The sequence below is a fragment of the Myxocyprinus asiaticus genome, chromosome 6 (genome assembly GCF_019703515.2).
Source record: "Myxocyprinus asiaticus isolate MX2 ecotype Aquarium Trade chromosome 6, UBuf_Myxa_2, whole genome shotgun sequence".
NCBI classification, from domain to species: Eukaryota; Metazoa; Chordata; class Actinopteri; order Cypriniformes; family Catostomidae; genus Myxocyprinus; species Myxocyprinus asiaticus.
The window spans coordinates 24,658,826-24,803,004 of record NC_059349.1 but is presented as its reverse complement, the minus strand read 5'-3'; the positions used below and the strand labels follow the sequence as shown (position 1 = coordinate 24,803,004).

Below are 144,179 nucleotides of genomic sequence, written 5' to 3'. Positions count from 1 at the left end.
CATCCTTACCTGTTTGTACCTACCAACACACGTGAGGAAACTGGCTCAACCCGGAGATGATAAAATCTCGTAACGGCATTGGGTGTTTCCCAGCCCACTGCTCTACAGATGTCTGTTAGAGAGGTGCTGTTGACCAAGGCCCAGGAGGAGGTTACGCTCCTGGTAGAGTGCGCTCGTAGTCCCAAAGGGGACAGCGCACCCTGGGCCTGGTATGCCAACACGATGGCATCCACAATCCAGTCGGCAATCCTCTGTTTGGAGACAGCGTTCCCCTTCTGCTGTCCCCTGAAACAGACAAAGAGCTGCTCGGAGCATCTAAAGCTCTCCGTGTGGTCCAAGTAGATACGCAAAGCGCATACTGGACTCAGCAATGACAAGGCTGGGTCTGCCTCCTCCCGGAGCAACGCTTGCAGGTTCACCACCTGATCTTTAAAGGGGGTAGTTGGAACCTTGGGCACATAGCCCGGCCGGGGTCTCAGGATCACGTGAGAGTACGCCAGACCAAACTCTAGGCACGTATCGCTGACAGAGAATGCTTGCAGGTCCCCAACCCTCTTGATGGAGGTGAGTGCAGTCAGGAGTGCCGTTTTCAAGCGAGGGCTTTCAGCTAAACTGACTCTAAGGGCTCAAAAGGGGCTCTCTGTAGGCCCAGCAGGACCACAGAGAGGTCCCATGAGGGAACGAGGGCCGTGAATGCTCGGTGCACGGCTGTCGTAACAACGACGGCTGAAGGCATCGAGTGTATGACCCAGAGAGTGAGGAAAGTACTCTTTTTTTTTAAATGTGGGTACCGCAGCCCCTCGGGCATGTGGTGAACTCAACAAAAAAGGAAACCAAGGATTCTCCCTCCGGCCCTCCACTGGGGGATGGAGTGGTCTGTCTACCACCTCCAAATGTGGTGCTAGTCTCCTCACCTCCAGGTCGCCCGTCTCAGGGGCGCTTCGAAGCCTTCCTAGGGTTCTTGGTTGCGGACCATGAGACGGGGGCCGTCAACTTCCTGCGGGGAGCTCTACGCCGGGGCCAAGCTGTTGGCTTGCCTGACTCATCCCGGAACTCAACCGGGGCGCACAAGCATGCTGGGGAATGGGAGGTCCGTGGGGATTCAGCCGGCGGAGTTACTTCCATTGAAGTCCCCGAATTGAAGGCCCGCGGGCAGAAGAGCCGAGGCGGGGAGCGGCTGGAGTGGCTTTCCCTCTTAGGAAGGAAAGCCGCAATTGCAACATGGCCATGGTCACGTTCTCGCAGTGCGGACATGAACCATCCATGAACGCTGTCTCAGCGTGCCTGGAGCCCAGATAACAACCGCAACCAGGAACTGCACATAACTGGAAAGGCATCTTTAAAAAGCTCACCAGCTCCTTTTATAGCTGTATGTCCGGAGGAGTGGCATGCAAATTCCACTCGCCAGTTTCATTGGCTTTTTCTTAAAACATCAGAGGTGTTTGGGGCTCCCAAGAGTGATCTCTAGTGTCACTACATCGACACAACGTCAAGTGAGTGACAGATGGGGAACTAATGTTAACAAATGGAACCTTATTGTAAAGTGTTACCAAAATAACTATACAATAAATTAACATGCATTTTTTATGAATGAATAGAATGTTTGATTATGTCATTTTAATGAGATGACTAGTTGGTTTTAAATGGAAATATTGGATTATATTTAAATGTTGATTCCTAGATAGCACACGTATATCTCCGAGATGTCTGTTTTAAATCTTTTCTTTTTTTATCATTCTAACCTTTCCCTCCCATTACGGCACCCCTGGGATTGTTATAAGTTAGTAGCAATGCTAGGCAAGTTACTCAAAAATAGCAAGCTAAGCTACTATCTACTCTACAAAGCTAGATTTTAGGCTAGATTGAAAGCTATCCTTTAGAGAAAGTAGCTAGTTATGCTCGCTTCAAGTCATGCCACCACAATGTTTAATTAGCAGTGGCAACATACGGTACTTACATCAGTCTCAAATCTAGCTATTACCAAGCATCAAACAGCCAGGGAGAGTCCAGGGATGAGTAGCCTCATAGAAGTCAGACATTTGACTATCAGCATAAAGTCTGGTCCACTTTGCAGCTTATTCTGAAAGATGACCCACTTAGACAAGAGGAGTGCATCTGACCGACAAAAAATAACCAACTGCCTGGTCATTTTACATGACCAACTGGAAAACAAAGTTCCACAGGTTTTTTATGGGACATTTAAGGGCGGTAAATTTGAAATCAGTGATACCACAATAATAGACAAGTGTGCACCAAAGAGATAGCTCATTCAAAAAAAAACAAAAAAAAAAACAAACAAAAAAAAAAAACGGCACAGCAGTCTACGCAAATGGCTGTACAGAAAAGACAAAGAAATAAATGGAAAATGTGTGTTGAATCTGTGGTCAGAATTTTCATATATCCAGAAGTAATAAGTACTGATTATTTTACACACATCTAGATAAAAAAGCAGAATATACAGTGGTCTTCAAGGATATCAAACGTAACTACTACGTGCCTAAAAAAAAAAAAAAAAAAAACACTGAATATCTTTGAAATAATTGATGGCTTGAAAATTTGGCAAAAGCACTAGTTCTCCTTGTAAGTTTATTGTGAAGTAAGACATTGTTTCCCAGCAGACCAACAAAAACCTGTACACTCTGACTCCCTGAAATTGTGTGAACCAGCCAGTGAGATTGGACCTTGTGATTTTTAGAAAGTCTTGCCATTTTTGTGTGTAATGTGAATTTCTGTAGCTCAACATGCTGCTAAAAGTGCCAAGGTCACAGGTTTGGTTCTGGCACTGCAAGTTGCTTTGGAGAGAAGCATCTGCTAAATCAATAAATGTATACGTTTAAAAATAATACATTTACTTTTACGTTAAGACTAAGGGTTGAGTGCACGCCACAGGCGTGTGGTGGACTTTTGAAATGAAGAGTGCCATTTCAGTTTTCATATTCCAGTTCCATTTGACATTTACATAGCTTTCAGGTTAAACTCATACAGATCTGAAATCTGATATATCACAACATTATTTAAAAAAGTTGAAATATGTAAAAATATAAATTATATTAAAAAAAGTCACATACTTGTACATTATGCAACAACATATATTTCTAAATACTAAAAATGGCTGTTTTCATATACACTCACTGAGCCCTTTATTAGGAACACCTGTAAACCTATTTATTCATGTGATTATCTAATCAGCTAATCGTGTGACAGCAGTACAATGCATAAAATCATCCAGATACGGGTCAGGAGCTTCAGTTAATGTTCACATCAACCATCAGAATGGGGAAGAAATTTAATCTCAGTCGTTTCAACGGGCCAGACGGGCTGGTATGAGTATTTATGTCACTGCTGATCTCCTGGGATTTTCACACACAACAGTCTCTAGAGTTTACTCTGTTGCCAAAAAAAAAAAAAAAACATCCAGTGAGCAGCAGTTCTGCAAACAGAAAGCCTTATTAATGAGAGATCAACGGCGAATGGCCAGACAGGTTCAAGCTGACAGAAAGGCTACGGTAACTCAGCCCTAGTTTGGAAATCTCAGCATCAATACCTGCTTGGTATTTTACAGACATTTGTATTTTTATTTTACATGTGTAACATATGGAACATTAGGAGGCCTTGTGGCTGATTACAGCTATTTATTATTATTTGGGGATTCCTGGGATTTACCCTAGAAATTGTTTTACATTTTAAAAATAGAATGAACATTTCAGTGATAGAATGGGCTAATATTAGTAATTTTTATTCCCAGCACAATTTGCTGGCGTGTCTTTGGATGGATAAAAATGATGGATAAAAATGACAGAAATAGGTATTGTCGCTACATCTCCGCTATGGTTTACTGTCATATTCGGAGTTATGCCTGTTTCCCTAAATTGTGATGACATCAGTTTGAAGTCAGTTTGGATTCATGTTTCTGGATTTACCATGCTTCAAGTAATAAACTGCACTTGGGTTCAACACTTCATCATCATTGTCTGCCTGTCATTGCCAGCATTGTTACAACTGGTCAGTGCCATTACAGTGAGACATTCCTCTTATGCCTGGATGGATTTTTGGTCCATCCACAGACAAATTCACATCAAGCTGACCATAGTAGAAAAGCCACAGTCCAGAGGAGTGCTTATGGGGCCCAGATTTTGCCAATCTACAACATTCATGGTTACCACCCAGATAGTCCTTGGCCTAGGGGTAAGTCTTGGTATAAGGATCCAGATTGGTTTCTGGAGCTGCAGTTAGGGGGTGGAGGTGTCCATCACGTTTCCGCTAGTAAAATCACAAGTTCAACACCAGAGGTCATTGTGCCCATGAACTCAAGTGTATGGGATCATGATTTCAGGTACTGGTTACACTGGTACCTTGTTATGGTTAATTAGTTACCTTCTTCAGTCCCTATGTTCTTCATGATTTTTTGTATTTGTGTTATTGCATCTTAAAGATTTTCCTTGTTCTATGTATAATTGCTTCTCCATGTGCTTACTATTTGCTGTTTCACATCCTTGTTACCTGGATTGGGCTTGTGAACATTTTGCTTAGATTTGCTCTACTTTGATAGTAGTTGGACATATTACCCATGTTACAGATTCATGAGATTTTGATTATATATGGGACTGATAATAAGGGGATCCTAATGTCATGGAATTGTAATAGTTAAAAATACCAGATGGAAGTGTGAAAATCAATATACTGTACAAATCACATATTTATTTTTTTCTGCTTACGCATAGTGATATAATCAATTATTACAGCTTGCTCATGGATCCAAGTACAAACTTTACCATATCTCATACCATCTTACCTTCTATAGCAACATCAGAGTAGAACAATAAGTGGAGAATAGAGTTTTGAAAAATTTAATGTATCTTAACAAGTTTGGTCTGTAGGTTGTTTTAACATGTTTTCTCATTGATATCTTACAGTAAATTATTCCTCAAATGGTAGCTTATCTATTAATGTTCTCTAATATCTGGGTAATTCCTGTTGTGCAGTACCTTTTGAGCTCTGTAAATTGAAGAAAAAAGAATATGTCTGCTGTAATTTATGGAAGTATGTAAGGTTAAGTAATCTATGTAAGGTTAAATGTGACATTCAGAAAAATGCTCTGGTCAAGCTCAGGCACTTAAACTTTATTAATTATAACTTGATTATTTAAACAATGGCCAAAAAAAAAAAAAAAAAAAAAAAAAAAAAAAAAAGGCTAAAGTTAACCATTGCTAAAAGTTAGAGGAGGCTGTAAACATGAAGTTAAGTTTGAGCCAGATTTTAGAATCTTCTTCTGGCTGCTCCTGTTATGGGTCACCACAGCAGACCATCTGTGATCCACATATTTGACTTGGCACCAATGCAACCCCCAGTGGCTAGGGGGTGCTCACTCACACCTACAGGGCAATTTAGATTCTCCAATACACTTAACCTGCAAGTTTTGGACTTGCAATCTCCACACAGAAAGGTTCAGTTGAGACAGGACTTGAACCCAGGACCTTCTTGCTATGAAGCCGTAATGCTAACCACTGCCTTGAACCCAGGTCCTTCTTGTTGTAAGGCAGTAATGCTAAACTGTACCACCCCAGATTTTGCAAAAGACTAACAGTAAGGAAACTGAACTTGAGGACACATGAAAAGTATATCAAATGATTACCAATTAAAACAATATTTCCAGGAAAACATATTTTGTTTGAAACATTTTGATGAGAAAAAGAAAAAAATTAAGAAATACACATTTCTTAATAAATTGCTAGTTTTTCATGTTAAATGTTAGTGCATAGTACCCTGGGACATGGCAAAATGATACAAAAAATATCCAAGTAGTGACATTCTCCCCTACAGTATTGTGATAATGTGAGTAGAGAAAAATAACTCAAATGATTTCCATCTTTAAATTTTCCATTCCATCATAAAATTGTAGGTTTAATCATATAAGGAAATATGGGGAATAATGCCCCACGGGTAAGACTGACCATCTTACCTTTTATTCTGTAAAAATCGGATGGTACCTGGGACAATCTTGGGGTGGCTTCTTGCCCCAGGTAGGAGGTAATTTAACCCCAGTAGTGGGGTATGATGGCCCCTTTTAATAATTTTACATTTTGTGCTATGACAAGTAAATTAGCAAATGTTTCTGTTTATTTCCAGAGATAATATATTGAACGATCTATCATCACCCTGTACATGCTTTACTAAATCTAAATAAGTTACAATTTAAAAGTAAATGTACATTGTTTTTAAGGGGGGCATCTTCCCCCACCTTATCCCTATGATGGGGAGATGAAAATGTACTGCACAACAGAATGATCCATCTATCTAATATCTTAGACCTCTGTAGAAGATTTTGTGAAGTGTATTTTTAATATGGTTGAAATGCACTAAATAATTTAGCATTCTTTCTAAATTTGACTTACTGTAACATTACACAGAAATTCAGAGATTTTGTTCTCCACTGAGAAGGTTTTCCAGTTTCAGATGAGGAAGAGCACCCAGAGAGGACTGGAGTGTATTTGGTTTGAGACTGTGAATGATGAAGAGAGGATGCCAGAGAGAATCTATTTTCAATGAGTCCCTGTGACATTATTTAATTTAATGATGATGTGCCCACTTTAAGAGGCTGAATCAATCTCATTGTGTCATTGTGTTAGAGCGCTCAAGCGTTGAGTGTGTGTGTGGTGTTTACCACGTTCATTTGTTTGTGTGTGTGTGTAAAACTGTATAAAGTGCGGTCAGATGTTTGTGTATATGTGGGTTTGTGTGCGGTATGCTCATTTTACTGTGTGTGTATGTATGTGAGTCAGGTCAAATCAGACTGTAGAGGATGGAATGAAACCCAGTGGAACAAACTGCTGATGAGGCCATGACCCACCTCCCCCACCCGGCTCAGTGTAACTCAAACACTGGCTATAATACATCAATACTAAACCCACACCTCATGCATACTTTCATTGTCTGCTCACTGTGAGATATCTTTAGAATAAAAGATAAATCACTTCAAGAATACCAAATTAGCTTAGTTATGTCGACTTATTCAGGGCTTTTATGAATACATCTGAATGAAGACCCACCGTAGAGAGCGATGGCTGATAAAGCGGTCTCTCTAATAAGAACTAATGAACCAATGACAAATTTCATCTCTAGCTAAAAAGCATAGGGTGCTGTGCTGGGCTCTGATTCCAAATTTTGTAAAGCTACAGCTACTGATAATGTACACTGTAAAAAATGGTAACTTGTGATTTTTAACTTAAGGAGCTATTTTTACATGACTTAACTATTAAAAAATACTTTCGTTGGTGGAACGTTAGTAATCACGTTGATTTTGACATGTTAAATCATATTGCAGTGTTTATAAAAATGTATTATTTGTAATGTAATGGTATGTCTTAAATTATGTTTCCACATATATTGCAATGTGTAAAAAAAATAAAAAAAATAAAAATGTGTTAGGTAACTTAAAAATGTGCTGCTGTGCATGTGGTCTAAACTAACTTGTTTTAGTCAAGTCAAACATATTATATCAAATTTCTGAATCAACATGACTTCATTAGGTTTTAACAATAATGTAATTTTAATAATTTTTTAGATCAGGTATAAATAGATTCTTAAGATAACAATGTTGCCACTCAGAAACACATCAGAATATCCATCTGATATGGGAGCAAATGAAATGTATGTGTTTCTTTCTTCTTTATTATATTATATACAGTATCCAGTCACAGTTGTTATTTTTTGATTCAGGAATTGGATGTGAAACAGAGATGGGTTGTAAGGGATATACACGCACACACAAACATACACACGCAGACATACACTTACACAGTGTGGTTTGTGCAGACAGCTGTGCACAAACATAAGCCAGTAACCAGAAACTGTCAGTGACATAATGTCATGACACAAAATAAGTCTCAAGAGTTTTAAAGTGACATTTGAGCAATACAAGTTTAAGGGATAGTTCACCCAAAAATGAAAATTATCTTATCATTTGCTCACCCTAATGCCATTTCAGATGCGTATGACTTTTTTTCTTCTGCTGAACACAAACAAAAGTTTTTAGAAGAAAATTTCAGCTCTGTAGGTCCACACAATGCAAGTGAATGGTAGCCAGAATTTTGAAGGTCCAAAAAGCACATAAAGGCAGTATAAAAGTAATCTACACAACTTCAGTGGTTAAATCCATGTCTTCAGAAGAGATATGATAGGTGTGGGTGAGAAACAGGTCAATATTTAAGTCCGTGATTCGCATTCTTCATGCATTTCACCATCTACTGGGCAGAGAGGAGATTTTAAAGTAAAAAAAGAGACTTCAATATTAATCTGTTTCTCACCCACACCTATCATATAATTCTACGGGTTGATGCATATGAGACCGCTTCAGCACTGGCTTCAGACTCGAGTCCCGAGATGGGCATGGTGCCGTGGGACACATCGTGTGGCCATCACGCCGATCTGTCGCCGCCTCTTCAGTCCTTGGACCGACCTTGCATTTCTATGGGCAGGGGTTCCCTAGGGCAGGTCTCCAGGCGCGTCGTGGTTACAATAGGCGCCTCCAAGATGTATGCAATGGGCACACAGCCGCCGGCTCCTGGACTGGCCCGTGGCTGCGTTGACACATCAACTGTCTAGAGTTGTTGGCAGTACTGCTCGCCCTGCGGAGGTTCTGGCCATTGATCCAGGGCAAGCACGATCACTCAGGCTAGGCCTCCCTCTATGAGGCTCCTGTATGCCTTGAAGTAGCATTTGTTCACTAAGTGGTGTTCTTCCCAATTTGAAGACCCCCAGAGATGCGCAGTCAGATCGGTGCTTTCCTTCCTGCAGGAGCGGCTGGAGGGGCGGCTGTCCCCCTCCACCTTGAAGGTGTATGTAGCCGCTATTTCAGCTCATCATGATGAAGTAGATGGTAAGTACTTGGGGAAGCACGACTTGATCATCAGGTTCCTGAGAGGCCCTAGGAGGTTGAATCCCTCCAGACCGTGCCTCGTCCCCTCGTGGGACCTCTCTGTAGTCCTTCGGGGTTTACAGGGAGCTCCCTTTGAGCCCTTGGAGTCAGCTGAGCTTAAGGCACTCTCTTTGAAGACTGCCCTCCTGACTGCACTTCCATCAAGAGGGTAGGGGACCTGCAGGCGTTCTCTGTCAGTGAATCATGCCTGGAGTTCGGTCCGGGTTACTCTCACGTGATCCTGAGACCCCGACCGGACTATGTGCCCAAGGTTCCCACGACCCCTTTTAGGGATCAGGTGGTGAACCTGCAAACGCTGCTCCGGGAGGAGGCAGACCCAGCCTTGGCGTCGCTGTGTCCGGTGCGAGCAATACGCACCTATTTGGATCGCACGCAGAGCTTTAGAAGCTCCGAGCAGCTCTTTGTCTGTTTTGGTGGACAGCAGAAAGGAAGCACTGTCTACAAACAGAGGATCACCCACTGGGTCATTGACGCCATCGTGATGGCATTTCAGGCTCAGGATGTGCCACCCCCTTCGGGGTTATGAGCCCACTCTACCAGGAGTGTGGCGGCTTCCTGGGCCCTGGCCAGTGGTGCCTCTTTGGCAGACATCTGCAGAGTAGCGGGCTGGGCAGCACCCAACATCTTTGCGAGGTTCTACAATTTCCGGGTTGAGCCGGTCTCATCCCGTGTATTGGCAGGCAGGAGCAGGTAAGTTCCAGGACAGCTGGCTGGGTGTACCACTTGCGCATAGCACCTTTCCCCTCCCTAGAGGTTAAGACGTGCGCTCTTGACTCCCAGTTGTGTCCACAGACTGTGATCCCTGGATGACTTTCCTCCTTAGCCCTCTGGCAGTTGATTTTGCAGAGAAACTCGCTACAGGTCCAGTATGTGCGCTAATGAGGCTCTGTACTGAGGTAGGTGCTGCACATGTGCTGGTTCCCCGAAGGCGACCCCATGTGATATCTTCCGCAAAATAGTTTCCCTGTTGGTAAACTGCATCTTCCTTGGGCAGAGGCCCCTCTGCCCCCGGTCGCCATGCTTTGTAGAAACTCCTCCCCCTTCGGGTAGGACCTACCATGGGACCTCTCCACATGACATATTTCCGACAAGACTCGGTAAGACCATGTGACATATTCCACTCAAAATACCCCCCCCCCTTTTTTGGGCGGGGTGTGGTCTCCACAGTGTCTTCCCCTTGGGAGGGACACCCCCCGACGTAGACACTGTCCCTATTGTTGGGCAGTCGACTTGTTCCTGAAGGACCATTCGATGCTCATAAGAGCATTGGGGGAGGTTACGTGATGGCCTGGTGCGCTGGCTACGAGGCACACAGCGGTCTGCCTGTCACACACCTCCAGTTCACGTAACACAGTTCAGAGAGTTGTGGCGTTTTGTATAGGGACCCCTAGTGTCACTACATCGACACAACGTTGAGTGAGTGACAGATAGGGAACGTCATATTTACTTTCGTAACCTCCGTTCCCTGATGGAGGGAACGAGACGTTGTGTCCCTCTTGCTACAACGCTGAACTACCCACTGAAATGGCCGACACCTGGTCTTGGCTCCTCAGCACAAAACCTGAATGAGTGGTTGCATTCCAGCTCCTTTTATACCCGTATGTCCGGGGGAGTGGCATGCAAATTCCACTCACCAATTCCCATTGGCCTTTTTTCAAAAAAGCAGAGGTGTTTGGGGCTCCCAAGAGTGACCCCTAGTGTCACTACATCGACACAACATCTCGTTCCCTCCATCAGGGAACGGAGGTTACGAAAGTAACCATGATGTTTTTAATACTTTGTGTGTCATAAACAGGTGAGATTCAATACATTCTGTTTCATAACTGTTCTATGAACACAAAATCTAAAAGAATTCAAAATCCTCGGGCTCTGGAGACATTAAAAGACACTTATGTGCTCAAGCTGATACCCCTGACAGGGCCGCAGACCAGGGACTCAATTTGGACTGTGCGGTGGGAGAAATTCAGCGTCAACTGTCGAGCATGTCGGTGATATTGACGAAGGTAGTAGCGGACTTGGAGGATCTTGCTGTAATATGTCGATTGATTATGGCCATGGAGATGAAATTCTCTGAGTTGGTTACAAGAATTGGAGACGTTGAGAAACGGACCGATTACCTGAAGTCATCGGAGAGGGAATTAGCTGCTAACCCATTAGCGACCAAGGCAGATTTGCAGTGTGTCTGGGAAAATTTGGAAGACCTTGAGAATTGTAATCGGAGAAACAACGTCCGAATTGTTGGAATTCATGAAGGCCGAGATATGGTGAAATTCCTAGACGAGGTCTTCCTAAGTCTGCTCGACATAACAGGCCATAAGCTGGAAATCGAGCAAGCTCACAGAGTCCCGGTTCGGGAGACAGGCCCCGATCAATTCTGGCCAAAATTCTGACATCATCTGATAAAGATCTCGTGTTGCACGAGGCGAGGAGTAAAGGAAGTCTTTCTTGGAAGAACCACAACATTTTCTTGTTCCCAGACTTTGCGAATTTGTCAAGAGAGAAATGTGATCGATTCAAGGAATGCAAGAAACTCTTACATCAATGGAAGATTGCTTTTGCACTGATGTTTCTGGCCAAACTGAGAATAGATACTAAGGATGGCCGCAAAGTATTTACATGTCCCCAGCAAGCATTGTCCTTCATAAAGTCATTGGAATGAGTAAGCTGTGGTGTGATTCTCATGTTGCTCCCAAGTGAGTCTGACTCACTGAACATTCACTTGACTGTCCGAGGAAGCTTGGCGCCTTTATTGTTTCTTTTTGTGATGGTTCCGCCTAGCGGCTGGTGTTTGTTTTGTGGAATAACACTCCTTCAAGAAACTTTTGCATCGACGGAGGGTCGCTTTTACACTGAAGTTCCCGGTCAGTTTGAGAATAGATGCTAAGGATTGCCGCAAAGTATTTACTTGTCCCCAACAAACATTGTCCTGTATAAAGTCAAGGGAATGAGTAAGTCATTGTGTGACGCTCGCTTTGCAGCCAAGTGGACCTGACTCACTGAACATTCACTTGACCATCCGAGGAAAAAGGGTGCCTTCTTTGTTTCTTTTTGTGCTGATTCCACCTAACAGCTGGAGTTTGTTTTGTGGAATAACACTCCTTCGGGACAGTTGTGGATGAATCTGTTCGTTCTTTGTGCTTATGCCTCTTATTGGATGGAGTTTGTTTTGTGGAATGTTTTTTTTTTTTTGCAGAACATTGGAAGGATTAGGTCATCTGCATCATTTGACTGCCTGAGGAAACTGAATGTTTTTTGTGTGTGTGTGTGTGTGTGTGTGTGTGTGTGTTGGTTCCGCTAGAGGCTGGAGCTTGTTTTGGGGAGGAACATACCTTTGGGACAGTATGTGGATGAAGCTACACGTTCTTTGTGTTTATTCTGCCTATTGGTTGGAGTTTTTTTTATAGATTTTCTTCTGTTATGTATTTCTGTCTCACAAAATTTGTATAGAAACACTGGACTTGAGCAATACGACGGCAAAGTTGTCGCGGGGCTCTCATAGGCATGGGGGCTCTCATAGGTGTACATGGACTGTTTGAGTGTAGAGGGATGGATGCCAGTTGGCGCTGTCGTGTGTTGGGTTAATGCGCATGTTTTACATTTTTCAGTTTGTTTAGTTCAGGGGGAAGTTCAGGGTTTGAGTGTTAGACTAATGTTGGAATGTGGTCTTTATAATCTTGATTTTTAACACACAATCTATCTAATATCTATTTATGTCAAAATGTCAAATGTTAATATGAGTGGATTGTCTCTCTCCATGTGGAATGTGAATGGGTTGGTGTACCCCATAAAAAGAAGGAAGGTTATTTCTTTTCTTAAGCATAAGAAATAGATATAGTGTTTCTTCAAGAAACGCATCTTTCCCAGCAGGAAGCTGAAAAATTTGGGAAGATATGGGTTGGACATTTTTTCTTTAGTGCTGGCTCAAGTAAGAGCAGGGGAGTTATTACATTGATAAGTAAGCATCTACAGTTCAAATGTCTAAAACAGATTAAAGATACATTAGGAAGAGTCATTATTCAGGGGCAAAGGTTGATTTTGACTAATATTTACTCACCTAACATTGTTGATCAGGGCTTTTTTATAGATCTTGAAGGGAAGTTGCAAGCCACTGGCACCCCTTATGATATAATATTGGGAGGAGACTTTAATCTTTTGATGGACTCGGTCCTTGATCATAGTGAAGCAAAAGTGTGTAAGCCCCCTAGAGCAACACTGACACTTCACAGGATGTGTAAAAATTTTGGTCTGAGACTTTTAAACCCATCTGGTAGGGACTATACATTTTTTCATCAGTCCATAAGATTTATTCTAGAATAGATTTTTTAAATATATCTAAGTCCCTCATTTCATTTGTTGTGGATTGCTCAATTGGAAACATCTTAGTCTCACGCCCTGGTGAGTTTAGAGGTGTTGCCAAATATGGAGAAGAAGAAATCATATAGTTGGCACTTTAATGTATCCCTTTTGCAAAATCCTGAATTCCAACAAATGTTAAAGGCTGAAATCAATGTGTATATGGAGATCAACTGGTCCTCAGTATCCTCTGTGGGCGTGGCTTGGGAGACACTTAAGGCAGTTCTTAGGGGTCGGATCATACAGTATGCCTCATTCATCAAAAAGTCCAAAGCACGAGAACTCGTGGAGTTGGAAGGGAATATTAAAAGTGCTGAGGCAGAGCTGAAGCGCCGAATGTCATCTGATGGCCTCAGAGAATTGACCCGATTGAAATACAGATATAATACTATTTTGTCACGAAAGGTGGAGTTTTGGCTGTTCAGGGCAAGATGGGGGACAAAGCAGAGAAGCTTTTGGCTAGATATATAAAGCAGAGAGAGTCTTTTTCTACCATTACCTCACTGAAATCTGCTGGTGGTGAAATTTTTACCTCAGCCATTGATATTAATAATTATTTTAAAGAATTCTATTTTGACCTTTATAGTTCCACGTCTTCATCTATTGATGAAGATATTAGAAACTTTGTGGAACCATTAGAACTCCCTAAACTGACGACTGAGCAAAAAAATTCTCTTGATTCTGAGATAACTTTGGAGGAGCTTGACGAGGTAATTAAGGCCTTAAGGTAATTAAGGCCTCGGGTATAGTGAGGGTTAAATATTGATTCTGTTTGTATATGTTTTGCTTTTCTTTGTTTAATAGATGAATCAATAAAAAATGTTAATCACAAAAAAAGAAATCCATTAGCTCTGTTTTTATTAAAATAAGCTCAGGTTTTGAAAATAAAAGAGGACCTCAGAAATGAAGTTTCCACTCTAGTGTAAAATAGCTGCCTTGTCATATTCTTAAGTCTCCAGGCAGTATCTCCAGTCTACACCATATGACAGGCAAGAGACTTCCCGATCCAAAATCAAAAGCAAAATTGAATTTGATCTGATAGATTCAAAATAATCTGGTTGTCTTGGTGACGGATGTGAAAATCAGAAGCATAGGAGTCAGAAAGGGTTGATATCAACAGAGAACTGGACAGCCTGTCATTCCTGGCACAGTCCATTTTTATCTGACACACTGAACACACACACACGCACACGCACATGCACAAACATACATGTAGTGTTTGAAAGAACACATGGTCTTCGGTATTCGGTATTTCCCTGCTTTACATGCAAAGATAAGTGACATTGATGTTCATCCTTTTTTCATCCTTTGAACAGAAAAGGAGATGTTAGGCAGAATGTTAGTTTCAATCACTATTAACTTTTTATTGCATCTTGTTTTCATTTAATGAGAGTGAATAGTGACTGATATTGTTATTCTGTCTAACATCTAATTTTGTGATCCATAAAAGATAGTCAGTGGTGGTCTGGAACATCATAAAGTTGAGTAAATGTTGACAGAATTTTCCTTTTATTTTATGGGAATTTACACATATACTAGTGCATTTTTAACATTAAAAGTTGTATACAGTAACAGTAGTTAAAGGATTAGTTCACCTAAAATGAAAATTCAGTCATTGTTTACTCACCCTTGAGTTGTTATAACCCTATATGACTTTCTTTCTTTTTCTTAATACAAAGGGAGAAATTGTGAAAAAAATTTGTGCTCAGTGATGTCATACAATGGCAGTTTATGGTGATCACATCTTCAAGCTTCAAAAGGACAGAAAGTATAATTCAGAAGTCTAATAAATTATTCCATGAGAATCATGATTGTTATGAAAGCATACTATAAGGTTTGGTGAAAAACAAACCAAAATCTAATGTATTATTTAGTGAAAATCTTCACTGACCGTTGATCTCCTGTGCGTGTTCATGATAGGGCACGAGAGCAACAGTTCATTGCAGCACCCTCACGTCATTGGGGTGTTCAAGCGAAATCTCGTATCGTTTATCTAAAAACAGGTCCTCCACATTGATAGCGACAACATAACACAACACAGCTGCATACAAAATAGAGAACAGAACTTACTAAACATGTCTGAAGAGTTTCTAGTCAAATAATTGATGCATTTCTATGCCCAGCCTTATTTTTTTTAACGGGGTACTCGGAAATCAAACAGAAACATAGAGGAGACTACAGGCAGCCACAGTCCCAACGTGTCCTAACCTGATGGCAAACAACACGTGATAAAATGTATAATTTCTATGTTAATCAGAGTTTTTGTCCTAACCAGCCATGACGAGCGAAGGTACATTCTATTGATCTCTTGTTTTCTATTTTCTGGATTTTCTGTAACTCCGTCTGCTGTGAACTGGCACCAGTTCAAAAACTTTCAAATAAATAAGGCTGGGCATAGAAATGTATCTATTCTTTGACTACAAACTTTTCTGACATGTTTAGAAAGTTCTGTTCTCTGGTTTTTGTACAGCTGTGTTGTGTCCTGTTGTCACTATCGCTGTGAAGGACCTGCTTTTAGATAAACAAACATTTTTGCTTGAACGCCCCAATGTCGTGAGGGCGCTGAGTGAACTGTTGTTCTCGTGCCCTTTCATCACTGAACACAGGAGATCAATGGTCAGTGAAGATTTTCACTAAAAACTTTAATATTAGACTTCTGAATTATACTGTTGCATTCTTTTGAAGCTTGAAGATGTGATCACCATAAACTGCCATTGTATAACATCACTGACCACCAACTTTTTTCACAATTTCTCCCTTTGCTTTTAGAAAAAGAAAGAAAGTCATAAAACAACACAGGGGTGAGTAAACAATGATTGAATTTTTATTTTTGGGTGAACAATCCCTTCATAAACTAAGCTGAACTAACAATGAACAATAGTATATAAATAAATTAACATCAACCTAGATGTGTTACCAAGTGTTGGTACCAAAATCAAGCTTAGACCAATATGATGTAAATTTATCACATTTGTGAGAAAATGCGCTGGCAACAAATGCATTAAATAATGATGAGATTTATAGAGAAGGAAAAGGGAAGAAATTCTGAATGCAGAATGGCCCCTGAGCAATGAAACTGCAAATGTATTCAATGTACACTCTGACATTCATATATTGAAAGACAGACAGATCACCATGCAAGTGTGTATGTGTGGGTGGGTGGGTGTTTGAGCAGTGGGGGATGATTACATTTGGTGTTAGATACATTTTTTTTTTTTTTTTTTATGTAACAGAGTGTATCAAAAAGAGAAACAGAAGAAGGAAGGAAGGAAGGAGAGAATAAATTTGAATGTTTGATATGATGTATTATGCCTGATGCGGTGATGATACCTCACCCACAGCCTGCAGGTGAGATGCATACACTGTTTTAACGGATTAAGATGTCATTATGAAAACAGGACCCTACATAATATACTGTATCTGCAGCAGCACACAGGCATTCCATGATTTCAAGGTGAAATTTTGACTGTCAGTGATTGAATGCTAAAATGCTGATCCTGCTAATTCTGCTGAAAGATACTCTGTTTAAAGATCGAGATATCTAATATGTGTCTCTGTATTATGAGTAGGGAAGACCAGGGCTGGTTGTCACATGGTGAAGTTGTCTCCAGGGCTGTGTCTCAGTAACTATAAATGCAGCCAAACGTAATATTACACAAATCTGTGTTTTCTCTCTCAAACTGAAATAAAATAAAATTTTCAATCCTCCAAATAAAAAAGTGTCAATATAATTATTTTTCCTATAGTGGTTGGGTGAATGAAATTTTATTAATATAGCAAAGTGAATATGATAAAGCCACACTAGCATACATATACAGTTTTTACCAAAAGACATTTTAAATGAAGGTTTGAACCATGTTTTCAGGACAAGGTTATTTTTCATGCCAATTTCAGGTTGGGGCAGGTTGTCACTTTTTTATGTCATGAATGAATGAATTACAAAATTTGTTGGCCAAAGCAATTGTCTGATATTTGTATATGTTATCTTTTAAATTCTGTTGCTGTTTCATTAATTGTTTTGTGTTACTTTTTTTTCTTTTTTTCTTTTTTTAAACTGGGCTGTTTAATGGCAGGTTTCAATATGGCAACTTACCTCATTATGACCAGTGTTGGTTGTAATTTAATTACTTAAGTAATTACTGTAATCTTATTACTTTTTAGTACAAAACGTAGTGTAGCACATTACATTTCAAACTCTTGTAATGAGATTACTGTTACTGATTTTTACTTAAGTTAATTTTACCTTTGATTACTTGGGTTACACAAATTTCAAAAAGAATATCCTATATGTATTATGCTATATACTATTTATGTACTATTTGTGTTTTGACAGCTAAAGGGTGTGCATCAATAAACAAGGAAATATTGACATTATTTTGAATTAAAGAAATATTCCTGGTTCAATACAATTTAAGCTCAATCAACAACATCTGTGGCATAATGTTGATTACCACAAACAAATTATTTTGACTCATCCTTCCTGTTCTGTAAAAAGCAAAAATCAAGGTTACAGTGAGGCACTTACAATGGAAGTGAATGGGGACAATTTTTGTAGGATTTAAAAGCAAAAAATGTGAAGCACATAGTTTTATAAATGCACTTACATTAAATCCTCTGTTAATACTTGTGTATTATTTGAGCTGTAAAGTTGTTTATATTGAAATTTTTACTGTCATTTTAGGGTTTTCAGGGTTTGTTGCCCTAAAAGTTGTAAAATTGGCTAGAACTTTACACAGAAAATGTTAGTAAGCGATTTTATCACACTAAAATCATGTTAACACATGTATTGTTTATGTCTTGTGGCTATACTTTTGAAACAGTGAGTATTTTTTTGTGATTAAAATTTTTATTGATTTTTTCAAAGCAAACAAAACAAACAAATCATATATATACAATAAATCAACATTAACTCCCACTACTACCCCTTCCCAATCAAGAACCCCACCCGACCCCAAACGAACATCCCAGTGGTCTTACCTAAGTACACACTTATACAGAGAATAAAATAATAATAACAATAATGAATAAACAAAAAAAATATATATAATAAAACACACACACACACACACACACACACATATATATATATATATATATATATATATATATATATATATATATATATATATATATATATATATATATATATATATATATATATACATACACATACACATACATACCCACATATACATATACACATATATTCCACCACACATTCCCCTTCATTCACTCATCACTACCATCATTATTCTATAATACCCATACACATATATATGTATATACGCATTTACACATACACATTCTCATACACATATATACATACACATATAATAAACATACAACTCTAAACTATATTCCTCTCTCCACAGACCAACTCCAAGAGCCCCCCAAAAACATCAAATATTTACCCCATTTCCCATTAAAAGAATCCCATAACCCCAGCCTTCTACATATTACCTCCTCGAAGGCTGCCACCCTTCCCATCTCCTCGCACTACTTCCGAATTGAGGGTGCTCCCACCGACTTCTAACCCCTTAAAACAATCTGCCTGCTTATCATCACACTGGTGAAGACCCAATCTTTTATGTATTTATTGCCTATGTTGATGAACACCCCATCACCCAAGACACAGAGTCTGGGGCAAAACGAAATCTGAATGCCTAACACATCACATACAAAACTCTGTATCTTCAACCAAAATTCCTGAATCTCAGTGCACCACCAAAAAACATGGGCCATGTCTCCATCCTCCCCTTGGCAACGCCAGCAGGTGGGTGTGTCTTTAAGACCAAGCCTATACAGTCTAGAGGGGGTCCAATAGAATCTATGTAGAATCTTGAATTGTATAAGTTGCACCCTTGCGTCTCTAGATGCAGTCTTGACGTTTTTTAGAATCCCAGCCCACACTCCCTCCTCCAATACCAAATTAAAATCTTTCTCCCATAATCTCTTGATAGAGGTTAAAGCTCCGTCCCCCAGACTCTGAACTAGCAGGGAGTAATACACTGATGCCTCATGACCTTTTCCAAAAGCGGCAATCACCACTCCCAGAGTATCCGCCGCACTAGGGGGGTGCGTGCCACTCCCAAAAACAGTGCAGAGTAGGTGGAGCAGCTGTAAATACTTATAAAATTGAGATCTGGGACTTCCAAAATTTTGAACCAAATTTTCAAAAGGTCTCAATACTCCACTCTCATATAGGTCACCGAATGTATTAACCCCTCTCACAATCCAATCTGACCAACAGAAAGGGGACTTATTAATGCATAGTTTAGGGTTCTGCCATATGCTCGAGGCTACGTTTAAATAAATATCGGAATTAAACACTCTGGACACTTTTGTCCATATCGAGTGTAAATGTAAAATAACGGGGTGTGACTTAACTTCTCTGATTAATTTGATCGAAAGGCTATGCAGAGGCGAGATAGGGGCAAGAGCTTCCTTTTCAATATAAAACCAGGGAGGGGCTCTCTCAGGTGGAAGCGACCAATGAGCCAAATGTCTGAGACTGAATGCATAATAATGAAACAGTGAGTATTGCAACATTTACGGATTGGCCCCGGTCAGGAAAAGAGAATGAGGCTCAGGACCGAAGCACGGAGTTTAAAAAACAAAGGATTTATTAACACAAAATGGGAAAAAACAAACCAAAACTCCCACAAGTGGGAAAAAACAAACATAAACTACCCCGTAGGAGAAAAAGGTAATACAGGGCTGGGGCAGAAGGCAGTGGGGAACAGGACCGACCGGACTGGGATAGGGATGAACAGGACAGGAAACTAGACTGACTGACAGACTGACAGGAATAAACAAACAAACACACAGGACCGACTGGAAAACATGACTGGAAACAAGATGAACTGGCACTGGACAGCAAACAGGAGGAGACTAAAATATGGAGAGAAATCAACAAGTTAACAAGATAGGGCAGGTGTGACTAATAAACTAATAATGGGCAAACAAGGAGGCGGGGTATGACGTAAGACAGAGAGACACGCGGCGATAGAGAAACAAAACAAAGCCACGTGCTCAAAACAACAAAACACCCGAATGGCATGAGCGTGCATTGCCAAGACAATAAGGCAACACACTCCCATGCCAACTGACAAACAAGACAAGAGAATGCGTAGCAACACCAAACAAAGCGGTGCCACGCATTCTCACACTAAACGAAACCTGAATGTACATGAGTCAAACGCCACGTGATGCATGCAACAGGTGACAGAAACAAGGAAGGACACCTGTGCAAGAGTTCGGCCACAACCACACACAACCGACACCATAGATTGAAGTGACCGAACCTCAGCACAACATGAAGACAGCTCGCGACCCGGGTGCACAACGCAATGCGAGCGTGACATGACATGTCTCACTGTAACCTCGATTTTTGCTTTTTTTAAAGAAAAGGAAAGACGAGTTTAAATAAATTTTTGTGGTAATCAACATTATGCCACAAATGCTTTCGACTGAGCTTAACTTGTATTGAACTCAGAATATACCTTTAAGCTGAAAAACAAAGGCTTTTCTATGAAAACTGTTTAAAAAGTAACTTACAGTATAAGTAATTCATAATGTGATTACTTCTTCAATGAAATAATCAGTAAAGTCAGTAATTTAATTAAAATTTTAGAGAAGTAATTAATCATTTGTAATGAATTACTTTTTTGGGGGTAACCCTTAGAGACAAGAGATGCGGGGCTGTAAGATTTTCTAAGATCTTTTTTTCTCAGGCAGCACCAATAATTTTTATACATTCCATTGTATCTCACAGATCATTTTTAAAACTGTTTGATGTTTAAAAAAAAGCATTTGTCTCAAATCAGCAGTTCCTTGAAATCAGATAGAAATGTGCTATATGTGAATGTATGATTTATTGACGAAAAAATGTTTCTGTGAGTTCGTGAGCATAGGTCTGTGAATGTGTCTATGAAACATTATTTAAGACAGCAGGTAGAATATGTATGTGTGTGTGCTTTTGTGTGTGTGTGTGTTCGCGTGCGTTTGTGAGTGTGTGTGTGTGTGTGTGTGTAATACATACTTGTGACTGTATAAATGTTCACGTAGCTCAAACTGCACAGTGTATGGTGAAGGATGTACATTTCTATAGGGGGAAGGGTGTGTGTGCGAGGGGGTTGTTTGAATGTGCTTAATAGGTAATATAGTGGGGGATGGGGAGTTGACATTAAGGAGATGCCAAAGTTATGATTCCAGGTATCCAGTTCTAGCACATGCACATGCTCTCTCAAATACAGAAGAGACAAAACAATAGGCAATCAGAGTAATCATTGCTCATACAATTACAATAAATGCTCCTGACACCCAAAAACCTACCTCTATACCTATTAACTGACTGGATACTCATTTGCTATATAAAAATAATTTGAATCTTTGTTTGGGCTAGTTCAAATCCAAACTCATTTTTTTAAATACTTAATTTAGAGTGCTTTTCGATGAACAACAAAACCCCAAACTCCAGTGAACTTTCAATTAATTTCAGCTGTGTAGAAGTTTGTTTAACAAAGGTGGTTATATTTGATGCTATTAGTCTAGATGTTTCACTCTGTGAAATCCCATAGATTTTTGGTTCTGTGTACATCAGTTGAAATAACATATTGACTACAATGGAACTTTCCCATGGACACAACCTACAACCAATCTAAATACTCTGCCCAAATATAAGCCTCATCTTTTTCCTCCACAAATCGTTTGAGGATCAAATTTAACAAATTCTTAAAATAATATCCTACACTGTAAAAAAACAAACAAACAAAAAAACAGTAATTTTCTGGTTGCCAGAAAATGTCTATTGAAAAACAGAAAAGTACTGTCGGATTAAAAAAATAAATAAACTGTAAAAAAAAACAGTAATTAGCTTTACCACAATTAACATCTATTACTGTAATTCTACAGGAAATCTCCCTATAATTCCATGAAATCTTTTATTTTTACATATATTAATTGTTAGAATGGAGTCATACACCTCTAAAACACAGAATAATTAGCTTTAAAAGAATGATAAAGAAAAGCTTAAGTATACACTGGCGGCCAAAAGTTTGGAATAATGTACAGATTTTGCTCTTATGGAAAGAAATTGGTACTTTTATTCACCAACGTGGTATTCAACTGATCACAATGTATAGTCAGGACATTAATAATGTGAAAAATGACTATTACAATTTGAATTATTTTTTTTCAGAATTTCTTAAACTACTTCAAAGAGTTCTCATCAAAAAATCCTCCATTAGCAGCAATGACAGCTTTGCAGATCCTTGGTATTCTAGCTGTCAGTTTGTCCAGATACTCAGGTGACATTTCACCCCACGCTTCCTGTAGCACTTTATAGATGTGGCTGTCTTGTCGGGCACTTCTCACGCACATTACAGTCTAGCTGATCCCACAAAAGCTCAATGGGTTTAAGATCCATAACACTCTTTTCCAATTATCTGTTGTCCAATGTCTGTGTTTCTTTGCCCACACTAATCTTTTCTTTTTGTTTTTCTGTTACAAAAGTGTCTTTTTCTTTGCAATTTTTCCCTTAAGGCCTGCACCCCTGAGTCTTCTCTTTACTGTTGTACATGAAACTGGTGTTGAGCGGGTAGAATTCAATGAAGCTGTCAGCTGAGGACATGTGAGGAGTCTATTTCTCAAACTAGAGACTCTGATGTACTTATCCTCTTGTTTAGTTGTACATCTGGCCTTCCACATCTCTTTCTGTCCTTGTTAGAGCCAGTTGTCCTTTGTCTTTGAAGACTGTAGTGTACACCTTTGTATGAAATCTTCAGTTTTTTGGTAATTTCAAGCATTGTATAGCCTTCATTCCTCAAAACAATGATTGACTGACGAGTTTCTAGAGAAAGCTGTTTCTTTTTTTGCCATTTTTATCCTAATATTGACCTTAAGACATGCCAGTCTATTGCATACTGTGGCAACTCAAAAACAAACACAAAGACAATGTTAATCTTCATTTAACAAACCAAATAGCTTTCAACTGTGTTTGATATAATGGCAAGTGGTTTTCTAGTACCAAATTACTAATTTACATGGTTACTCAAGGATAAGGTGTTGAAGTAATGGCTGCTGGAAATGTGGCCTGTCTAGATTTGATCAAAAATGACTTTTTCAAATAGTGATGGTACTGTTTTTTTACATCAGTAATGTCCTGACTATACTTTGTGATCAGTTGAATGACACTTTGGTGAATAAAAATACCAATTTCCTTCCGAAACAGCAAAATCTTTACATTATTCCAAACTTTTGGCCACCAGTGTAATTACTATTGTTATTACAAAAAACAAAAAACAAACAAAAAAAAAATACTGTAAGACCATTTATATATAAAACACACACACACACACACACACACACACTCAAATCCAAACATGTAATTTTACTTTGCAAAAGACCAGGTTTAAATTAACTGTCAGAAGTATTGGCAAAAAATAAATAAATAAATAAATAAAACATATATATACATTCATAAACTGTCAAAATAAATGCATTTTCTTTCTCTAAATGCAGGTTAACTGTACTTTTGCATTGTGTCATTCTTCATTTAAAAAATATAAACTGCAAAAAAAAATAATTATCTTATTGAAGCAGGATAAGATTTGTCTGCATAATACTTTAAAATCACTGAAATAGTGAATGTTTTGCAGCAGTTGCCCCCCCCCCCCCAAAAAAATCTTACCTATATAAAGGTTATGCTATAGAATTAAAACTTTATGCCTGTAGCAACATTTTGGAAAATAGTTCACAATACTAATTAAAAAATACACCACCACTCATTGATTTTTATTTTTATTATTATTATTATTATTATTCGCAAAAACAACATACAAAACAACATACAAATATTTTGTTCAGCATATTACAAGAACTCATTAGCAATGGTTTTAAATGCTTAAGCATATTTTTCACACTTAACACTTTTGTTGCTTTTATTCACTGGTTCATCATTTTTTAAAGCTGACAACCCAATCTCTAAAATGTTTTTGCTCTGGGAACAACAGCTTTTGTTTTCCGCCCCTGAAAAAAAAATTAATAATAATAATAAAAAATTGGCTACTATGGCCTTTTTGCCTTAACATAATATGAATTAAAACTAAGGGTGTAACGATTCATCGATCCGGATCGATGCATCGATCCAGTATCCAACGATCCAATGTTATCGATACAATGCGTAAATATCGATATAGACATTTTTTAAGAGGCACCTTTATTTTAATACTCTCATGTCAGCCACGTCCGTACGCATTTCTGTCAGGCGATGAAGCAACCTTATTACATTCATTTCACTTTATGAGCGCTAAATATGCTTTTCATTTTCATTGGGACAAGGATGTGCGCAGGGTCTGTGAAGCCAAATTGCGATATTGCGCTAATTACTGCTATCTGTGCACGCGTGTCAACCGGGCTTTCCGCGGAATGCGCGCGCGTCAACCGGTTTCACCTTAAAATGCGAGCTCTCGTGACAAAGGCAGAGCGGCTCACATGCGCGATTAATTCGGGCTTCCATCGATATCGTTGCGCATGCAACCCATTTGAAATTTACATGAGAATTTGCTATTTAAAAGTACCATGTAGAAGTTCAACCATCGTGTGAAACGCCGACATTCTGAACCGCACTAATGAGGGAAAGAGAAATCACCTGCTCAGCTCCAGCATCAGTTTTAAGACTTTACACATCTACACATCAGCACCCTTACTAACATTTATCACAGTTAGCTGACAGAATTTTTCATAACCGCGAATAGTACGAATGGTTGGAAACAAGTCATGGATATGTAAGTACTTTGAATTGGATTAAACTGAAAAATCAGCTGTAATCAAATGAGTGATGATCACTTGTGTGTGACGTTATTTTTTATATTATAATCTGTATAATTTTTTTCCAAAAAATTTTCACAAGTACCTTATTTTGTTGTGGATGTCCCAGTGTGGATACTAAATTTGCACTTTTCAGAGAGCTCAATAAATATTAAAATTATATTTTGGTTGCATTTGAGGGCAAAAAATAAGTAAATTATTGATTGTGTAAAATAGGCACATAATATCGGAATATCGATCGCAGGGCCCTGAATCGAATCAAATCGAAATCGTATCGTGGCAGACTTTGAAGTATTGGCAAATATCGGATCGCAGGCCAAGAGAATCGATATAAGATCATATCGTGATGAAATGTCCGATTTACACCCCTAATTAAAACATGATATCAAACATACACACAAACACACACACACATTCATACACATATCCACACATTCATACACATATATTAAAAATAATAATAAAAGCAGAATGAACCTGCAATGGAACATTTTAACATTTAAACATTTCAAATTACATTAAAAAAAAATAGCACTTTGGCTGAACATGATTCAATCATGGACAGTGGTTCCACGTGATTGAAACCAGTTCTCTTAACAAAACGGAATCAATTTAAACCCAATAAAACGGACCATGCAAAACTAACTTGAATGAATGGTGTTCGTTTAACTTGAATGAATGGTTTTCATTTAACTTGAATCAGTTATGTTCTCCTACATTTAAGCCTTCTTGTCTTGTTTAGCCTACATGTTTATATCACGTTATATGAAGCTGATTATGTCAAGTTACTAGAACTAGGTATAATGCTAGTTATAAATATCAATTCTATTTTCTCATTCTTCAGTGACTGTCAAACGAGACTACAGAGGCAGAACACAGTATGAAACTAATCCATTTATTGGAAAAAAGTTCTGAAGTCTGTTGTACATACCACATTCAAAGCTTAAGGGAATACAGGTTCAGTAAAAATCGAAAGCATTTGTGTCAGTGTTGATTACCACAAAACTATTCTGACTCATCCTTCCTTTTCTTTAAGTGAGGCACTTACAATGGAAGTAAATAGGGCCCATTTTGGAGGGTTTAAAAACACTGTAAATCCGTATAATTTCTACTAACATAAAAAAATTGAGGCAACTGATTGCCTTTACTTTTACAAGTATCAAAACTAAAATCTCAAGTATGCATAGCTTTGTTTTTCTCAGAAACTATAAATTAAATTAAATGAATTTGGTCCAAACAAAATATGCAATAACTAATGTTTATTTTAATTAACCACAACTCAAAATCTTTCCTTTAAACTTAAATGTGGACATTTTACTACAAGCAAACTGCATGTAGTAAACATATTTAATATAAAAAGACATGGTACAATTATTGACAAAACATGAGGCACAACACTGAAAACAAAAAACACATTTGACAGCAACAGGATAAATTGTCTACAGCTGCATTAGTGTTGCACATCCTTCAACGTTAAAACCTTATAAAGCCATCTGTCTTTAAAACTCTTTTGGGTAACTCAGATCCAATGCATAAATCAGTCCAAATGTAAAAAGAAATCTGAAAAGCCTGGGCAGGTGGGTGATGACTTCACTTTCAAGAACAATGAAATTTCTGACCAGACTGTAGTGAATTGCAGCATCTGTGAGTTCTCTGACCGCTGTTAACAGGGCAACTGGTGAATATCGAACATTTGGCTCTTCTGAATCTTCAGCCCTGAAATGCAAAAAATAGAAAAAAGTGGCAAAATTAAAGAACAATTTATTAAAATCTATTTCAAAATACACACATATATAAAAGAATAATTCACACAAAAATTATGTCATTATTTACTCACTTGTTCCAGACCTGTATGACTTTATTTCTTCCATGGAAGACAAAAGCTTTGTTTTGTTTTTGTTTTTTTTGTTGTTGTTGTTGTTGTTTTATAAATCATCTTCATTAAAAGGATAGTTCCCCCCAAAAAATAAAATTCTCTCTTCATTTACTCCCCCTCATGCCATCCCAGATGTTTATGACTTTCTTTCTTCTGCAGAACATAAATGAAGATTTTAGAAAAATATCTCAGCTCTGTTGGTCCATACAATACAAATTAATGGTGACCAAAACTTTGAAGCTCCAAAAAGCACAAAAAGGCTGAATAAAAGTAATTCATAAGACTCTAGTGGTTAAATCCATATATTCAGATACAATAAACAGATCAATATATCAATATTTAAGTCCTTTTTTATTACAAATCTCCACTTTCACTTTCAGATGTGAAAGTGAAACTAAACAGGCTTTCAGATATAAACGTAAAATGGAGATTTATAGTAATAAAGGACTTAAATATTGATCGGTTTCTCACCCACACTAGTTATATCACTTCAGAAGATATGGATTTAACAACTTGAGTCGTGTGGATTACTTTTATGCTGTTTTTAAATGCTTGAGATATTCTTATAAATATTTGTTTGTGATCTGCAGATGAAAGTCATACACATATGGGATGGCATGAGGGTAAGTAAATGAAAGAATTTTCATTTTTGAGTGAGGTATTCCTTTAAGTTTCAAAAAAGGTTAAATGATTTAGAAATGTGTGAATAAAGTAATTTACACCACATGTTTTGAAGAATCTTGAGGCGTCTTCTCTCAGCAGCACAGGAAGTGCACGAAGCACAGTGGTTCGACTTGTGTGGACACTCACAGACACGCGTGAACAGACGAGTTAGGGGCCATTCACACCGAATGTGTTTTTGCGCGTGTCTGTTCTGTTTTCCCATTGTTTCAACGCATGCTGGACGAATGTTTTTGACATTTGCACCGCATCTCGCTTTTTCTTCAGCCTCTCGTACAGGACCTACACATTTGAAACACCATGTCAAGTTAAAAAGAACTTCAGATTTTCAAAAACGCATGTTGAGATACCTGCGCTCTGTTTCATTCTATGTGCTGCGTCTAGATTATTTTTAGCACAGTTGTCACAAAGATTCAACATTCTAAACAAGTTCAGGCTGCATAGAGGGGACTGTTGCATTGTTTCATATTATTCCAGATTGTTCTGCACCAAGTGAAGTTTCAGCAAATAAATGGCAAGGCAATGCTTTTTTCCCCTTCTGCTCTAGTGTACTAAGGGGTTGCTGTACCTTGTTAAAATTGTGTATGTTTACTGTTTCAATACTGTTACGAATGTTGCCTATATGCTTACATAAAATATAGCCTATTGCAACATACTTGCTAGGAGAAGAACCATGCGAACAACAAAACACATCCACCTTGTTCAATCTAGGGCGGGAAACTAGTCCAAACAAGTCCTTTAAGCTCTCAATATTCTTTAGAATATGGAGAAAAACGAATAGTATATAAGTCTATCAGTTAAATTACACAACAGTAACCTTAAAAAAAAAACTTAATTTAATCTAAAGAATCATAGGCTAGCTCCACTAAACAAAATTTCCTCAATGTTAAAATGCTTGTAAAATGTAGAAACTGTACCTCTGTCGATACACCGATGAGCTGCTTAAGTTAAGCACACACTGCATCATTTAAAATAATATCATGTAGATGGACAAAATGCTCTTTAGATAACTGTTGCTGTTTATTTTGTATTCTACATATCCTAAAATATCATCATTAAACTGAAGTTAAACTAAGAGGGTTACTTCAGTTACCTAAACCAGAAACTCACTGGCACTGTTAGGGATATTTATGTAAATACATCTCAATTTAATATTTGTGTAGTTCCCTTTTAACAAAAATAATAACAGAAGTTATGATTGAACTTGAAATGTCTTACTTTTGAATGTTGATGGAGGAAAAGTGTGCACTTAGAGACAGCATGTGTTTGAACAGAAGTAGGCTATATACCTTCTCCAAAAGAAAACTCCTCTAATTAGAAGCTACATGCATGTAAACCTTAAATACATGCAAACCGATTTTTTCGCATATGGTACAATAAATAAGTAGATATTATGTCCAAAATAATATGCATGACAATAAAAGTGTCTGTTCCAGCTCAGTATTTTACCATTTTTAATGTACTTACTTTGCACATCACATAAAAATGTTAATTGATTCTTTCAATACACAGTAAGTTCATTTTATTCATTCAGGCCAGATCCTTTTTAATTGGCGTTATACGTTGTATTTTGGAATGATAGTGATAGGGGAATGTAGTGATGGGTCATTTATGCTTGATTTACATGTCATATAAATGTAAGGAAGCGTAAAACACAGTTACTAACTTTTTTAATTTAACTCTATGGTTTTACACAGGTTTTTATAACATGAAATGCACTTATTTAACAAAAAATATTTAAATTAATAGAAATTCAGTCAAAATCTGTAGTAAAATGTAGTTTTTAACTGTCTCACAGGATAGTCAATATCTGTGTTTTTTCAGTTTATGTATGTATAGTGGTTAAGTTATGCAAAATGACAAAATATTTCTTTCTTTAGTCATATATTTCCTTGCAATTATGCATTTTTAAATGTATTATTAACAGTATTTTTATGCATTTGACAGTGATATATTGCCATAACAAAAACAATTTTTTGTAAAATTAGAGAAAATGATGCTACTTTTATCAATAAAGAATACTTTATTTTTACAGTTAGTTTAGTTAAAATTGTAATTTAATAGCTGTTAAAAAACAGATATTTAATGTTTTCCATTTATACAGAATTTTTTGTTAAATCATGTGACACATTTCGATAAACAGCTTATTCTTGTAATTTTAATAAAATGTATTGGTAAAAACTGTAAAAAGAAATATATATATATACACACACACACACACACACACACACACTACCGGTCAAAAGTTTTGAAACACTCATTCTTTATTATAATTTTTTTCTTCACATTTTAGAATAATAGTAAAGTCATCAAAACTATGGAATAACATAAATGGAACAATGGGAATTATGTTGTGACTAAACAAAATCCAAAATAAATCAAAACTATGTTATATTTTAGCATCTTCAAAGTAGTCACCCTTTGCCTAGAATTTGCAGACATGTACTCTTGACATTTTCTCAACCAGCTTCTTGAGGTATCACCCTGGGATGATTTTTAAACAGTATTGAAGGAGTTCCCATCTATGTTGGGCACTTATTGGCTGCTTTTCTTTATTATTTGGTCCAAGTCATCAATTTCAAAAACTTTTTTATTTTTTTTAAATTACATTTTAGATTTATAATGAAATAAATTCATATGGTGGCACAATTATATTTTTATCTACAAAACTAATTTCAAACATTTAAGCATACGCCTTCAGATCAAAAGATATTTAAGATCATGAGAAACATTTCGGTCAAGTGTTTCAAAACTTTTGACCGGTAGTGTATATATATATATATACACATTATATTGTTCAACTCTTGTCCTATGTTTGATTAATTGACACTGTGTCAACCAATTGCAAAAAGTCTATTCATGAAATCTCTCATGATGTTATGGCACAGTAACTCTACCAACACAATGCTTTAAATGCCAGCTGATACTCAAAGGTTAATGGAATAGAAAATTCATTGTACATTTAATCACCCAATATGGGCAACAAATTGTTCTTTAACAAAATGTCAGCACAGCTCAAATGTTAATGATTTCCAGAATTTCTTAAACTCTGAAATTGTTTGCCACATTTGTCAGGCTACATTTTCGTAAAGTAGTATGTGTACTCATCAGAACTTCAGTGTTTATGAGACCAAAACATACGTGTTGAAATCACCTACATTATGAGGCCTGTTGATGATCCCCACAAGGAAAACGGCTTATTACTAAACAATGTCTTAATGAAAATCTAAAAATGGAAAAAAGGCTTATGTGAGAATTAGGTTAAGGGTTAGAGGTAGGGTAAGGGGAAATCATAAAGTCAGTATAAAAACCAGTTTAAGTCACTGGATAGCACCCACCATGATCAAACAAAAACATACATATCTTTTGTCTCATGGAAGCAGTTAGGGCATTGTGTATTCCATCTCTTTAATAATAAAAGAATAAACTTAGATTGTATGGCTGACAGTGTCATGAATCCAGGATAGTTTTGTTGGCTGCCAGTCACACATTGCTTAGAGATTAACAGCCTTTGAAAAAAAAAAAAGAAAAAAAAAAAAATGCTGACACGACTTTGACCACAAAAAAGCGAGTTGTTGTGTGCACTAGCATTCAGCGTTCAGAGGGTCCGTATCAAAACAGAACCAGAGCAGACTTTCTTTTGCTATAATGATACATTTGATTTGGTACATTTGTTGTCAAAAACATTATACCGACAAGAACACAGCGTCATCTCTATCATCATCAACTCACCATCATCATCATAATCATCAATAAGAAATTATGAATAATGCCAATTTCTCCAATGTAAATGACAAGAAATAGGACCACCTGCACCCTTCCTCTACCCTCTTCTGCACTCCTTCATTTTTATTTGTCTGAGGAAAATATGCTCATTTCCCTCCCTGAAAGCATTATGCTTTGTCATGGCAATATTTTTGTATTTATCTCAGCTTTTCATTACCTGGAGAAAAGAGAGAGAGAAAATGATAGATAGATAGATAGATAGACAGACAGACAGACAGATAGATAGATAGATAGATAGATAGATACATAGATAGATAGATAGATAGATAGATAGATAGATAGATAGATTGATTTATTTAACATTTTCATGTAGTGCAATTTTATAACATAAATCCAGCTGTTAAAACAGTCAATGTTTATAGAGAGAGCAGTAAGACAGGCATATGAAAACTGCCTCTGAAAGAATGCACATCTTGAATTCTGAGTGCAAAAGTAGAATCCAGAAAAGCTCAAGCCCATCTCCTAAGCCTGTGCACAGAGCAGGTTAATAGACTGTGTGCTGAGGTCCGGGAGTGAGTAGTGAAGCCTGTCAGCTCTCTATTTTAATTCTGTAAAAGCAGCTTTTTCTATAGCTGCCTGTATTATGAAATGCCTTGGTTCATCTTCATTGATTATACATTTTTCTCGATATTGCCTGGCATTTGAGATGTTGCTCTGGACTACATTGGAACAAATGATGTGAGGAACTATTATTGATGTATTTTCTCAAGACACTCACCCTACCTTTATATCTCAAAAACATATTTACAAAGTCAATGAATGGTTTGGCTTGTTTTTTAAGGAACCATCAACTTCTAGAAACAAAGCAAAAAAATAAAAATATTATTTTTGTTTTTATAAAACGCCTGAAACTTTTTGGAATATAGATCATCAGTAACCTACAACCACTGTGAAAAACCATAATGTGCTCATAATTAGGCCTATGTGAGTATATGAAGACTGGAAATTCGGTTGAACAGTACTGTAAAAATTTTTAACCTGCCTTAAGGAGCTATTTCTACCCGATCTACCCTTTTGTTTTTGTTTTTGTTGGTGTAACCTAATGTTTTCAGGTTGACTCAGTAATGTTAAATAATATTAGGTCTTGAATAAAACCACACTGTAAAAAATATCTGTAATTTTAACAGTAAACGACTGTAAAAATGCTACAGAAATAAAACGTCAATTGATCAACGAGTATTGATTGTAAAATATACAGTCAAAAAATTAAATAAAATGTTGTAAAAATGACATTTTTTAGATTGAAAAAGTATGATTTTCCTGTATGGTAAAATGGTAAAAATTTACATTGTTTTACAAGAGAGTACATGTACTTTTTACAGTAAATTATTGTTAAAATTACAGTAAAAAACAGTAATCGGGCATTCCCAGAATTCCCTGCGTGACCCATTACATTTCATTATATTTTATGGGAATAGTCATGTTTCTTCTTATTTTTAATATCACTTATCTACATTGGGGTGTTCTGTTTTATATTTAATGTAGTTTAGTTAATGTTTACTGCAATATTTTAATTTCACATGTGTTACCCTGATGGGGTTTAGTGTTTGTGTGAGTGACACTGAGCACTGTCTCTACATGTTTATTGGTCATTGCTCCTGGAAGAGCCACTGTTTTTGAACTTCATGTCATCATGTGCCCTTCTGTAGTTACTACGGTGATTAATAAATACCTTATGAAGTAAAAAGCAGATTTGTACAGTTTCAGAAGGCTAATATCATGTTTATGACTTTTTTTTTTTACTGTAAATTTAACATAATTATTATTATTTATTTTTTTACAGTGCCATCGTGGTCATGCAAATTACAACAGTTTTAAACTGTAAAATGTACAGTTGTTCTGTAAAGTTGTTTAAATTTTTACTGTATTTTTTACATAATTATTCTGGCAACCACAGCTGCCAGTTGTTGTTGTTTTTTGTTGTAAAAACAACAGGATTTTTTATTTTTTATTTTTTTTTTTTTACAGTGCAGTTAATTTAGATGATACGACATGAAGCATATTTTTAGGTTTAAAAAAATGTCAGTGCATGCAGGGCATATCAATTGTTTAATACTACGTATATGTAACATGCTATTTATAAAGGCTGAGATCCACATAAACATACAAAATTCCAGTACAGTAACTTTATTTAGCATTGCTACACTGTAAAATTGTTCCCTTAAAGCAATATTAAGGGTTCGATACAAGTTATGCTTAATGTTGATTATCACAAAACTATTTCAACTTCTTCCTCCTTGTCTTTAAAAAAAAAGAAGCAAAATTAAAGTTACAGTGAGGCACACAATTAAAGTGAATGGGGACAATATTTTGGAGGTTTTAAAGGCATATATGTAAAGCTTATACTTTTATAAAAGCAATTAAACTTGTGAATTATTAGAGCTGTAAAGTGTTTACGTTTTTAGGGTTGTTTTAGGGTTTACAGCGTTATGTCGTCATGACAATGAAGTTGTAAAATTGGATGTAACTTTAAACCGAAAAGGTTAGTAAGAGATTTTATCACACTAAAATCATGTTAACATGTATAATGTAAAACTTTTGTGGCTATACTTTTGAAACAGTGAGCATTTTAATATTTACAGATTGGCCCCATTCACTTCTATTGTAAGTGCTTCACTGTAACCTTTTTTTCTTTCTTTTGGCTTTTAACTGGGATAGGAAAAGTAGAAAGGTGACAGGAAATGAGAGGAAGAAGAGTGGGAATAGGATTGAGAAAGGACCTCGGTCACCAGCGATTCATCAGCACCACATGTCATGAGCACAGCCCGCTAAGCTACAGGGGGTTGCTGTCCTTTTCTGCATATTGCTGCCCCCTTCCGTATATCGCTGCACCATTTTGTGGTGCGTTCTGCATAACGCGGCGGCCCATGAGACCCCATTTTGCGGTCCCGGTTCTCCCAATGGCCAGTTCGCCACTGATGGTGACCAAAAATCACATAGAGTCTCCAAAAAAGTAATCCACAAGACTCCAGTGGTTAAATCTGTGTTTAGAAGTGATACAATAGGTTTGGGTGAGAAACAGATATTAAGTTCTAATTTTACTTAAGTAATTTTATTTAAGTAATATTTAAGTCCTTTTTTTTACTACAAATCTCCACTTTCACTTTCACTCTAACATTCTAAAAGTGAAAGTGGAGATTTATTGTAAAAATAATAATAATAATAAAAAAAGGACTTAAATGTTGATCTGTTTCTCACCCAAAGCGATTGTATAGCTTCAGAAGGCATATATTAAACCAATGGAGTCGTATGGATTACTTATATGCTGCCTTTATGTGATTTTTGGAGCCCTCACTTGCATTGTATGGGCCCACAGAGCAGATATATTCTCCTATAAATCTTCGCTTGTGTTCAGCAGAAAAAAGAAAGTCATATACATCTGGGATGGCATGTGGATGAGTAAATGATGAGAATATTTTCATTTTTGGGTGAACTATCCCTTTAACTTGTATTTTACCCAGAATATTACTTCAAGGAGATATTTCTACTTGATCTTACACTTATAATTAGTTTTGTTGGTTTAGTCAGGGTTATTTAGTGATGTTAGACAATATTGCTGAGTTGAACCAGCTAATTAATTCGATTTTACCACACGAAGCACAGTTTTAGGTAAACATTTTGTAGGTGTGGCCAGTAGACTCCTTTCGTCAACTTTTTCTGCCATATATAATCCATTATAATGTGGCGAAAGATAACCCTGTGAAAAAGAGGTTTCTATTGACCAGTGACGATCATTGCACAACTAAACGGAATCTTTTCGTCACCATGTTCAGACAGTATCATAAGCAAAGTGATTCAAATCCAGAAGTAGGTGCGCACATTGCAGCGCCTCCTATGTGCCGCTCAGAGGCACAGCCGCGTGTCTTGCGAGTCTATTGTGTGTGAACACAGGCAAAGCGCTCGCTTCTTTCCATACAGCAGTTACACTGAGCTACAGCTGCACCAAGAAGATACACATCTCTACTCTCAGCAGTCAATACAGACTCACATCAACCTCCTCACCACATGCGCTTGTTCTCTTCAAACTTGAGCGCTTTCTTCACCGGTGTCTCACTATTGTTAGAGATAGAGGTTCATATAAAAGTTTTTGTGAAAACCGCGGAACGGATGTGAGGCGCAATAGAGTGCCTCAGTTTTCACCTTCTTTTATTTGCGTTGCGATTTCTGAGTAAAGCGAGGAACACGGTTTCTAGTGGAAAGGCAATAGGGGCCAGTTGATGTTTCTACTGAAATGGACGTGAGATTTTATCCTCAACCACCACCGCCATCAGCAACAGATCCTTCCCGACTGGGACAGTCGCACTATTCGGACTCTCCGTATTGCAATAAGGTAAATTCTCCAATGGTGTGGTTCTTCATAAGCGTGTTTGTTTGAATATAAAGTGTTTGTGTTGTGCTTGGCTGAACATGAATGACGACTACTGTTTAGGACTTGAGCAAAGTTTCTACTTAACTGACTCTGTCACAGTAACTCTGAAAGTAGAAGCGATTGAGCGCGAGACCTAAAATGTTTCCAAACTGGTATCAGTTGGTAACTATATTTATTATATTTTGTTTTTTCATCTTTTGTTAAGTTGGTTCAGAGAACGCATTTTAATTTTAAAATCGTGCCTATTACATCGCAAACTTAAAAGCGCTTTATGAGGTTGTCATAACCAAGCAATGCGCGCGCAGACCGTAATAATATGGTAATAATTAAAGATCACAGTAATAAAGTTTGTAGCTAATAGTGGCGCGCGCTTTCTTATTAAGTACACCTGCTCATCAGCCCCGAACTCAACATGGACATCAGCAAACTGTCTTTTCACGCACATACATTAACATAATCAACAAATAACAAATGGTTGTGTATGTGCAGGAATTGGTGGTACACATCAACCCTCACATTTGGTTTTATTTTATTTTATTTTTTTACCTATGGCATCATTTATTCTCCAATTCCCTGAGGGAAAAAAGAGATATGTGGGTTTGTATTCCTCCATCTTTCCTAATGATGGTGCTGTTACTGTGTGTAGTGCATGTGCAAAGGATAAAGAGAGAGAGAGAGAGAGAGCGAGAGAGAGAGAGAGAGAGAGAGAGTGTGTTTGAATGAGGAGGGGGTAGGGTTACTGTGGGGTGATAGAGTGGGGGTTGGAGTTGTATTATTCCTTTCAGTGCTTCTTGATTCACTGCCATAGGTCTCATATCCATGTCTAAGTGTAGTCATATACACAGCAAATGTTTTATGCATGAATCACACAAATTTTGGGGGCACTATTATGGCAGCCCTAATTTAAGCAAGGAAAACAACAACAACATTGAAAGCCCAATTTTACTGGCATTATTTCAGTGTTTCACATGTTAGCTGTGCAGCAGTATATTGTTAATATCATTGCTGAGTTTATAAAATCTTTTCAGCAGCGAGAAAGAGGGGTAGAAAAAGAGAGAGAAGAGGTCGGTGGGGGTGTGGAGGAAAGGAAGAGGGAGGGGAATGGTTTTCAGATATAATCTATATAGTGTAATTTTACTGCAGAGGCAAGTCAGCTTATATCAACTCCACTCGAGATGTTTCATCTTAGCAATTCAGAAAGAGAGGGAGGAGGGGGAGCTAGAGTTGGGTGAGTGAGAAAAGGGTTGGTGGTGGGGACACAACAGAGCAAACAAGTGAGATTGTGACAGTGGTGTGTGGTATCCCTAGAACAAATAGATAGAAATTGATGGTATGTGGCTAAACGGGGGTCACACTGCCAGTGGGGATGATTCAGTCTGTGCACATAGCCCCCATCTGATTACCTTCCTCCCTACCTGCTGCACTGCTCTCCATAAATCCCTGAAGACCATGGTCTGCACGGTCTCCATTTGATGTGTATAGAAAGAAATAAAAATCAAACAGTGCATATACTGTATCTTTGTTATTCATATGGTATGGATTTGAGTTCTCCCAGTTGATGGCTCTGCCTTGGAGACAGATGCTGGTTTAAAAGTATTCAGTTGCCGCACACTTTGTTGTGGATTTCTGCAGTTCAGCAAAATGTGTAAGTGCAGGAAGGTCTGTGTTTGTGTAGTGTGATGCTTTTTCACGCTATTGCTGCCTGCAAGGAGGAAAAAAAAACAAAACAACAACCCTCAACTTTGAACACACTAGCTATCTAAACTTAATGCTCCATACTTCCTGCACTATATTGTATGATCCTTATCGCTTTGTACATAACATGCTGCCTGCTTGGTAGGAAAGTGTGTGCCAAGCAACTAAATGCAAAAGCAATTAAAATGCGAATTTGAGGATTTCGGACACCATAGAGGTGGCACCACTGATATAAGTTTTAATAAAACATTCAATGCTGTTGAAGAAGTCAAGAGTGTTCTTCAGAAGTGCTTCAGAGGGGTGCTCTGGAGAGAGAGAGAGAGAGAGAGAGAGTGAGAGTGTGGCATTATGGGTAGGGTCGGATTGGATTACAGTCTGTTTAGGATTATGAAAACCAGCAGATATGCAGCCCCTGACCATTAATGGCCAACAAAACGACTCGGCTAAAGCCAACCTATATCAAAGTCAATGATTTATTTCATGCCTAATGACTTTTAGCTGGTGTCCAAGTCGCTGCCTTAATGGTGTTTGCAGGCTTGAAGTTTTTACAGCCAGTGAGATAATGCAAGCAAGCTGTTAACACTACGCATGACTCATTGTCATGTAATCCTGTCGTTGATGTGGTTTTAAGGAATTGTGAGACAAGGTTTGTGCTCATATGTGCCCAAATTTCAAAGTTTTTGCTTATGTATGGTCAAATAGGAGTAAAAGCCGCTCTGTGTGCGCAGTACCTTAACATGCACATTTATAATAGAGGTACAGGGAGTTTTTGCATAGTTTAGCAACAGTCTTCACGTGTCTGTCCGAGTATACACTCAGTAAGTGGTTTTCTGCTGTTGTAGCCCATCTGCCTCAAGGTTCGACGTGTTGTGCATTCTGAGATGCTATTCTGCTCACTACAAATTGTACAGCATGGTTATCTGAGTTATCGTAGCCTTTCTGTCAGCTCGAACCAGTCTGGCCATTCTCTTTTGAAATCTCTTTCATCAACAAGGCATTTCTGTCCACAGAACTGCTGCTCACTGGATGTTTTTTCTTTTTGGCACAATTCTGAGTAAACTCTACAGACTGTTGTGTGTGAAAATCCCAGGAGATCAGCAGTTACAGAAATACTCAAACCAGCCCATCTGGCACCAACAATCATGCTACACTCAATAACATTTTTTTCCCATTGTGATGGTTGATGTGAATATTAACTGACTCCAGACCTGTATCTGCATGATTTTGTGCATTGCACTGCTGCCACACAATTGGCTGATTAGATAACAGGGCTCCAGACTGTGACTAAAATGGTTGCAAATGTGACCAAAAATAAATTATTGCGACAATTTTTTAAAATCTAGTCGCCATTGGCGACAGTCGGGATGTGTGCTTTCATATGCGGTTTTGTCAGATATCATCTTGTGAGTTACTGAATACATCTTTAGACCGCCAGTGTGTCTCGAGCCACTTTTCACCCATTCTGTTGATGATATGAGCTTGCTGGCTGCACGCAATAACAAACACAGTGCAAACCATGATGTCCGATTCATGAACAAATTACTCTTTTGAACTGGGTCTTTATAATGAATCACCCGACAAGAGCTCGTTTGAACTCAGGAGCTCAGGTTAGCAGTTTCAATTTGAGTCACCTTCTCAGCGAATCAGCCGTCAGTGAGTTCACAACTGAATTAGAATCAGAATGAACTTTATTGGCAAGTATGCTTCCACATACAAGGCATTTTTCTTGGTGACATGAAGCTTCCAGTGCACAAACAATACAATACAGCAACAAGACAGAGATAATAATAATAAAAAAAAATAGAATAAAAACATAGAGTGAATATAAATATAAATATATATACAAATTAGAGCCTGACCGATATGGGATTTTTGAGACAGATACCGATTTTAGAGAGGGAAAATTCACAGATTACCGATATGGTGACCGATGTATTTAATTTTTGAGCTGGAATGAAAACAGACCTTTTCTATGTGGATTGTGCACCGATTTTGCACCGATATGACTATGTAAATGTTCTCAGAAGGCTGCTTTCTTAAACAAATATTTTTATCAAAGAATATTTCACATTATTATTATACATTGTCAACAATATCTAGAAATGAACACTGAGAAAATAAAGAATAAATAAAAATACAATAAATATCTTAATAAACATCAGTACTGTTAGTATAAGTCAATTGCTGATCATTTAAATAAAGAATAAATAAAATAAATAAAATAAAATAAAAATCAGTACTGTATGTTTAGTATCAGTCAAATGCTGACCATTAAAATAAAGAATAAATAAAAATAAAACAAATAGCTTAATTAGCATCAATACTGTTTAGTATCAGTCAATGGCTGACCATTAAAATAAAGAATAAATAAAAATAAAATAAAATAAATAGCTAAATAAACATCAGTAGAACTGTTTAGCATGAAACCGTTATAACGGTGCCGTTTTTAGGGTGCGTCGCCCGGTGTCAAGTTTCAACATATTCAAAATATATATATATAAAGGATATTAAAATGAATAAATGTCTATTTTTCCAGCCTGTTGTATTAGTATGTATAACCCCTCATTTATTTTAGATACAGTTCCTATGTATAATTATTTACACAGGGCAAATATACTATTTATTAAATCTACTTTTATTACGTATCCTATTTTAATGTCTGGAAAACCAGACTTTTAAATATTACATTTTATAAATGACTGGAATTGTTCGGTTGAAGGGGGTACCAAACTGTGAATCCTGAACAAAACAGTTTGGTGAATACATGTTTACACATCAGCTTCCACTCAGCTGACAAGCAATGAAAGTAGCTACGTGATTAGCTAGTTAGCTATAAGCTCGTTGCCACGGAGAGTGAAAGATGGACTTTATTTACTTTCCAGCATTGTGTCTCACCAACTAGGCAACAGTGAAGTGTGAAATCAGCACTCACCACACACAATCCACCACCGCACCGTTGTCTGCTGAGCTGCAAAAAGATGCTCTGATGTTTACCTTTCAATCCGCTACATTACTGACTGCACTGACAAACTATAGCTGGCTAACAGCAAACAGACATGAGTGACATGGTTGTCAGGGACAGGGATGACATTATATTAATTATATAAATTGATGGGGTAATTTTTAATTAACTTTCCAGTATGTATTTCACAAACTAGTTAGCAATTTAAGGAGAAGAGATCACTCAAATCCACACGGTTTAACTCCGCCCTGTCTGCAGAGCCACTTTCAGCTCAGAGTCAGCTCTGTAAACAATGGAGTTGGAGTCGGATATGTATATATATAATATACATATCTGTTTTCAATATACATCATAACTGAGCAGCAATATACATCTGTTAACATTTTCAATGCATTTTGTCAGCATTAAATGGCCATTTTTAATGTAACTGGTGAGAACTGACTCTTAAAGGGATAGTTCACCCAAAAATGAAATTCTGTCAACAGTACTTGCCCTCATGTTGTGTCAGACCTGTACGACTTTCTTTCTTCCATGGAACTCAAAAGGAGATATTACAGAGAATGTTAGTTTCAGCTACCAATCACTTTCATTGAATGAAAAAAGATGCAGTGACAGTGAATGGTAACTAACATTCTGCCTAAATTTTCCCTTTTTTTAATGTTAAAGTATTTGGGGGCTTGGGTAGCTCAGCGAGTAAAGGCTGACTACCACCCCTGGAGTCACAAGTTCAAATCCAGGGTGTGCTGAGTGACTCCAGCCAGGTCTCCTAAGCAACCAAATTGGCCCAGTTGCTAGGGAGGGTAGAGTCTCTTGGGGTAACCTCCTCGTGGTTGCTATAATGTGCGTGGATCGCGGAGAGTAGCATGAGCCTCCACATGCGGAGTCTCTGCAGTGTCATGCACAGCGAGCCGCATGATAAAATACGTGGATTGACTGTCTCAGAAGCGGAGGCAACTGAGACTTGTCCTCCGCCACCCAGATTGAGGTGAGTAACTACGCCACCACAATGACCTACTAAGTAGTGGGAATTGGGCATTCCAAATTGGGAGAAATTATTATTATTATTTTCTTTTTTATGTTAAAGTATTTGTTAAAGGTATCTGCCATGAACAACAACATAAATGTAATTCAATACATGATTGCATCACGTCTTTAAGGGAAGTTACTGAAGGCCAAAATGTAGGCTACATACTTTAAAAATCATTGCTTCTAAATAAAACGAGTTAAGAATTGAGAAAAGTAGCCCCCCCATGAGATTTAGGTAAGATTGTTGTAAAATTTCAGATGTTTTTGGATTATAACTATACCTGACAGCCCCCACCCCACATGTGTGTGTTTGTGTGTGTGTGTGTGTGTGTGTGTGTGTGTGTGTGTGTGCTTTAAGTTGTCAGAAATTACTCTTTGTGGAAAAAAAAGTAATACTGTTAATATATTCCAAATGTGATTCCTGGTCTTAAGGAGATTACATTAAAAACAGATGAGAAATTAGATATCTCAAATATGTATTGCTGTCATGGGCCATGCGCCGTAATATTAAGTTTGCTGTGTGCATGTCTAAGACACAGGCATTTTCAATTAAGTAGAAATTACTGAGATCTTTGGTGGTCCTGGATGTCAGAGGGTCTCAGGATGTTGACCCTGACATAATACGCTGCCTTTAGTGTTTGTTAGTCAAGAGCAGTACTCAAACCCCAAATTCAAACTCAGACTCGCTATTCGGGATGCTCAAACAAGCAAAGTAATGATTGATAGCGCCACAGAGATGCTATGTGTCTACATATTAAACCAGGATACAAGAATGCATTTAACAAATTCAACTGTAACACTTCCATGTTTGAATACTTTTGAAAGCATTGTACTGCAACTCCCAAAATGGCTCGGTCTCCTGCTATGGGTTTAAAGAGAGATGCCCTTCCACTGACGGATATCTGGGAGTTTTTCCTGCGTCAACAGCTTATGTCAACATTACACCGTCCGGCCACACATGGGTGGATTGTCATAAATGTGAGATGTTTACCTAGGCTTTGATCTTTGCTCATGTTGTGCACAGGTCAAGATCCAAGCACAACAAGCTCCAGGCTGCACATCATGGATGTGACTTTTTGCATTCCTGATTATTTTCCATATGACATGTCCGGCATCACTGGATATTTATGGAGTGCAGCTATCTTTGTAAAGGATAAGCATTTTCTGTTGTTCATGGATGTGTAAGTTAGAATGGCCAGCAGTAGTCACTGCAGTGTCTTGTGACTACAGATGCACATTTCAGCCCTGTAGAACAGCAGTGTAGTTTACACATGGCCAGTAGCCGTTGTGTCTCTAGAGAAAGCCTGCTGTGGTCATACATTACACTAAAAGCGTATTCAATAACAAAAGTGCATTACCATTTTGATGAGCTCTGAGTGAGTCCATAGCATAGCCATAAGCATGACCAATAATGTTGCATGTTTGAAACATAATGCAAGTATTAGGTAGGTTAGTATTTGCGCAGAATGGGTATAGTATCTAATATTATTTGTATACTTTCCAAATGTTATCTTTGCAGCATGTGCTAAATGAATTGCCAGTTATTAAACTAAAATGTACTCTTGATGAAAGAAGAAACCAACACAGCAAGATCCAATTAATGTGCCATCTGCACAATATCCATATATTTTCATTTAAGTTCAACTATAATTGCATCCAAATTTGGTCTTGCTGGTAACAAAAGCCATTACTGTTTGAGTTCCTGTTCACTGGTTAGCTGGCACGGTCCACTGACTACTGTCAAAAAGTATTTGCTTCTGATTGACAGCCTCACTGGAATGTGAATGGAGTTTTTAATTGCATATCATGTGTGCTTATCTAAAGAGACAGGCTCTGTGGTTCATTACTACTCTACAGGTCAACATACAACTCCGTTCACATCCCAACATAATAATAAACACATTCTCATCATATAAGAGCATTACATAGTAGCTAGTTTCACGTCACGTCCTTTCGTGTTAGTCCATTATGTGGTATAAAATCTGCTCAGTTTGTTTGGTTTGTCTTTTTGGGCATGTCCAAGTATAAATTTCCTCTATATAGATATCATATACAGTACATAATATACTATACAAACACACAGACTGGAAATGTATCACAGCACTAATTATTTGCTAACCATAAATGTTATCACAAAACTCCACCAGCCACATTTCATTTTGTTCTTAAAGGTGTTTTTTTGTTTATGCTGGGCTGGCCAATATGGAAGTTGTCTTGGACTTATGCAGACATCTAGCAGCGTGGATGCAGAATCATGCAAAAGCAAGCTATTATTACGTAATATATTCTGTTAGTGAAAATGTCTGATAATAGGGAGGATATCAAAATAAAGCATTAGGCTGGTTATGTGACCATGGTGGCCACCATGAGGCAACCTGGTCATGTCTAGAAGGTAATAAACCCCCCCCCGCACACTTCGTCACATTATTTTGTTTATTTTGAGTCCCACAGAAACCCTACAACTAACTCTAAACCCTCACCTTAAAGCCCAAAGTATACTTCAGTCAGACGCAAACGCTAAGCATCTGCGTACAGGACACGTGATGCAAATCTCGCCATCAGCAGAGTGCTCGAGCACTGAACGAGCGCAGCACGATTTTTCTAACTGCTCGTCTTTGAAAGTGCAGAATGAGCATGTGCCTGGAATCATTTGCACTAATTAGTGGGTCTACAAGGTGGCAACACTCACATTTGAGCCATTGCTCAAGAGCGAGTGTGTGAGGAGGTCCGGAAATACCTGCATTTGTATGACTCGAGTCTGAAGGAATATAAAGACACCTTTAAGGGTCTAAACTCCTGAAGAGAAATAGTCAGTCTCATAGCAGTCATAGCGCGCATGCTACAACCACGCACAGTCATATGGAGTATATTTTGACAGGCATGCGTTCGACTGTACACAGACGCTGAGCATTCGACTCAAAGTTGAAGAATATTTTGGGCTTTACCCTACCATTTAAACTAACCCTAAACCTAACCTAAGTAACAGCGAATGAGACGATCACGAGACTTTGGCTGTTGGGGGATTACCTTATAACCAACAACAAGCCAACCTGCTCCATGTAAAATAGATACGCTGATATGACCAGAGTTTTCATCTTTTGTGAGTGCACTTGATTTTCAACAAATTTTTTAAAAGTGCCATTCATTTAATTAGAAGTAAATGTAGTAAAGAAAAAAGGAGGGAAAAAATACTAAGTGCATCTTTAAAAATGTTCAGTCTTACCAAGAATGATCTCTAGCCATAATCTCCAAACTCACAAAAATATATTTTCTTCTAGTATTTTTAATTTATGCCAAAAGAATGATTGATTTTGTCATTGCTTGTTTCACAGACCCCAAGGGCAAAAGTTGAAAGACAGATCTGAAGAAAAATAATGTGGTAACTGTAATCAGCCAGTGTGGCTTGGGAAATCTATCAGAGATGCTATTACTTGTGAATGACAAAGAAAGATCTGCATAAGTGGAGTATCTTGTAAAGAAGTGTAAAAAGGCTGCCTTAGTCAGGCAGAAAAGGTATGAGCTGAAGTGCTAGGACACTTTGCAAAATCAAAAAGATGTCAGTTACTATTGTGATGAAAAGATGGAATTTGGCTTGGTTGGTGTGTTCCATTTTTGTCACTGTGGAAAATCTGAGGCCATAAACACGAGTATTCCTGCGAGAAAGACAACATTCAGTTGCATTTTACAGTTTGTGTTTTAGTGACATGTTGTCTGTGTCTGTGTTTACAATGTTGTTCGTCAGCCCCAGTACAGCCATCTCCAATCTTTGTGTCTGCCTTTGCATGTTATTCAAACAAATGTGACATAGCTTTGCAGCCATGATTGTTACAGAATAAGATTATGTTCTCAATATATTCGCTTTCCATCTCTGCCACCATATCAGCCAGTGCAGTGTGATGCAGAAAATGCCAAAAGATCTACTCATTAAGTAGCTGAACATAATGATCATAAAATCTGGACATGTGTTCGCTTTATTTTGGCTGGGGGAATGTTTTTTTTTTTTTCCCGGCCTGCCATGCACATCGAGAAAACTCTGGCACAAATCTGTGATTGCGATTCATTGGAGGCATCTCATTTTTTGGGTCTGCTTTGCCCAATGACAGTCTACATATGAATAGCTGATTAGGCACCCAGTGTGAAGAAACATCCAAACAGATGGCTCTGTGAAAACCAATCCAGAATAGCTTAATTGTTTGGTTTTATCTCACTATGAAACATATTGCAATCATTTTCACATAAAGGCATTTTTTTTTTCTCTCAGAATGTAATGAAAGTTGTGGTGCAGATCCAGGATTTTTGGAGCAGCATGAAAATATTCCAAACCTTTTTTGCCATCAGTCTAATTGCTAATATCTTCAAAGGCCCCTCACCATAATAATTAATTTTCTGCTATTGTTTGTAGTGTTTGAGTGCATCAACATACAAGGCACAACTGTTTTCCACTGTTTATGTATTCACTGTCTTTTTTCACAGCATCCTTTTCCGTTTTTGCTATGTTTTTTGTATGTGTGACAGAGGCCAGCATCTGTTTGATACGTGTTTGTGTTCAAGTGTTTGTTTGCGTGGTCTGTGTTATTTTGGCCACAACAATAGTGCCAGCTTCTCCATTGTGTGGTGCTGTTGCATGGAGTGACTTCGCCCCATTGACTTCCAGCCACACATCAGGACTGAGACACACACTTCAGCTTTGTGAAGGAGCACACCCTGGCCTTTGTGGGCCCATCTGTAGGTGAACTAATGGCCTGTTGCGTTTCCTCTCATTCAGCTCAGGCTTTGGTGTTTAAGTGGCACCTGTCAGCCTTTTGGTGCCTGGCCCGTCCTCCTGTGATCAGGAAGGACACACTGCAAGTTCCTGATCACTGTCTTGTGACAAGTGTAAGATTGCCTTTCAGCAGCCGTAGAACAGGTGGGCACCACACCTTTCTCCTCTGGAACATAATCAGCAAAATGGACTCCACGCTCTGAGGCTTATCATTAGCTGTAATCAAAACCCATTAGTGCAGAGAGTAGGGTGCTCCTCATAACATAAATATTGCACTAAATGTGATGTGGTTTTAACATGATGGAAGAATTTTGATGCCTTGTTTTATATTACTTTTAGTAAATACACTCACTGAGCACGTTATTCTGAGATGCTATTCTGCACACTACAATTGTACAGAGTGGTTATCTGAGTTACTGTAGCCTTTCTGTCAGCTCAAACCAATCTGGCCATTTTCCGTCCAACAAGACTTTCCGTCTGCAGAACTGCCGCTCACTGGATGTTTTTTGTTTTTGGCACCAGTCTGAGTAAACTCTAGAGACTATTGTGTGTGAAAATTCCAGGAGATCAGCAGATACAGAAATACTCAAACCAGCCCATCTGGCACCAACAATCATGCAACAGTCCAAATCACTGAGATCATATTTGTTCCCCATTCTGATGGTTGATATGAACATTAGAATCGGGTTACTAGCTGAAAAAAGAATTCCCAAAGGTTAATACACGTTATTGTTGTTTAGTACACGAAGGGCTTTATTAATTAAATCATAGATACATGTTTTTTTTTTTTTTAAACAAATGGCTGTAAATGCAGAGCAAGAGATGTTTTCAACAAATATCTCATTTATTTTTTTAGCTTTTTTTCCCCTCACTGCGAGCAGCTGTGTTTGAGGTCAAAACTGACTCAAAATAACAGACTTTAAAGTTATAATTGCACGCTTGACTTTCAGAGAAACTCCCCTCAGCACTTGTTCATGGTCTGCTGAAATGCTTTGAAGCAAGTCGTTTGCCCAAGTTATTATTTGAGGGGTTGAGACTGATCGATGTTCCATATTTTGGGTGTTTACACATTCAAGCTTTTAGAGCACACACATTGCCAATAGAACTCAACTCAGGAACCTAAAATTAGGCATGAAAATATGCGTTACTCTGACTGCAGCGCACAAGAGAGCAATTAATTTTAGCACGGCAAGTGTGTACACTGTTCTTAAGGAAAAGAGAAGGTAATTCAAAGAGAGTAAACCCTTATCAGGACAGCTACAACTGAAATGGAAATGAAACGCAGTGGACAGAGAAAACAAGGAGCTCATTTCAACAGGAAAGCAGCAGAAAGTCATACTCAATTTTGTTTTGTATTAGTCATACCTTCTTCGTGGTTTCCAGCTGAAAGGATCGTAAATGGCCTTAAAAAATGGTTCCAAACCAATTTGTTTAAAAGAAACACTAGGAAAAGTTTGTGGTTGGGGCTAATATTAGATTAGTTTGGATATGAGATTGTCTGTCATCAGCATACACAAAACTGCCTTTGATCCAGTCCCATCATTTCAAGCAGTTGACATTTCAATTTGCTTCGAGCTTTAAAGTCATTCATAACATTTTTAGGTCTTTTGGTCCTGATGCTGTAAAAATATGATTTTCACTGTGTAAGAAGAAAGACACAGTATATTAAAATCTGTCTGTTCTGGAGTGCAAATAATTCTGTCATCACAAATATTACACCAGATCTATAAAACAATTCATGAATTTTAGAAGCCTCGGGCCATTCAGTTGTGTGCCTTCCCTGTTCGTGTATATGCAAATCAGTATTACACAGGTGTTATGTTTTGTAAAAGATGGAAATAGGTCCTTTGTCATTTTGATAACATGGAATTTCTTTTATTAACCTTGCAATTGAAACAGTAGAGGTAAGCTGAACCACAAAATTTTTCCTATTTCAGTTCCTCTGAATTTGATAGCGGTGGACACACAATGTTTTACTCTCTGCAAACAAGACCCTGAAGAGGGAGAGAGAGAGATAAAGAGAGAGAAGGAGAGTGATACGCACACACACATACACACATTTAAATATATGACCCCAGTGTAAATGAGGAACAGCTGCACCATTGTAATTAAACATGGGCAAAGAAAACTACACAAACAAATGAAGCTCACAGCCGTAGGTCCTGAGGCACATTAAGGGGATGGGAGGGAGAGAGAGTGTCACACAGCTTCCTACAAGTGGTTAAAACACGAAATTGCTTCTTGGAAGACAAATGAAGCACCCTATAAATTTGTCAGATAGGAAGTTAATGCTTTTAGTGCTGTTAACGGAGATCAGGCAAGCGCACTTGCATTTGACACATTTAGTTTCACTGGGTGGAAACTCGTAGTGCTCAGCTGTAGTGAGATTAATCCAAATATTATTTAAAACATTCTTATCACTCAAATATGCTGTTATAATGAACATCATAACAGGAAAAAATTTAGATGCAACCAACGCAAGCAGATGTTTTCCTCTTCGTAGGGGTTATTTTTTTAATTGACTGATTTTTAGATAAAAAAAATCATGTACGCAAGAAAAACCCATGCTACAAGACAGATGGAAGTGCTCACATGAAATTGCTTTTACCTTTGATATGGTTGTAATACAGCAAGAATGAAAATGTCATCAAGGTTTTTTGTAGCATTACTCTATTTGATTAATATCCTCATCAGTGTTGGGTGTAATCCAGTTACAAAGTAATTAGTTACTGTAAACTAATTACTTTTAGTCAAAAAGTAGTGTAATGCATTACATTTTAAATTCTTATAATCAGGTGATAGTTACTGATTTTTAATTAATTTAATTACTTTTAGGGTTATGCTTATTTCTAATATATATTTTATGTAGAATACAGGAATTATGGCCCCATAACGAGTCATTGTGAAGGAGAAATGTGAGGAGCTGAGTGTATGACTTGTGTGTAACAATGAACAAGAAAGAAATATAGACATTATTTTAAATTTGTTATGCAGAAAAGTGTTTTAGAAAGTAACTTAAAAGTAATTAGTAATATGATTCATTTTCCAATGAAGTAATTGGTAAAGTAATCTGATTACAATTTAGAGAAATAATTAGTAATTTGTGGGGGACTATTATTTTTAGTAGATTACCCAACACTGATCCTCTTACGTCATGTTATTTTTTTTTTTAGGAAACTTCAAAGTAAATTAGCAGGTTCAATTCACCCACAATCAATACTGTAATATGATAGCGATGTTTTTGTCCTCTTAGCAAATACACTGGCTATTTGCAGACTGCAGTTCAAGACATGACTTCCAAGGCACCATTATCCAAGTAAAAGAAGAAAGAGTCAAAAAGGCTGACTTTGTTCTCAGGGTTACTCCTAATCAATAGTTTAATGTACAAAAACATTAAAGTTGGCATAGCTGCAGTTGGCATGGCTAATAGGGATACAGGCCTGTGGATGTCATGGAGACCCATATGATGCTGATCAGATGTCATGGAGACCCGTATGATGAAATCTCATTAGCCAGGCCAGATTTGTGCAATTGTTCAGAATGCTAAAATCTCGCACCAAACGAATCTGGTGGATGCTTGTCATGGCAACAGCATGTATCAATGTAGCAATCTATATTTCCTGACACGGTACGAGACCTGCATTCTAATGGAGGAGATGTTGTTGCGTCGTTGCTCGGGACCACGGCATAAACACTGCAGTCAAACTAGATTTAACCCATGCATTTCTTAGTTAATGCGTGGACTTCGACAACAGGCTTAGATGATTGACACATAATGGGATATTTGTGCCCGGTAGTATCCGAGCTTGTTTTTCCGTGTATGTTTTTAGCGGTGGCTCATTGGTCAGGACGCATTAATTCCTATGTGTTTTCCTAGCAGGGGAGGTAATGAACAGGAAGTGATTGCGGTCATGCGTTCAGAGAGGAGAGCTTGTGTCCCAGCATCTCTGATGCTTATCACTCACCACACCAGGGCGGCAACTGCAGAGGAAGTACATAGCACCATAGCAACAGCCAAAGAGATGAGAATTCACTTTTTTAAGCATCAAAGCTCACAGAAATGTGTTTCAGGTTCAGCTTCACACCGAACAGGGCAGTCAGATCGCTAATTTGAAACATTGGTAACAATTTATCAAAAGGGTGTCGATGTTCACATTAGTTAACACAATAATTAACATTATCTAACAATTAAAAATACTTGAACCCACTTTTTAGTTAGTCTTTTAGAGGTTGACTGATAGTGGGTTTTGCAGATACCGATAACTAATGTGGGAAAACAGGCCGATAGCCGATTATTCGGCCGATAGTTTTTAAAATGTATAATATGAATGAAAACTTTCCACTCAATGTAAAATAGTGCTGAACTTTAGTAAGTATCGCTTTCATTGGCAATACTTTATACATTTCACCCACACTGGTACCTTCTTCAAAGGCTTTGCCATCTGAAATTAATGAAAATATTCATTTAAATATTACAGGCCAAATGTGTTTGTTGTTCAGCAGTAACGTAAAACACTACCTTACAAAGCCAAATAGCGACAGCATGCTTCATCACTACTGACAATATATATATATATATATATATATATATATATATATATATATATATATATATATATATATATATATATATATATATATATATATATTTTTTTTTTTTTTTTTGTCATATTAAATATATGAATGATGTACAAGAAAGGGAGAGAGAAAAAGGGATAGAAATAAAATCAACTCAAGTCTTGTCTTTTTAAAGATAATTTTAGAATGGCTTTGTAAATATTATTTGTGCCCTTACATGAACACATTGTATTATATAACAATGTGCCCTCTCATGAATATCAAATGCATATTTCAGACATGTATTTTACCATGCTCTTACATTTTTGTTTTTTTTGTACATAACTACGTCATAAAATTAGGAAGCTTGGACAGAAGTTCATTTTGTCAGAACGGAAAAAAGTTTGGGAAACTTTATAGTCAAAAAACTATTAAATTGTTACTGTGCGCATCACATTCATGCAACGCAATTTACTAGCACTTGTTCTTCTGAAGAAAGCGAATGGCTGAGCAAAAGCAAACACTCAAGCAGCATATTCATGTAAGGTTGGCATTAATGGTTGTTTACTACTGATGATTAACTTATAAATTCACTTCGGAACGCTCATGTTTATAACCTGACTGGAACAAACAGGACGCCCCTCAACCCCAGAAAAAAAACCCTCAACAGATCTGCATGAATTCATAAGTGACTTTTTTTTTTCATTCAAAACAGTGTATTAAGAACAGTGTAAGAAGGTAAGCAGTTTCCATCCTTGACTTTGTTCTAGCCATTCGAAGAGCTAATGTTAGCATCCTCTCCGGCTTGTCGGCAATGGAATTCTTCAGTGCAGCGAGTAGTTATAAACAAATGAATTATCAAACCAACTTTGGACAATAATAATAACAATGTGTATTGTATACATACCTTGGCTTTTCTCTATTGATGTTTCAAACCCGCTTTTGAAGCATCCGTCTCTATGAATATCCTAGTCATGTTGCAAAACAAACTCCACAGAGTCACTGATTGTTTTTTATTTAACCTCTAGGGGGAGTCGTTATATTGCAGAACCAGGAGTTAAGTCTGTAGAATCTTCCAGTGCTGGCCACAGAGAAATGAAACCATAAAAAACTATTGGAAACTATCAGAGTTTATTTTTTTTGTTAAAAAATGCAACTATCGGCCAGATTAATCGGTAAATATGATATATCGTTCGACCTCTAGTGTCTTTAACTACTAGGTGCTTAGGCATTTTGATAACATGGAATTGTTGATTTTCACATTAGTTAACACAATAATTAACATTACATAACAATTAAAAATACTTGAACCCACTTTATATTAGGTGTCTTTAACTACTATGTACTACTATGTACAATGTACTTTAATTACATCTGTAGTTACTTTGTTAGCCTTAACCCATAACCCTACCCTAAACCTAACCCAACCCCTAATCGTAACCCTAACCCTACCCGTACCTCAAACTCGGTAGCAGCAAATGTGAATCTTGTGAGAATTTTGCTGAACAACACGTAATTACACAATACACCGATCAGCCACAACATTAAAACCACCTGCCCAATATTGTGTAGGTCCCCCTCGTGCCACCAAAACAGCACCAACCCGCATCTCAGAATAGCATTCTGAGATTATATTCTTTTCACCACAATTGTACAGAGCGGTTATCTGAGTTATCGTAGACTTTGTCAGTTCGAACCAGTCTGGCCATTCTGTGTTGACCTCTCTCATCTACAAGGCATTTCCGTCCACAGAACTGCCGCTCACTGGATGTTTTTTGTTTTTTTGCACTGTGTAAACACTAGAGACTGTTGTGTGTGAAAATTCCAGGAGATCAGCAGATACAGAAATACTCAAACCAGCCCAAGTGACACCAACAATCATGCCACAGTCCAAATCACTGAGATCACATTTTTACCCCATTCTGATGGTTGATGTGAACATTAACTGAAGCTCCTGACCCGTATCTGCATGATTTTATGCACAGCACTGCTGCCACACGGTTGGCTGATTAGATAATTGCATGGATGATTGTTGGTGCCAGACGGGCTGGTTTGAGTATTTCTGTAACTGCTGATCTCCTGGGATTTTCACGCACAACAATCTCTAGAATTTACTGGTGGCAAAAACAAAAAACATCCAGTGAGGGGCAGGTCTGTGGTCTTGGTTAATATTGTTTTCTACATATAGTCTACATTTTTATGTTAACTTTAGTTCATATTAGTTGACCCAAAAATAAAAATTCATCAGTCATCATTTACTCACCCTCATGTAATTCCAAACCACTTGTTCTTCTGTGGACCACAACAAGTGATGTTAGGAAGAATGTTAGGGACTGACAGCATCAGTCACTATTCATTTTCATTGTATGGAAAAAAGATGCAAAGAAAGTGACTAGTGATTGATACTAACGTACAGCATCAACATCTCCTTGTTTCACTGAAGAAAGTAAGTCATATGTGTTTGGAATGGGATAAAAATAGTAAATGACAACATCATTTTCATTTTTGGGTGAACTAACTCTTTAATTCGTTGTAAATTTACCTCAACTCAAAATATTCACAATAAGTAACTTTACAATAAGGTTTTATATGTTAACACTAGTTACCATGAACTAACAATGAACAATACTTTTACAGCATTTAATAATCTTGGTTCATATATATATATATATATATATATTTTAAATCAAATGTTGTATATTTTAACATTAGTTAATGTACTATAAACTAATATGAACTAACAATGAAAATTTGTATTTAATTAACTAACATTAAAAAAGATTAATAAATGCTGTAGAAATTAAATTGTAAATTGTTAGTTCATGATACCGAATGCATTAACTAATGTTAATGAATGGTTCCTTATTGTAAAGTGTTACCTATATTTATAAATGAACATTAACGTCTCGGTTACTGTCGTAACCTCCGTTCCCTGATAGAGGGAACGAGACGTTGTGTCGATGAAGTGACATTAGGGGTCACTCCTGGGAGCCCCAGACATCTCTGATCTTTTGAGAAAAGGCCAATGAGAATTGGCAAGTGAAATTTGCATGCCACTCCCCCGGACATATGTGTATAAAAGGAGCTGGAATGCAACCACTCATTCAGGTTTTGCACTTAGGAGCCAAGACAAGGTCCCGGCCCATTCAGCGGGTAGTTCGGTGTTGTGGCAGGAGGGACACAATGTCTCGTTCCCTCCATCAGGGAATGGAGGTTACGACAGTAATTGAGACGTTCCCCATCTGTCACTCACTCGACGTTGTGTTGATGAAGTAACACTAGGGTTCCCTATGCAAAACGCCACGACTTCTGAACTGTGTTACGTGGACTAGCGGGGCGAAATGGGCAGACCTCTGTGTGCCTCGTAGCCAGCACACCCGGCTGTCACGTAACCTCCCCCAATGCTCTTGTGGGTGTCAAACGGTCCCCTGCACCTCAGGGACAAGTCGACTGCACAAAAAAATGAGGACCGGCCAGCCCAGCCGTGGCCTTTTCTCTTTTTTTTCTCCCCAAAAGGAACAAAATTGTTCAGCTGGGGGCCATATAAGGTCCATGTTGGGGGGTGTCTCTCCAAAGAGGAGGACACCACGGAGACCACACCCCACCCAGAGAGGGGGGGGCTTTCAAGTGGAAATACGTCACATGGTCTTACCAAGTCTAGTCGGAAGCACGTCATGCAGAAGGGTCCTGTGGTAGGTCCTACCCGAGGGGGGAGGAGTTTCTACAGACAAGGTGACCCGGGGCAGAGGGGCATCTGCCCAAGGAAGACACGGTTTACCAACGGGGATACCACTTTGCGGAAAATACATCACATGGGGTTACTAATGGGGTAACCAGTGCATGTGGAGCACCTACCCCAGTACAGGGCCTAATTAGCAGAAGTACTGGGCCGGCGGCGAGTTTCTCCGAAAACTCGCCAGCCACAGGGCTAAGGAGGAAGGACATCCAGGGTCCACACTTTTGTGAACGCGACTGGGAGAAAGAGCGCACATCTTCGCCTCAAGGGAGGGGAAAGGTGCTATGCGCATGCAGTACACCCAGCCAGCTGTCCCGAGACTTACCTGTTTGAACCTGACAACAAACGGGACGAAACCGGCTCAACCCGGAGGTTGTAGAACCTCGTAAAGTTAGGTGTTGCCCAGCCCGCTGCTCTACAAATGTCTGCTAGAGAGGCGCCGTTGGTCAGAGCCCAGGAGGACGCTACACCCCTGGTAGAGTGGGCGTGCGGCCCCACAGGGGGGCACGTCCTGGGCGTGAGATGCCATAGCAATGGCGTCAATGACCAAGTGGGCGATCCTCTGCTTGGAGACAGCGCTTCCTTTCCACTGTCCCCCAAAGCAGACAAAGAGCTGCTCAGAGCTTCTAAAGCTCTGCGTGCGATCCAAGTAGATGCTCAAAGCACGCACCGGACACAGCAATGCCAAGGCTGAGTCTGCCTCCTCCTGGGGCAGTGCTTGCAGGTCCACCACCTGATCCCTGAATGGCACATAGCCCAGTCAGGGTCTCAGGATCACGTGAGAGTCACCCGGGCTGAACTCCAGGCACAGTTCGCTGACAGAGAACGCCTGCAGATCCCCTACCCACTTGGAGGTGAGCACCGTCAGGAGGGCAGTCTTCAAAAAGAGCGCCTTTAACTCTACTGACTCTAGGGGCTCAAATGGAGCTCCCCGTAGACCCCGAAGGACCACGGAGAGGTCCCACGAGGGAACGAGACGTGGTCTGGGGGGTTTAACCTCCTCGCGCCTCTCAGGAACCTGACGATCAAGTCGTGTTTCCCCAAATACTTACCGTTGACTGCATCATGATGTGCCGATATAGCGGCTACATACACCTTCAAGGTGGAGGGGGACAGCCGCCCCTCCAGCCTCTCCTGCAGAAAGGAAAGCACTGATCCGACTGCGCATCTCTGGAGGTCTTCGTGTCGGGAAGAACACCACTAAGCGAACAGATGCCACTTCAGATCATACAGGTGCCTTGTCGAGGGAGCCCTGGCCTGAGTGATCGTGTCTACCACTGCCGGTGGTAGGCCACTTAAGTCTTCCACGTCCCATCCAAGGGCCAGACATGGAGATTCCAGAGGTCTGGTCACGGGTGCCAGATGGTGCCCCGTCCCTGAGAAAGAAGGTCCTTCCTTCGCGAGGAGCGTGAGATCCGAGAACCAAGTCCGGGTGGGCCAATAAGATGCCACTAGGATGACCTGCTCCTCGTTCTCCCTGACCTTGCACAACATCTGTGCAAGTAGGCTCACTGGGGGAAATGCATGCTTGCGCAGCCCCAGGGGCCAGCTGTATGCCAACACGTCTGTGCCGAGGGGAGCCTCGGTCATAGAATACCAGAGCAGGCATTGGGAGGATTCCCGGGAAGTGAACAGGTCCACCTGCGCTTGACCGAGTCAACTCCAGATCAGCTGGACCACCTGAGGGTGGAGTCTCGGAGTGTGGGAAGCACCCAAACACGAGATACAGCGATCGTGGCCGTCAGAAGCGGAGAGATTGTGACCACAACCAGGAAGGATACACAAATGAACAGGCATCTTGAAAAAGACACTTTCGTGAGTGCCACTCTAAGGGAAAATATACTCTTTTTTTTCTCACTGTTGAAGCGCCCAGGGATGTACTCTGCACAACGCACTCTACTTCTGCATTAATTCCGGGTCAGAACTACCCTCGTGCAGTTCTTTAAGTGCCTTGGCTTGGTGCACCTGCAGGAGAGCCATGGCGGGAGAACCACTGTAATGTGCTGTAAGACCTGGGGTAGAACCACTGTAATGCGCTGTAAGACCAACAGCTTGTGAGAGCAAGAGAGATGAATGGACCAGTAGTAGTTCAGCTTGAATGAACACAACCACTCGGCTCCGAAGAAGAAATCTGAATGAGTAGTTGCATTCCAGCTCTTTTATACCTGTATGTCCGGGGGAGTGGCATGCAAATTCCACTCGCCAATTCTCATTGGCCTTTTCTCAAAAGATCAGAGATGTCTGGGGCTCCCAGGAGCGACCCCTAGTGTCACTTCATCGACACAGCGTCGAGTGTGGAACCAAGATTAATACATTTTGTAAAATGTTTTTATTGTTAATTCATGATACCTAATGCATTAACTAATGTTTATGTATAGAACCTTATTGTAAATGGTTACCGACCTCCAGTGTTATCTTATTGAGCTATTTCTACATGATCTATCCCTTATAATTAGTTTTGTTGGTGTAACCTAAAGTATTAAGGTTGATTTGGTGATTTTGAATATTACTTTTAACTTGAATAAAACTATTTAATTTACATGTTACCATATGAAGCATGATTTTTATGTTCATTGTAGTTTTGTTTCAGTGGTTTCAGTGTAGTTTTGTAAACGCAGCATAGACGAAACAGAACACAGTGCAATGGTATTAATTCAATGCACGAGCCAAAGATTGAATGGAACAAATGTGGAGGAGACGCTTGTGAATTTTTTTCTAAGTATGTCCACTGCTGATTGCATTGCTGGTCTCTTGTGTCGTGTCGCTGTAATAGGCAGGCCAGCACTGGGGATGTGTACCACTGAAGCTGAGCTGAGAATGAGAGCACAGTGACCCATTGTATTGTGTTCAGATACTGAGCCCGATGTGTGAATCCGGTCAGCTCCTGCTGGGAGCTTTTGTCAAGCGGAGTAGCCCACTCAAGGGTGTTTCTTTCCCCCCCTAAATACTTATATTTCTGTGGGAGATTTGGGCAGGGGTCTTTTGTAATGAACATGCCTCTTTTGATTTGCCATCACTGCCTGGGACGGGTCGTGCGTCGTCCCCTCTGTGAGCATAGTGTCAGGCTAAATGATGAATTAGTGGATTGATTTTTCAATATATTCCACTTAATTGTCTTTCGTGTTTTGCAAATTAGCAGGAAAATCACTGAACATGACTCTCTTTGTGGCTTTTTGTGTTTTCACCAGATGTCAAAAGCTCTGCTATTGATTACAACTGTAAGTTAGACTTAAATTAATTCAAACAGCAGAGTTCATTAAGTTTTTAGTTAGTGGCATGTGCACTTGATAACAATAGCTTTTAAATTGTGCCCAAATGCAATGAGTTACCATCCATGTCAATCAGGTGTGACGAGATCACTTCTAATTCAAAAGCAATGGGCATTCATATTTTAATAAGCCACTGTGCGTGGCATTAAGCCATGAGGTAAGAAAAAAGAAAAAAATCGTGTTGGAGGTTAAATTCAATTTCACGTAATGGGACTTGGCACAGGGCTTTTTTTTTTCCTGCACAATAGCTGAAATTGCAGCCCATTCAGCAGGCTTTTGGCAGCCGTTCACCCAGGTCATCCTGGCTCCTTCCTTCTTGTTGTCTTCTTTTTTTCCCTGTGTATTAAGATACAGGCAGAAAAATTTTTATGTATTGCACCTGTTGACATTTTTTGGGGCTCTATCTGTTTGACGATTAACGTGATTTAGTGTAGCTTACCGCCCTGAAACAAGCAAGGCAAGACAGTTCTGGGAATTTTGTGTCCATTTTCTTGATGCACCAAGACAAAGTCTTGAGTCTGTTGAGAGAAACACTACCTTACATAAATTACACGTGCTCTTTGCTCATGGGCTCAGAGATCGCCTACCAGCAATGAAACACATCAGCTATTTGCCTGTTGTGTGTTCAAAGGTTTGTTGTGGCATATACAATAATACAAAATGATAACTGAAGCTATTCAAAGTAGTAGTAGAATCTTTTATGAGTTAAAGGTGAACTGTGGAATTTGTATGTTAAAATACTTTCTCATATCCCAGCTTAATATGCAGCGAAACAAAGTAATTTGTAACTTTTCCACTAAAAAGTAAATACTGTGGGGCAGATTCACTAAACAGTTGCACCAATTTTGCGCATGGTATTTCAGCACAAATATCTGCGTCTTATTCACTTACCACCTGCAATCACGTTTAGCGGGCACAATCAGCACTGAAATTGCACTGCGTCTTCAATATTTAAATGAAGTTATTATCATTCCTTTCTGCGCAAACACGCCTCCTTTCTATGTAAATTAGGCCCATTAAAGATTGCGCTTAATTCACAAAACTCTGTGCAATTTGCACTGCGCAATTTACATTGCGCTATTACCGGCAAATGAAAGTAGGTGGCAAAATTAATTTAATTTAAAAGAGATGTTTGTGAATATTTCAACTGATCATTTCAGCTGTAGTTAATTAAATACTCATCAAATGATGTTGAAGAGCGTTATAACCTGTCATATATCCAGATGTGCGGTGTCGTCAAGTGCACATTCTGCATTTATAAGAGATGATCCAGGTGTCTGGATCAAAGTGATGCTGTTCAGTTGTGGCAGGGTGGGTCAAATACGGTGGTCTGTGGCATCCTCAGCTGTATTGCGCTCAGAACTGGACCGCAAGATCAGAATTGCGCATGCAAATTGCGTTCAGCAGAGATTTTGTGGGCGTGTTTGCGACGTTGCCTGATCTGCATAATTTCATTAGTGAATCAGGTGTTAAACGAGCGCAGTTTGTGCGTGCAATGGCTTTGTGTTGCTAAAAAAAAATTGCTCTGTTTGTTTGAGCATCACGGCTAGCCCGACACAGCAACATTGGCTCAACCAATAGCATGAGATTGGGGCGGGACTATCAGTTTGTCCAACCAATGGGAGATGAGTGGAGTGTTCTGGAAAAGTCATTTTTGTTATTGTTTAGTGCCACTATTAGCGCAGAAATAAACACTTCACCTTTAAATTATGTTATTGTTCTTTCAAGACGTTGCTTTTATACCTGAACAACACTTTATGACTTGACATTGATGTACTGTACAACACTGTGTATGTGTTGTGTAATGGTCTGTGCTGTATAAAGTGGTCTGGTGTGGTTGTTTGTGAGAGGTCACTATGTCATGAAGAAGGCTTCATGTCTAGCTCTGCTGTAGTTCAAGTGCACTGAGGGACATTGGTGTAGACATATGTCGGACTACATCCCAGACACCATTGCAGCCCTAAAAGTAGTACACAAACACTCATATTCACACAGTTGAGATAAAAATAACGTGACCTACCTTTCAGCTGCAAACATCCTCAAGTGAGCAGATACACTCAAATACTCTCCCACACGAGTTAAACACTGTTGACCTCGCACAGCTGCACCAAAATCTGCGCCATTTATCAAAATATAGAAATGAAACTGACACCGAAGACAAACAAGGAGAATAAATGTTGTCTTTGGGCTTTCGGTGCTTAAAAAAACTTGTTCAAACAGCCTTATCAAACCAAATTTTCCCCTCAACCAATCGTAAAATAAAGCAATTAAGTGGTCATGTCACCATCTATTGGTCTCTAGTAAAATATGCCTTAATTTAGCTCCATCTGGATTCCTGAGGCAGTAAATTATGATACACTGTAATTTTGTCTTACTGTGAAAGGATATTTAACAAGCCACTGGCTGCTCACTCTGAAACTTAATCATTTTTATCCCTTATCCTTTTTTTCAGGTCAGCTCTGTTTTAGATGAGATTCAGTGTTGAAGCATATCTAAAGATCCAGTTAGAGGAAACAGACATTAAAGTTCTCTAATGGTTTAAAAGCTAATTGACTGCCCCTCTTTAATTGTGTTGGCACCAATGAATAAGACCACGATCTGTACAAACTGATAAAGCACTTGCATTTTTTCTTGTCTATTAGATTTTAGGCCATCTTTATGCTAGTGTACTCCAAAACGCTGACAAAACTCACTTTTAGCAGATTTTAACATTTAAAATGTAGTCTTTTTTTCTTTGCATAAAACAGACCAAAAATATTGATGACTCATCTTGCACTGCAGAGTTTAGTCAAATGAAATTCTCTCTAGAATGAAAATGTCCCTCCCCCAATTACCACCTACAATTGCCTAGCAAATCATGGTTCATTCATGGTATTTTTACATTTTATATTGCACCATACTGTATACTTGCATACTCTGTTGCACTATACTGTACTAATATACTGTACCATGGCTTTGATAAATACAATGTTAATTAGTCTTGTAGATGCTTTGTCTATGACCATAAGCTTCTGGTTAAAAAAATAGTGAAGTAGCTATAATGTACATTTACATGTATTAATTTAGCAGACACTTTTATCCAAAGCAACTTATAAAATGAGGAAGGAAACAACATAAGCAATTCATCTTAAGAAGACAGTATCATGAAAAGTGCTGCAATATAAAATTTCAATTGTATTAGAAAAGCACGAGCCAAAACAGAGATAAGAGTGAAAACAATATTTTTTTATTTTTTATGAGTGTAGTGTTAAGTGCTCATGGAAAAGTTGTGTCTAGTCATTTTTTATTTTATTTTTTTTAAGACAGAGAGGGAGGGAGTCTGCTTTATGGATGGTGTTGGGAAGGTTCGCGATTCCACCATCGAGGTACAGTGAAGCCGAAATGTAGCAACTATTTTGGAGTGTAGCTGGTAGTGTAACTTCCAAAAAGTGTAAGTCTCTGAAGTGTAGCTTTCAGCTTAGCTCAACAGATTTTTTTATGTTATGTAGTTGGTAGCTTAGCTAGCAAAATGTTTTTGCCCAACACTGGTGGAGACGTAACTAAAACCTATTGGTTGTTTAAAAAAGGAATTGCCCTTCGATATGTCCTGTCCTACCTTCCTGTTTCAGTAGGAAATACATTCAAACAGAAAAGAAAACGTGTCATGCAATTCCATGGGGTCTTTAAAAATAAGCGTCCATATTAGCAAGCAGAACATCACCTAAATGCATATCAACGGCAGAGGCGGACGAGGAGAAAGGCATTATGTCACTATTCATTAAAACAATGAAATCAAAATGTGTCCCAGATGCTTGGCTGTCGTTTTTAGCAGTCGATGTCTGGAACAAGGGAGCTGCGTCATCATGCCATTCCCCCCTTAAACAAATTACCATTCAAATATAAACTGCCATTCTTCACAGATCTATGTCGGGCCATTGTGAAGATAATTGTAACATAGGAGGGTGGTTACTCTTCAGCATTTGTCTCTCAGTGTGGAGCTTTCACCTATGTTCATTCAGCAATCAACTGATAGAAATGAATACATGCATTACGGCATAATATATTCTAAAATAATCTGCACAACAGCTCGGAGGCAAAGCGCAAGGGAAAAGCCCAACATGGTTTCTCAGCTCGACATTAAATCGCACCAATTCAATAAGAGCTAGGTAGTGATTTATACTTCATCCTCATCTCTGGGCCTAATATCAGAGTGCCTCTATAGGTAGTCATGAAAGTCACTCTAGCTCACTGTAATAAATTACAGTGGTGGAACATGGATGAAGACGCTTTCAGTTCAGCTTCAGGCTCTCAGAAAATTGCCATTTTGAGGAGGGAGGGGTGGGGTGGGGGGGATAAAAATGCCGTAATGCAGTACAGACAAAGGTTATTCATCAGAGGAATTATCTGAAGTCAAAGATGACTGCCACTCTTGATATTGAATGCTAGGGAGCAAAGAGAGAAACATTCGCTCTTCTCTCTTCTCTCTCTCCCCCCTTCTCTTTCTCTGTCTCTCTCTCTCTCTCTCTCTCTCTCTCTCTCTCTCTCTCTTTGCCTCTGTTTCTATCCATGACGACCCTGACCCAGTTTTTTTGGCTGCTTATTATTCAGGCTATGGTTTATCCATGGAAAGAATGTGTGTAATTTGCTTTGACAACAAACCCCTGCATGTTCCTCTCTGAGAAGTGGTTGCTATCGACAGTGTGTCCTGTTGAGTAATTTTTTATTTCTTTATTTTAATATAAAGAAATCATAATGCACTCATATCTCGGGAATAAGGTACCATTTTCAACACAGGAACCATATGAGTATGCGCCTAGCTCAGAAATATTGCTTTTAGTAACTGTGTTTGACCTTTAGATTTCAGCTGAAATGAAACCACAAGGAAACCTTTCCATTTTGGCGATACAGTCGCTCTGCGTGCCATTATGTTCACATTTTTCTTGCCCCCTCTATGTTTTATAAATGTTGACATGTTGGTTGAAAGTGAAGTGCCACCAGTGACTAATACCACCAGAAAAAGCAAAGGTGTACATGTGGATTTTTATATTATTCATCGCACCAGCATCTGCTGATCAGAAATGAAACAGAGAGCATTTCTGGCACATCTCCAAGACAGCATCAGCATCTTGCAAGAAGGGAGAGGAACATTCTTCATTGACTGACATAGTGGGGCTTTTAAGGGTCCGTCTGTGTTGACATGGGGAAGTTGACAGAAGGTGTGAAAGGCCACGTGGGTGCAGATATTTTTGTTTAAGCTGATAATGAGACGACATGATTAATTATTTCCAACAGTCTAATATATAGTACAAGAGTAGGAGTAAGGAATATAACCAGCTTGGAACAAGAGTTTTTTGCATTCACTCTTGGTTTTAGCAGACAAAAAAAATATACACCATGACCATGACTTGTCCCAAAACAAAGTAAAAATAAAGTTTTTGCTGCACATTTGCATTTCTTTCTGACCAGCCAGTAGAGCTGTCAACAGGGCTGAAAAACTTAATTAGAATTTTTAAAGTAATTATTTCAGGTAAAGCCAAGTCAAATATGCGGATCGCGGATGGTCCGCTGTGGCGACCCCTAACGGGAGCAGTCAAAAGTCATTATTTCAGGAAGGGGTAAAAATATATTTTAAATCAACTACATCCAAAAGAGGTTGCAACAAATCAATATAAACCAATCAGCACTGTGTCATTGCTGTTGTTTATCTGGCTGTAAACAAAAGTGCGTAATATGATCAAGTCAAAAGATTTAGCCAGTCCATAAAGTAAAACGAGAAAAGAAACTTCTTCAATAGATGGTTCTTTGTTCATTTAGTATTGCACATTAGTCTATACCATTGCCATAGTACTACCACGGATTCAAGCTTCATAATACTGGTGGATCTACAGTGTTTTTCTTTACAGTTGTATGTACGCACCTAATGCTTTTTTAGTGAGATGCTAATAAGAGCAAGCCAAGGCATAGTCAAGACACAACTGCCACTGATTTGTATGGCACTTGACAGGGAGAGTAAATGTTAAAATTAAGTGTCATGTTATGTGTCTTTGTGCACAATGAATGTAAAGGGGGAGACTTGTTAATGTTTAATGTTTTGTTGTGTTATTTAGAAGAGTTTCTGTTATGTGTTCAAGTTACTGGTGAAAAGTGGAGCTTGAGCTTAGGTTGAGGACCGGTACAATTTAAGATTGTTCTACAGCAGGGGTATTCAATTAAAATTTCAAGAGGTATGGTCTCTACGTTTCCTTCCCAGCAAAGGTCCGGAAAATAATAACTTGCACGGTGTCAGTAGTCAGTATGGCTTTGAAATTAAGTTTTTTTGTTTGTTTGTTTGTTTGTTTGGAATAGTTATTATAACTTTCCATGTTGGCAGCAACAGTACTTTGTAAAAGAAAAACATTTAAATGTCAAAATAGTATCTTCAAAGCAGAGATGAGGATGCTGGCCCAGAGACAAAGCCAAAGCAGTGGGGTGTGAGGGATCTTTTCTACTAAAAGATTAGACTAATATATTTCATAGAGTTCATTAGTTTAGGGCACTTGGAAATTAATATTACAAGATAAGATCAACATTTGTTTTCAAGCTGGGTGACAGCAGTCCAGTTTTTGTGTTCGAATATTTTTACATTCTGAATATTTATTTTTAATTATTTTTATATAAATATTAAAATAACTGCACCTGGAACTTTACGTAGCCTAATCAGGTATATCGCGAGGGAGAGAGGCAACATGCATGGAGCAGGAAATGAAGCGTGTTCGAATCATGAGAAAAAGATGATATAGCGCTGATCGTCCCTGAGTGCTTGTGGTACTTGGTGTTTATAACTCCATTGTTTTGATGCACTGCTCACTAAAACTGTAGAAACGTTAAGATAGGACAACCGTTTTCATTATCTCGTGGTCTGGATGGAACCAAGCTGGGGTCCAGACTTGGACCGTGGTCTGCTAATTGGTGACCGCTGTTCTGCGTTATATTGCTTTACTCGGTGAGCAATTGCTTTGCTAATCAAAGCATAGTTTTTACAATTAGCATGCATTCAGCATGCTATTATTCACAGTACTAGCTAGTTCTAGCTAGTACTAGCTAATCAGGTCCCCTCAACTTAAAGTATTTAAGTAGAGCTTACATGGTAATTTTAAGTTCAGCCAAAGAGTTAAAGGAATAGTTCACCCAAAAATGAAAATTTGCTGATAATTTACTCACCCTCAGGCCATACAAGATGTTTCTTTCTTCATCAAAACAGAATTTAAGACTTTTAGGATTTCATTTCAGGCCTCCTCCTCTAAACAATGCAAGTGAATGTACTCCATTTTTTGACTGTCCAAAATGCATATTTAGGGTGCATCAAAATAATCCACACGACTCCAGTTGACAAATAAAGTTCTTCTGAATGCAAACGATTGATTATTTTGAGAAACAAAACAATACTTATATACTTTTTAACTACAAATGTTCGCTTCTGTGACGTGCGCTCATGAGAGGGATGACATAAGCTCGTTGGTAAGGCCACGTGGAGGAGGAGTCAGGAAGCGCATCATTGTTTACATTGTTTTATTATTATTATTATTTGGAAATTATATTTTATTTTATATTGTTTTGAAATTGTTTTGGACTGTTTTGGTTTGTGAACGGCGCTTGGTCTGTGCAAGTTTCTCTTGTAAACAATGGCGCGCTTCCTGCCTCCTCCTCCACGTGACGCGTGACCTTACCAACGAGCTTACGTCATCCCTGTCATGAGCGCTTGTCACAGAGATGTACGGAAGCGAACATTTGTAGTTAAAAAGTATATAAGTAGTGTTTTGTTTCTAAAAATAATCAATCGTTTGGGTTCAGAAGAACTTAATTTGTCGACTGGAGTCGTGTGGATTATTTTGATGCACCCTAAATATGTATTTTGGACCATCAAAAAATGGAGTACATTCACTTGCATTGTTTAGAGGAGGAGGCCTGAAATGAAATGAAATGAAATGAATAGTCTTAAATTCTGTTTTGATAAAGAAAGAAATTTTTTTGAGTTCTGCTAACTTATTAGGGTTTACAGTGTGCATAAGCATGTGCTAGATGGACGCCTTTGACTTTTGCGCTGTGTCTCGCTGTTTTTTCAGCGTCTCGTGCAGGAACAATGTATTTTTTTAGACGCTTTCTCAATTTAAATGGAAATTCAGCCTTTAAAATGTGTCTCGAGACATGCGTTCTGTTTTATTAGTTGCACTGCGTCCCTTTGAGCACAAGAATGCAGTCGGTCTGAATGGCTCTTTAGTCATCGTAAGGGCTTGGCACTCATCCAAAAATTGCTAAAATGAGCATTCGAATGTGCATTTTTATCTTAAATTAACTGGTTTGATTCAATTAAAAAATATTTTTAAACATCACTGAATCAACCTGAATACTGTACATTAGGTTACACCAAGAAAAAAATCATCGAAAATTACATTATATTAGGTGGAAATAGCTCGTTAAGGTAGCAAATTGCTGGTTACCACTTTTTACAGTTTACGAGGATATTTTAGCTGATTCACTTTTTTTTCTTTTTTTTTTTCTTTTTTTGCACTGTAAGTTTGCTCAAATAAAATTTAACTTCAGTTTTACCACTAACGTTTATGTAATTGGAGCATTTTAGATGTTCCAAAAAATAAAACCTAGATATAAAACACAACCCAGACGTATTTCACATTTTAGAAGCACATTAGCACGTTGAAAAATACATTTTATCCATTTCTGTCAATTCAAGAGGTTTTTATAATAGATATTTTAGGAGACCCATATATTCCAGCAGCTCAGAGTGTAACATAAAAAGCTATGAAAATGAGCATGGTGCTGAGTAGTGAGTGCATTTAAACCACAGGGTGTGGAAAGAATACAAACTCGCAGTTTGATTTTCCCATACCCTGACCTTCCATAAGAAACTGATGAGGAATGAAATTGGTTCCAGTCTCCTGAAAAAAAAGCTCTGATTCACATCTGGACATCTGAGAGAGAGCGAGAAAGACACACAACCACACACATTCAGAATGTCCTAGTTGATGCAGCAAAAATGATTCCTTACTTTCAGACAATGTGCACTTGCGATATGAGAAAAGCTGTCTTACTAACAATCAGGACCTATTCCACGTTCCTGCCAAACAACTGCATTTAATGACTATAAGCTTTTCTGCACTAAAACATTTGCAGGAAAAAAAGATGATGCCATTCACATCTGTGTCACATGGAATGATGAGTACAGCACAGCAATAAAGTCTGAGCACAGGTGCAGCAGCAGAAATAGGATTCGTTCTATTTGATTACAGTATGTATCACTGAGCAGGAGATATGTCACTTCTAGGCATATCATCCAGTGCCAGAGAAGCAAATGCATAAAGCCAATTTGACAAAGGGGTCAATATACGGCATCCAATAAAAAAGAAATCTACAAGACCTGCCAAGAGCTATAAACATCAAAATAATGGCCCCACTGTTCAACAAATATATTCAATTGGCTCCTCTTTTCTTATTTGCTTCTTAAATCATTTTATATTTTTTGCCATTTACAAAGTCGTAGAAGTCAAACATGATACATGACGGTGAAAAGTATGCCACGTCTATGATGAAACATTAGCCGTGTCTGTACAGCAGGCAATCACAGGACATGATGTGGGGCTCATTGATTGCACGCAAGTTGCATGATTATGTTCAGCGCAGAGCGTTGCATTGCACTCCTATCTCATTACCTCTCTTCCTGAATGGCAGCCATTTTGATTGGGCGCCACTAAACCAGATAGAATAGTGTTGAAACAAGAGAGCACTATTGGCCTCCAGTTCCACAGGAAATGTAAGATCACCTTTATAGTTTCACCAAAATGGAAATCATGCAAGGTTTGAATTTAGGGATGAGGGCTGCTTTAAAATGCCTTTTGTTTATTGTGTTGGTTGCGGTCTCATTGCACTAAAAACCTATTCTGTCACCAATATGTCTGCAGCATCATATTTCTCTCCCTGGTTCCCTTCCCCCCTCTTTATGATATCTGTTTATATTGGATCTGTACAATATGAATAATGTAGAGCAACCAATCTCATTACCATGCTCAGATACAGAATACAGATTATTGTATAACATTTGCATAAAATTATGGCTCTCTTGTTGAGGGAGAAAGAGTGTTTCTTTCAGGACTTGATTTATTGGGTTCATTTATGATGAGAAAGATTAGATTTGAGTTACATAAAATTGGCTTGAATGTGAAATTTATGATACTTAAGTTGAAATTCAACACCTTAAAATCTGATTTTAATAGCAGAAAATTTTAGGCACATTTCGGTCAGAATAACTTAATAGGAGAGTAATGCACATAGACTTTCATTAGCACTTCCAAAATGTCGTTGTTTAATAATTTAGCACATGCGTTTATTTTGCACCTTCTTTTGCATAATGCGCTCATTTTAAAAAGCCTACAGAAGATGTATGCTTCTCATATAGCAAATGCAACACTTAATAGCTGTTATAATATTTTACACAATATGAAAACAAATCAGATGGAATTCTACTGGAAATGCAATATTTTGCTGCCTTTATAGGCTTTTCTCTCTCCAATTATGTCGCGTCTGCTTTTCATATTGTAGTCTGCTGTGCATAAATCAATAGCATATCATGTTGATATTACAGCCCATAATTTCGGTTTGGAAAAACAGAGACACACCGTCAAATATATTTCACTGGATGGTTCGGGAGAGTTTTGCTTGAATGCAGGACAATATAATTAGGTGGAGTAGCCATATACTTTACTCAGGGGCATAGACTGGTTATAATGTAAAACATAAGAGTTTAAAATCATCCCAGCTTTACAGATTGTTTTCATCCCTGAGCCTTTCAGAAGTCCTTGCCCAGCTAAGTAGCAAACACTTAAGATTAGAAGAACAGAAGTTCCACATATATTTTAATAGAGAGTTGTGCAGAGCTGGTTGGTGCTTAGTGTTGGCAGGGTGCCCTGATACCTTCCTCTTCAGTAGCTGGTACTCTTATATAATGGTGCATGCAAGTTAAAAGGGTTTGTCAGGGAGTGGGAGAGCTAGGGGGTGGGTGTATGCTCATAGAAGGGTTATATAGGTTTAGCCAGAACGTTTTCATTTTATCTGTATACACAGTGTAATGATGAGGCCCGGCAGAGGGGTTCTGCAGAAATCCTATTGACCTCTAGAGAGCTCATAGAGGAATACACTGATACTAGTTGCTCTCAGACTTCAGGCACTGCAAGATATTACTCTTGAGAGCAGAGCTCTCAAACTACCGGCACCTGGGCCACATTCATACAGTCTCACAAATGTTAATAATTTATCCTTAACTTTCTGCATTTTGGTTTGGTCTTCAGTGTTATATATATATATATATATATATATATATATGTATATATATATATATAATTTTTTTTTTAAATGGTACATTACAGGCCTAAAACATGAATATAAACATGCACTTATAGCCTACAGTAGTTGACAACACCAAATAAGTCTGATTCCCTATCTGTCACTCACTCGACGTTGTGTCGATGTAGTGACACTAGGGGTCACTCTTGGGAGCCCGAGACACCTCTGGTCTTTGATAAAAGGCCAATGAAAATTGGCGAATGGTATTTGCATGCCACTCCCCCGGACATACGGGTATAAAATGAGCTAGTATGCAACCACTCATTCAGATTTTCTCTTCGGAGCCGAATGGTCATGCTCACTAAGCTGAATTCTCACGACTGTTCATTCACCTCTGCTGGATCTGACGGCGCATTTCAGCGGCTTCTCCCTCCTCTGCACTGGTGCACTGCAGAGAACGCCCCTGGGCGCTTCGGCAGAAAAAAGAGAGTATATTTTTCTGAAAGAGTATATTTCTCTAAAAAGAGCGGCACACACGGAACGTCTTTTTAAAGACGCGTCTTTTTAAAGACGCGTCTTTTTAAAGATGCCTTTCCGATTGTGTGTTATTCCTGGTTGCGGTCGTTACCTCTCAACTTCAGACGGTCACGATCGCTGTCTTTCGTGTCTGGGCGTGACCCACACGGAGGCAGCATTCATGGATGGTTCATGTTCTCACTGCGAGAACATGTCCATGGCAACGTTGCGGTCGTGGCTTGCTTTCGTAAGAAAGCAAGCCACCCCAGCGGCTCCCCGCCTTGGTCCTTCTACCTACGGGTTTGAGGCCAGTGCGGCTAGCACTGGGGATGATTTGGGGACCACAATGGGACCGCCTCCGCCGGGTATCTCCCCGCGGACCTCCCATTCCCCAGTACGCTCGTCTGCCCCGATCGGGCTTCCGGATGAGTCCGCCGGCTCGTCCCATGGCGAGTTCGACCTCTTGTTCGGAGCCCACGAAGCTGATGAGCTCTCGAACGCAGCATTGGAGAGCGGGCTTGTCCAGTCGGGCGCAGAAGCCTCAGCTGGGCTCCCCCCTTCGGGGACGATTGCCCAGTCACAGGCTGATGCAGAGATGACGGACATGCTTTCCCGGGTGGCTCAAAGCAGCCGTGCCCCGCTCCAGTGCCTTTCTTCCCGGAAGTGCACGAGGAGCTGACAAAATCGTGGGAGGCACCTTTTACTGCCCGGTCCCGATTTCTCAGTTCCCCCGCCCTCACTACCCTCGATGGCGGGGCGGCCAGGGGCTATATGGCGATTCCCCCGGTGGATAAGGCGCTCGCGGTGCACCTATGCCCGCAGAGCGCCGCCACCTGGTGCGGACGCCCAAAGCTCCCGTCCAAGCCCTGTAGGTTCACGTCGTCCCTGACGGCCAAAGCCTACAGCGCTGCTGGACAAGCCACCTCTGCCCTGCACGCCATGGATCTCCTGCAGGTCCACTAAGCCAAGGTGCTAAAAGAGCACGAGGGTAGTTCCGCCCCAGATCTGATGCAAGAACTGCGCTCGGCGACCGACCTCGCTCGCTGAGCGACGAAGGTCACGGCGCGGTCTCTCAGGCGGACAATGTCCACATTAGTGTTCCAGGAACGCCACCTTTGGCTCAACCTGTTCGAGATGGGTGTGGCCGACAAGACACTGTTCCTTGCTGCCCCCATCTCCCAGGCTGGCCTATTTGGTGACACCGTTGAGGACTTTGCCCAGCAGTTCTAGACGGTGAAGCAGCAGATTGAGGCTATCCGGCATATCCTGCCCCGGCGCGGCTCAAGATCCCACACCCTGTCTGCTCGTCGCCAAGGGCGTCCCCTTGTGGTGACTGCACCGGCTCCACCACAGCCCGCCCCTTCGGCCCGGCCCCGGCGTGGAGACCACCGCAGGAAGCAGACGCCACCCGTCTCACGGCCGGCCGCTAAGAACCCACGAAGGTCGTCAAAGCGCCCCTGAGACGGGCGACCCAGGGTCGACGAAACCCACTGCATTGGAGCTGTTAGTAAGACCACTCCATACCCCGGTGGAGGGCCGGGTGGAGAATCTTTTGTTGCCTTTTCATTTGATTTTGCCGCATGCCCAAGTGGCTGCGGTACCCAACAGTTCAGCAAAAGAGCGGTTTCCTCCTTCCCTGTGTCACATACCCGGTGTGCACGGTCGTCATCATGACCACCGTCCACCTTTTTTCCCTTGCAGGATTGGCGCTCCAGCGGTGGTCTCCCCGTCCCTGCGCGCCCAGCCGTGGCACACATCCGCCCCCGATGTGACAGTCTCCACGGGTTGTGAGGACAGGCCTCATCCTCCCCGTCCCAGGCTGTTCCAGGGGTGGTCACAAGGAGCCAGGTAAGTGCTTCAATGTCCCTAGACTCAGCACGGCCACGACATGGTGTGGCACCTCCAGCTCCGCCCCGCTGTGAGGCCCCACCTGCCGGTACATCCGACGACGTTGTCCCTTTGTTCCCCCTTGTGCGGAACTTGGATGTGTGGCTTGCGCTTTCCAATCCATTGCGATGGCTGGTCCGGACCGTCCGACTCGGCTACGCGATTCAGTTCGCCAGGCGTCCGCCCAGGTTCAGCGGTATCCACTTCACCTTGGTGAAGGACAAAAACGCTGCTACCTTGCGCGCAGAGATCGCCGGAAGGGTGCGATAGAACCTGTCCCTTTGGCCGAGATAAAGAAGGGGTTTTACAGCCCCTACTTCATCGTACCGAAAAAAGGCGGTGGGTTGCGGCCAATCTTGGACCTGCAAGTACTGAACCGGGCCTTACACAGACTCCTGTTCAAGATGCTGACGCAAAAACGCATTCTAGTGAGCGTCCGGCATCAAGATTGGTTCGCGGCGGTAGACCTGAAGGACACGTACTTTCACGTCTCGATTCTACCTCGACACAGACCCTTCCTGCGGTTTGCATTCGAGGGTCAGGCATATCAGTACAAGGTCCTCCCTTTCGGCAGCTCTTGCCCTGTTAAGGGAAGTGGGCATTCGCATTCTCAACTATCTCGACAATTGGCCAATCCTAGCTCACTCTCGGGACATGTTGTGTGCACACAGGGACTTGATGTTCTCGCATCTCAGCCGATTAGGGCTTCGGGTCAACTGGGAAAAGAGCAAGCTCCTCCCGGTTCAGAGCATCTCTTTTCTCGGTTTGGAGTTGGACTCAGTCTCATTGACAGTGCACTTCACGAACAAGCACGCACAGTTGGTGCTGACCTGTTTGAAGGCGTTCAAACAGAAAACAGCTGTTCCACTGAAACTCTTTCAGAGGCTCCTGGGGCATATGGCATCCTCAGCGGTGGCCACCCCGCTCAGGTTGATGCATATGAGACCGATTCAGCACTGGCTTCAGACTCGAGTCCTGAGATGGGCATGGCGCCGTGAGCCCCTCTGCCACAGTCTCCATGTTTGTAGTAACTCCTCCCCCGGTGGGTAGGATCTACCACGAGACTCTCCACATGGTCAGCAAGACCATGTGACGTATTTTTCCACTTAAATATCCCCCCCTCTCTTTGGGCGAGGTGTGGTCTCTGTGGTGTCCTCCCTTTGGGAGGGACAGCCCCCGACTAGACCTGGCGGCCCAGTCGGATAATCCCCCTTCTTTTTTAGGGAGTGGAAAAAAAGGGGAAAAGAGGCCACGACTGGGCTAGCCTGTCTCTATCTTTTGGGTAGTCGACTTGTCCCCAAAGGGCCGTTTGACACTCATAACTATGTTGGGGGAGGTTATGTGTCGGCCTGGTGCGCTGGCTACGAGGCACACAGTTGTCTGCCCGTCACACACCGCCAGTTCACGTAACACAGTTCAGCTAGTTGCGGCGTTTTGTATAGGGACCCCTAGTGTCACTACATCGACACAATGTCGAGTGAGTGACAGATAGGGAACGTCCTGGTTACTTGCGTAACCTCCATTCCCTGATGGAGGGAACGAAACATTGTGTCCCTCCTGCCACAATGCTGAACTACCCGCTGAAATGGCCGGACCTTGTCTCGGCTCCTCAGCATTAAACCGAAATGAGTGGTTGCATACCAGCTCCTTTTATACCCGTATGTCTGGGGGAATGGCATACAAATTCCACTCGCAATTTTCATTGGCCTTTTATCAAAGACCAGAGGTGTCTCGGGCTCCCAAGAGTGACCCCTAGTGTCACTACATCGACACAACGTCTCCTTCCCTCCATCACGGAACGGAGGTTACGCAAGTAACCAGGACGTTTACCACAGCCTTTCTGTCAGCTCAAACCAGTCTGGTGATTCTCTGTTGACCTCTCTCATCAACAAGGCGTTTCTGTCTGCAGAACTGCCGCTCACTGGTTGTTTTTTGTTTTTGGCACAATTTGGAGTAAATTCTAGAGACTGTTGTGTGTGAAAATCCCAGAAGATCAGCATTTACAGAAATACTCAAACCAGACCATCTGGCACCAACAATCATGCCACGGTCGAAATCACTGGGATAACATTTTTCCCCATTCTGATGGTTGATATGAACATTAACTGAATCTCCTGACCCATATCTGCATGTTTTTATGAATTGCACTGCTGCCACATGATTGGCTGATTAGATAATCGCATGAATATGTAGGTGTATAGGTGTTCCTAATAAAGTGCTCAGTGAGTGTATATCTACTTTATAGTCACTTTAGAGTGAAAAAAGTTTCCAGTACATAAATCAGGGGTTCTCGGGGGCGGTACCTCCCCCAAGTGTGCGTTCAAAGGATGCCAGGGTGCGCTGAGAGCATATTAGTAGAGGGGGGGCATTAGGTTACAAATGGGGGGCGTTTATCAGTCATGTTAAATCTATTGTCAAGCTCCTGTTTGCATTAAAATGTTTATCTAGACTCCATTATATGGGTTGGTATGCATTTGTACCATAAATACCACTGCAAAAACTAAATAATATATTAAAAAAATTATATAAAAATAAAGAAAATAAATACATTTACATTACATTTTCATAAGGGCAAATGCAAAATACACTATTTTGTTTAGATGAAATAGAAATGCATAATTCCTAAACAAATAGGCTAAATTATTTTTGTTTGAGTGTAAGATAATACAACTGATTTTGTTTACCTTCAGAAATTCCCAAAGATGACTCATTTGAATCAATAAGAACCTGATGAAAGGAGTTCCAACTCAGTCACACTGTTAGAATAATTTATTCACATAAATTAGGTGTTACCAGTAAATTTACATCTACATCCAACTCCAAATCAAAACTGTAATGTAGAATGAGCATTTCAGTGGGACAAAATATGCAATGTTATTAGTCTTTTCAATACTTTGTGTAATATAATAACAGTACCACTTTTATTATTCGTTTCTGTCTTCACATTTTCATTTTATAGGCCCCAGGGGGCGGCTGGGTTAAGGGAATGAAGTAGGGGGGCGTTCTAAATGAAGGTTAAGTCCAAAACAAATAAATGATAGTGGGGTTTGCTTCAACTTTTGCTTAATTTTTTCAGCAGGGCCAGTGCCAATAACTGTACATAGTAAAAATGCATTGTTGTAAAATCTTTAAAACTGACACTGATCCTGGAACAGCTTATCTCATACAATACTGTACATGACAGGGATGCAGACTACTCACCATTCAGCTAAAGTCACCTTTTCTGAAGCTAATTTGCCCTTATTTTTTGGTAAAATTTTCTAAATGTAGCTTATTAAAATCACGTAAAAGGGTTACTTTAAGCTTAAAGGTGCACTCAGTAACTTTTTTCTTTGTGTCATCTTGGACTTACACTGACACCTAGTGGCTTGGATGCAGCATCATTTAAAATCAATCGTTTTCAGTTTCAGATGCCATTGTAGAAACGTCTCGGTTACTGTCGTAACCTCCATTCCCTGATGGAGGGAACGAGACGTTGTGTCGATGTAGTGACACTAGGGGTCGATCTTGAGAGCCCGAGACACCTTCTGATCTTTGAGAAGAGGCCAATGAGAATTGGCGAGTAGAATTTGCATGCCACTCCCCCTGACATACGGGTATAAAAGGCAGGCTGGAATGCGGATTCATTCAGGGTTTTGCACTGAGGAGCCGAGACAAGGTCCCGGCCATTACAGCGGTGTAGTTCAGCCTGTGGCAAGAAGGACACAACGTCTCGTTCCCTCCATCAGGGAACGGAGGTTACGACAGTAACTGAGACATTCCCCTTCTGTCACTCACTCGACGTTGTGTCGATGTAGTGACACTAGGGGTCCCTATATGAAACGCCACAATGGCTAAACTGTGTTACGTGAACTGCCGATGCAGGTGTAGGCAAGCTACTGTGAGCATAGGAACAGATGCACTCGGACTGCACGTAGCCTCCCCAGATGCCCCAAAACGTCATGTAATTTCCAACAACCATGAGTGGGGGAAGGAGACGTATCTAGTATGGGAGCAGGCCGGGCTAGCCGCGGCCTTTTCTCTCTAAGTTTTTCTCTCCATAGAAAATTAGATTTGGCTGGGGCCTTTAAATGCTCATAAAATGCGCCGGGGAAGGCGTTCTTTTCTGTTCCTATTCTTTCAGTGGGAAAAGACCCCGCGGAGGCCACATCCTGCCCTGAAGGGGAGGGTAAAAAAGTGGCAAATACGTCATATGGTCCTAAGGCCGCACATGGAAGAGGCACGGCGGTAGGTCCTGCCCTTCGTAGGGGAGGAGCTCTACAAACGCAGCAACCGGGGCAGAGAGGGCTTTGCCAAGGGAGACGCGAAAAAGGGAGACCGTACCGCGGAAGATACATCACTGGAGGTTACCAGGGTAACCGAGACCTGTGGAGCACTTACCCCAGTACAGGGCACGTTAGCACACGTACTGGATCCGACTACGCTGAATTTATGAGCCAGAGGGCTAGGAGGAAGGACATCCAGGGTTCACAGGTCGTGAACACACATGGGAGAGAAGAGCGCACGGCTTCACCTCGTGGAGGGGAAAGGCGCTATACACAAGCGGTACACCCGGCCAGCTGTCCCGCGTAACGAAACTTACCTGTTCGTACCTGAAAGAACACGGGATGAAACTGGCTCAACCCGGAGATTGTAAAATCTCGAAGGTATTGGGTGTTGCCCAGCCCGCTGCTCTACAGATGTCTGCTAGAGAGGTGCCATTAGCCAGTGCCCACGAGGATGCCACACTCCTTGTGGAGTGTGCTCAAACCCGCAAGGGGGCGGGCACGGACTGGGTCTGGTAGACCAAAGTGATGGCGTCCACGATCCATTGGGCAAGCCTCTGTTTGGAAACAGCGTTCCCTTTCCGCTGTCCATCGAAGCAGACAAAGAGCTGCACAGAGCGTCTAAAGCTCTGCGTGCGATCCAAGTAGACGGTTACTGAGATTAAGCGAGTAGTATTCGGCTGGTCTTGTAATTCTGACATGGCAGCCCCCATGTGCGGACCCTCTCCATGTAGAATAAAAGAGCGTTTATAAGGTTACTGATATGACTGGAGTCTTCATTATAATATGAATGGTCATCATTTCCTACATATATTGCAAAATTATAATTCATGTCTTTAGGAGTTAAACTTTTTTAATGAGGGAAAAATTACTGAGTGCACCTTTAAATAAAAAAAAAAAGCTGTAGTTTAAAAACAACAAAAAGCTTTAAATACAACAAACAAATCAACTGAAAATATACATCTGGAACACCTGCTTTGATTTTCTCAAATCTTGAAACCACTCTCAGTTCAGAAACAAATACAACTTGTGTCAATACTCAGATACTGCGGTATCACTAATTAGAATAAATTAACAGGAAACCCCTTGTAAAATAAATACGGACATTAGCAAATGAACACATTCCTGGCCACAGTTCAGTCCCCGCACACTCTATGGCCCTTAGGCCTTGTCGCTCTGAACCAGGGTAGTCGTTTAAGGATGAACAGTTTAATTACAGTGCTAATAAATGTTGCCACAGACTTTCTAATATTATTCTGGGAGACCACTAGCATGTCATTACCCTCCTCCCCCAGAAGAGCGCTTCATATTAATCATAATGAGGAATTTGTTAGCTTGTGGTCATGTCAGTTGGGATCAATTTCTTATACCTAAGCTTCCTGTGAAGCTGCCAGACGCTTGGGGCGGAGTGTGGAAGGGATCGATTTACAGTCCCGCAGCCATTAGGCCCTGTTTTGTTTTTGTTGTTTTTGTTATTTGATAGCTCATTTGCATCACCGCGGCAGCTGCTGAACGAACATTGTAGTCGTTGGTTGACCTGTTTGCAGAGATACGTTCTTTCTTTCACACTAAAAGTGTTGTTTATTTTAGGATATAGCTTATACCCAGCTAAATGATAGATCTTGTTTTTCTGCAATAACATAATAATTTGTGCAAGTAGCTTATGCAGTCAAGCTGTCAGATTTTAGAATCAGAATCTGCACTGGGTGTGGTTTTATTGGTCATGTAATGGCACCTCAGGCAATGAACAAAATGCAATAGTGACACAAAAAGGCTCCCAGCTTGCCACAAGATTGAGAGATGCTAGTTCACACAAATCAAAGAAAACCTCAGTCACAATTGTCTGTACAATTCACAAAATGGAGTTCACACATGCCAAGATTTGCTCCGAAAGCACATTCGGTTTGTAGGTGAGGGAGGGTGTTGGCCAACTGTTGCTTGATGGATTTGGTGTCAGTTTGATGGGTTTAGCTCTGAGGTTTCACTTTTTCAGCTAAGGCTGCCTCACACCTTCCACTGGCATTCAAATACAAATAGTGACTGATAGAGGGTGAGAGCTAAGCAGATAGCTGTGTACAGAACAGCATATAGAACAGATAGCAGATAGAACAGCGCGTGTACACGAGACATGTGAAAGGTCACGACAGTGTGAAAATATAAAGAATCTTTATAGAAATGGATATATGGTGTGAAAGAGTCGGGAACATTCTGTTATAAATAACTGGCTGCCATTTGAGTGGGAGACAATGGCATAGAAATGAGGCATGAGGTTTTATTAATCAACATAACCCAACATGTTGTGTGCTTCTGAAATTACTGTGATCGTTTAAAGGAATATTCCGGGTTCAATATAATTTTAAGTAATAGTTCACCCAAAAATTTTAAGTAATAGTTCACCCATTATTCACTTACCCTGATGTCATCCCAGATGTGTATGACTGTCTTTCTTCAGCAGAGCATAAATGAAGGTTTTTAGAAGAAGATAGAGCTCTGTCAGGTCCTTATAATGGAAGTACACAGGTGACGGTCCAAAAGTCACATTTAGGCAGCAATAAAGTAATACACACGACTCCAGTCGATCAGTGAATGTCTTCTGAAGCGAATCAATATGTTTGTATAAAAAATAAATTGATAATTAAAAGGTTTGAACTTTTAAAAAGCACTTCCTGCCAGCAGCTGACGCATAACATAGCTGTCGCGTGACGTAAGCGCGTCTCGTGAGAATTTGGAAGCAGCGCTTATTTACAACAGAAGAACAAACGTCATGCGAGAGTTCGGCCATTTCAAACAGCTTCAGAGCCCTGGATGGAAGCGCCGATTTAAAGTTAAAAACGTTTTAATTATCGACTTGTTTCTTACATAAACCTATCGATTCGCTTCATAAGACATTCATTGATCGACTGGAGTCGCATGGATTACTTTTATGCTGCCTAAATGAGACTTTTGGACCATCAAAGTGCCGAGTACATCCATTATAAGGACCTGACAGAGCTCTATCTTCTAAAAATCTTAAATTGTGCTCTGCTGAAGAAAGACAGTCATACACATCTGGGATGGCATCAAGTGAATAATGAGAGAATTTTCATTTAATGGGTGAACTATTCCTTTAAGCACAATCGACAGCATTTGTTGCATAATGTTGATTACCACAAAAAGTTATTTTGACTTGTTCCTCCTTTTCTTTAAAAGAAAACCCTAAAATGCCCCTAAAACTAAAATTAAGGTTTACAGCTCAAATAACACATGGGTTTTAACAGGATTAATGTAACTGTTTTTATAAAAGTATAAGCTTTACATTTCTGCCTTTAAACCCTCCAAAAATTGGACCCATTCACTTCTATTATAAGTGTCTCACTGTAACCTCGATTTTTGCTTTTTATAAAGAAAAGAACGGAGGAGTCAGAATAGTTTTTTGTAGTAATCAACATTATGCCACAAATGCGATTGATCTTAACTTGTTTTGAACCTGGGATATTCCTTTAATAAAGCAATAAGCCACAAGAAGGTGTACATTACAGTGATTTATCCATTGGTAAGGGGTGAACGACTTGAAACGGAGTGGCAGAAACCCCCTTAACCATTGTAAAATTAACCACAGTAAGTATTGTTTTTATAAAACACTGGAATCGTCAATATGATAAAAAACACAAATGTTCAATAAACAGTTCATTTTATTAATAATAGGGCCTAATAATCAGAATAAACAATTCCTCTGTCAATTAACATAGCTCATTATACTAACTGTTGGCTATTTGTGGTTTTCCAAGCAATAAAGCAACTTGGCACATTAATATCCACAGTTTTTCTGACCAACCACTTGATGGTACAATGATGATTTTGATTAACTGTTGTCTGGTTCCTGTCTCCATAAGAAGCATATCCACCAAAACAAGCAATCCAGATGGAGAACAACAAACATTTTAAGTGTTAGTTGGAGTAAAAATGAGTTCATGCGTAACCTGTGCAGTTATTGGCTGTCATAAGAACTCGAAGTAGTTAATGATATCAGCATAGCTAATCTCAGGCAATCGCTTCAAGTCATCTATCCACCCGTAAAGTCATCGCAGCTCTGTAAAGTATCGGCACTATGGACCCTTATGAATATCGAGAGTTCATGGCAAACTTGCAGCAAATTGTCCATTGTTGTCAAAGGTTTGCCGGAGGTTCACCACTAGCGGCGAAAAGCTAAAAACTACTGGCAAACATTTGTGGTGAATCAAAAGCTAATTTTCATGTGAAAATAAAGAGCGGCAAGTTTGCGGGTAGTTTAGATTTTTTGTAAGGTGAGCCACATGTTTTTTTTTTCCCTTTTTTTTTTTTTTTACAAACTTAACACTTAACCTCACATTATTTGCTAAAAACATACTCAGATGTGAGTGAAAATGCTGTAGACCAGAAAACAAAAACAGACTTCCGTTATGAATTGTGAAACATTTCAGCGTTTAGGAAAAAGGTGCATAGAATGTACCATCACAATGTTTATAGTCATTTTACAGCGGCTTTGAACACAGCTCATCCGATCAGAATTTTAGAGTCGGGACTATCCATTTTATAAGCTACATATACAGTATGCTTATAGGATATTGTCATGGATCTACACCAATGACTGCAGCTTGGTTGAAAAATTATGACACACACTTTCAACCTTTTTGCAGCAAACATTTTTACCCATTCATAAATAGAGTCTGTCACATTCATGCCATAGGTTGTAGTAGTGTTTCAAGAAGCAGCACATTTCATAGTTTAAGAATAGAACACATCTTAGATCAGCCTGATCACATTAATCACAATCAATAAGCTAGCATGAAATTAACTGTCATCCGTGCGCAAAAAAATAAGATTGGCCCATCAACTTGCACACTTAAAAGGTCGCAATGTGATAGGCTTTCATTAGGATTATTGCCATTTCCATAGAATTATATTGAGCCAGCATAATGAAATGAGATGTGCTGCTCGGATGAACAGAAATACAAACATTCAGCCATTGACAGGCATCAGCCATTTGTCCTTGAAGTTTTTGTCTCTCCCTTCATTGTGATGCTCTCTCTCTTTCATAACACTCAAATAATTGTCATGGATATGTATTAAAGTCAGCCCTGTCCAGGAATGTCCAACTTCATTGACACACATACAGTATTTTGCTTCAGCGTAGTGTGTCAAACAAAAATCATACATATAAAACTCCATTGACACGCAATCCTGTTTTTATATTACATATTTAAAAGTACTTACTAAATTCTGTTTTTGTGTATCATTATCACTTTTTAGCAGCTAGTTGGCCAGGAGGTACAGATCTTGCAGATCATAGATCATACAGCTCACTATACATTAAATTATCCCATTTTAATGAACCAAGTAAAGTCTATACACGAGTGGATATATAACTGGAGCAGGGTCTTATTTCATTCCATTTTAGTTAGTGATTTCACTGACTTGATTAACTTGACCTCAAAGCAATGTTGCAATTGGTTGGGGGGGGCGGGGTTCTGTTCTTTTCTGAATTAGACTCGTATGTGAATTCTGAATGAACTCTTATGGGGATCTGACTGGAACCCCTCCAGCCTCCACTCCCACCACCACCAATCGAACACTTTGTCCAGGACCTACAGTATATATAGCTGATCTGAGAATGCCTCTAAAGTATGATAGTCTCATAGCCAACTGAAAACAGATTTCTACTTTTCATATTAATCAGTCATTTTTCATGGGTTTTAAAGACGTTGAGCAGATGTAAATTGGTGGCTATTTGCCAGGCCCTTTTGTCAGGCATGCACGTCAGCAGAATTCGCTCTGTGTGTGTGTTGTGTGTGTGGACTGCAGCATGCAGGCAGTGTAGGCTGCTGTAATTTCCCAGGTGTGCTGCACAGCTGGGTCATGGGCTCATTCTCCTTTATCACACAGTTAACCCACACTGACTCAGCTGAAGCTGTTTTGAGCATCTTCAGCATGTGAATGCACATGCTGCATGTCTACTGTGAAAGACACATGGCCAGCTGTGTATGTGGGGTGAATTAGTTTTGCTGTATGCATGTAGGTTGTTGATTCGTGTCATCAAAATTGTCAATACAGTACACTGAAAAAATTTTAACATAATAAATTACCAAAGTTCAGCCATGCAACTCTATATGACACAAGCTGATTGGTTCTTTGACTTGTTATCTGTTAGCCAATCGGCTCGCTCTCATGTGGTATGTTAAGCCAGTCGGCTTGCATGGCGTAAGCTGATTTGTTCTCTGACTTGTTTTTGGATAGCCAATCATCCTGCGTCTCTCTCCTTGTTTTTATTTAAATGGCTAAATTTTGCAGTTAAGCTGGTTTCTCTGCAGCACACTGAGAGTTTTTCTCTGAAACCCACCTCCACCCCAGCTTCCACCTGCCTAGATCTGCTACACAGTGATTGTTTATGTCTATGTGTGCAGCAGCATGTAACACATGCTCAGTGCAGCATGTCTTGCGTTTTGTCTCATTGTGCAGCAGCATGTCCACATGCTAACTCTGTATGTATATGTGTTTTTCTAGCAGTAGCAAATCTTCGTACTTGCTCTGCAGCAGCAGCGTAGCAAATCTAGTCTGCCAAGACCAATATCCTATCAATATGTCATACCCACATTCACATGCTAAATCCTTCTTAGAGTTGGCCTTACTGAAATGTGCTTAATGTAGTAGCATCTAAATTAACTAGTTTGATTCATGTTTAAAGTATTTTTTAACATCACTTAATCAATTTGAAAACATTAGGGTATGCTAACACTTAATTTTAAGTGTTAGATCAAGTAGAAAATCTTTAGGTAACAACTGCAGGTTACCACTTTTTACAGTTTACATGGATTTACATAAAAACACAAGACAATGCTATGTTTGGTTTTTATCTTTTAAAGCTGAAGTGTGTAATTTTTGCGTCACTAGCATCACCCAAATGAGCTGCTAAAAATAGGCTAAACAGGTTGCCGAACCCTCCACCACGTCTGCCATTGGTCAGAAAAAAGGCAGTCCCGCCATCAAACTCATGGCACTGTTAAGCCAGTGTTGCTGTCGGGATTGTCGAGATATTCAAACAAACAGAGCAATGTTTTGATAGCACCACAGATTCATAGTCTTTAAATTTTTCGGGAAAAGCAGCCCATGAATGGCTAACTTTGTTCCTAATAAAGTGCTCGATGTGGTCTTCTGCTGTTGTATCCCATTCACCTCCAGGTTCGACGTGTTGTGCATTCTGAGATGCCATTCTGCTCACTACATTTGTACAGAGTGGTTATCGGAGTTACCGTAGCCTTTCTGTCAGCTCCAACCAGTCTGGCCATTCTCCTTTGACCTCTCTCATCAACAAGGCATTTCTGTCCGCAGAACTACCGCTTACTGAATGTTTTTTGTTTTTGCCACAATTCTGAGTAAACTCTAGAGACTGTTGTGCGTGAAAATCCCAGGAGATCAGCAGTTACAGAAATACTCAAACCAGTCCATCTGGCACCAACTATCATGCCACGGTCGAAATCACTAAGATCACATTTTTCCCCATTCTGATGGTTGATATGAACATTAACTGAAGCTTCTGACCCGTATCTACATGATTTTATGCATTGCACTGCTGCCACATGATTGGCTGATTTGTTAATCGCATGAATTAGTAGGTGTGCGGGTGTTCCTAATAAATTGCTCAGTGAATGTATAGTTGTCTCAGCATTATAAACTGGGATAGACTGAGAAAGTGTTTTAACATAGAAAACGTACACATTGCAACTTAAAGCTTGTTTAGTTGAAAATTGTATGTAAGGGATAATTGACGACGGACCTTGGAATTATTGAAAAATAATGCACACCCGAGGTGTAACGGTTTTACCACCTCGGGTGTGCATTATTTTTCAATAATTCAGTGGGATGGAGTCAATTATTCTTCTTATACCACGGTTACCACACCTGATGACATCGTTCAGGGTTCAAGACATTTTCTGGTTTTCATCCCTAAATCGATCTTGTGAGTGGAACTACTTTCTTCCACCACGGATTCAGCGTCTTGCTCTGATATAGCTCAAGCCTTCGTTACTAGTTCGAAAACGTCACTTTAGAAATAGCAATGGAGGATAGAGAGGCTTGCGCTGCTTTACTGGAGCACATACTGGAGTAATGAGTTAGTGCGTTTGTGCATGTGTATGAGAGTTTGTGTGTGAGTTTGTTTTTGAGGGATCGAAAGAGAGAAGCTCAGAAACTGAGAGGGATCGCCTGTGGGATTACCCTTATTTGTTGCAGCTCTCCTCAGAAGTTACATCGCTTCAAAATCCCAAGATGTAAGTTTAAGCAATTCTCAGCAGCAGCGAGTGTCGCCATATCTCGCCATTTCTCTCGAGTGAGTGTGTGTGTAATACGTTCCACATGTGTGGGAGTGTGTAAGGGGGGGTGGGGGGGGGGGGGTGTGGGAGTTTTTCCCACAGATATTTCAGATAATATAGAAACTGTTGTATTGATCAAATGTATCTAGCTCGATACAGCTCAAGCCTTCGTTGCTTTGTCACTTTAGAACTAGAAACGGAGGATGCGCTGCTTTTTGGCATTGGAGTAACTAAGTAATGCGTGTGTGTGTGCGTGAGCGAAAGAGCAGGGGAGGGGTAGAGCGGTGCTTTCCATTATAGCTATGTGAGGCTGATTAGGGCGAAATACATTGAAACATAAAAAGTTTCACATATTAAAAGTTATTTCGGATAATAGAAACTGTTGTATTGATCAAGTTGTGGGAGGTGTGGCTCTATTTGTTGGTCGCGACACACACAATGCGTGTGTGTGTGCATGCGCGTGTGTCTGTATGTGTGTGAGCGTGTGTTAGTGCGGGGGAGATGAGGGAGCTTTTCAACCAAAATTGAAATAACATTGTTTGACATTCTTAACTGATTTACTTTAACCAATGTCTTGGGTTATATGGTTATTTTGCTGTGGTAGAATGTATGGTGTGTGTGTGTGTGGGTGGGTGAGACGAGAGTGAGAGAGAGTGAGAGAGAGTGAGAGAGAGAGAGAAAGAGAGGGAGCCCAAGGACGCTTTTCAATCGAAATTGAAATAAATGTAGGATATTATAGACATTGTTTGTCATTCTTACCCAATATACTTAACCAATGCCTTTGTTTTGATTGGTTATTTTGTTGTGGTAGCCTGTAGGGCTCTTTGAAATAACTTAAATAATTTGGCAAAGTGATATGAAACCGTAATGCGGTCAAGACTTGGAACTACTTCATAGCCGTGCGTTTACTGGAAAAATAATTGCACACCTTAGAACGTCAGTCAACCAATCAGAATCAAGCATTCAACAGACCCGTGGTATAAATTGATTTAATGGGCTAATTGTATAATGAGTCAAAAGGTTGATATAACAGGCTTTTGTTGGTTTAGATCCACAGCGAGTGTTAGAGCCACCTGGGCCCATCCTACACTCTCAGGTCTATCCATGTGTGGGCTCATCAAATTCATGCATTTTTCCCTCTTTGTTTTATTCCACTGCTCTCATGAAAGGATTTCATTCATCCCCCTTCAACCAGCCACTTTAATTACCACTGTACCAATTACATCAATTCACTGACATCTCCATCTGATACAGCAGAGACTTCAAAGTCTAATTGTCTTAAAAAAAGAGGTCTGCATTTTGGGGAGAAACCAGTGAAGAGCAACACAAACCACATGTTCTGTTCTTCTATGTCTGGGATTATGTGTTAACTGTATATTTTGACTGTTTATTTATTGTTTTTTCCCTTCTCTTTCTGTCTGTTTGCAGTACGACAGTGACAACATGTTTATGAGTATGCCAGAGCCCAGCCAGGACTTTGTGCCAGGGAACCAGGTGGGTTAATTACTGCTCACTCCTTTTGTTTTAAGTCGTAATTAAACAAATTTAAGCCAGTGGATCGCAAATTAGAGCCGCTATCAGTCGCCACCTTAATCAGGGGCTATTGCAACATGTAAACAAAGCATTTAAAGCTTTGTCTAGGCTTAATGAAATGAAGCTTTAATGCATATTGTTACCGGCTTTCATTTCCTCCATTTACACTTTCATTAAAAACTGCACACGGTATGGGCTGCAAACAAGGCCACAGGTCTATAAAAGGTAGCTTCTGAGCAACACTCCTCTAGTTACTCACCGAGGGAAGTTCATTTCAGGATTTTTGCACTTGTTTCGTATTTGACAAGCAAGATAAAAGGCTGTTTCATCTGTGACTCAAGCTTTGCTTGCTAGATAGTTCAGCACATAGAATTTTAGAGATGTGTCTTGCTATAAAAAGCACAGCTTGTTTAAATATTTAAAGTGAAACATGGAAGTCAGTGCATTAAGTTCAAGGGTGAACATGCATGCTTGAGGAGAGCACGTTGTCTTGGGGGACCTTTTACATGTTTGCTTAATGAATTAAGGCTTCAGATTAATTAGTGTCCCTCAGGACACCTGCTGTGTACTGTGGCATGGAAATGAATGTGGCAGGCAGTCAGATTGGCAGTATACAGACTGATCATGTATGCATGTGTATGTTTAAGCAAAGCAGTACCTGTAATGCATAATAGTAGAACTGTATTTGTTTATAAAGTGTTTTTTTCCTGCAGTATTTTCATATTGGCTCATTCCTGCTATGTCTTGGTAATATGCTTTGGTAAACTTAAACTATTTTAATTATAACTTGATTATTTACACAATGGAAAGAAAAATATCAGGATGCCTAGGGAGGATCCTTAGCCCAGCGAGATTAGGCAAGTGTGGAAATGTAAATTCTTACATGAGGATGTCAACTTGAAGTTAAATTTAATATTTGTTTAATGTTTTGAAATGTTGATAACTTAACACTGATTTCTGTAATTTTATCTAACAGAATGGAAGCCTATAACATGATTACCACTTAAAACAATATTCCCAAGAAAACAAGTTTTGTTTGAAACATTTTTATTAGAGAAAGGGAATAATGAAGAAGCACCTGGAGTATTTTTATAAATATGTTAGAAGTTAGAAACCGGAGGCATGGCAAAAATTGCAACATTCGCTTAAACCAAAGTTGTGAAATTATTTAAAATTCACCCCATATTCACTCAGTTGTGAAACAACTAACTAATGTGAGTTCTATCTTTAAAAATCTGAGTTTAATATTTTATGGAATATATTAAAACACACTGTATATGATTGGGACATAAAAATGTACTCCATAACAGGAATGTCAACTAGTTTTATTAGCTAGCAGCACACTATATAATGTCACAGCTTCATAAAAACATTTTCTTCCTGGTTTTGTCATAGGTTATTTTAGATTTTGCCTGTTTTTATTGACTCATTGATTTGAACTGTGTGCTTGTATACTATTACATTCAACCTAATTTGACATTTCATACTTAGAATTCAGTTCCACACAATTGGATTCTGAAATATATTACCCAGCAACCTTGTCTCCAGTGTGCCTCAACACAATAAACAATTAAATCCCTGAATGTTTTTGTGAGTCACAGAGTTTGGCCTTTAATGTTAACTCCCTCTCCCTCTCATAAATACCCCCCTCCCCCCATGTCTCACTTGTGTTTTTCTCATTACAAGATACAAATGTGCTATGAATAATTATTCCATTTGTAAAAGTACATTTAATGATGAAACACGTTTAAAAAAAAAAACTGCCCATATGGTTTTGCACCTTTTCTAAACATCTCCTATCTTTTGGTTTGACATAAGTAACATTTAACAGGTCTCTGTGCTCCGGAAACGTGCGAAGGTGCAATTTACACCTTTTTACTCATGTCGAAAATTTTATATTTAAACCTAATCAGAACACATTGCAACTCTTTATGAACTGCAGAAGTATAATCAAGCTTATTGAGACCTGGCAATCACATCATCTATCACAAATATTCACTCTGGGTTATGCTTTTAAAAACTCTGTATACTGATCAACACATGACATAATCTTATGTAATTCCCTCTAGTCCAAAAAGCTATAGCATTGTGATATAGAGAATTACTGGGAATTACATTTTAACCTGTAGGCTAAGATAGAGACTAAGCCCAGTGGTGTTATGGCTCTCTAAAGCAAGAGGAAAAATAAATAAATGATATTTAAATCATGTATTATTCAGCATGTTCTAGCAAGTGCATTCAGGAGGAGGTAAGGAAAGAGCACTAAATTACAGGTCACTTGTTTGTTACATGGAGTATAATACTTTAAACAGGAAAGACTGCACACTGTCCTATTCAGCTGTCCAGTACATGGCCAGAAATTAATTTAAAATGTGCATTGTCTGCATTGCATATCTCTGTTCACTTTGTTCATGCTGCATGTTTCCTGTAGCTTTAGTGCCGGTGGATATGAAAGATGCTTCGAGAATCTAAATCAGCGCAGAGCCAAAAGAAAGGATTGTAGAGTGATGAAAGTTGAATGGAGTCTTGCATGTGCTATCGTTTCTTGTTACCCTGCTTGTGTCAGTTGACCCCTTGGCCTTGCATCCCACTGTAGTTCCGCGTGCCTGCCAGTCCCAGCCAGACGCAGCACAGCAACAAACAGGCCGGCGGCCACTGGAAAAGAGAGACCCCTGCACACACTGACGGCCCACGTCTGACATGGGTAAATAACCCTACACCAATGCAGAGCAGACAAGTGTCCATCTATATGTGTCTAATCCATATTGTGCTGCATACAGTTTTTAGATTGTCTCTTTCCTTGCATCACGCTTTTATTTGTCATTGATCGCCACATTGATTTCACATGTATGAATAGGGTTGCTTAAATCTTAGAATGTCTTTAAGTGTAAAACTTATTTTATGTTTCTCTTCGAATATTTAAAGGGATACTTCACCCAAAAAATTATAATTCGGAAATAATTTAGTCACCCTTGTGTTGTTCCAAACCTGTTTGACTTACTTTCCTCTGTGGGACACAAAAGATGATGTTAGGCAGAATGACACCATTCACTCTTATTTTTTTAAGGTAGTGGGTGAACTATCCCTTTAAACTTTTAATCCTAATACTCAGTGGCATGTCCTGTGTGTATGACATGTTACACTTCATCTAAAACTATAAACAACAAGTATACTGTAGATACAGCATTTTGAGATATATATATATATATGTATATATATATATATATATATATATATATATATATACATATATACACACTACCGTTCAAAAGTTTTGAAACACTTACTCATTCTTTATTATAATTGTTTTTCTTCACATTTTAGAATAATAGTAAAGTCATCAAAACTATGGAATAATAAATGGAACTATGGGAATTATGTTGTGACTAAAAAAAATCCTAAATAAATCAAAACTGTGTTATATTTGAGCATCTTCAAAGTAGTCACCCTTTGCCTAGAATTTGCAGACATGTACTCTTGACATTTTCTCAACCAACTTCTTGAGATATCACCCTGGGATGCTTTTTAAACAGTATTGAAGGAGTTCCCATCTATGTTGGGCACTTATTGTCTGCTTTTCTTTATTATTTGGTCCAAGTCATCAATTTCAAAAAAAAAATTTTTTTTTTTATACAATTTTAGTTTTATAATGAAATAAATTCATATGGTGGCACAATTATATTTTTGTCTACAAAACTAATTTCAAACATTTAAGCATACACCTTCAGATCAAAAGAGTTTTAAGATCATGAGAAACATTTCAGTTCATATTCATATACAATATATATATATTAGGGCTGCTCAATTATGGCAAAAATCATAATCACGATTACTTTGGTCAATATTGAGATCACAATTATTTGACACGATTACTCATTGAATTTGGAAACACCATGCATTTACAAAATGTCCTTGAACTTGAAAAGTAAACTGCACTGGTAGGGGAGGAGGCTATTGTCATATGATAATTATTTTATGTTACGTATGGTAGTCAAATAAAGGAAAGCCTCCATCGCCACCATTAACAGCAGGGATGCTCATAGTTCTATTGAACGAGATCTACTTTTTCATCATGTTATTACAGCAAGATCTACCATGTACAATAAAGGCTTTACATTATCACAATACCAAAATTTCAGTAGTCTATAGTGAAATTTGACGATTCTCAATACAAGCTTCAAAACCACAACAAATAAAAACAGACTAATATGTTAATAATTCTTAAGTAATTATTCAAGACCAGTAAAGAGTCAGTAATAATATGACAATAAAAAAACAGCAATAAATAGAAATAGATTGAAAATAATAGAATAAAAATACAAATTAAGAAAATTCTATTCTTTTTGGAACAGCTTTAAAAGTTTTTAAACAGCAGTAGGCTATCAAGTATTCAAGTAAACATTCAGAATGAAATGCAACATAAAACTACTACTAAGCCCTTATTAAATATTGTATTCAGCATTCTCTGATACATTTTTTTTCTTCTGCAGTATAGCTCCTAAAATATATGTATGTTGTTTTAAAGGAGTTTTAGATATTATTTTGGAAAACAAGCCAAAAAAGACTGATCAGCTTATTTTGTTCCAGTGTATAATGGGGCAAAGACTACTCTCTCACCTTTATGTTCACTTCGATCCATCTTTAACTCACAAAAACAAACTCTCTCTTCTTATTAGAGCTGCGTATCACCAATTTTCTTCATGATAAGATACACACAGTGAACGTGACACATATGTTATGATTGACTATGTCGCGAGCCGTCACGTTAAAATCTAGCTGCAGCAAACGCATGCGAGTGGTGAGCGTCACCGCACCAAAGTGCATCGGCCGGGAGAATATTCAATCTCTTCCCCGGTCACTTCACGCAACCCATAGACTCGGTGTTGACCGTACAGAGAAATGCCAGTTTCGGAATTTATTTTCATAACCCATTTCCTTATTATTTGAACTTTAATAAAGGATGCTTTAAAGATATAACAGCGGGGTGTTTCATTAAGAAACGGAATGCAGCACAATAATTGTTTTATCTCGATTATTTTGTTTATAATCATTGGAAGCCTAAATTGTAATTGAAAATAAAATTTGATTAATCGGCCAGCCCTACTGTATATATACATTAGGGCTGCAACTAACGACTATTTTGATAATCGATAAATCTAATGATTATTAGAACAATTATTCGACTATTCTGCGATTATTGCAACGATTAATCATTAGCTCTTAAACGATTATTCAGCTTGTGCCCTGACTTTAAAAGGTTGTATTAAACATGCTTACTAACAATAAAGAGGACAAAATCATAATTTAAAAATACCTGTAAATGACATTCACTGAATTAAAGGGAAAAAAAATACTTTTTATTAAGTTTAATTCAGTAAAAAATTCACTGCAAATCCTACTGTTATCAAGTGTTTTTGTCTTGTTTTCCATTTACAATTGTCTAAAAATCCTTAAAACAAGATACATTTACTTGAGAAGCAACATATAAATATTTAGAATTGCTTTAAGAAAATGTATCTTAAATATAAGTGTATTTTTTATTTAAGTGTATTTTTTTCACTTGTTTATATTTCTGCCAGTGCAGTAAAGACAAAATATACTTATATTCAAGATATATTCTCTAAAAGCAAGTCTAAATATCTTATATGTTTGCTTCTCAGGTGAATTAATCTTTTTTTAATTGATTTTTAGATATTTTTAAATATTTTTATTTTTAATATTATATTCAACATTCTCAGATTACACTTTTTTCTTCTGCAGTATAGCTGCTAAATAAAATGTACATTGTTTTAAAGGAGTTTTAGATATTTATATTGGAAAACAAGCCAAAACAAAAACAAATCAAAAACGTATTTTGTTGCAGTGTATAATGGGCAAAGACTACCTTCTCTCACCGTTTTGTTCACTTCAATCCATCTTTAACTCACAAAAAAACAAACTCTCTCTTATAAATAAAGCTGCATATTGCCAATTTTCTTCATGATATGAAATGCACAGTGACATATATTATGATTCAATAAGTTTCGAGCCATCACGTTATAATCTAGCTGCAGCAAGCGTGCTCGAGGGACGAGCGTCCCCGCGACAGAGTGTACCTCAGCTGGGTGCAGTTTCAATCTCTCCCCCTTAGATCGGGACATTCGCGCAGCTCATAGAAGAGGCGCTGACTGCACAGAGAAATATCAGTTCTGGAGTTTGTAGTTATTTACATGATCTGCTTCTGTATTATTTGAACTTTAATAAAGCTATAATGCATTAAATATAACTGTTCTTAAGATGTTTCCTTTAAAGACGCTCAACATGCATGTTTTGCTCCAGCTCCACTTATTCCACAACGAGAGTGCTTCTGTATTTACTTATTTGATATTTTTGCATTATAATTCCCTCATACTTTGCGATCTTCATCACCTGAATCTGTTTGGAAAGTTTAGAGTGCATCTGGACTGTGAGTTGTGTAATTCTTCCTCTCCTCAGTCAGGCGGAGCTGCAGTGCTGCTCTCGCGCATCAGTTTAATGTAATCTCATGTTACGTTTAATGAGATCAAACGACTGTTCGACAATGAAAAATTTTGAGGACAATTTTTTATTGTTGACGTTGCCGATAACGTCGACTAATCGTTTCAGTCCTAATATACATATATTTATATATACACTGTATTTTATATATAATTACTATGCATAAAACTTAACTGCATATACATTTTGTTGATAAATAAAAAAAGTATTTGGACAAGTTATGTGGCAACTACTCACATATTACTTCCTCTTGCTTCTGTTTTGTGGTCTTTATTTTCTTCTGTTTCTCACTCACTCACTCTTCCATCTTGTTCTATCTCTCACACACACTTTCTCTCTCACTTTCTTGACTTCCCTCTCTCCTCTGTTGGGAACAGGTAATTACTTTTATTGACAGTAACAGTTGAATTCACCTTGACCTCAATGTGTATTGTGCAGCCACAAAGCTTTCTCTTGCTTTTAAACACACATTAACCAAATTAGAGAGAAGCGTACCTCTGTGTCTATTTTAAACTTCACTCTCAGGAAGCCAAAACTGAATCTAAAAACCGTCTGAAAACAGCTCCAGAGCTGAAGGCAAAAAATGAGATGTAACAGTCTGTCCTTTAATCTCCTATATATTACAAACCTACGGACGCCCTGAACCACAAGATAAACTCACTAGGTGAATTTTGTTTTAGGTGTATCAGGCCACGTCCACACTAGTATGTTTTCATTTTGGCCTTCCGTCCACGAGACGGCGTTTTTGACAGCGAAAACTGAGCTTTGCGAAAACTCTCTCCCATGTGGATAAATTTAAATGCCGTCTTGCATTGTAGTGTGGACAGGTATAACAAAAATATCTGAAAACGATGATGTATTTGCTGTCATGTGACGCAGTCATGTGACCCATTCAATCTAAAACAATCAAGATGGCTGCCTATGTTGTTGCGGTGTTGTTGTGCTTGCTATTCACTTTGATAGAATTGTTAAAGATAAATGTTACTTTATATAACCTTCACATTACATTCCTTCAAAGGTGACGGGAAGTTTACTCTGAATTGCTGTCCGGCGACAGAACACAAGGATAATTGCGTTTCAGACCGTACATGGAACGGGGATTTTTTGCATGCGCAGTAAGGGGATTTAAGAGTTTTTAAATGTTTCAGTGTGGACGAGCAACTTTTGGAGAACGCTTGAAAATGGCAGTGTGGATGGAGAGCGTTTCAAAACCTAAAACGCCTTTTTCAAATGTATCTAGATTAATGTGGATGTAGCCTTAGTGCCTTCCTGAGCCTTAAAAAAAAAAAAAATCTCCACACATTTTTTTTCTCTGGCAATTTTTTTCTCTCTCTGATTTTTTTCTCTCTCTCTCTCTCTCTCTCTCTCTGAAATGTTTTTTTTTCTCTGAAATTTTTTTTCTCTCACTCTCTGAATTTTATTTTCTCACCTTGGGCTAATGTACCAAATGCAACCTGGAGATTGACCAAAACCAAGTGTAAGGATCTTGGCTATTATAGTATGACCTGTTAGAGAAGAGTACTATTGGTTTGGTCTGAGAATTAATTTGGTTCTTGCCTGAAATTAAAGATCTAAAACCTTCTAAAGCCTATGGACTGCGCACTGGTATGAATGATGATGTTATTTGAAGGTGATCATCACAGTGATTGGAGAGATCAACAGTGTTATTTATGTGCAGAGATAGACCACAGCTATAACAAAGACTTGCACAAACTAAAAGTGGCCATGCTGCAGATGGCTGCAGTTGCAAAGAGAAAAGCATTGTGGACAGTATTTGCACACCGTACTTTGGGATTTTGGAGGAAGATTTGGTGGTGATCCTGGCACCGCTGGCTAAAGATAACACTTTATATACTGAACTTTAAATCTTGCATGTGCTCACTAAATGGGTTGAAATGTGTATAGTGGATTAAACAAAAACTGGATTGGAGCAAACATATGAAATGAATTAACAAACAAACTGCCTAAATATCAAACAAAATGATTTTTCTCTCTTCTTTGAACATAAGGTAGCGTAAATCTGTTCCGGATCATTCCAGCCCAATATTTAACCCCAAGTATTTATATATATATATATATATATATATATATATATATATATATATATATATATATATATATGATAGATAGATATAGATATAGATATATATTTTTTTATAAAAATATTTAATTAATAAAATACATTTTAACAGATACATTCCAAATAAATATCATTTTGAGGATATTTGGTTTAAATAATGAAAAAGATTTAGTGGTTAAAGATACTGTAAAACTCTAGAATTGCACTTGTTAGTTTCCTTTTTATAAAGGAAACAGATACATGTTAAAATGGTGTTAATCTTTGGGTTAAAATCTGCTTGGCTTTTCTCCATCAGAACATTCCTTCTGACCAACAGTACTTTTTGACAGCTTCATAACTGCTTGAAGTGATGAAATGTGATACTGTTAACCATCAGATCATGTCTGGACATACAGATCCATTCCTCTCTGTGAGACATAACAATAATACCAGAAAAACTCAAATCAGTAAGATACACAGTGCATTAATTTGCCCGGTCGCAGACTCCACCTCAGAGCAGAGCGAGTCTGCTGTCTGTCTGCTCACAGGTTCTCTCCTATCTTACCATCTCCTCTCTTTCCCCCTTCTTCCAACCCAAACCATGTGTTTCTTGGCCATTAAATAAAAGCCACATTTATTAGCCAAAAATGGTGGAGTGCTGAGCGCATGTCAGCCCACAAGCGCTCTGTACCACATTTTATTTATTTTAATGCGGCAGCAAGATGAAGTGGTGTGTGCCAGCGATGCGAGATAAAGCGGACTACAGCATACATTCACCGAACACTAAAAATATACACAGTACTCATATTTCTGGCGTACGCTCAAAGACATTACCAAGAATTGAAAGAGCTCACTTTGACTCATAAAGCAAGCAATGTTCGTTAAACAACTGTTGGTTTATGTTTGAATATGATAAGACTGATGTTTGATATTGCATTGAATGTTATAGAAGATGCAATCAAAGCAACGTACAGGAAGGGTATTTGATGTTAATTCTATCCGTAAACTATGCAGCCTATAAGCACAGCACAGACTTATATGGTATGTTATTTGTTTGTTTCTTGCACAGAATGTATTTGCACAGTGCAATGGTTTGACATGTATATAGACTCCGACGAGGGGGTTGTCAGATCGGTGTGTGGGTTTGTATAGGGGTGCTCGTGGAATCTCCATTCCCCATCCCTCCCCCCAGATGTTGCAGAGCTCTTGAGGGACCAGGAGAAAGTTGTGCATTTTAAACATGCATAAACTAACCTTGTGCTCTCCTGAGACTGAGGAGGCCCATTCTTACATATGTTATTTAGTGTATTTCTGACACAGTAATAAATGTTCTCTTGAGCCAAACTAATATGCATATACTACATATAGTATTCATAGAATGTTATGCCAGGATTAGATCCAGAATGATGAGTTTTAATCGGTCAAATAATCTAGCTGTTTCTTGCATTGTGTGGCCCATAAGATGCATTATTCAGAGATATTCATGAATTGCATATTCATGCATGCATAAGCCTTAAGCCCCTAAAGGCATTGATGCAGTGGACAGGGGAGTGTTCTCTCCTTACTGTTCCTGGACTGCACTAGTACTGCTTTGACCTCTATTGGCAGGTCCAATCAGGTCCGCATTTTTTTGTTCTGATTTTGGGGGGGAAATCTGTGGAATTTTGCAGAATGGATTCATACATCATAAAATGTGTTAAAATGAGCTGAGAGTACTACACTACTATTAGTAGATGAGAACATTTTGAATATTCATTGCATATTCATTGCAATGGGCATTAAATCTCTTAAATTCTCATCCTCCACAATATTAATCAGATGGCAGACTGTGGCAATCTGCTTTGCTATAGCAATCGTGATTCGCGTGAGGGTGTCAATGCCAGCATCAAGTGCCGCTTTAAACTCTGCATGAAAAGCACTGCAGACATGTCTCATTCTGATAGCTAAGAATTTGCCAGCTTCTGTGGTAATTAAATTGCGCCTTCTAGAGGCTAAAAAGTACTTGTTTTCTTTCACAAGTCATATCTGGTCTTGTTTTGGTGGACAAATCGCAAAGGTTCCGCCCTTTTCCCACCAGTGTTTTTGCTGGTTTATGCTCTATTAACGGTAAATGTGTTAATCGCCATTACGAAATTCTATGCGTAAAACTTTAAATTAATTGCATGCATTAACACATTAATTTTGACAGCTCTAATATTGACTAATATTATTATAGCTGTTCATATGATCTCAACATGGCAGAACTCATTAATGTCCAGCCAGCATCATATTGTGATATTGTGCAACAGTTTTTTTTATATGACTTATATCTCATTTGAGTGTATATCATATTAAACATTTATTTTTTCAAAAATACATTTAATTTATTTTATTTCATTTTGGAAGAAGATTAAGTTTAGCAATTAGCTAAATAATAATAATAAATACTGAGTGCCCCTTTACCCTTTCAGACATAACCCACTTTTCTCATGTCTTTTGTCATTTGGTGCAACCCTAATTAGAGGTCGACCGATATATCGTCAGATTTCTGGAACTATCGGTTATCGGCAAAATTCACACTGATATTCATTCGTTAGCCAGCTAAGTTGCATATTTAAAGCTAGTGACGTGAGAAAGCAAATTCATATCATCATACAGTCAAGAGAAACGTATAAACAAATCAGAAACGCATCTGATTTCAATTCAATTTTTTTATCTTCACTGTAGTACGGTGACTTCAGATCGATCACATTCTTGCACTAAAAAAGGCTAGACACAGTGCAACAAATACAGTTTAACAGAAAGCAGGCGTCTTAATATGCTTTTAAAGTTCTTTTTAATTAGACACATCATCTAAAAAAAAGTGCTCCTGCACAAGACACTGAATAAACAAAAACAAAGGGAAACAAAGACGTTCGTCTAGCACGCGTTTACATTGAAAAATAAATGGATGGTTGAAAAAGCGTTTGGTGTGAACAGCCCCTTACAGTTGGTGGAGGTCTTTGGCCGTTGTGTCTTGCTATCTTATAAGCATTTCTCAGATTAAGCAATGAGTTGTTTAAATGCTTTGTCAGGAAAGATGTTCAACTTGGAAATGTGTGTCTCGAGATTCTCGCGTTCGGTTCCAGTCTGTTGTGTTCCGTCTGTTTGAACAGCCCCTGGCCTGTGAAGTGTTTTCCCCCTCATTTTAATTGACTTAACATTTGAGAATATGGACCGACTAAAACTTTTTATTTGTTTATTTAACAGCCAGTATAGGAAAGTTCTGTGCAATAATATAACGGTGCTGGATGGTTTATGTATTTATTGCGCCCTCTTGTGGACTAAGGAAACAACGTCAATTTAGAAATCAACTGAATTTAAAATTTGAATATTAGTTCATATATATATATTTATTTATTTCATTTAAAATATACAATACATTTTCATGGTTCAGTCAGTACTGTTTATTTTTGTAATAAAGTTCAGCACTATTTTACTTTGAGTGCTATTTTTTTCATTCAGTATCAATTTTAAAAATTAACGGTTGATTAATCGTTATAGGCAGGTACTGCCCAACTTAGTTATCGATATCGGTAAAATCCACTATCGGTCGACCTCTAACCCTAATCTTAAACAATTATGAGATTAGATGCCAAACTAATCAGTCAAACTATCAAACACTGTTACTTTTTGAACAAAAAAATCTTCCTTTGAAATAAAGCATGGCAGGATGTGACACATGGCAAAAAAGTGGCATAATTCAGAACCAATGTCCATTGTAATGGACACCAGATATAACTATAAAAAACATTACCATAAACTTAATTTATTGATTGATTATTATTCATGGCTGCATTTAGAGAAGAAACAAAGCATAATTATATTTTTCCTGTCCTTGGAAAATAATTGGGGTCTGAAAGGGTTAACAAATAAAACACAAGGCGATGTGCAGAATATTGTGAATGGCAGGCGCGCGCAGATTCCGTGTAGGCTTTTGGTTTATAAGAGACTTATAGAGACTTGGGGTGTGTGTATTCTCTCTGATGCCATGGCTCAGGTCAGACAAGAAGGCTTCACACAATGTCACCCCCATTAGACATAGTAAAAACCTCCTCCAAAATGCTTGACCTTGATGCTTTCACAAGACAGACAAGCCCTTCTTCATTTAACCAGAAGCCCTCAACAGTAATCGGCAGCTCAGCAGATTCGAGGTTGTTTTGGGGACCCAGCCAAATAAAGTTGCATTCAAATGATCATCGTCCCTTGCTCCCAGAGTTATTCATTACAGGCTGAATTGCTTTTCTCTCACACAGTCTTAGCCTAGATGGCAAATGAAAAGCTGATTAGGAAAAAAATTGGGCGCCTTATTTAGTTTAACTACTGTAGCATTTAACCTGACATCTTCATTATTCAAAATTACATTATGAAAAGACTGCTTCATCCATGGGCGCAGGTTACTGTTGTTTACGCTTCCTTTCTGCTGTTATTTGGCAGCTTAATTGGTGGAAGGGCATGACTACATGTTATAGCGCCCCTCGTACCACATGGAGCTCTGGGTAATGATCCACAACCAATCTTGGAGTGGTCATTTAAAAATCCTTGTGAAAAAGTCTCATAAATTGTATTTCAGCAACAATCAAAACCATTATTTAATGCATTATGACATGATTGTTGTGCATAAAATATTGACAAAGCATGAACACACAAAAAACTGTGACAGAAAAGATAAATAAATAAAATAAATACAAAATAAGGTGCTAGAAATGTAAAATAATATACACTGGTGGCCAAAAGTTTGGAATAATGTACAGATTTTGCTGTTTTGTAAGGGAATTGGTATTAAATTCACCAAAGTGGCATTCAACTGATCACAAAGTATAGTCAGGACATTACTGATGTAAAAAACAGCACCATCACTACTTGAAAAAAGTCATTTTTGATCAAATCTAGACAGGCCACATTTCCAGCAGCCATCACTCCAACACCTTATCCTTGAGTAATCATGCTAGACTGCTAATTTGGAACTAGAAATTCACTTGCCATTATATCAACACAGTTGAAAGCTATTTGGTTCGTTAAATGAAGCTTGACATTGTGTTTGTTTTTAAGCTGCCACAGTATGCAATAGACTGGCATGTCTTAAGGTCAATATTACGTAGGTCAAAAATGGCAAAAAAGAAACAGCTTTCTCTAGAAACTCGTCAGTCAATCATTGTTTGAATGCTATACAATGCTTGAAAAAAACTGAAGATTTCATACAAAGGTGTACACTACAGTCTTCAAAGACAAAGGACAACTGGCTCTAACAAGGACAGAAAGAGATGTGGAAGGCCAGATGTACAACTAAACAAAAAGGATAAGTACATCAGAGTCTCTAGTTTGAGAAATAGATGCCTCACATGTCCTCAGCTGACAGCTTCATTGAATTCTACCCGCTCAACACCAGTTTCATGTACAACAGTAAAGAGAAGACTCAGGGGTGCAGGCCTTATGGGAAGAATTGCAAAGAAAAAGCCACTTTTAAAAGAGAAAAACAAAAAGAAAAGGTTAGAGTGGGCAAAGAAACACAGACATTGGACAACAGATATTTGGAAAAGAGTGTTATGGATCTTAACCCCATTGAGCTTTTGTGGGATCAGCTAGACTGTAAGGTGCGTGAGAAGTGCCCGACAAGACAGCCACATCTATAAAGTGCTACAGGAAGCGTGGGGTGAAATGTCACCTGAGTATCTGGACAAACTGACAGCTAGAATGCCAAGGATCTGCAAAGCTGTCATTGCTGCACGTGGAGGATTTTTTGATGAGAACTCTTTGAAGTAGTTTAAGAAGTTCTTAACATTTTTTTTTTTTAATAGTAATAGTAATTTTTCACGTTATTAATGTCCTGACTATATTTTGTGATCAGTTGAATGCCACTCTGGTGAACAAAAGTACCAATATCTTTCCATAAGAGCAAAATTTGTACATTATTCCAAACCTTTGGCTGCCAGTATATATATATATATATATATATATATATATATATATATATATATATATATACACACAATATACAATTGTATGTTTTATAATAATAAATAAAATATAACAATAAATAACATAATATTTATTATAACAATAATTAATAATATAAAATAAATACAATAAAATAAAATAAACTTTCATCAAGATATAAATGGCCAATAAAACTATGAAGAAAATGAATGAACTAGTGAGTATGGTGTATGGTGTACAGAGCAGTGGTTTCTGGTAATATCTCTTATCTCAAAAATGCACATTTCTCATCCACCTCCTCCAGAGTGTGTGCACTTCTTTTTATAATGACTACCTGATTTATGCCTGTCAAGATGGAAGGCTTATAAACAATCTACATCTCCATTGTGAGACTGCAGTAATTTAATGCATAATTTCTGCTGCTGAAGCATTTCTGCCACTCACTACAACATGCAAAAAAACACAAGGGTTCTTCTCATATCATTCCATTCTGTCTCTCATTTCTTTCCTTATTGTTAGTGTAAACCACATCAGATACACAACTGTTTACCCGCTTCATTCCTTTTTTCCTCCTTTTCACTGTGAAGCTTTGATTGACTGCTGACTGTGAAGTCGCCCATAGACAATGATTCCATACAGCCATCATGACCATCATAAGTAATTGATAGTAGATTTAAATGACTCTTCTGCTCATTTGCCATTCATCTCCCACCAGTTCCCATTACCCTTGTGCAATCTGACAGGCAACCACCTCCCTGCGAGATTTGTTGTCCATTTGAAATTATGTCACTTGAAATGGATGAGAAATGGCACATTGTGTATCTCAAAAGTTTTTTTTTTTTCTCCTTTCCCTTTGCACCTTGCGAATGACGGCAGTTGGGAAACTATGTGTCATCAAAAGTCTGAAGAATCAAAAGCAAACTGATTTGCACAGAAATGGTAGTTTTGTCTTCAGTTGTTTCATTTATTGTTAAATGAAAATCTAGGCTTTTAGAGAAAAAGCGCACAAGGTTTGGTTTTCAGGCTAAATTATGGATGGAAACTATACAAAGCAGTAGATCTGAATGTACAGTAACTTAATTTTAAAACTAGAGTTTACAGACATTGTGTAGGTTATTTTCCAAATTTTTGACTCATTTCATGTAGATCAGTATATTTTATCCAATTCAAATCTGCTCTTTCTGACCCTGAAGGTTTTTTATTCTGTTTTCTAAGATGATACAAAACTATTTCAATTACCACTGCAATTGCTACAGAAAGAAAAATGATGCATGTTTAAGCGTTTCTTTTCAGGTGCAGTTCAGTCCCTGGAATTGGAAAAAATAATAATTGACTCATGGCACAAATCACTTCAATCAGGGAGAACATTTATTTCTTCAGATTAGTTCAAATGTTTTTGCAGTTGGTAGTTAAATAAGTAGATCTGCATCAGATAGCATAATGTTTTGATATGTTTGTACTCAGCTTCATCTAAAGTAATTTGCCTTCGGCCTCTTTTTCATGAAAAAAAAAAAATGCTGGAAATGTTTTCAATGCTCATAATTTTGGTACATTTCACTTTTTCAGAGCCACACACCACAGCGCAGGCTTATTTATTTCCTGTGTTCTCTTTCTTGGCTGCCTGTTTTTGTATCTCAATGTCACCAAAAAAAAAAAAAAAAAAAAAAAAAAAAAAAGGATACAAAAAATAAACTTTAAAGTACATAAACATAATTACACCTTGATTCATGTAGGCAAAACAGCCATCCATTTCTTGCTCTTATTTGTTTTAATTATTTTCACCAGAATACTGTATAATAATTTCTTACAATGTCAATAATTACAAAAATAAGTACATTACTTGCATGGAAGCCACTGCAAACAGTCATCTTGTTTTATGTGATTTATTTATTTTTTAATTTGGCAGTAAAATCATTCCTCTAAGGGCCTTACTGTATGAATTATGCCAGCATATTTCCTACAAAACAAATGCAGACATCTGTGAGGCACAATACAATCAAGTATGCAAATGAGCATGATACATGCTTTTAGAGGCAGAAGTAGGAAGCTCATTAAAACGATTATTGCAATTCTTAAAAGTAACAGTTGGACCGTTATTTGAGTTGAGTTTGAATTTGGAACCAATTTCATATCTAATTGCCTGTAGTTGGCTGTCTGACAGGTTCATTTAGTTTGCAGCAAATAAAAGCAATGTATTAGGGATAATAAAGCACCCAAAATGAAGAGCCCCTTTAAAGGTAAAAAAAGAGAGGAAACATTTGAGTCATTTCAAGCTGAATCAGAGGCAGAGGTATATTTGCTGTTCTGCTCTTTAGACTCGACGGCTATATACTGTGGGGGAAACATGGCTTGATATGTTCTCCGACTACCCTTTGGTAGAGATAATAAACTTACTTCATAGATGCAAGTGCAGCCTGAATCTCTCTCTCTCTCTCTCTCTCTCTCTCTCTCTCTCTCTCTCTCTCTCTCTCTATCTCTGATAACTGTATATATTTTTCTACAGTATTTTACTCCCAGGGAGTGTTTACAGAATAATTTATGATTTTGCTTGGATTTGTACAGCCTTTCATCTCCTTATCTACTTTACATCTTTTTCATCACAGACTAAACTGACAAGGGCCGCAGGAGGCAGTGCGCAGGGCAGGCTGTTTGAAAGCAGGCAATATTCCCAGCCAAAGCAAACTTCACAGCCAAGCGAAAAGGAACTGTTCAGCCTCATAAAAGCAGCCTTTTGTTATAGTCTAATGAGATTGATTGTCTGTTTGCATATAATTTTACTTCCTCAAAGGCTCAAATAGTAGAAATGAATCATTGTAATGTTCAACATATTTGATGTACTTAATTTGCCATTTCATTTACTCTATATATAGTTGTGATAAGTCCTTTTTCTGTTATTGATACTGCGTGAATCATAGCCGTCGCTTCAGTGGCGGAATATAGAACATCAAAGAATGTTGGTTTTCAACAAGAGTGTAGTAGTGATTTTTCTGTTCATGCCATAACCAATTTCATTCTCTTATTTATAAGTATCAAACGGACAGTCTGTCCTTGTTCTAGCCTACGGTTCACCCCCCGTTGTGCTGTATTTCAAACTAACTCTTCAGAGGACCTTTTCATCCTGCCTTTGGAGACACTGACAAGAATGTTCATTGCATTTTTTTCGGTTTCCATTTTAAAGCTGCAATATCATTTTGTTGTGGCAAGATTTACAATGTCAGACAATTTTTATCATGTTATCATGTTTTAACTAATGCATTAACTAATGTTAACGAATGGAACCTTATTGTAAAGCATTACCGAATAAGATTGTGTAGTTTACCCAAAAAATTTAAATTCTGTCATCATTTGCTCACCCTTATGTTGATCCAAACCCGTTTTACTTAGTCTCTTCCTTGGAACACAAATAGAGATGTTAGGCAGAATGACATTCTCAGTCACCATTCACTTTCATAGATTAGAAAAAGATGCAATTGAAAGTGAATTGTGTCTGAGGATGTCAGTCCCTAACATTCTGAATAAATATTTGTGTAACATGGAAGAACAAAAGTATTTTTTTGGATTAGGATCGAAATAATGGTAAATAATGGGCATATCAGTTTTTTGACAAATCACATAATCTTTGTCTTCTCTGTGTCTTCTCCATTTCTCTCAGCAGTCCTATCCAGTGCCCAGTCTTGGGGACGAAGATTTCAACATCCCCCCTATCACTCCACCCACCCTTCCCGAACACATGATGGCACACTTGCCCGAATCTGAGTCCGGAACGTACCATCACCTGTGCCCCCCTGTCTCCCAGAATGGACTGCACCCCTTTCACCTGCAAGGAATGGACCTACCTGGCATGGCAGTCCACAACATTCTGGGCCAAGATGGCGGCCTGCTCACCAACTCCCTTTCAGTGGTGAGTTTTTTGGTCTCTGTCTCTGTTTTGGCCCTTAGGCTGTGGAGAATCATTCTTTAGTATGAAAAATGACCAAGAATACAAAGTTTCTTTGTTTGTTGAAGAACCTTCATTGTAATATTGACATCTTACAGCAAACAAAAAGAGCAGTGTGTATGCTCTCCTTTGAGATGTCGTTAATGCATTCTGCGTGCCGGAATTACGCAACACCATAGTCATTTCAGTGCCCAAACAATTATTTAATTGACACAAATGAAATACCTCAACAGAGATTATAAAATGTTAGAGCGGCATATAGAATGATTGAGATAGCACCCAGCAATTGAGAGCTAATTTGATTTAACGCACAGTGAAACAATGCCAAATTCCCTTTTGGATTAAGTTATTTAAATACAATTTTGCATTAAGGCACTCCTAATGCATTCTCCTTGCCTTGTAGCTGCAGTAGATAGTTGTACAGTACATTTAGAAACCGCAGATAAATAGAAAATATACTTTTGATTTTTTTAACTAATAAATTATTTTAAAAAAATATTAATTAAAACAAATTATCCATTTAATTTATATTTTATATTTAAACTAATCAAATTATTTAGGCACAGATTCTATCAAAATTCTTTGTTCCACATTCTTTTTAAAGCAATTTTTTCACAATATTAAAATAAATTTTATTTTTTTAATTATTTGTATTATGTTTTATTTTTATGTTTTTATTTGTTTTATTTTATTTTTTAAATTAGATATAAAATAATAAAATTATTTAGGCACAAATTCTGTCTCAAAATTCTTTGTTCCACATTCTTTATAAAGCTATTTTTTGTCACAATACTAAAAAAAAAAAATTATTTTTATTTTGTATCACTTTATTTTTATGTTTTTATTAGTTTTCTTTTTATATATATAATTAAATTTAAATCAAAACAATTATTTAGTCTCAGATTTAGTCTCTAAATCCTTTTTTCCACACTTTTTTTAAAGCTATTTTTATTTCAAAATATGAAAATTATTTTTGTAATGAAATTATTATTAAAACTAAATATTAAAAATATATAATATGTGGTATATGACATTTTTTTTTTTTTTTTTTTTTTTATGAAATTAATGAAAAAACAATTCACCTCACACCTCTCTTGTCTTTTAAAAATTGTTTTGATATTGATCACAAATCATCCAAATAATTGCCACTTCTGGAGAAATGAAACCCAAACCTTAAATTTTGGTTAAGTACAAGAAACCACACTAATGTGATTCTGACACTTATCAGGCATTGGTGAGCTGTGACTGACTATAAGGGATTGGATGTGTACTGCTAATCTGCTACTTGAGTCAGATTGAAACTTCTCCTCTTCATCTCTCACATATTGTTTTCCACACACTCCATGTTTGGGGCTAAACCTAAATATTGAACATTATTTTCTTGCATTTTTGGCACGATAAACCACAGAAAAGTCCTGCTTATTTAGCTTTTTTTTTATTTTTTATTATGACCTTTGTTTCACCATCAGAATTATTATATTTGCACAAATGTTTTGTCTTTGAGGGCCCGTTCTTTTTGAATTGGAAATAAGCAAATAAAGTTGAAATGGCAACTGCCACATATTGGCCGCAAGAGAAATAATATTAGGTACAACCGATACTTTTGATTTCCATTGTTGCTCTTGGGTAAAAACACTCTCAGGTTCCTTCGTACTGGCCCTCTTAAACTTTCACGTACATCAAACAGATTTTTAAAGAATAATATACACATGGGTGAATAAAAAAACATAGAGTGACATCCACACTGAAAGATATTGAGATTCACAAAGGCATTTGTTCTTTTCACCTTAATGTTCTCAGTGCTTGGAGAATATCCATTTAGAGCGGCTATGAATTATGGTTGCCAGGCAACGGGACAGAGAGCTTGTAGCTGCAGTGGAGAATGAAAGAGCTAGCTGATGGAATTAATTTTCTCCCAGCATTAGCCTGTTGGAGCTGCCTTCTCTGGTGGAACAGAGAGTGCATTTACGTGTCTCCTACATTTTGCATTCATTTTATAAGTCTCAGAGCTTGCATTGTTTAGCTAGCAGAGAGAGTTGAGTGAAATGTGCTTCACTTTAAAAAGTATTAGACTAAAAGGAAAATTATCTCATATGGTTTCACGGTCCCTCCTCGATGCATTAAAAAAAATTGGAAATAAATGGAACGGAATAGCTAAATGTATCTCCCAGTCCAGATGAACGGGGAAAGGATTTTTCTGTGCTGCATACAATCGAGCAGCTTTTTAAACATATAATGTGAGCGATGAGATCTCACCGTCAATTCTGATGAGCTCGATAATTCACATAAAACGCAACTAATTTATTGGAAATGCTCAGGCCAGGTTTGCTTTCTAGAAAGCCACATGTCTGCTTAAATAAGCACAAGTTGATGTGTGTAAAATGTGCAAATCTAAACAGAGCTGACAGTGGAGGAGAAAGAGAGAGAGAGAGAGAGAGAGAGAGAGAGGGTGAGAGCGGTAAAGAGCAGTCACATCGTCCATCATCAGCTCAAAAAGCCACTAAATCCACATCCAGCACTGGCCTAAATAAAAATAAAAAAGAGACAGTAATGGACATAAATCTCCATTTATTGTAAATTTGCTGTAAAGCCTAAAGTTTGCAGCACTTTGCTGTGTGCTGCAAAACTAGCACATTTGAGACCTTGAAAGTGCAGCTTGACATGAAATAGCAGGATTTACTTCTATTAGATTGCTTACACATTGATCATTTACAGTTACGTTTAATAAGAGACACGTATATGCATGCAGTTACAGTATATAGAACATGTACTTTTGAATAACACAATGTAGTCTAATAGTTACTTCTATCAGACTGATTATGCATAGATCATTTAAGTTTAAGTTTAATAAGAGACTAGTATTTGCAGGCATTGACATAGAACATGGAGAAAAATATATCAGAAGCATTACTAAAACTATGTAGTTAAGATTTATAAAGCCATGCTGTGTAATAGTTACTTCTAATAGACTGCTTATGGATAGATCATTTACAGTGAAGTTTAATAAGAGATAAAAAGAGATATTTGCATGCAGTTATATAAAATTCACCCAAGAGCAATTAAACTCTGGCATGTATAAATGACAGATGGTATGATACGCCTTTTAAGATTTTATATTCCAAATGACCTCACTTCTCATATGTTCTTCTGCTTGTCATAAATATTGGGTGTTTTCCATCATACAGACTTTGACAAGCTATTATTACTAAAACGACACAGCCATTTTGAAATCAAATGAACTCGTGGAGAAAGAATTGAATAACCAAGATTATGCGAGGATAAAATCGTATTTCAAATGAATAATTTACATTCTAATGAGTAAAAGTGTAAACGAAAATGTAGTGTGTATTTTAGCTTATACTACAGATGTACAGTGTAACAGTCTAACAAAATGACATGAAATACAGCCTCATTAATCTGCCTGAAAAAGTCCTTATCATTGGACTGTGGTTTTATTACCCTGAGCAAACAATTGGCTCTGATCTAGTCCAGCACTTAAGCTATTTATACCTTTTTAATGGAAACAGAAGGACATGAAAGTGCCCCTGAAGTGACAGCCAACGTAAAGTAGACATTATTTTCTTCCCTTTAAAATGTCGTTGGAAATGCAAAAGCTGGGATTCTCTTTTCCCTTTCATACATCTCTGTCCCAAACTATAGGAATATAAGCATGCAAATAGTCCCCTACTGTAAGTGTGATTACAATTTGCCCCATAATTTAAAGGAAATTGATATCAAATGTATATGACCTCCTTTGTAGCACGGGTCAGTGGCTCTGATGAAAAAAAAAAGGTAGCCCAGCCAGCCATTTGTTATTTAAAACTTAAAATTTGCAGAACAGGCAATCTTTAGGGCTTTTGTCTGTGACCTCGTCACGTGACCTCTATTCATCCCTGGCAAGCCTTTGTCCTCTGTGTAGTTGAGATTAATGGTGAGCTTGTACCATCATAAGCTCACTCTGACAAACGCAAATCAGTGTTGTCCTGAAGCCATGTTGATCCTCTTGCCGTAAAAAGTTATTTACTTATTTATTTTTTTTACATTTGGGAAATTTGGATTGGATTTAAGAGTCTGACAAGTAGTCTTTGATTCACTGGTTTTGCCTTGATAAAACATGATGTTGTATTCGACTTCACTTAAAAACTCAAAAAGCTTGTCCTGCCTCTAAGTTTTGGTTTACCGAGAAAAAGAAAGGTGACCTTTATGAACATACATGGTTTTTATGTTTGAGTGTTCTCTACCACAAACTGACCACATTATCTTATTACCCTGTTATAACACAAAGGGTGAATTGTCTGGTTAACTAGAGGAAAGAAAAAGCCCCCCAACAATATACAGATGTTTCTCAAGAAACTGAGTGGGAAGAGTTTGAATACTGCAAACAGAGCTAATTAATAAGGTGTCAAATCTCTTTATTGTCACTCAACCATATACACAAGTGCAACAGTGGGTGAAAGTCTAGGGTGTGTATGAATGCGAACGCATTTCATCGAAAAATGAAACTTCCTCCTGTCCATTAACATCGTAATGGAACCCCTGAAATTTTTTCTCTTGAACCGTTTTCCATTGTGAGCTTTTTCCAGCATTTCCTGAGAACTTGACATTTTCACCAGTATCAGTTTATGACTAGTCAGTTAACCTCTAAAACCGCATTGATTGGAAATGTTCCTCTCTATTGCTGCTTAATGTCACATCATTAGCCGTACACATCCAATCAACATGGCATTTGTCTCATCCCATCGCAAATACCAATGTAATCTCATAACACTAACTTTTGCTTTCAGATACATACTGAATTCTTGTAAATTGATGGACAGTCTTTTAGATACCTCATGACATGCCTTTGAAAAAACACTCTGTGTTCAATTGATAAATCAAGTTTAAAACAAGGTAACTGTTTTTTTTAAGTATTAAAGGAATATTCCGGGTTCAATAAAAGTTAAGCACAATCGACAGCATTTGTGGCATAATGTTGATTACCATAATAAATAAGTGAATGAGGCCAAACCGTAAACATTAAAATACTAACAGTTTCAAAAGTATAGCCACAAAATGTAAGCAAGATGCATGTTTACATGGTTTAAGTGTGATAAAATCACTTTCTAACCTTTTCTGTGAAATGTTATTGACGATTTTAGAACTATGTTGCCATGATGACGTAACGCCGTAAACACTAAACCCTAAAACGACTGTAAAAACAATGAATTAAACAACTTTACAGCTCAAATAATACACAAGTTTTAACAGAAGAATTAATGTAAGTGCTTTTATAAAATTATCAGCTTCACATTTCTGTGTTTAAACTCTCCAAAAATTGGCCCCATTCACTTCTATTGTAAATGCCTCACTGCAACCTTGATTTTTTCTTTTTAAGAAAACAAGAAACCAGTCAAAAAAATTTTTTGTGGCAATCAACATTATGCCACAAATGCTGTGGACTGAGCTTAACTTGCATTGAACCCGGAATATTCCTTTAATCAAACTTGAAACTTTGGCATATAAAAGAATATTTTTTCAATCAGACTGAATATTTTCATCTAGTAGACGATCCACCCACAACACCCTAGCATCGTGGCTGCAACTTTTGCATGGGCAACACCACACACATTTCTTTCTGAAATTGAAAAAATATACATTTTCATTTGTAGTGCCATTGATTCCTATATGTAATGGACTTTCAAATATTAGACATTTCCCCATGTTACTGTCAGCTGACTAAGAAATATGTGTCAAATCTTTCCATTTGCATTGCTCTCAAAGGCTTTCTTGAAAAAAAGAGACAGTTCGATTAAATCTATTTTAATAATTTTTTTTTAATGAGTGTCCAGTGGCGAGACAATCACCTGTCCTTCAGGTAAATGCTTGTGGCCTCTAACCCCAAAGCTCCATCTGTTGAGGGCATTGTGCTCGACACAATGGTGGGCGTAAGGTACATTTCAGGTCACCTGTTGCTTCAGACAGTATCAGGTGAAAGACTACAGCTACAGGGCTTGTCCTTGTCAGAAGTGATTTACCTCCAAGATACAGTGTTCAAAAGCAAAGTTTTCTACACCCTACTACAACAGCTGAAAAGTGACATATCAGTTATTCAAATTAGTGCTAGTTAAAAGGATAGTCCTCCCAAAAATGTCTTTCATCATTTACTCACTTTCAAGTTGTTCCAAAACTGTATGACTTTCTGTCATCTGTGGAACACAAAAGTAAATGTTTTGAAGAATATCCTGGCCACTTTGTGCAATATACTTTTCAGTATAATGAAATTGAAGAGGACTGGGGTTGTCAAGCTCCAAAAAGGCAAAAATACACCATAAAAGTAGCATAAAAGTTGTTCATGCGACTTTAATAACTATTTTTGCTATATGCCAAGCCTTCTGAAGGCATAAAATAGTGATTGTGTGAGGAACAGGACGAAGTAATGACATGAGGTAAAAAAAAAAAAAATCTGAATTTAATTTTTTGAGTAAACTATTGCTTTAACATTAGAATTATCTGCATATCTACAGCCTTGCAGAAGATAGATCTTTAGGGAACTTCTTTTGTAAAATCTCAGTGAGAGTAGTGCCAGTTTATCAATTTTTTTTTTTTGAACTTGCAACCAACAAAAATGCCTGAGGTTTGCTTTATTTTGAAAGATTCGGTTAATTTATTTCAAGTCTGGATTTGTTGGTATCTTCCAGATGCAGCAAATGGTCAACTCAGACTCCCGTTATGGCGGCCACCATCAGGTGGACACACACAGACCCAGGGTCCAACCTGGCATGGTTCCGCAAGGTCAGCTGTCCACTATCAACCAATCGCAACTCAATAATCAGTTGGGGCTGAAAAGCAACAATGGTACCCATGGCTCCCCATCTCCACCAGAGAGCAAGTCGGCCACACCCTCCCCCTCCAGCTCAGTGCATGAGGACGATGCAGATGATGCTGCCAAGGTGAGAAAGGGAGCTTTACAGCTCTATTTCATGAATATAAAAGCTTATCTTCCTCTCACATACACGCACATGCACTCTCACATAGACTTTTATGATCTATGGCAAAATGCAGAGTATTAAAAGGAATGAGTCACTGCTGACCTTTCAGCAAGTTGTATTGCCATGTTTCCTTAAACATAGATTTGCTAAGATGCTGATCTGCCTGAAGTCTGTTCTCCACAGCCCAAATACAGCACATTTTCTCAAACTCCACATCGAAACCGAGCCTCTGGAAAGTGTGGCCTTTTTTATATTTTTTATACAGTACTGTGCAAAATTCTTAGACACATAAGATGTTTCACAAAAAAAACATTTGTCTTAAGATGGTTATTTATATCTTCAGCTTTAGTGTGTCAATAGGAAATATACATTTTAGACTCCCAAACATTCATTTTGATAGTAGAATCGATTAGAATAGAATAGAATTGAAGAACAGGTAGCCCTGTAACAGATGGCATGAGCATCAAACATCAGATGTTTTTAAAAGTTGCTGTTCTTTTTAACCTGATATGGCATCTAAAAACGTGGCGATCCTGCACGAGACAACAGTGGGAAAAACAGCGAGCCTGGCGCAACGATCAAAGATGTCAGTCTAGCGCATGTTTACTTGGAAAACGACTGAAAAACAGCACAGACAGAGAAAAACAAAATGCATTCGGTGTAAACAGTCCCGTGCTTATTTTTATTTATTTATTTTTTTGTCTTTTTTTTTTTTTTTTTTTTGGTGGAAAAAATATCTAAGCATCCTTAAAACAAAATTCATTAACTTTGAGAAGCACAATGACATAAGTCTTGTTTTTAGAGAAATCTAACAAGATTAAGTGATGTTAATTCTTAAAACAATAAAAAAACAAATTGCCTACGGATTAAGAACAGTACATTTAAAGAATCTTTTTTTTTCTTAACCTGAGATGGTGTCTAAAAAACATGGCAATCCTCTACACAGTGCTGGGAAAAAAACAGCAAGCTACGGCACAACAGTCAAAGACATCCATCTTACGCATGTTTACATAGAAAAACAGCACAGTTGGATGAAGAACTAATTTGGTGTGAACAGCCCCTTATTCATTTTCTTTTTGTCTTGTTTTCCAGTACAAAAATATAAAAATATCCTTAAAACACGATACAAGAAAATAAAAAATTAAGTCATTTAGTCTTGTTTTTAAAGAAATCTGACCACATTTAGTGAGGTTTATCCTTAAAACAAAAACAAAAAGATTTTTTTGATCAGATGTCATTTTGCTTCTCAAGTAAATGTGTCTTGTTTTAAGTCTGTTTGGATATTTTACTGGAAAACAAGACAAAAATACTGAGCAAGAAAATTATTTTTTGCAGTGCACAGAAGTGGTTCAGCATTAAAAATGTCACGCGCTCTAAACACACACAATTATATCTCAATTATGAGTTGCCCATGCTTATATACAAATAATGCACAGTAGTCATTAAAAGTTGAAACTAGCTCCAGGCACTGGAGACAAGGCTCACTAACTAGCTTTATGAAGATGATTCATTCATAAAGCTGTTATTGTGGCTAATCTAATTCTAAATCTAATTAGATATCTATTGTTTACTATAATAAGCTTTTCTCTTTTCAGATGAATGGGGCAGAAAAGAGAGCAGCCTCAGACATGGCCAAGAAACCCAAAACCCCCAAGAAGAAGAAGAAGAAAGACCCCAACGAGCCACAGAAGCCAGTGTCAGCCTACGCCCTGTTCTTCAGAGACACCCAGGCAGCTATTAAAGGCCAAAATCCTAATGCCACATTCGGAGAGGTTTCCAAAATAGTGGCCTCAATGTGGGACGGTCTAGGGGAGGAACAAAAACAGGTGACTATCTCTCTTTTGAAGGTGCACAGTCATTTTATGTTTATGTTTGACTGACCGATATGGCAGTCATCTTGGACTTGTAGAATTATGCAAAAGTAATTGTTTTCAGTTAGTTTTAGGGAAATGTGCTATTGGCAGTCAGCACGGGGGGGGGGGGGATTACCAAGATACCAAGTTTTCAAATATACGGTACGCAAGCAAGTACTATTCAGCTGGTCATATGATCTCAATATGGTGGCCCCAGTGAGGCAGCCCAGCTCCATGTAAAATAAAACAGCTTTTATTATGCTACTGGAGTCTTTATCTCATGAGATTGTACATGGTTTTAAACATATTTTTAAAGAACTATTCATTTCTTTAGAGGTAAAACTTTTCAAATAAGGAACAAATTAAAGAACCCCTTTACCACACTTTTAAACCTCGTTCACGTGCAAACTTTCCCTTTATCTGTGAAATCTTGTGGGTGACTCATAGACTGAAGGAAAATGCAGGTAGGTAGGGCTGTTTCTGCTAACCAGGCATTGTGAGTGCAGTTCTATACATACTATCTGTAGTATTATTTATTAAAGGTATTATCAACTGTGTACAATAGGATGTTGACATAATGATTTGTTACTGCATCAGATGTAATGACGCACATGTTGGTCAGAACATTTGCTGATTTCCCCTTGTGCAATTACACAATAACATTATCTGTGCAGTCTGTGTGCTGTGGTCTAACATCAGCGGTGTTGTGCATGTAGGGGGAAGTCTTAACAAAGCCAGGTGTGAAAAACTGTGCACTATATGAGATTTTGTTTTATAAGTAAGCATGTCACACAAAGGATTTGTGTGGTCTGGTAATCATTCAGATCACTGTTTCAGGACATATTTAGCCAGAATATGATACCATTTTGTCATGTTTGTTTTTATTTTCAGTCAACAGATGGCTATATACAACATACTTGCCCAACAGCATTTTTTTTTAAATTGTTTTATTGGAGTTTTTTTTGGATTTTATTGTATTTTGAACAGGTGTTGAAGTAGTTTTAATCACTTAAGGCACAAGGCCATTTAAAATCAATAGTCCCTGTTATAGTACTTGAAATATAAGAAACTACTAAAAAATTGTGTATCTTGAGAAATGAAAGGCACAGTTTTTTCAGTAGTTTCTTGTAATATTTCAAGTATTAATTATAATTAACATTAGACTATATTATTTATTCTAATTTGCTATATAAAAATATTATATAATTAATATTAGATGCTACAACAGCATTATTTTCTGTGAATTACAACAAAACTAGGAACAAAAGTGTATATCAAAGTGTAATATTGGACCTTATGTAGCCTAAATTTGTAAATATGTACATTTTAATCTCCTCTCTGGTAACACTTTACAATAAGGTTCCATTTGTTAACATTAGTTAATACATTAGGCATCATGAACAAACCATGAACAATATACTTTTTTTTTACATCATTTATTAATCTTTGTTGTTGAACAACAATGTTAGTTGTTCATTGTTAGTTCATGTTAATTCATAGTGCATTAACTAATGTTAACATATACAACTTTTGATTTTAAAAATGTATTACTATATGTTGAAATTGACATTAAGATTAAAAATTCTTAATAAGTTTGGTTCATTGTTAGTTCATGTTAACTAATGTTTACAAATGGAACCTTATTGTAAAATGTTACCCCCTCATTCATCTTCAAGTTTTTATATATATATATATATATATATATATATATATATACAGCAAGCCATGACAACAAAAATGATTAGCACTACTTTAACACCTTAACTCTTTTTAAAGGTTTGAATTTAGCTTTTGAAGAATGGCATGACTACCAGCATAGCTTCTGATTTCAGAATAAAAACAGTTGAAAGTATCCATCTCTCTGTCTTACTGAAACCACCAAACAGTCAAACAGTAAAAAAACTAGTCTCTTTTATTTTTTTGTAGTTGTTGATTGGTGGTCTTTTTTATTATGTACAACACTCAGTGAAGCTGATGAAAACACTCAACAGTACTTTTACTCAGGAGAGGATGTTTGCCTGATAAAAGAACATCATGTCTCTCTGCTGTTTTTTTCTGCTTGTCTTTTTTTGCCCATCTCTTTTTAGTAGAGGTCTATTGGTCAAGGTAATAACAGCACAGATGTATTGATGGGCAAATAATTACACATATGGCCCAAATGAAAGGGGAAATATGAACAGTCCATAAAGGCAGAAGAACAAGCGATGGATAAAGTGGACTGCACTCAAGCACCATTTCAGTGCTCCAACAACAATTACACATTATGGCTCATAAATGGACTGCCATTAGATAGATTTCTAAGAATAATTGTGCACAGGAACATGGAGAACGGCTGTGGCCTTAATATATTCTTTTCTTTGTTTGTTTGTTTTATCATGGCAGGTGTACAAGAAAAAAACAGAGACTGCAAAGAAGGAGTACCTCAAACAGCTGGCTGCCTACAGAGCAAGTCTTGTGTCTCAGGTATCAAAATGACTGTGGGCTATGATATGTGTATGTGTTTGAGAATGGTCATGTTTATTGAGAAGGCACATTTTCAGATGTTCTTGTTTCACTGCATAAAATAATAATACTTTTTTCATCGTCACTATTTTTGTCTTATTTTCTAGTAATAAATAATAATAAATAAATACAAAATCTTAAAAAATCCTTAAAAGAACATACATTTACTTGAGATGCAAAATTGTGTAAGATAATAAGACACTGTAAAAAGTGGTAACCTGCAATTGTTACCTTATCTCTTAAATTCATGGGTGTTTCGCCAAACATTTTAACATACCTCATGTATATCTATTACAGATTGAGCTACAAAATATCCAGATAGTGTACAATTTACAAAGCTTTTTAAGATAATTAGAAAACAATGGAATATAATATATTCTGTTATATATTATTTCTCGTATATCAAAGAGATGATGCAGTATATGATAGAACGGGATTCATTAATTCTAGGCTAAAATTTTATATGCATAACTGGCTGTCAAACACATATTGAACTACACATAACACATAAGCTACACATGTATTTTCTCAGCACATATTGAGTTTAAATAGATGTACAACTTACATAATTTCAATAGTACACCCAAATGGCAATAGCTATATCATACTGTTCATGTGTTATACTTGTTATAGTTTACTTCAATTTTGCCTCATCATCAAATAGCAATGTCAAATGTAAATCAAGTCAATCGCTGAAACAGCTCCCCCTAAAGGAACAAATAGCATGTATAATACACTATATGGGCAAAAATATGTGGACACCCACTTCTAATTAAAGAGTTTGGTTACTCTGTTAATACCAGTGAAGATAAATCATAATTATACTCCAAACAATGGCATTCTAGGGCATTCTGTGCTTCCAACTTTATGGCAACAGTTTGGGGAGAGCCCTTTTCTATTCCAGCATGAAAATGCCCCTGTGCACAAAGCAAAGTCCATAAAGAAATGGTTTAGTGTGTCTGATGTGGAAGAAATTGACTGGCCTGCACAAAGCCCAGACCTGAACCCTACTGAACACCTTTGGGGTGAATTGGAACGCCAACTGAAAGCCAGGCCCCATTGCCCAACATCAGTGCCGGACCTCAGTGATGCACTTGTGTCTGAATGGGAGCAAATCCCTGCAGCCATGTCACTACATACAGTATAGTGGAAAGCCTTTCCAGAAGAGTGGAAGTTGTTATTGCACCAAAGGGGGAAAATGATGCCTATGGTTTTTAAATTGAAGGTTCATCAAGCACATATGGTGTCCACAAACTTTTGGCCACATAGTGTATGTGCGGTATGTGTACACGCATATGTTATATGCTTATATGGATACTGATAATTCACCATCGTTGCACAGAAATTTGACATGATATTGTAGTCATTTGTTTTGTAATAAACAAAAAGTAGATAGCCTGTTATTGTAAACTTATATAGATATATAATAAGCATAAAATAATAGTTTATGGAAGTGCAAATATTTATTGTGAAACTACTACATATCGTAGAGGTATATACTAAATACAATAGAGGTTAGGGCGTAGCTACAAAAAATGGATGAAGTAAAGGGGGTGGAATGAGGTCCTGGGTCACTAAAGACATGAGATATGCATTTAAAAGGAATAGTTCACCCAGTAGTTTCAAAAATCATTTACTCAACCTAATGCCATCCCAGATATGTATGACTTTTTGTTTCTTCTGCAGAATAAAGACAAAGATTTTTAGAAGAATATTTCAGCTCTGTAGGTCCATACAATGCAAATGAATGGTGAGCAAAATTTTCAAGTTGCAAAAAGCACATAAACATAGCATAAATGTCATAAGACTCCAGTGGTTTAATATATGTCATATGAAGTGATCTAATCTATTTTGGGTGAGAACAGACCCAAAGTAAGTCATAAACATTTGGGATGGCATGAAGGTGAGTAAATGATGAGAGAATTTTCATTTTTGGGTGAACTATTCCTTTACGGGTTAATGAGCTATTTCTACGTGATCTTACCTTTAAAAATGAGTTTTGTTGGTGTAACCTAATGTAGTCAGGTTGATTCAGTCATAGTAAATTATGTTTTTGACTTGAATGAAACTAGTTAATTTAGATGTTACCACATGAAGCACATTTCTCAGGTTAACATTTTTTTCAGTATAGAGAATGTCTTGAAGTTTTTTTTTTGTTGTTGTTGTTGTTGTTTGTTTGTTTGTTTTTTACACCAGTGGCAACTAGTTTTTTTCTTGTTTTAAACATAAATCTAACAAAATTAAAAATATATATATTTGCCAATGGGATATTAAAAAATCAACTAAATTCAAGATATATCAGTGAAAAGTCTTATTATCTTGCAAAATTAGCTTCTCAAGTAAATGGATCTTCTTATAAGGGTGTTTAGATATTTTTACTGAAAAAAAAAGACAAAGATACTGATTTGAAAATTACTTTTTCCAGATATACTGGCAGAAATAGAATTGGAATTGGTAGAAAAAATAAATTTTAGGCAGTCTTAGCTACAAAGTTTATTTTATTCTCCCCCTCTAGAGCTACAATGACCCAGGGGATGTGAAGGCATCACAGGCCTCTCAGATGCTTGTACCCAAACCATCAGTCTATTCCGGGGCAGGCCAGTCTCACCCAGGTCTCTACATGGGTCATCCATACCACCAGCAGCCAGGGCTCAGTCCTCACCTGCCCCCAATGCAGCAAGGCCTAGCCCGAGGTGGCGCGTCCCGGCCTAACGTGTCCATGCCAGGAGCAGTGAGCATGGGCAGCATGGCGGGCTCATCCCCCCCTCCACTGCAGATCAGCCCCCCTTTACACCAGCACCTAAGCCTCCACCAGCAGCAACAGCAACTCAGCAGTCACACTCTGTCCATGCACTCCCCCTCCATGGCCCAGGTGAGATACAAATAAAATACATTACCCTGTCAATGGTTACTGAATAGCAATGCATAAATGCCCTTTGCTAGTGTTAGACCAGTAGATCGACCAGGCCGACTAATTTTGAGATTATCGGCATCACACATACACAGGAAAATGAGAAAGCATGTGACCACATCACATTTGAGGTGTAAACGCTATACGTCCTCAATGCATCCCGGACAGTAGCAAAGCACCACCCCTTACCTGTCAATCAACCACTGAGCTACAACAAGAGTTTTAAACTTTGCCGGTTGTGTGCTGCTTTTGTTTGCACTTTATTTGTTTTTTCTGACTTTTTCGCGGTTTATTATCATGCAGTAACACAATGATATAGTGACTGATGTATGTCATCTTGAAATCCGAACACAAGTGGTCACAGGAGATGCATTTATGTGACCAGGTGTAAACAGCAATGTGTCTCGCCTGACTACATGTGATCGGATCACCTGAGACGTATCTTAATACTGGATGTAAACCGGGTCCATACTCTTCAAAAACACACTTCAAGTCAATATAATATCAATATTGACCCTATTTGCTTGATTATTACAAGTTCCTGGTCTTATTGTAAATGATTAATCAGTGCATATGATTCCACAGAAATAATGCTCCACCTTTAAAACAACTTTGTCACCAAGCCCTCTCATTTTTCAGCCCCTCACTGTCAATCACCTGCCATGAACTGTGTAAAGACAACTTAACATGATCTAATGAATTCCCGCTGGATAAAATCAAGTCCTACATTTAAAAAAATATTTTTTCAAATAGAAATACATTACATTACAGAAGTAAAATGGGTTGCAAACAAGGTATGACAGACAACGGGTCGGGACAATTAAGAGGTTTGCTCCTCCACCAGTCTATTTTCCATAACCTCTTCAAGAACCCAGCTTGTCTGATGCTCTCCAATTTCCATTCTACATTATGGTAGAACAGTATGTGTGTGCGTATGAATGTGAGAGTGGAGGAAGTGCTGTTTATGCAGCAGATGCTGTACCGTTTCATTTTTCATCATTTCCGGCCCCTTCAGCCTATCTCTCGTGCTGGCGAATGAGGTCAAGAGAGAAACCATTAATATCTGCCAGCTTGTTTTATGTCCACGCTGTGCAAAAAAAATCCCAGCGTATCACACAGACAGATTTTCAATTTTCTCTCTGTAATAAACAGATGCATTAGGATTTGGATGTGACTTAAGGTTGCACAAAAAACTTCACATTGAGATTGATGAATACATCAGTGTGGAAGACAAAATGCAGCAACTATCTGATGAAAACAGTTTTTCAGACTGGGTGAAGGAAATGAAATTAGTTCTCTGCTAAAGTGTATAGAAGAAGGCTTTTATTTTACTGTTTTATTTATTTATTTATTTATTTATTTTTTAAATACTTTTTATAGGACGTACCCTATTGGAAAATCCAACATAAATGGTGGCTAGTTTCTTGCTGATCCAAGTTTGTAGACAATCTTGAACCAGGAACAAACCAACAACCAGCTAGTCATGTGTACCATCTTTAGGTGGTCAAGTTTGTGTTTTTAACATGGTAGCTGGTCAATCAGCCACATAATAACCAGCTAATGACCAGCTACAATGTTCCAGCTACCAGCTTAAGCTAACGTAGATTTTCCAGCAGAGTAGATAACAGCAAAGAAGAGAAACTAAATAAAAGCTTTACCAATTCACATACAAACACACACACCTGTTGGTGCGGCTATCCTTATGTGGACTCTCCATAGACATATCTATAGACATATAGATTTTTTTTACTGTACGAACTATAGATTCTATCCCGTAACCCTAACCCTACCACTAAACCTAACCCTCACAAAAAAACAAAAAAAAATCCAGCATTTTTACATTTTCAAAAAAAACTTCGTTTAGTATGTATTTTAAGTGATTTGAATTATGGGGACACTAGAAATGTCCTCATAAACCACATTTATAGCATAATTACCAGTTTGTAACCTAAAAAAAATTATTGTAAACCACTTAAACCTGCCCACACACACACACACACAATCTAATTAAATAGAAAATGATCTCTTTGAAAGCATTCATTTGGTTATTGCCTCCTCTGCTTTAACATGTGAGGAGGGAGAAGGTGTTTCAACTGCAGCCCTGTGTTAGCAACAGCTAGTTTTGTCAATCCAGAGTGCACTTATTATTAGCACCAGTGCTAATTAAACCCTCGTTACCCTAATAGAGATCTCAAATAGAGGTGGTTAAGGAGAGGTTTGAAGCCTTAGTCTCCTTAAGCACTCACGGTGATGGTGAAAAAGTCCTCGTTGATCCGTTTCACATCTTAATAGCCCTGAGCTGTGCTGGAACTTCAGTGGGATTGAGATGAGGTTGTAATGAGGTCCTAATGAATAGCACCCTTGTGCCTTGAAACTCTTTAAGAGATGAGCATCAGCTAGGAGGCAGGACTGGCTGGTGTTGTAGAAAAGAGAGGGAGGGTGGAGAGAGAGAGGGCGGAGAATCACATTGTCTTGCACAAAAAAGAGGGGTTAGCTTCATAAAGAGAGATGATTTAGGTGGTAAGGAGAACAGGTGACACTCTTATCCTATGACAGGAGTTTGATCTTAAACTGAGGGATGCGCTGCACTGACAATGCTGTGCATTATGAAATAAACAATGTCAACTGTCCGTTTGTTTTCTTATTGTTATTTTTGTAGGTGTGTTGTGTTTTTTGTTTTTTACTTTGTTTTTTGTTTTATTTGTTTACTAAATTTTATGTTTTATGTCTTGTTTTGTTTTTTACTTTTTTTGCTTTTATACATTTTTGTTTTGCTTTTGTTTGTTTTAACTTTTTTTTTAACTTTTGTTTTTTGCTTTTGTTTTGTTTTTGTTTTGTTTTGTGGAAGTGCATGGCAATTTTATTGATTCCATCAAAGACTGAATTATGAAACACATATTTCCAGTTGAAACTGTTGCCACGAAAAAGTGAAGCATCTGTATTTGAATATGAAAGGCCTGTTGTTGCAAGATTGTCTTCCTGTGCCCGCTGGGAATTCTGGGAAACGTTGTATTTAAAAAGCAACTACTTGATTGAATTTCATGTGCTTCTTTTTATCAATCCTCGGCAGGAAAATGAACTATTGCTGTGGATGATCAACATCATAAGGAAAAAAGTGTCTAATTTTCATGCAGATTAAAGTGTGAATTTGTCTGAAGTCCAATTTTAGATTACCACAGGGCTCCTTGTATGGGTATGTCAATCTTTTGGAGGAGAGTACAAATACTTAAACTTGGCTTTTCTCTCCTCTGTGTGGGGAGTTCTTAAGCCTGTTCCACAGATCCTGCCTGTATGGGAGACTTTTTAAATCCAAAGGGGAGTAATAATCCTCGTTTATTTTTGCATATTTGTGGAGAGCAAACAAAAACGTGCGGTTCAACTTTTTCTGTGAGCCGACGCAGGGTGGGGGTAGGTGGGGCGGTGTTGGGGGGGTGTGGGGGGACACAAAGGGGCAGATGGAGCCTTTGTGATCGAATGAAGGAGAAGAATTTGAGGAACAATTCATGAATAGGTAGAATCTCTGGAGGGGGAAAAAAACGCAGCCACCTGCTGTCTTGCTCTTTCAGGCAGATTCTCTTGTGTACCACTGAGATTAACTTCCCGTTCACATGCAGTCTTTCTTATAGGCTAAGAACAGAGAAGAAGTCTTCAAATTAGAATATCTGCTTCATTTATTTTTCATCTACCCCCACCAGCCTCACCCCCTGCAACCAACCACTGAATGCAATTCCTTATTAATGCTCATTTGAGGCTGGTTGCATTACACTGTCATCATGTCCACTTCACATCTTGTAGGATGTTTGCTATGTGGAATTAAATTGTACGAGTGGGTTTGTAGTTTAGTCTGGTTTTTCAATCTCGCTCTCCAGGAAAAACAGGAAGGCTGGTTCGGCATTCAGATCCCAGAGTTTGATTCAGCTCAACATATTGTTTCATTAATATCTCACTTATCATTGTGCTAAATGTAATGATTTTCTGGGTAACATTTTACAATAAGGTTGCAATACTTTTACATCATTTATTAATCTTGGCTAATGTTAATTTCTACATGTACTAATACATTTGTAACATCAAAGTGCTACCAATTTTGTGGACATATGTAATAATTTGTACAAAAAAATTCCAATTTGCACTATGAGCCTGTGGGACCTGCAGTATGTAAAATCTAATATGTAATTTTCCATTGTGTTCTCCCTCTCAGGGTTTCCCTCTTCAGGCAGAGTATCAGAGCATGGTAAATGTCACATCCTCTGCTGCACCCGGTCTGTCCCCTTCAATGGACTACCGCACCGGCTGCAGGAATGGACCGACCCAGGGTCTGGACTGGACGTCTGACTACTGCGGCAACGGGTAAGTGCTCAAAGCTCCCCCACCCATTAAAATAAATCTTGGATGCTTAACATAATCATCCAGAAAATTATAGAAATTCTTTCAGAAAATATTTTAATGCAACCTTTTCAAGGTGTCCTCAAAAACAGCTGTATCAAGTTAGTGCTTCTGATTTTTGTGGCGGCCATTTTGATGTGTGTATATTTCCCTCCGTAGAGCTCTGCAGAGGGACAAAGCCCTGTATCTGACCTGATCGAAACCCTCGCTTTATGCTCACAGGACCAAGGCAGTTCCTCATCCCAGTACAGCTGTTCAGGACCAGATTTTTCAGGCCCTATTTTAGACTAGACACAATCCACGCATCAGCAAAATATTGTTTGAATGCTTTCTTTCTCATGACTCACACTTTAGTGCACCCTACCTTGGTGGGTTTGGAATTTGTATCTCCTTTTAGCTTCTGACATTCAGACATTTTGGATCGTTAAAATAGAATTAAAATCATCAAAGCATGAACGTAAATTGTATGCTAACATTTTTTTAAATGCAATCACCTCTCTCTAATGAAATTGTCTTTTAATGCCCTCCTCTTGTTTGGGTCCTTGTTACGTACCTAATAAGAGGTAGTATATAAAAAACTCTGTAGATGTGTGTTTTATTGGAGATTGCTCATGGTTTTAAGAAAACTGCGTAGGTCAATTTGCCTTGCAGGACGGTTGTGTCAATCCATCGGTTTCTAAGCACTTACTTCTGTGTGTCAGAGACTCCAAGCTCTCGCTGACAAACAGCGGAACAAAAAACCAAAACAGAACTTCTTTTACTGTATAAAGAGGAAAAAAATCGCAATCTGAAAAACAAAAACCCACAAAAAAGAATGTGGATGATATGACTCCTGCATTTTCCCCTCTCCGACCCCTCCTTTCACACACCTTTTCTCGTTGTATCATTCTTCCCCACTGTAATGATCTTTTCTAGTCAACTGCCTTAGAAACAGAGTTCTGTTGCAAGTACAAAACAGTCGCTCATAGGAACATTATGAACGACCAGATGGGTTGTTTCAGCCCTTGTTTCAAGCTGTAAATAGAATCTGTGTTACTCCTAGAGTATAAGAATTAAACTTTTTTTTTTCTAGTAACTATATGATTTTGAATTGGACCACACCAGTTCATTTAAAACTCGAAAAGGGATAATTAGCCAAGAGGGGTCATTTCTTGGCATCGGAAGTCCCCGCTGATTAGAATAATAACGAGAGACGAAAGAAGTATTTTTTCCCAAGTTTACTGAAGTAAAGGTTGATTCCATCAATCTGCGAGGTAGCATGAAATGATTAATTAAGCAAAGTACTAAAGAAAAGTTTATTTTGTATTACACAAAATACTTCTTTTGTATCACTTCTGGCATATTGATCAATGTCATCCAAACTATGTGTATGAAACTGTCAGATGCTTATATGGTGTTAATTAGAAGAAACAGTGGCAGATTGGAGAGTTGCTGTATAATCCTGGCATATGGCTGATCATTTACTATTCCTCTACACTGTGTCTATATGAGATCTTTTTATGGTACTTGTTTGCGCCTATTTATGAAGGAAAAAATAACTGTAGGTGTTTTTGAGTAATTATGTTAGAGTTCCAGAGATGTTTTTCTGTTCATTTGTTTTGACAGAATTGATCCAGGCAACAATGTGAATAATTCTTATTTAGTTTTTATTGTGTTTGAAAATAAATAAAGGCATACCTGCATTTTTGTGCAGTAAATAATCAGTTTGGGTCAAGTGTGTTCTTTGCTAGGAATTCAAAATATTTAGATTGAATTTATTTGAAACATTTTTATTCTCATAATTCCTCACACACAGACAGAAGTTTATGTATAATGAACACACATTCTCTTCCTCAATTATATCTCATAACTGTGTCACAGCAATGTTGATGCAGAGTATAATAATAATAATTGATTTTCCAACCATGAACACAGCTCAAATAAACCAACCAGTGTCAAGACCACATTCCTGCCCTGCCATAGAGTCTGATTCACTCACAGTCACACAGAGACTAAACACTGTATGTATTAATCTTGCTTTAAAATGGAAGTGTTCTTTAGTGTTTGTCCTACTAAAATATAAATTGCTGTGTATGGCAGCTTTTCTGCACAGATTGTATCTATAAAGCCTATGTCTCCATCATCCACAAACATTAAGGACATCAAACTAATGGAACAAAAGTAATTTGGAACAAAAAGTCAATGTTTCCAAATCTGACTATAATCTTACTTTTACATTCTACATACTTAACCTAATACGTACTGTTGAGGGATAATCAGAGGACACTCTAATGTCCCTCCTGTCAAAATCATCTACTTTTTCTCTCCTTTCTTCATGGGAACTGTGGAATGAATGATTCCCACTGAGATGTAACTGTTTTCTTTCATTGCTGGTCAGTCACACATATAAACTCACTGAGTACTTTATTAGGAACACCCGTACATCTACATATTCATGCAGTTATCTAATCAGCCAATCATGTGGCAGCAGTGCAATACATAAAATCATTCAGATACGGGTCAGGAGCTTCAGTTAATATTCACATCAAACATCAGAATGGGGAAAAAATTTGATCTCAGTGATTTCGACCGTGGCATGATTGTTGGTGCCAGACGGGTTGGTTTGAGTATTTCTGTAACTGCTGATCTCCTGGGATTTTCACACACAACAGTCTCTAGAGTTTACTCAGAATGGTGCCAAAAACAAAAAACATCCAGTGTGCGCGAGTTCTGCGGACGGAAACACCTTGTTGATGAGAGAGGTCAGTGGAGAATGGCCAGACTGGTTGGAGCTGACAGAAAGGCTACGGTAACTCAGATAACCACTCTGTAGAATTGTAGTGAGCAGAATAGCATCTCAGAATGCACAACACGTCGAACCTTGAGGCAGATGGGCTACAACAGCAGAAGACCACACCGGGGACTTTATTAGGACCATTGTGTTCCTAATAATGGACCTGAAAATGAGAGTGGCAGGTTAATTATTTACTGCCACAGGTTTTATTAAAAGGTCTCTCTGGATCAAGACAATATAAATCTTAAATCAATTATGCACAGCTAATATTGCTTTATTAGTTGTATTTTGAGGTAAAGCAAAGTACTGTATGTTACCTAAGTGTCTTGTTTCATAAGCGAGAATTAAACTTAGTCACTTGAACTAAAACCTTGATTGGACAATTTCCAGCTGCAATTAAATGAAAAAGACTACCATGCCAAATAATTTGTGACAGATAAGTTATAACAGAAATTTTGCAACCTTGAAAACCAAACCAAATCTGCAAAGTTTTCCCAAAATTCACCATAAAACTAAATATACATATACAATAATGGTTTTCATAACCAGTGTCTTCCTAAAACACTAAAAATAAACATCATTAATATGAATGCTTCGGTCTCTAAGGTTTAATAAACTATCTGAATCTGTACATCTCCCTGTTTTTATCTAACATCAAAGCTCATTGTCATGGAGTTCTTTCTTTTTCTTTTTTCATTTTTTTTTTTTTTTTCAATGGCAAAATATTGCCATCTAGTGATCTAAGACAGAAATACAGTAGGCCTATGGCGTGATCTAGTGGTTCTCAACCTTTTTGACTCCAAGTCCCCCCACTGTCCAAGACAATATTTGAAGGCCCCCTCGCCTGAAACTAGACGTGTCTGATTAAAATGACTAATCATGAATCATTTTTGATTCTAGAAGTTTCAGAAAGAGACTGTTTATAATTTGTGGGCATACATCTTAAAGTATTTTTAGCATTCTAATTAAGATGTATCATTTTAAATATTTTATATATATATATATATATATATATATATATATATATATATATATATATATATATATATATATATAATTAATTTTAAGTAATCTTGAGGCCCCCTTGGAAGTGTGCTGAGGCCCCCTATTGGGTCCCAGCCCCTTGGTTGAGAACCACTGATCTATGCTGTGGATACAATGAGCCTCACTGGTTGTCATAACAAGTTCTAATGTCAAACAAATGTGCCTGTTTGTTTGAACAAAGTGCTTTATTTTTATTTTTTTTTCCAGGAATAAAATGATGATTCATGTTACAGATAAATCCTCTTTTATTGACAGGTGAATTGTCTTTTTGTAACAATGAGATTTACCAAGGTGACTAACAACAGGGCTACCAGATGGTCCAATGGATGACTAATGTTACCCTCTACTGATCATTATCTCTTCATCTAAAAAGAAAGAAAAATCCTTCCTTTGAGACCACACCCTTTCTTACTTGCTCAGTCACTATCCAAAAAGAGTTGATAATAAAATATCCATGCACAAAAGCAATTGAAAATAAAGTATTCATACACACACACAAAAAAAAAAAAAAAAATTAATTAAAAAAGGGCCTTTTTCCTTTTAATTGAAGCCATATTGCTTTGTAATACCCTTGTTACAGTTTAAAAAAAAATATTCCTGTTGCTGTTATAACAATTCGGTGCTGATGTTCTTTGTTACGGTCTTTGTTCCAGTAAAATCTGTCAATGTTCACTCATGCTTTATTTTTTGCCTCTTTATATGAACGCACATTTCTTAACTAATAAGAATAAAACCGGTCATTGGCAAACTTTTGTAAGGGCTAATCCCAAATTGCATTAATGTACTTCCCTTAATTAATGGTGATGTGAAAATTGTGTACTTTTGAGTATACTAAAATAGTATTAGTATAGTATAGTATTAGTTATATATAATAAAAAAGCATCTAAATACCATATGTTATACCCTTCTAAAGCGCAAGTGCTTGTGACCAATATTAGCCCAAAACTGTGGATAAATGCTTCAAAATCTGGAAATAATCTCCTTTACATATTTTCTTTTACAAACATCAAAGTATGATGTTTAATGAAAATGTAATTGTAAAAAATGACAATGCATATCCAAATATGATTAGTTATCTTCAATTAATATTTTATATAAAACTACTTGCTTGTTTAATGACAGTATATTTTAACAATGTATTGTTTTTAATGTAATCTAGTTTAAAATAATGTAATCTAGATCAAAATAATTATTTCACACAAGTAACTGTTTTTACAAATCAATTATACAACAGAAGTTCCCGTCCTCGAATCTGGTTGGACAAGTGGACACTTCACTTATTAAATCACAAATGAGCATATTTAATGTTATTAAAAGTGAGTCATTCAATCATTAACTTAACTGATTCATTAAAAAAGCCCAGTGTCGTTCACCACAAAAACAATACAATTTGTATCTTAAAGTGATAGTTCACACAAAAATGAAAATTCTCTCATCATTTACTCTCCCTGATGTCATCCCAGATGTGTATGGCTTTCTATATTTTGCTGAACACAAACAAATATTTCCAGAATAATATTTCAGCTCTGTAGGTCCTCACAATGCAAGTGAATAGTGACCAGAACTGTGAAGCTCCAAAAATAGAGATATGTCTATTATATTTATTTGACATACCTTACCTCTTCTGCACATTAAATGCCCTTACATTTCTGTCTTGTTCTTGTATTGTTTGTGCACTGGAAGCTTCTGTCACCAAGACAAATTCCTTGTATGTGTAAGCATACTTGTACATTCTGATTGTGATTCTGATCAAGATAGCATAAAAGTAATCCATAAGACTCCAGAGGTTATATTCATGTCTTCAGAAGTGATATAACAGGTGTGGGTGAGAAACAGATTCATATTTCAGTCCTTTTTTACTATAAATCTCCACATTCACTTTCACATTCTGAAAAAAATTATTGAAAGATCGATCTGTTTTTCACCCAAAGTGATTGCATTGAGTCGTATGGATTACTTTTATGCTGCCTTTATGTGGTTTTTGGAGCTTGAAAGGTCTGGTCACCATTCACATAAATGATGAGAGAATTTTCACTTTTGGGTGAACTATTCCTTTAAAGCTTGTTGAAGCTGTTTTTTTTTTTTGTTTGTTTGTTTTTGTTTTTTTATCACTGATTCATTTAAAACAAAACACTGTTCAAAACTGAAGCTGTTCTGTCAGGGGGGCAGTTGCCCTCCCCCTGGCCCCCCTTTAGAACCGCCACTTACCTAGAGTATGAGTGCAGTGCATAAATCAAAATTACTGTATGCTTGATTATGCTTTACATTCTTTTGGAACTATTTTCGCTGGCAGAGAAGAAATGCACGAACTAACTGGCCAGTTTTTGTTTGAAACTTATTATTTAGGTTACTTGTTTGTTAAACTGTCATATAAAAGCAATTTTACATTTGTAATTGTTCTGGTACAACTGCACACTTGCTTGTGTGCTTTTGCTTAATTGTACAACACTGTTTTGATTGGACGTGGCGTTGCGGAGCACTAATATTTAGTATGAAGCACTGGGACATTTCACTATCTGTATCATGGAACTGCTGCTCGCCGACACACAATGGTTGATCCTGCTTTGGCTTTCTTAGGGAAAAGACTGGTTCTGTCTAATTTGCATTTTTAATTATTTATCTGTCTTTTAATTTACTGAAAAAGTGAGGTGAGTAAGACACTCAGTAAAAGGCTTCAGCTTGTCAAAACGACAGAAACTTTGTTACTAGATAGTCCATATCCATATCTGAACTCCATATCAAAATCATTACCCTAAATTACAGTGGCCTTGAGATTATCTTCATGAAGCAGTTCAGATAATATAAAACAATGGAATACTCCACTTTTCAATTACACCCTCTATATACGTTCTCTAGCAAATAACACATTTATAGATAGTGCTCAAACTATCGTCTAAAATACCTAAAGTTTACTTGGAATTCACAGGTCACAGCATGACTGATAGTAACCAACAATGTGCTAGCTAGTGTATTGTGACAGACTCACTGACATGCACAAACAACTCAACTCCAGTCCTGCCAAATATAAGGTTGCTGAGCTCACAAGCAAACAACTAATTCAGATGTATTATTTACATTGGCAAACAGCATCTGTCTGCTGGCTCTGTCATCAAGTTCATTGAAAAAGACAAAAAATTAACCATCATCACTGAACTGCTTTTAACCCAGTTGCTGTATCTGTATCTGGCTCAGAAATGTAATTTAACACATTTTCAACTATGATTTAATAAGTGTATCAGAGGGATGGTCACAATCTGAAATATGAAACATAATGTTATTGTAAGGGATGTTGAGTACTTGATATGTATGCTTACAGTAATTTAACAAGTCAGTATTAAGATCATTATATAGTTCTACAGCATGGTTCCAAAAAGTATTTGGACACTTTTGTATGCTTAAGTAACACTTAAAATGTGGCATCTGAAAACAAATGATGCTAGACCTTTTCTCAAACGAACTTTTTTAAGTTATTTTTGTGATTTCAAATTGAATCTCAATGTGATTTTCAGTGGATGTATGAAGTTCATCAGGTTCATACAGGTGTCCAGCTAGAGAATCCATGTGAGTAGTTCATGGTCCACAAGCGTTTGACAAGCAGAAAGTATCGAAATCACGGCCAGATGTAGGCAGGGGTGTGCTGTGCCCACCCAAAGGTCAAATCAAATCACTTTTATTGTCACACAACCATATACACAATTGCAATAGTGTGTGAAATTCTTGAAAAAAGGTGAGTCTTGCCCACTTAATCCAAAATTAGGTTTCAAATAAGCGGTATTATGTAAATTATTTTTATTTTTACGATTTGTGCATTGGTTTAAAGCAATTTGGGAGCGGGCTGAGTGATGGGCTGTATACCACCCCAACCAATCACAAAATAGCACCCGAAATTTTTATTATTTTTCTATATTTGTCATTGTCCAAAAGCAATGACACACTCAGAAGGAGGCTTCACTCGGGAGCCAGAATGATAAGAATAGATATTTTTGTGCAATGGATAGGTTTTTGGTGCCCATGTAGAAGCCTGGTGGTGGCTAGAGTCAGCTATGTACTTATCCTAATTTCAAACAGTATATCTATTGTTTTGTCATTTCAAAACTAACAGACTTCTCTTTGTGAAATGCTTTTATTGAAGTGTGCTTGTGCTATCTTTCTTTAAAATAAATTCCATTGGTCTGAGATATTTTGTCATCTAATGCAATGACATTCCTAAATTTTTAAGAGTGGTTTACTGTAGCTAAGTGTCCTTATACTTTTTTTATCTTTTATCAATTTAATCCAAAATTCCCATTATTTAGAAAAGTAATCCTTTATTACTTTGAACGTTGGCAGGTGTTTTTATGTAATAGGTTCAGCGTGTACAGCAGGGCACTAAAGTACACTCTTTCACGTTGTATCCTGAAGATAGTCGAATTGTCAATTCAGGGTTACTAAGAGTCACTTTAATATTTATATACTCTGGCCGTGCGTATCAACAGATGAGGGTGGCTGGTAAGTGTGTGTCCTTGACACAATCTAACTATGTCTATCGTACTAGATTTAGGTCTATGTCAGTGTCAAGATTACTTTTGACAATTTGGCATCCTTAGATAATGCTAATAGAGATTAGGGAAAAGGAAAAAAGGTGTGGCTTGGGGTCAGAGGACACTAGCCCACCACCCTTGACAGACGTCACTGAAACGAAGATTGTGGTGGTGGAAGAACGTTGGAAGAGTTGAGTGAAGAACATAACATTTGGATGAATTGCTTCTGCTTGTATTATTAGGGGGCCAAGCAGCGAAGCTGCTGGAACCCAATTGTAATTGTGCTGATTTTCTTCTTTTTCTTCTTCTTTTTTTCTGCCCTAAAAGTGTCTGGGCGTCAGAGACCGTAAGTCGTGGAGACACCAAACTTGGCAGGATGATCCCAAATCCCTCTCACTACTCAGGCACACATAAACACACCCATCTGACCCTAGGTGGTGCTATAATAAACACTTTTACGTTTTTGCTCATATCTCTGCAACCGTAAGGGCTAAAATCGAAATTCTAGCCCTTTTTCCTCTGATTCCTTGAGTTAAGAGGAAATGTAAATGTATGTCTCCGAACTCCTCCTAGACTGTTAGTCCAATCGGCATGCAATTTGGTATACATAATCTACAGACCCTCCTGATAAAAGGTTATCAAAAGAATTTCGATACATGAAATCGTTCCGACGATATTAACAATACAATTCCTACGGTTTAACGCAATTTGAGTAATTAATCAATATCTACTCACCGCAAACTCCAAAAGTAACCAAACTCGGTGCGCATAGTCAACAGGACATTTAGAAGACGTCAGCAAAGTTTCATACAATTTCACCCCTAGGGGGGCACTACAACAATAAAACTGCCATAACTTTACAGCCGTTTGAGCAAAAAAGTTCAAATTAAATATTAATCTTCTTTGGTTCAAATGCTGACATATTCTTAAAAAATCTATTCGACAAATTAACAAAAATGCAATACAATTTCAGCACCTTATAACTCGTATTTGGAATGGACGAGGGTTATGGAAATTACTATACACAAGCAAGGTGTCAATTCGAAGCTGCATATAACATTTTGTGATAATCGGCCACATGGTGGCGGTATAATTAGCTAATTCACTTTTTTGCTCATAACACCGGAACCGTATAGGCTACAATACAAATTTGTAGCTTCTTTAAATCCACAAGTGCCGCACATTGATATGGTCACAATGATTTTCATTCCTGCAAAAAAACTTTTTTATCACAAATATTTTTTGAAAAAACTACTTTTTAGAACTCGTCCTAGTCCGTTTTCCAAATTCGCATGAAACTTGGCATAAGAAAATCTACAGACCCTCCTGACAAAAAGTTATCAAAATAATTTTGATACATCGAATCGTTCGGAAGATATAAGCAAATATATTTTGGGCCGTGGCTTACAATGACGTATTAAGTTGTATTTTGTGAGCGCAATTTTCTAACTTAACAAAACTTTGTACACATAGATAAGAGAAAACTCTAAGGTTACTTGCCGAGTTTCATCCATTTTTGAAGCTAGAGGGCGCTATAACTGAAGAAAATCCTAATTGTGCAACTGTGCTCAAAGCAGTTGAATTAACTCCAGAACTGTATATGATTAAAAAAAACAAAACATTTTTTTATTTTTTATTTCTGTGAATCCATTAGTGCCTCCAATTCATTTGGTTACATGAATTTCCATTTTCACAATAAATTTACCATTTTGATTTGATTGAAAAGCGTACTTTTTCGAATTCGTCCTAGGCTGTTTGCCCGATTTACATGAAACTTCGTACACATTATCTACAGATGTTACTGACAAAAATGTAACAAAAAAATTTTGATATGTCAAATCGTTCAGAAGATATTAGCTGATAGGATTTTGCATGTGGCCTGTTATGACTAATTGGCCCATATCTTGTGAGCACAATTTTTAAACTTAACAAAACGTAATATTCATGCACAAAAGAACATTTTGAGGTAACATGCAAAATTTTCATCAATTTGGCAGTGCTATAACAGAAGAAATAGCTACTTTTACAATTGCATTTTTAAGCAGTTAGAAATATGGAGATTGACAAGATGTTTTACTGTTTGTCCACCAGAGGGAGCCACAAGACAAAACAAAATTGTAAATGTCTGATTCCACAGAAATTCTAACATACTGTATTTTGCCACAGCCCCTGTAAATCAGACAATCTTTTGAAGTCCATAATGCACCGCTGTCTGGCTGTAATTAAATTGTTGCAGGGATTATATAATGGTTAAACATTCCGTGCATCTTAATTCAGCTCATTTGTCACTGATTCTTGAGATAAGGGACAAAACATGTCTTACATACAAAAGTCATATTTATTTTAAAAATCAAGAAATTCATAACAATAAAAATACTGGAAAAGTTCAATCTAAAGGAAATGTGTATACTCAGGGCATTTTTTACTTATATTTTTAAATAATTTCATTAGAATGTTTTTTAATGCATGCTCTATACTTGGAAGCACATGTAACTTGTCCTCAGCAAGAGGTCACAATGTTAAACTGCTAAACAAAGTGTTTAAAAATGCAACAGTTTCATAAATATAAATATCAAATGAAAGGTAGGGATCTGTAAGATATCAAACAATACATTAAGAAAACTTTAAATGATATTTTCCATAAAAAACTGCAAATTGAATTTGTGTCATCACTTTGCGTCAACTCCGTCAGATTTTCTTTTTTTAATCCTGAATAAATCAGAAAATGTCCTGGTCAGCTTTAACTCCGAGTACCCCATTCCCACTTCCTGGTCATGGCGGATGCAACAGTAGGACACGTGGTCTGGTATGTTTGATATTTTTCATATTTTAAACAAACAATGTATAACCCTCTGCAGTCACAGCTTCAACTTGTCAACTCCATCATTCTCATTATTATAATTTCTGTTAATTGTGGGATCAATTTTGGCATTTTAGTTTAGATTATAGAGGCATCTTCAACTGAGGGGGGAAAAAATGGCTCCAGTGTACAACACATGGTTAAGATGGAAAAATATTAAAATTTGTCAACTCAGTCAGGATTTTCAGAATAGTATGAAAACAGAAAAAAAGAAAAAAGAAATATTGATTGTATTTTATCACTTAACTCCTTTACCGAACAATATTATTAGATAATTAAAGACTTTACACTTGTTGGATGAATCAAATTAAAATAGCACGCTTTTTGGTGTGTCTGACGGAGTTGACACAAATTACAGAAAAATGCAATTTATGAAGTGAATAAATATAAATTTTCAGAAAAAAATAAAGTGTTTTTATAAAAACCTGTTCCCTTACATCGTTCGTTAGCTGAGACCTTTCTCTACAAATATATCGATTTCAAATTAATTTAGTATTAAAAAATAAAAACTCAGATTTTAAACAGTTTTGTCCCTTATCTCAAGAATCAGTGTTTTATCATGCTTAGTGATTTAACACCGATTTAACATTTACATCTGTTATAATTAACTTTAAACTTGCAGCTGAGGTCGTGTAAATATTCAACTGACCTACAATTAAACATGAATAACTTTGTAAGAGAACAGTGAGTATGCAGTCTGCCCTCTGAAAAACACTGATCATATTATTTATATTTATTATGGCCCGAAATCTTTGTCCATCAGCCGCAATGTATGCTATCAAATCCGGAGTGCGAGAGCGATGGCTCATCTCGGTATCGTCGTGATTACCGCTTCCCTGTATGCAGGGACACGGGATGTTCTCACAAGAAATGAGAAAACAGCGTTAATTCGGGCACATGAGAGCAGTTACAAGCGACAGGTGATCATCGCTTGTAATTGCAACAACATTTTTTTAAACTCTTAACTATGTTTCTGTGTTTCTTAACTAAGTCTCACGTACCTCAAGCGCACATACTTATCTCTGTTCATTCAAGTTGGACATCTTAGGAAAGTAATGATAACTTGACATTTTTCATCATGCTTAAACACTCTGTGGATTCAGTGAAGAATTTGCTAGAATGACTCAAAATGACAACTATTTGTGAGTATTACTGAACATTTCATTAAATGAACTGAAGGTTCGTGAACCGGACTGATGTGTTTATCACTGCGTACACAGCAGTTGTGGATCGCACCAATGGAGTGGGTGAGTAAATGCTGAGAGGATTTAAATTTTTGTATTAACTATTCTTTTAAAAGGCACCAATACCATAAACATAAGGTAATATGTTTGGATTTCAAAAAGTATTTTGATTACTGAAGAGATTACTTTGCATTTTATTGTCATTTGTTTCATTTAATATTTAGTCCTTTCAGATGGAAAACATTTATACATATAAATGACGTGATCCAAAGTGCATTTGAACAGTGGTGAAACACTTTCTTATGATGTGTTACATTCACACGAGCAGACAGAGAATTAAATTTGAAGTACGTTTGGAGCAGAAGAAATAGAAATAAACCTTGTGTAAATTGTCAGCTTTACGCTAAGCAAAAATTATATTTCTAGCCATTTTACATGCACATGTTACCAGGCATGATCATATTTTTTTATCAAGAAAATTCACATTGGATCATAATTTCTTTTTGTCTAGTAAGACCTTTGATATTAGGGGAAAAATCGTATTCCTGATAATAATTGTTTTATTGTTTTCTTGTAAAAATATCCTTAAAACAAGATCAGTTTGATTTATCTTGTTTTAGAAACAACACGGCATAAGATATTTAGGTTTTTCAGAGAATGTATTTTTAACATGTATTTTGTCTTACTGTACTGGCAGAGTTTTAATAGTCAAAACAAGTGAAAAAATCTACCAGTGCTGAAGAAGTAATCCAAAGTATTTAGAATACATTACTGACCTTGAGTAATCTATCGAAATACGTTACAAATGACATTTTACAGCATGTATTCTGTAATCTGTAGTGGAATACATTTCAAAAGTAACCCTCACAACCCTGATCACTCATTATGTGTGTGTTACTGCACGATTATTGTGTAGCTTAAAGCACAAACATAAAGTATTATAACAAAATAAAAGTGTGAAAACAGCACATCGATTCTGTGCTCAACAGTCACACAATAAAATGGATGTCAAATAACAATAATTTAAAAAAAAAGGTTTATGGTTTATATCATCGGTCACCAATTAGCAGACTGCGGTCATGGTCCGGACCTCGGCTGGGTTCCATTCGGACCGTGAGACATCATGACATCGGCTGACCCATCTCTCCCTTTCTGCACTTCAAGTGATCAGCGCGGCAAAACAATGGAGCTGTGTATAGCGCAAGCGCTTGGGCATAGATAGCACTGATCTTTCAGCGCTGTATCCTCGAATATTTTTCTCTATTACAGAACACGCTTCATTTATACACTTTCGCGCCCTGAGCGCGTTGCTAGACGTGGTCTGAAATGAATCCAACCATTCATCTAAACCAGGTTTGTGATAGGAAGACGTGCTTCCAGAGCGCCTTTAAACAATTAAGTTTTTTATGTCTAAAATTGCCTTTATTATCATCAGCATGTTTAAAGTCTTTCACAAATGTATTATTTTTGTGAAAATTAATCAAATCTTTTGCATTGATGGCAATAAAAACAACCAGAAATTTTATATTACTTGTAGTATAGTGGAGTTCTCATGAGAATGTTCCCATTATTCGATATTTATATTCCATTTATTGTCCTACTTTAGCTAACAGTATTTTAAGCTTTACTATTGTGATGTAGCCTACATTGTTTGTTGTTGATACATTTTCACTTTAAGGAAAATATAAAAACGGTCCATTCAGACTTTTACATTTGTCCACATTTGCTTTTGGGGTACTCCTGAACCCTGAATCTTTCTTTAGTCACAAAGCCTGCTATGCCCCTTAGGTATCTAAAAATATTCAAACACAAATACTGGACTACTGTCATTCAGCTTCAAAACAAACAGTTGATTTTATCTTTAAACATTCATATCAAAGTGCACTCGGTTGATGAACTTATTGAAATATTTTAATCTTTTGCAAGAATATTCCCCAAACCCCACTAGTTTTGTTTTGTCTCTGGGGCCACAATGTCATAATCCTTGCCAACTTGTACATTTATAATAGCTATTTCATAAAACTGATTAAGCATTTCTTATGTCATTTCATAGCTACAGTATACTGACTACTGACACCATGTAAGTTATTGTCCGGACCTTTGCTGGGAAGGAAATGTAGAGACCAGACCTCTTAGAACTTTAATTGAATACCCCTGGTTTTTATCAAATAAAGTTAATATTTATTGCACCAATAAATGAAATATCGTGTGCATGCTAAAAGATCCATGTTTAAATAGAGCAGGATAATAGAATGACAATTGTTTTATGGAGAAATAATGGGTATACAAAAGCAACATTAAACACTCAATGGATTTCCCATTTATTTATCATCAAAGGTGTTTCTTGTCTTCTCAAGTTTATTTTTGTTTTAGATCTGCATATGAAAAGGTTAATTAGTGTTTGACAAATAAGTGCTTAGTGCAGATGTAACCTGACACCAGTACTTGCTCACACTGCAAAGCTTAATAAACAGGTCCTAGCTGATCATATCCTAATTTTTTTGTTTTTCGCCTGTTTTCACTTAAGACATATTTGACTGTGTTTACAGACTTTTTACAGTGTGCTTTCCCGTGCTGGTAAAAAAAAACAAAAAAACGTTTGTGTTTTATCTGCTTACTATAAACCGCCCTGTAATAATTAACTTTAATTTATTGCTACTTGTTATTTTTATTCATGCAGAATAAAATATCATAAATATCATAATAAAATAAATAAAAATAAACAAATAATTCCACCTTCCTACTAGGAAAAGTGCAATGGCACACCACATAATGTTAGACTTCCAACTTGGAAATTCTTACAAAATATTGCACTCCACTTTGCCAAGACGCAGAGGCCTGTCATCACACAAACATTCCAAAACCAGAAAAATGCACAACCTTGGTACTATACCTTGACTTTTATTCAAAAATATCACTCTGTGAAGCAAACGTTCTGCATTACATGATGATAACACTTGTTTAACAAACATTTGCAAAGACACGTGTTCTAATCATGCTACATTGTATTCTTTCTATAAGTACCTGTAATGCAAATGCGAGTATTGCAGCATCATTTATAATATGGTTGCTCTGACATGTCTCTAATAACAGTCTAACACCTGCTAGGCTAACAGGATCATTCCAATTTGGTTTTCTTATAATATTATGACCATCATGCAATTAAATGCCATTATGATCAAACATCAAAGATATCAAGTAGAAATATCCCACATTCAAGTTTCATGTTACACAACATAATGACATAAACAGTTACATCATAGCAACCAAAAAAATACAATTCCTGCATTAATCTCCAAAACATCATATTTATGTTAGCTTGTCCCTCACACTCTCATTTTCATCCTGTTAAATACCAAATATGGGGCTACTGTGAAGGTCCATGTGTGCTTGGCCCCCGATGATTGCCGCTTGCGGCTATATTTCTAATTTGTAAGTCTGTTTGGATTAAACAATCTTGTTTAAACAATTGAAAATATTTTTAGTGATTGGTTGAATTACATTATGATATGCTTCAGTACTGTTTTTATAAACCTCATTTAATATAAATTTAAGGAGAGACAATATAATCTATAGAAACCATCTGGTATAATGGAAATAGTTCATTTTTAAGGTACTAAGAAACTGTAGGTATACCCTGGTTGACCACCAGTACTTAATACATAAAATACATAAATACATAAAACCTTGGTTACCCTTAAGTGGGTGTATTTAAAAAATAAGACAAGCACTCTGATGTTTAGGTTAAAAAGGCAATTTGTACACTAAGCATCATTAAAAATATAACGTTAAAAAAAAGAAGGAAAAAAGTAAAACAGCTATTTCTAATCATTGTACAATAGCATATTTAAAATACTGGCTATTTATTATACAGATCAGAAATTGAGCAGAATGCTATGAACACCCATGGCTCACATGCAGAAAATGTTACTGAAAATTGTAAAAAGAAAAGTCCTGAAGTTTCTTCCAAACTTCCTAAAATCTCTCACAAATCTCTTGAAAACACAGTTGAATCCTATTTACATTTGTCTGGCTGGATATGACACAAAATATACATTATTTACAGTTCACGGTTGAGTCAATAAATAAGTGTGAGATCCTTATTGAGTTTTGAGTCTGTATCGAAAGTCAACATCATAGGTAGGTTGCAGAATTCCCAGGCCGGCTCGAGACTGGTCAAGTGGTGGTTCTTTCACATCAGAGTGCAAAAGTTCCATCTCAAAATATGATAGAATTAGAGACAGAAACTGCTTCATCTCATGCACAGCAAAGAAGCGGCCCGGACACTTGGTCACCCCAGAGCCGAAGGGCATGTAATAGTAACGGAGTTTGCGTCCGTTTCTGTAAAAGCTGGTCTTCTCCTGTTCTTTCTCGTCAAGGTATCTGTCATACTTGTATGTCTGTTTGCGACAAGATTTATACAACGAACATAAACATTCATGAGGAGGATTATATTTGATTTAATATACTGTATAAATCTCTAATGGGTAATTGACAATGTGTCCATGGACTTTTTTTGTATACACCATCAAGATTTTAGATAAGTAGGTTAGGTTTGTATGAATGTATAACTCCTGTAACTAATTACCTTTTCTTTTAAGCTTTTGACCATTTTTAATCATATTTTGGCCTTCATTAGTTCACTTTAAATGGTCCTATGTTGTGACCAATTAATTTTTAAAAGTACAAATGTTCCATATGTAGTCTCTGTCAATTAATATGGGGTCATAAAATCATGCATAATAATAAAAGAATTAGCAACACCCAGTTTAGATAGTTTTAGAGTACATATAGAGAGTGCTCTACTCTATATAGGCTACTCCATATACATATGATATACATACTCTATATAGGCTAATTTTGATATATTTAAGAAGTAGCTCAAGAAAAAGCCTGTCAATTTCTTATTAAACACCAGCTTAAAGGAACATAATACTCACCAGAGGATTGTCATAAATCTCAGGATCAAAGTGAAGCATCGGGGGGTACAAAGCTATTACATCATCTTTGCGGATGTGGTAAGACTCTTTGTTGTCCAGGTGAAGAAGGAAATCAGTCTTGGCCACTCTCACATTCAGGGATGCACTAGACAGTCTCATAGCCTCTTTAATGATACTGTCTGTTGTTCAAGAAATCACAGGAAAGCTTTAGTTTTGGCATGTTAATGATGTCAAATACATAAATCTTTAAAAAAGTTCAAAGTGCCACCCACCTAGAATGGGCATATTGTCCAATTGTTCCCTTGTCAGTACAAGTCGAGAATTTGTGGGATCGACTTTCTGATAAGAACTTTCAAATGTTCTCCTCACCTCCTCGCTAGCAGCCTTCATGGCCACAGGGCACCTGGAAACAAGCAGAGGTTTTGTCAGCAACTGAACAAGTAGATTATTGCAACTTTTCTGTGTTGCATCATATGAAAAACATTACAGCATTCTACATTGTAGACCCAATATTGCACACTGTACATCAAACATTGTAGGTCAGTTTCATGGATTACAGTTATCACTTTCTAAGGATACAGTTGTGCATATGCAGGTACAGTAAAAGGACTTGCCAAGAGCACCAGTTAAGACAGAGTTATCGGATTGGGTAATTCTTATCTCCACCACTACAATTAACTCATTTATCAGTGGTTTCCCCATTGCAGGATGATAACCTTAGGGAGTGACTACTATACAGAATGCTTTGCACTTGCTGACTAGGAGTAGTACCTGATCATATAGAAAAGGGTCCAAAAGGTGGCAGGCAAAGTGTTGGCCTGGGAAGCCCACAGAATGGCCACATGGGTCCTGGCTTTGCTCAGCTCGTTGAAGGTAGATAGCGTGTCATTTAAAAGCATGCGCAAGGATATGAGGTCAGACACATTGGCGCGCTTGCTTAGGTTCTCATGGAGCATAGTCTTGGCTAGGTTCTCACGGGCACTGTAGGCACTCTTGAAGACATGTATGGGGAGCCCAGCGATCAGAGCAGGAAAGATCTTGTCAAACTCTTTAAAGTTTTCCAGAGCATTGAGCACCAGAGCTTTTTGGGCCTGTTGACGTGCAACACTCTGGTCCCCATCCAGTTCCTTTCCAAAGAGGGTCAGGTAGCCTGCTTCAAACATGATCTTATAGCAGAAGGCAAAAATACCATCAGTCTGCCATTCAGAGGGCTTTGCCTTCAGCATGCCTGGTTGCAGCATGGTGCTTTGCAGGTTTTCCATCATGGTCTCAATGAGAGAAGGCAAGGCCTCCCCTTGCAGGGTCTTGAGGAAGGTTTGATGCAGATTTTCTGTGGTGTAACCGTGGATGGGATCCATGCTTTCATGACCAAACGCCTGTAAAAACACATGCACATCTTCACATGTACTTTTTTATGCCAATTTAAGTAGTTAATATAGTAGGCTTCTTAATTGCTCTAATAAACAAGAAATTATTCCTTGTACCTTTGCAGAGGCATCAAAGTGAAATTTCTTCCAGTCCAGATGCCTTCCTTGACGGATGACAGCATGGTAGGAGAATGGATCACAGAGGAAATGGACGTACTGCCCAGCAATTTTGCATGTAAAAATGTGGCCATATTTCTTCTGTCTGCTGCGAAGAAACTCCAAAGGGTTGGCCCCAAACTGAAGAGCACAACCAAGGTAAGGGATCAAGCCATTTTCCACTGGAGGCTCCCCAGGCTGTCTGAAACACCACAATGACATACTGAACAATAATAGCTCATAATGCATGATTTAAGAATCAAGCTGGCAAGTTCTATCATGTAGATCTGTTCACCTTATACTGTTTGTGGGTATGGAACAAAATAGATTCGCTCATACATTCGCTCAAAACAACTAAATCTTGATTTGGTTTAAACAATACCATACAAAGCAAAAAAAAAAAAAAAAAAAATCAACTTTGGTCTAAGATCTTAAAACATAACCAACATTTACTACACCAGTTTTTTGACAACATTAAGTCATTTAGCAGATGTAGAAATTGTGATTTAGGGTAACATAAATTGTCACAACAGATGTCATTCCCACCATCCAGTGATGTTGTCTGACCTTAGTCAAAGTTCGAAACAACAAGCAGCTAAGTGAAGCTTTTAGACACAAATAATTGGTTATTTACCTTCTGCGTATTCCTGTGATAAGCCAAAGGCAACAACAAAGCCCTACCACTATGGCCCAAATGAGAGCAATGCTTAAGATCATGACTGCTGGAGTGAAGAAACTGGTGAGGTTGTAATCCTGGAAGATGCACTCATAAGGTCTTTTTGCTCTTTACATTTTTATATGGTTCACCAAAAGCCACAACCCCTGACGTAGCTCAACAAACTAATCACTGACCCCCACCCTTTTTTCTGACAACACGCCTCTAAGAACACGCCTTCCTATATGCCTCTAGGAAAAATGTGTGCATAGGTGTGTGTGTGTGTGTGTGTGTGTGTGTGTGTGTGTGTGTCCTTGAACGGAGTCCATGGACACCTCCACCTGAAGGCCAGTAGACTGTACTTTGATAGTACTGCAGAGTTGGGAAAGAGCTTCATGGTTTTTGATTTGTGTGATTTTTAGTATGTTTAAACATACTGAAAAGATTTAAGAATGTTTATTAAGACATTTCTTTAAATATAGAAAAAACATAACCTTTTTCTGTAAACATGTATGTTAAACTCGCGCTGAACTTTAAGAATTACGAAAATTCATGTCTGTACCTGTGTATGCATACATCTATATCCTGTACTAGTTGGTTCTGTTCTTGCAAACTTTTGCAACAAAGTCTTAAAACTACTTTTCAAAATGCATGTTGACACCTCAACTTTTGTTCATGTTTTGATTGCAACACAAAACCTGATTTATGTTAAAAAGTCAGAGGTTATATCAGTGTTACATTAAAGGCGTTTTTGTATTCAAATACCAGTTTTTTCTTTTTCTTTTCTTTTTTTTTTTTTTTTTTTTACCAGATCAACAAGTATAGAGAATGATTAGTCATATTTTGAACAGAGGTTTCCTAAGTGCATCCCTCCCTTTGGTGATCAGGTGAGGTCGGCAAGCTGTATGAATTGGCAGTTATTTGTTTGCCAGACAGGAGGTTTATACTGTTGTAACCCTAATTTGACAAAGGTCACTTCTGAATAAAGTGCTATTCACTGTTGTTAAGTGCTCAGACCAAGACCTGAAAACTTTGTTTACATTATCAATCAGTGAGTTTAAGTAGTTTGGAAACACTTTTAAAAACTTCTGTAACTCAAATGAACATTTTCATTAAATAATAAACACACACACACATATATATATATATATATATATATATATATATATATATATATATATATATATATATATATATATTACATAAAAAATATTACAATTACAGTAAATTTGAAAGACAAATGCGGGGTAAAGAAATATTTTGTTTGATATTTGTTATTTTGAAAGAAAGAAAGATGGAAAAAATGAGAAAGAAAAAGAAAGAACGAACGAAAGAACAAATGAATGAATGAGAAAGAAAAAGAGAAAAAAGAACAAATGCTGTTTGGCTTTTATCTTTTCACAAAATATATTTACATTAAAATGCATCAGTCTTGAAAGTAAGATTACAAACAATTATACATTCTACTGGGAACCCATAAAAAATAAGCTTTTAGTCCCATTCTGTTGCTGATCTTATCAAAAGCAGTCTCAATATCTGACAATATGACATTTCTCACAATGAGTTAACTCTTTGATAAGGGCCAGATGAAAGCCATGTTATTCAACTTTAATAATTAACACTGCGATGGTCAGGCATTCATTTGACCTTGAAACTAAAGATAAAACACGCTTAATCTGTTGCAGACAAATCGTTCAATACTGTATCCTGAGAGAGGGTGTCTTTTTCTGCAGTGTTTTTTGTTTCATCACACAAACTGCCACAACTTGTTTATTTAAAAAGTAAACTGTAGTATCACATAGGCAAACCAATAAAATCAGTCAGTGTGAAAGGGTTCACCTATGGCATAAAGAAATTCATAAAGCTTTAAGGCTTCTGTAACTTTTCACGTGGATTCAAAGATTAAACAACTGAAAACAGAA

The 144,179-nt window shown here is 37.8% G+C and overlaps 2 protein-coding genes across 5 annotated transcripts; one reads left to right on the top strand and one right to left on the bottom strand.

Annotated features, from left to right (window-relative positions):
- Positions 1-35,357: 35,357 nt before the first annotated feature.
- tox (thymocyte selection-associated high mobility group box) lies at positions 35,358-124,452 on the top strand. 4 transcript variants are annotated; one of them, XM_051700794.1, is made up of 10 exons: positions 35,358-35,790; positions 85,567-85,632; positions 88,268-88,375; positions 103,857-104,102; positions 110,816-111,067; positions 112,702-112,932; positions 115,342-115,422; positions 117,977-118,333; positions 122,574-122,722; positions 122,918-124,452. In XM_051700794.1, exons 1-10 carry the CDS (start codon positions 35,692-35,694, stop codon positions 122,952-122,954), a joined length of 1,626 nt encoding a protein of 541 aa, XP_051556754.1. In that variant the 5' UTR covers positions 35,358-35,691; the 3' UTR covers positions 122,955-124,452. The 4 variants fall into 4 exon arrangements, with proteins under 4 accessions (XP_051556754.1, XP_051556753.1, XP_051556756.1 ...); XM_051700793.1 differs by having other exon boundaries at positions 103,854-104,102; XM_051700796.1 differs by lacking the exon at positions 88,268-88,375.
- A 13,581-nt stretch (positions 124,453-138,033) lies between these two features.
- LOC127442624 (cytochrome P450 7A1-like) lies at positions 138,034-142,356 on the bottom strand. The gene is made up of 6 exons (XM_051700797.1): positions 142,237-142,356; positions 141,564-141,804; positions 140,851-141,455; positions 140,352-140,482; positions 140,080-140,258; positions 138,034-139,539 (listed from the first exon to the last, which is right to left on the bottom strand). Exons 1-6 carry the CDS (start codon positions 142,317-142,319, stop codon positions 139,240-139,242), a joined length of 1,539 nt encoding a protein of 512 aa, XP_051556757.1. The 5' UTR covers positions 142,320-142,356; the 3' UTR covers positions 138,034-139,239.
- Between the last annotated feature and the right edge of the window lie 1,823 nt (positions 142,357-144,179).

Excerpts from the sequence above, each read along its gene's own strand:
- tox (XM_051700793.1), top strand. The coding sequence starts at position 35,692 with ATGGACGTGAGATTTTATCCTCAACCACCACCGCCATCAGCAACAGAT. Across the intron at positions 35,791-85,566 it reads ACTCTCCGTATTGCAATAAG|TACGACAGTGACAACATGTT; the intron begins GTAAATTCTCCA and ends GTCTGTTTGCAG. Across the intron at positions 88,376-103,853 it reads ACGGCCCACGTCTGACATGG|CAGTCCTATCCAGTGCCCAG; the intron begins GTAAATAACCCT and ends CATTTCTCTCAG.
- LOC127442624 (XM_051700797.1), bottom strand. The coding sequence starts at position 142,319 with ATGATCTTAAGCATTGCTCTCATTTGGGCCATAGTGGTAGGGCTTTGT. Across the intron at positions 141,805-142,236 it reads ATCACAGGAATACGCAGAAG|ACAGCCTGGGGAGCCTCCAG; the intron begins GTAAATAACCAA and ends GTGGTGTTTCAG. Across the intron at positions 140,259-140,351 it reads GGACAATATGCCCATTCTAG|ACAGTATCATTAAAGAGGCT; the intron begins GTGGGTGGCACT and ends CTTGAACAACAG.